General features: G+C 40.1%; 3 protein-coding genes across 7 annotated transcripts; all 3 read left to right on the top strand.

Annotated features, from left to right (window-relative positions):
- Positions 1-13,973: 13,973 nt before the first annotated feature.
- On the top strand, positions 13,974-14,892 carry LOC308113780 (transcription factor HES-2-like; the record flags this gene model as incomplete). Its single annotated transcript, XM_080470243.1, has 3 exons — positions 13,974-14,166; positions 14,270-14,453; positions 14,564-14,892. The coding sequence occupies exons 1-3, from the start codon at positions 14,080-14,082 to the stop codon at positions 14,890-14,892; spliced, it is 600 nt and encodes a 199-aa protein (XP_080326369.1). The 5' UTR covers positions 13,974-14,079.
- Positions 14,893-25,589: 10,697 nt separating this feature from the next.
- LOC308113511 (transcription factor HES-2-like) lies at positions 25,590-26,999 on the top strand. The gene is made up of 4 exons (XM_080469867.1): positions 25,590-25,738; positions 25,829-25,924; positions 26,025-26,112; positions 26,222-26,999. The coding sequence occupies exons 1-4, from the start codon at positions 25,649-25,651 to the stop codon at positions 26,530-26,532; spliced, it is 585 nt and encodes a 194-aa protein (XP_080325993.1). The 5' UTR covers positions 25,590-25,648; the 3' UTR covers positions 26,533-26,999.
- A 767-nt stretch (positions 27,000-27,766) lies between these two features.
- Positions 27,767-86,408, top strand: acot7 (acyl-CoA thioesterase 7). Of its 5 annotated transcripts, none has more exons than XM_080469244.1 (10): positions 27,767-28,160; positions 34,220-34,337; positions 36,614-36,770; positions 44,444-44,535; positions 44,764-44,878; positions 47,490-47,504; positions 47,661-47,747; positions 64,070-64,186; positions 73,121-73,305; positions 84,457-86,408. In XM_080469244.1, exons 1-10 carry the CDS (start codon positions 28,111-28,113, stop codon positions 84,553-84,555), a joined length of 1,035 nt encoding a protein of 344 aa, XP_080325370.1. In that variant the 5' UTR covers positions 27,767-28,110; the 3' UTR covers positions 84,556-86,408. The 5 variants fall into 5 exon arrangements, with proteins under 5 accessions (XP_080325370.1, XP_080325371.1, XP_080325368.1 ...); XM_080469242.1 differs by lacking the exon at positions 27,767-28,160 and adding an exon at positions 31,923-32,228 and having other exon boundaries at positions 84,457-85,909; XM_080469246.1 differs by lacking the exon at positions 27,767-28,160 and adding an exon at positions 33,031-33,111 and having other exon boundaries at positions 84,457-85,909.
- The last annotated feature ends 24,715 nt before the right edge of the window (positions 86,409-111,123 follow it).

Genomic DNA, 111,123 nt, shown 5'->3' with positions numbered 1-111,123 from the left:
AGTGAAATCAGCATCATTGGACACCTGTGGTTTGCACATGGTAGAGGTCCATCTGGTGGCCTCTTGTCAAACTGTCACTTTTTAAAATGTGTGGCGACCTTAAGAGGGCGATTTCATTGTGGTCACATTTTTAGAAGTAACTAACAAAATGCACAAGATAAACTTATGAAACGCAATGTATTTCGGAGTAGGTCCTCTGTAAGGTACTGTATGCTTTGCATGAAAAATATTACAAGTGCACATTCAAATTGGCATGGTTAGTTCATTACCATAAAAGAAGACAAACTGGGTTACTGCGACCTGATACCAAAAAATAACAAATATCTCTCACTTACAGCCTCATGAGTTAACTGTATTTTATGTGTTCTGTTTCTTTTCAGAAAACAACAGTTTTATTCAAGTAAATGCGAAAATGTATTTATTTTTGTATAATTTGGGGAGGCAGTTGGGGCTAGTGTACAGAGTTTACCTAATTTCACTTTATATAAATCACTACTACTATATCATTACTATAAACCCCTATTACTTAAAGTAAATGCTTAATTTGATCAAGTAAAACGTGTAATAAATGTAGAGGACAATTTAAAAACTTTTAAATAAACTATAATTCCATGTATATAGGAACATTATCAGTAAATGTAGAATTACCTATACTATTAAAATTAAAAACCTCCCATTGACTGCCCATTAAAGAAATTGCTTTAAATGCTCAAAGTTTCAATCAGTCTATCTTATATACTTCATCCAACTCAAGTTCAATGGAGCTGGAGCCAATCCCAGCTGAGCAGATAAAACCATATTCATCCAGTATCAGTTTCCAGTCCTTCAGAGAGCAATAGAGAGGTCACCAGTCCATCGCCACAGACAAATCAGACACTCACACTGGCCCACATGCATACCAGGAAAAACAACCTCCACCTGCAGATAAAACATGCAAAAGGCCCCGAGATATATCCTCTTTGTGATACAATATTAGACCCATGATACCACATCCTAATGGATTGTGAGAAACCTCAGGAGGTCTGACATAAATAGTTAGATATAAAACTTCCAAATATGCAAGTCAGTGCTTTTCGTGGCGGGTATTTTACTGGAAAAGGGGATTATTTATATCTCGGATTGCTATCATCTGCTGATAGCACAGGGAGACCCATTTCCACCAAAGTCTCTTGTGTGTATAAGCAAAAAAAAGGTTATTTAATATTCACCTTCCCAAAAAGTAACGTTAGAAACCTACAACGGAAATGTCGAGCAGCCTTTCTATATTATACTCTGTAATTTTTTTTTTTTTACAGTCTTAGATGTGTAAAGTATCATGTTCATACACACCATGGGCAACTGGTGGCCCCATTAGATTTTTACTTTCACAAGTATGAATGAGGTCTAAGGTACATTTCAACAGACATCACTTGAAATTACAACAAATTATGACTTTGTATTTCAAATGATATATCACTTGCTCATATTTTATTAATTATTAAAGTTAAGACAGGCTACTATCATTTGCTCAGCCCATCACCGTTATGATCTCGAACTTGACGTTGTGATAAGCTGCAATGCGTTTCACCACCAAACGGTGGCAGGAAAGCTTCATATTGTTGAGGACTGACCTTCACCTGCTGAAGGTGTGCCAGGTGGCAAATCGTCTCTTTTCATTTAGTGCTTACATTTACTGTAATCTACCACAAACAAAAAATTCTAAACACACGATAAAAAGGAGTAATGTCACACTTGTTGAAGCCTCATATTATTTAATTAAACACTAAGCTGTCCAAGTACATTCAGCAACAGACTAATACCACAAGTGCACTACAGAGGAAATCCTTCCTTCCTTTGGCCATAAGACTGTAGAACTGCTATTTGTAAACAGTGTTTGGTATTTTAGATTAGTTTAATCATTTCTATGCTTATATGAGTCACCATTAAGGCTCACATATTAATGTGTAATATCATTACTTTTTTTTTTATTCTGCCTTATTTGAAATATAACTTTCTGTGTAATCTTTCTATTCATTCTGTGTGGAGCAACACTTTAAAATTAGTTAGTAACGTATTTCTATTCTATTCTGTTCTATTCTGTTCTATTCTATTCTATTCTATTCTAAGGAGGTCTTTGTTGTCAGAGGATGATTTTGAAATTTTTACTGTTATCCGCAGCTACTTTTTCTTTTTTTTACTGACTTCTCAAGATAATTTGGTCGAAATCAAAATGACACCAAGTGAACATTCTCCCTGTTTCATCTAACAGTGTTGATTGATTTGTCCTCTCTCAGGATCTGGGTGGTGACCTGCGGTGTTGGATGGGGGTGACATGAGGGGGGTAGATAGTGGTAATAGGCCAGGCTCGTGCTCGGCGCGTGCCTCTTCGGACCATCTGTTGCACTGGTTCAACTGTCATCGACACCTCGCGCCAATCTGGGCCAGGGGAGGGAGGGAAATTCCCACGAGCGGCCTGAACAGTGGGAAGTACAATTCCCAGGAGGAAGTGGACAATAGTACACCCAGTAACACGGATTAAAGGAACAACCCGCCAACCAGCCTCAGATATCTCAGATGATTTCATCTGCAACGCAGGAATTTATGCTTGTTTCTTATCTTTTTTTTCAGTCATTATTTCAACATGAGATCAATATTTGAGATTTTAAAGAGTGCTTCACATTTAATATGTGGTCTATTAATTTATGACATTTTTATTTAGACAAAAGCACTGTATGTGGCAGTTAATATAAACTTTTTTTTTTATGAAGCCTCCCACTTTATTAATAATATAATATGTATGTAGATCATTTGTATGTTATTATTTTTGTGTCTAGTGTATTGCTATTATAGAATTTTAAAAAATGGCTTCATTTGAATATTTGTAAATATCCCAAAACAAGTTATTCATATTCTGAACATACCTGGCAATAGAGTCTTTCTGATTCTGTTTGAACAATATAGTCACAACATTATTGTTTATATCAAACCTTTAAACATTTACTGGAAAGTAAAAGTAGTTTATCAGGCTAATGTAATAAAATGAACTAGTTCTAACGGCGTATGTCATTTATGTTTCCGCAAAATCTGAATCCTTTTAAAATAATTTATTGGCCTTTCTGTAGGCTGTAGATTCTCCCTTGTTGAGTTTGCGGTTTCTTATTCACTAAGTGGACTCCAGACATTCCCTAAAGGGTAGCGGAGTTTTTGGTGCAGCTGCAGTCTTTGATGATTTACCCCAACACAAGGTTTAATCAAGTGTGGGTAATAGTGGGAGGCTTTTCCCAGGGATTGTTCAAGACCTTCCCACAACTCCAAGCGGTGAGAAACTAAATCCCTATTGAACTGGAAGGAGGCTGCCAACGGTTTTCTGACCAGGCCTGGGAAAGCTGGTATATTTCTAGCACGCGTCAGACGTGCGACAGTTATTCAAATTTGACTCCATTCTTCAGCTCCGGGCCCCCCCTGGACCCCTCCTTGGCCCCATCCATTGTGCGAGCACATCTGCTGCTGCGCGGGAACATTCAAACTGGGACATTTTCTGCTCGTGTTAGAGTCTCCTATGGACACTGACAGCACAATGCGGATCCACAAAGACCAGAAAAGATGTAGGACCATTTGGTTTACAATAAAAGGACACAGTCACAGATGAAAACTGGAAAATGTACGAGTCCGAATTTAAATTCAAGCAAATTGTCTCCTATAGTTTGAAAATCTCAGATGTAATATGTTGATACTTTAGCTGTATTATTATTATTGTTATTATTATTATTATTATTATGGGACGTTCATTTCATTGCCTTTTAAAAATGATTATTGATTAAAAAAGAAAACAAAACATAAAAAACTCCCTCAGCTTTTGGCGTCTATAGCAACAACCACTTAGCTACCTGGCTCGTGCCACATCAATTGCTTTTGCTTGAGTGACCTTGGACGCGTGCACTGGGGGGGGGGGGGGGGGGGGGGGGGGGGGCTTCAAACTGTTAAATTACATAAACATGCTGTTTTTACTTCATGAAAAACTAACTATACTCCCAGAAGAACCGTGCATCTGCAACGAATGTGTTTTTTGGATTACGACAAATAAAAACAACCTTAAATAAAACGAATAATAGAAGAATGGAGCTTTTTATTATCAAAGACGAGACCAGACAAAAGATCTTTATTAAGCAGCTGAAAGAAGACAAGCTCACACAAAGAGGGGAACATACTTTATTCATATTTTTCCGTTTAATCTCCCACACACAAACCCATCTCCTTAATCTTTCTTTCTTTCTTTCTTTCTTTCTTTCTTTCTTTCTTTCTTTCTTTCTTCCTTTCCTTTCCTTGTTTTGCAAGTTTAATGTACTATATGCATATTCAATTTCATTACAGGTAAGTACATTCGCACCACTACTTCTTATTCACAAATTTTTCTAATCTGATATTCGGATTTATATTTTTTATGAATGTGATTACACGTTGCGTGTAAAATTTTTATTTTCTTGAAATTTTACAATCAGCCAGCAACGTGCAAGGAAATTCTGACATTTAACCTCCTATTGTTTGGAATGGATATATAAAATAGTACTAGAGGATTTTTATTTTAATGCAGTGGGTTTCTACTCTATGATTTTGTGATCTGAACTGCCCTTTTTGCCCAAACCAAAAACAACAGGAAAGAAAGATGTGTTATTGGAAGTTCACTGACGTCTCTTGTCCTCTTGAACTCATCGTGCAGGAGTGATGACCCGTTCATCCGCGAGCTGCAGTGAGAATTTCTACAGTCAGACTTTCTCAGATTCATTAGCATCACACACAATCAGGACACATTCTGACGAGACCAGCGTCCCAACAAGGCAGCACCTACAGCAGGGAGTCTGAAAAACTTCAGTTACAGAATCACCGGAGTTGAACTTTCATATAAATATTGATAACAATTTTCTTACAGCAGCTACATATTAAGTACTGCATTGCATCAAACATGAATCCCCTTGGAACAAATGTTAATACATTATGAAGTACAAGATGCACATAGTACTCCGGTCATAGTACAAGTTTTAGTTAGATTTTCATGCTTTGCAGACATCACATCATTCCAACAACTACTTAGACTAAATTATTCACTAATAATTACAAGCATCACCTAAACAAATCAGCAGGCAGCGATCGATCAGAAAAACTGGCTGACATATCGGTGTATTGGCATTAAAAAAATACACTTTTCAGTGCACATACAGCCTCATCAAGATGTTTAAATCACAAGCGGCTCAGTATAACAAGCTGAATGAAACGTGTAAAACGCTGTAAACATACCAGAGGTGCGGTGGTCCCGTCATGCTGCAGGTCCTGCTGGTCGTGGCTGCGCTGAAGGCTCAAGTTGTATTGAGCGCCCTTTTACAACACGAGGTTTGGAGACGCACTGACAGGGACTCGTCTCTTTGTGGGCGGAGACCTGCAGCGAAGCCACGCCCCCTCACGAGCGCTGAGCTCCTGCACGAGAGCGCACGACACAAGAGGCTGAAAAAAGTCATGAAAATGTTTTAATCCTGTAATAATATAGAATGTTATTTCTCAAATTAGACGAAATTTAATGTACTTATTCGACACTAAGCGTGTTTTCACCTTTTATTTATTGAAAATATCAGAAGGAATTAAAGTATACAAAAGATACAAATCAAGAGAATCAAGAAAGTTCTGTAAAAAAATAGAAATAAAGAAAAAAGGAATAGTTTTATTCCTCATATTTAATAGAAAAATGACTACAAATAAGACAGTTTTTTAGGTATTGCTGCCGCTTTTCGGAGCAGATTGATCCTTTTAGTGTTGCTTTTCGCATTATCCCGACCGCAAGACAATAGTCTTACAATATTAGCATTATGATGTGATATAATCTGATATGTCGTTTATTTATTTCATCTAGCTGTGTCAGGCGTCCAGTTAATTTTTATCACTCTGCGTACTTTATATTTGCTGCACGTGAACCACTTAAGGCTCCCACAAACATTAAGTGACATATACTCTTTAACAGTGCAATATGAGTAAAGACTGATTGATACTTACTTTGCAGAACATCAAGAAATTCTTTCTGTAGATCCCTTTCTTAAGAATCTGTCCTCTTTTGAGACATTGCTGTATGGACTGTAGCTCATATTTTGCGATTAAATGCACATTCCCTAATTTCCCCCTGGACATCTCTTAATGGCCCCTGTGTCTCTGTAACTTCAGAATGATTCAAAGCCATCTGGTGCCTTTGTTCTCCTGGCTCGTGCTGTTCTCGTGCCCCTGATATGTCAGCACAATGGAGCCCCTCGGCCACAAATCCCAATATTCAAAAAACCCGCCATCCTGCCTCTTCTGCAGCATGTCCAATGCCTCTCCTGTGGATGCAGACTCCTCTAATTCATGAAATGCTACTTATTACGCAGAAATAAGGAAACTTTAAGTTAGATAGTCCATGTTCCATTTGTTATGTTGTCCATGCATGTTGCAGGAGCATCAGTGGATCATGTGGATGCAGAGCGCGCTGAGGAGACACTGCCATTGGTGGAGAAGCTCGTGTGACGCTTCAAGTTTACCTTTGTCAAGTTTGAGGAGCAAAACAAATGTGCACCACCAGATGTGAGCCGGAGCTTGGCTTTTAGCTTGGTGTAGGCTTCTGTGGATATTTAAATCCTGTCTGAGCCATCCGTCTGATTTATGCAATGGGCAACTACATGCGAAATGTTTGCAGACTGTAAACGACGCTTTGCTCGACGCTGCTGGTGCTTTGGGATTTATTTCTGATGTGGAACAATAACAAGAGTCACGTCGCTGTAAACGACAAAGCGTCGGTTTGAATTATATTTCTGAAAACCTGTCTGCAAATCTGGTTTATTGTGTTGAGTTCAACTTTCATAGATTTCAATTGTCTTTGAAAAGAAAAGATTAATAGTTGATTATTGATTTATTCTGGTCTGTTTATATCACTTATCTTAGCACAGTGCATTAGAATTATACCAAATAGCCGATTGATTGTTCATATATAAATGAATAAATTGAATAAGCACTTCTGAAATAATTTGATTTATCACAGGGAATGTGCACCCTTATTGTTATATTCTAGATTTGATCAACCTTTATCTTAAGCACAACCAATCAGATTTGCCAATATAATTTATTTCATTAGTATTTTATGATTGTAATAAGTTTATTCTCAGGATCTTTTGTTACATCCTCGCGTGTCACGTGACTCCGAAGGACGCTGAAGCAGATTTCAGTGACGTAAATTGGACAGAAAAAGTTTGTATTTTTGTCTCTGGTGGCAGATGCTTTATGAAAATGGCGTTGCTTTAAGCTTGGGAAGCTCATTTAATAAGTGTTTCTTTCTGCTTCCCCAGAGAATGACACGACGTCACATCAGGGTGAGGAGAAAATGAGCAAACAAAGCATGCAGACCTCTCCCCTTATTTCTGGTGATTTTCTTTAAAGTAAATGTTTTATAGTTGTTTCGTACACATTTTATAATGTCCTGCCACAAAGAGTATATGAAATAAATGAAGTGTGATTAAAAATGAGGAGCGTCTGTAGATATATCTGGTTAACTACCATTGTAATGGCTGATAAATAACAACATAAGTGTAATATTTTGTGCAGTAAAACTGTTTTAGTGGTCTATGTGTGAAACATGATGCATGCCACTCAGAGAAGAAGGTATTGATCGAGGCACTACACTTAAATATTAGTTACTTTCATGATAAAGCCCAAACATAGAAATCTGTTTCTGTCACTGACTCTTTTTATCAAGCAGATTTTTCTAATGGTATCTTTAATAAAACAATAAAGAAATTTCATCACAAGTACCTCACATCTCAAGACATGTTAAGTAACAAATACAACATGATCATATCAAACACTGTTATGCCTTAATGTGTCATTTTGGAGTAAATATCAAACAGCATTTACCTGTAAAAACATCCTGTCCCATGTTCAGCACCATGGACAGTGACACCCACACACGGTACAGCCATTCTGATCTACTAAAGTTATACATTTATGGTGTATGTCTATTGTCTAGGTCCCAATTACAGAAACCTGAATATTTTGAAAATCAGTCATCCTAACTTAAGGTCTTTTTTTTACCGTCTTAAGGCTTTTCAGTTTTTTCAGTTTTACACCAGAAAGTAATTGACACTGACATTTTAATGCTTGCTCTCTTTACATGCTTTAATAAGAAAAAGCTAACATTTGAGTTTTTAACAAAAAAACTTCTGGATATCCATCCATTCCATTCATCCATCCATTCATAGTTCGGGTAAAGTGTCAACAACAGGGCAAACACAGGGACAAAATCACACACATGGGTAATTTCAAGTGAACAGTTCAGCTTCAATGCATCTTTTCAGATTGAGAGGAAGCAAGTGCACCTACATAAAATACACATTTGAAAAAGGGAGACTGTGCAAACTACACACGCAAAAGCCCCCAACGGACCTTGAACCAGAGATATCCATACTGTGAGGTGAGAGTGCTCAGCACAACATCACCATGCTGTCCATATGGCTTCTGGACCTAAATAATCTGAGAAGGATGACTCTAATGTCCTTAATATATTTTACTCCCACTTTCTACTACTAATACTGCTACTACTGCATTTACATGCATTTCACAATACTGATGAAATAGATCTACTCCAAAGCACACATAAAGTGTTGACAATGGAAATTCTTTCAAATGGTGTAAAGGCAGGTGACACTGAAGTCAACAAAGAAGCTGAATCTAAACCTGGGATTACTGGCTTATTGAAGTCTCTGAAGTTTAATAATAAAAAAATAGTTTGTAAAATAAAGGCTTGATATGTGTTTATGTCATTATCTTACGTCCCAAATGACTTGACTGACTAGGTTTATAATGTTTGAAATGCCCCTCATATTTTTCAAAGACCCAATGTTAAAACAAACTGATCATATCCAGATTCCAGGAAGGCCTTTACTGAGTCAGAGTAAAACCATGTTGTGTCATTTTATCTTGACCCTCTTCATCTTGATTGTATAACATTATTATGTTGATGTAAAGTTTTGTTTTGTCTTTTGTCTATAAGACCTTTATGATTGCATTTCCTTAATTTATATATACTTTTACTGCAAACAAATGGACTCTCAAAATGGAAATTTCTTGTGGTTTTCAAATCTGATTTGAAAGTGTTGCACATCACAGAATCATTACCTGTGTAAGTTTTGTTTTTAATTGATATTCGTTTAGCCACTGACTCTGTGTCTGTGTTGTCCTGATACTTATGGATTTGACGGCTGCATTTGGCACAGTGGACACCTTGATCTCTCATTTGGAGCAAAGTTTTCAAACCTTCCAAATCAAATTTTATTTGTCAACCTTGATTGGCAACTTCTTATTCTTGTGGTGTTCCACAAGGTTCACTCTTGGGCCCTATTTCCCTTCCCCTTCTATTTATTTACCCTTGGTTCCATTCTTTGGAAACACTGCGCTATACTCCTATGCAGATGACAATCAGATGTATATGCCTCCAAGACAAGTCTTACAAAACCAAACAGAAGTGATGGTTATTGGTAGCCACTTTGTGACCACTTGTTCCTCCAGTTCAGCATGTCAAACACACCATTAAAAGCCTCAATGTTAAAGTTGACTCCAACATTAAACATGGTTGTTAAATCAAGTTTCATTTCATTTGAGCGGCTGGTTGAAATAGAGCTAGTTCATTCTGAAACAGTAAACCATGATTTTGTCACTGCTTGACTGGATTAAAGCAGTGGTTAGTTAGTGGGTCCTCTGTCACTAATTTTCTGCTTTTTCATAAAAACCGCTGCATGTCTTTTAACTGGTAAGCATAAGCATGCACATTTTTCCATTTTATGTTATTTATTTTGTGTACAGGACTTTGGCTCCCTGTGGATTGGATTGGATTATTCAGTATACGTACTTTTGAAATGTATTTGTGTATGATTTGGTTCAGTCTCTATATGAAGAACCAGACTGTCTTTAATAATCAACAATAATCTGCATCACGAGAGGACTTCCATTTTGCTCTTCAGTATTTTTTTAAATGAACAAGCGAGAAAAGGAATGAATATTAAAGAAATTTAGAACATATATCAATTAAATTTCTTTCTTTTTTCTGCATGGAAACGATCCGATTCTGATAAACTCTATAGATATTGATATTTGTACCCAACGTTACTGCATGATTGCGTTGCTTCAGGTTTACTAAAATATATAAAAAATAGGCAATCTGATTTATACTGAGCAAGATATGCAATGACATGTTTGGTCCAAGTCCATATCTATACTCATAATCCTACACAAACTATCAGCAATACATTTAGATATGTAGCAAGTGTAAGATAATGTTAACTCTATTTAATCACACTTTTGAAATGATATGAGAAAGATGTGAAGTCAGTCCAATGTGAAAATGATTTATAAATAGGCTTGGAGTACTATTTGAAAGAATACCAAGCACACTATTGCAAATAAATGACTAAAAATGCCCTGAATATAAATCCAAACCAGAATGCACAGCAAGGTCTATAATGCAATGTATGGGGTGATTTAGTTCATTTTATTGTTTATTGTTACAATTGGCACTTACCCAACCAAACTATCATCTATTACTAATAACATCTATTCTACATAAGGAGAATAATTGCAGAAGAGTTATTTCCCCTTTTGGAAAAACAAGTCCGGCCACCATCAAAATTATTTTAAATGAAGAGTGGGAGAGAATCTTACTTTTGTATACTGATGATGGTGAATAAAAGAAATTTATAGTAAAAAGATATTAAATCAGGATAAAATAAATAATGTGCTGTGCTTGTTTATTTTTTAAATAAATGGACCTTTGATGCATTATTTAAAAAAATATATAGTAAACGTATCTTGCTATATACAGTATATAAAATAGATTTTGTGTGCAGAACATTATGGAAATGTGACTCCTATTAAAAACTGTTGCATGTTGATCAAGTATAGTCTAGTTTTTGTGCAAATAACAAATTGTAGGATGGGGGTAATCAACACTGTGCAACCCATCTTTTTGTTGGGTTTTTTTTTCGTTGGGGTTTTTTTTGTGTTTTGTTTTTTTTACAATTTTGAGATTGTTTAAGAACTGGTATATTGTAGTGTTTATCCCTCTCTGAAGTCTTGAAGCCTTAACATGGTATTTCATCAAATTGTGGACGTGCACGAGATTTCAATGATTGACTTATAAAATGCTTTTATAGAGATATGAAACAGACTATCTCCTCCATGTCCGCGTAATTCGAAGAGGATAAAGTTACATCGAAATCTTGGAAGAAGCAGATAAAACATGCTATAATGTTTAATTGTGTTTGTCTTTTTTTGTAGTTTAAGTGAACCTGAGTTGTTGGTTGTTGTTTTGTTTTTTTCCCTATTCAGATTTGTCTCATTTGTCTTGTGTGTTCCGCAGCCTCAGCCTCCCTACAGCTGCTCCAGCCATACGGATGATGATGGCGTAGTTTTTGGCTTGGGATGCCAGACATCCTTTCTGGTGCTGTCACGATCCGGAGTCCGACGTTAACCCCCCGATGTCTGGAAACTTCCACGGAGCAGTGATGGAGGCGATCACCTGACCGCACTGAGTCCGTCGACGCTTTTGGTTTCACGCCTCGGTGCTCGCGCTCCGACCCCATCTGTCTGAGCGAGGTGGCTCGTGTCAGTCTCATGCCAGTTATACATCCAGATTTTTACTTATTATATGCAACAGACTCAAACATTGAGGTGCTCCTGAAATGTTTAAGATAGAGGTTTATCTTTTATTTTTCACTCATTCTTGTCTAACATTGATGCTCGACGTGGCTCATTCTTATTCTTCTTGATATATAATAAACGATTTGGGTCCAGTCTCTGACTTCATATGATATAACAACCCGGTATAACAACCCGGCTGTAATTCTATACACCTCTTGGATGAATAAATCATATATTTTTCTTCTACATTTGCTGAAAAACGGAGTGATCACACGTTTCCTAGATGTTTGAACAAAGGATCACTGTGCTGAGAGCTCGCACAGATGGAAACCCACGCTGAAATCAAGACAAAAAAGGTCTCAACCGAAGCCTCTCTTGGACTTTTTTTTGTCTTATTTCGAAGGACCAGTTCCCAGGCTGGATTTGGTGGCAGTTATTTGGGGCCCCACGGGGCAGGGCGCGTGCAAAACCGCGCATCTGCAAGGCTTGACAAAGTAGAAGGGATACACTTCCTCAATATACCGGAACAGCTTGCAGTCGAAGAGCAGCATTTCAAAAATGAGCCTTGATTGTTCTTTCAGCGATGCAGAAAGCAGCTTATTGGAGAGATGTGTTGCTCGCCCCGCTTCTTTATTTGCTTCAACCGTTTCAAATGTGTAGGTGAACATTTGTTTGCGCAAAGTCTGTGCGTAAAGGAGATCTGGAAGATATGAAATAATCACTTATATGAACTTGAATGTGTTCAGCCATTCATTGATAGTTTCTTTAAATACTTAGATAGCATTTAAAAATATTTCATATCGAGTTGCAACAGCCAAACTGGGCCACGTTTTGGGCAAATTACTATGAAAAATAAACTATTTAATGTGCAAAACTAAATTAGGAATTTATGGTTAATATCGTCATTATCTGACGTGTAGGACCTTCATCTTGAATGCAGTGTATTTTACTTTGTTACCAAGCTAGAACAATTGCACCATTGTGTTTTTGCTATGTGACCCAAGCCTCCATCCCTCCCTCCAAAAAGAAAAGACAAAAACCAGAGCTGAAGCTCACTGATGGAGAATGGGATGACGGGCAGGAGCAGGGAACCTTACGGGAGCAGCAGCGCAGTGGTGGCAGACAGGAGATGGGGGAGGGAGCTGTGTGTGTTGTAGGGAGGGGAGGGGAGGGGAGCGGGATGGCGGATAGGGGTCTCTTCCCATCTGTTGCGCAGGTCGTGGCGCGTGCCGAACGCGTGAATCCTACGGGCATCTCACGAACTTGTGAAGTCTCACCGCAAACAGCAGACGTAAAGTTTAACTTAAAATACAGTGGACAGAAATACATTCAATTTGGTTAAAGGTTTAGAAATCGACAGTGTATATCAATCATTTTGTTTCAGCTCGATTTGAATTTGAAAAGTTGTTATTATATTAATTCCCTTTATAACTGAATCAGTGGCTCCATTTTCACTCGGAGCCTATTTTAGATCATCTCTCCATTATTTTCCTTTTTAAACATAATCATTTACACCCATATTTCACAAATGCACACATGCACACATGTATCTCTTTGCTTGTGCCAGCCTCCTCCCACTTTGCTCCAGGTAAACACCGCGCTTGTCATTGGAAACAAGCAGCTGCGGGTTCAAGCAGATGTTAATCCATAGCGTGGCTTGGGTTTTTTGCTTTATTAATTTTGGGAATAGATTAGTCTCCCCTCACCTCAGATTCACTCATCGGCTCGGTGCTCGTTTTGTTGTGGCGGGAGATTGAGGCCCTGAGGAGTGGGCAATAAACACACTTTATACCGACTAACTTGCGCATGTGAGTGTGTATGTGTTATTTTTGGTTGACATTTTTGAATACTGAAGAGGTAAAACATCCACGTGTGCCATATAAAGATCGATTTATCACGATTTGGTCGTTATTTATGCGTAACTTTCAAAAGAGTACGAGATTGATTTGATACCGTATCCATATTATTATTTTTTTTTATCAGATAAGTGGAAAAGAAGCAATAGGCCTACTTCAAAAAAATAAAAAAATTTAATTACAAGCTCATCTCTGCGCTCAATTTGCTTCCTGTGAAAGACATCGTGGTTATAGTTTTAAACGCAATAAAGCACACCACCGTCACGAAAGCCTCGCATACCGCTGTATGGGCGCAGACCTCACACCCCCCAGCCCAGGGACCAGATGGTCCCAAGTGGAGCTCCTCTGTCTCCCAGGGGTATCACCCCCCCACCCCCACCCCCCTATCCCCACAGCGCCATGGCTTGTGTTCCCTCCCCTGTGACGCCCCTGGGCCACATAAATAGGAGGCTCCGCAACTCCTCGGCACACTTCCACTCAGCAGCTCCAAGAGCAAGTATCTCCCCTTCCAAAAAATTAAAAAGCACAACAACAAGCAGCAAACGAAATGAGTCCCAGCATGACCGAGGGCAGCCAGCATCTGCCTGCGAGATCCACCGTGGCGCAAAGAAAACAAGCTAACGAGCTCAGAAAGGTAAGAAAAAGAGAGAAACTCCCGCTGATCGTGTTACAGGAAACGAGTTTTACACTTGATTTGGTTAGAGTTGCAGCAAATAACAGGTGATCTTTCCCTCCAGACTCTGAAACCCTTGTTGGAGAAGAGAAGACGTGCTCGCATCAATGACAGCCTCAACCATTTGAAGAGCCTGATTCTCCCACTTGTTGGCAAAGACAACGCACGCTACTCCAAACTGGAAAAAGCTGATATTCTAGAAATGACCGTGCGCTTCCTCAGAGACCTGCCGTCCACTTCTGTCAAAGGTGCGCATCTTCTCCGCATACAGAATTACACAAAATCCACCAGACTTCTTTATACTTTCTTCATCTTGATGCGAGGTTACTGATCAAATCTCTCCTTTTCTTTCTTCCAGACTCTGCAGACAGCTACAGAGAAGGTTACAAAGCCTGCCTGCAGCGCGTCTCCGCCCTGCTTCCCAAAACGAACCTGGATCAAGACGCGTGCCAACGCGTGCACGACTTCGTCCAGCAGTCCATGTCCGCCACCGTCACCCCAACCTGCCTGAACTGCTGCGCACAGAGCTCCAGGACTTTGCCTCAGATCCAACAGAAACTCCTCAGTCTCAAATCCAGCTTCAGCTCCAGACTGGAGAGCCAGTCCCGCGGCGGCGGCGCAGCGGCTCCCAGCAGAGCGCAGTCCGACCCTCAGCCCGGCGGCGAGGCCATGTGGAGACCCTGGTAGCCTGGATAGAAAAACATTGTGTTATTTATTCTACAATGCTTTACATTGTTGATTCTTTTAGTGTTAAAAAAAAGAAGAAGAAAAAGGACACTGTATAATATGTGAAATGAAGATTTGACGTGTTTTGCATTGATGTCAGAGGGCATGGGCACAGATCTTAAAGAAACTGAAGTCTATGAGCTTTTTTTAAGGATGCAATCCTCTTTGGGGTTTCAAAGATACGGGTTGTAAGCAACACTTTTGTAAAACCCCAAGGGTTATTTTGTTTGAGGTTTGCACGATGGACTTAAAAGTATTTTGGTCTGTGCAACAGAATAGTCTGTAAACACTATGTGTTAATAGGATTACGTTCAATGATGTGAAAACTCGCATTTTGTGACATTTCCAATCTTTTGTCATGGCATGATCTTTTCAATAAATGAAGAATAACATATATACTCGTGTTGTGTTATCCTTGGTTTTGTGGTTGTTGAAAAGGGTAATAATCACGGAGCAGCTCAGATTCCTCAGTGAGAGGATTCTCGGGAAAATAAAGGGAATAAAAAAGGCGCGCAGATTCATGAAGCCACAGGTCAGGAGGAGAACCATTGACGCTGATGAGCAGCTGCTCCATTGTTGCGGATGCGAGGCGCCTCTCTGAGTTGCCGCCAAATCGGTGGGAAGAAGTGAGTTGATAGTGAGATGGGAAGCACATCGTGATCTCTGCAGTGGTTATTTGTGAAGTTGGATTTGGCATGACCCAATAACAAATGAATTTCAGTATGCTGCCATGACTCAACTAATAAATAAATAAGATCAGTTGGTCAGACTGTTCTCTCACCATTCTTATATTATTTGACATTTACCTGAGAAGTAGTAAGTTTTACATAATATCTGACTTTATCAAGCCATACATACCCCATTTGACCACATGAATGTTTCCCCCCTATCTCTCATGTCTTTGTTCATCAGATCCAATCACTTTGTATTAACCTTTGAGGTCTTAACAAAGGACGGTGGATATTTTAAATTTGGAATAATCATAGAAGATAGATCATTGTAGAAGAAATCCATTCAGCTTTGTATCAAGCTGATAGAACTTCTCACAAACATTCATTGAGAAACGATTCACATTGAGAAGTCATGAACATGTGTTTTCACTGATTTGATTGAATCATTTATATGATTTGACATCCTGCGAACTTAAAGTCTTACTTTAAACTGGACAGGTTGTGTTTCTTTTTTAAATATAACTCTGAAATCTTTTAATAATTATATATTAGGAAGAATGTCAGTTTACCAGCAAGTAAACCGTGCCAGCCACAGTTAAACAAGTCAGTAATTCATTGCTTCAGATTTGCACAATTATATTTCTAGAATCAAAAACTACTGTAGTTTCAGATTGCATCTAATAAAGGCTGAAGACCCTTTCCTAAATTCCTGATTTACCAAAACATTAACGTGAAGCCAAATGCTGGCAGAGACAGCCTCTCTTAAAAATCTTCAAAATGAACCCAATGAGCAGTTTCTCAGATTTCCTGTCATAGGAATTGTCTAATTCTGGTTCAATTTCACATGTAATTGTGAGGAAGGATGGGTTGTTTTTAAGTTGTAATATGAGGGCAGTTTCTTTTGTTTCATTTCACAACTCCCTGCTCTATGAGTCCTATGAATCTGAAAAAGGTTCAGGCAGGTTACAGAGCAAACACAGAGGGATTCAAACCAGAAATTATCTCATGGGGAGGTATGAGTGCAAACTGTACATCGCCATGTGGCTCCTAGGTGTAAGATGTGTACATAGTGATAGCAGTAGTCCAAGAACACAGACTTCATTTGTACTTTAAAAACATACAGCTTTGTCTCTCCATGTGGTAATCTATGAAACGTGAGCAGTTTTATTAAATCACACTTTACATGAACAAATGTGTCATTCAGTGTTGAGATTAGATCCCATTTTTATACTTTTTTGTATTTTCACACACTTCAAAACGTTTTCATGAGAATCAAAAGTCCATTGAATTTACAAATGGACACACCCCAATCACCCAGACGTTGAACTTCCCCTCTCAATACTGAAACAGAACCTCACATCCCAAGGTCAACTTTCTTTGAGTCTTTAAAACCCTAATATAGATTTCTCTTATCCATCAGCCAATCATCCATATCCAATTATTGTATCACTACACATGATCTGATGTTCTGAGAGCAGAATCTCTTCTGGGGCTCTAAATGTGAATTTAAATCACACAAACACACACTCATATATACACAGACACTCAAGGACACGTACACATTGATTCACCCACATTTTATCATTTTAGTATCATTGTTCTCTTATCCTGTCATCAGTTCCAATGTCCAACAACTGACATTGTTTGTTTGTTTATGGATATGCTTTTTTGTTTAGTTAAAAAATAAGTGCAGCAATCCTACTTAATTTGTTCAGTTTGCTGATCAATTAAATTTGATTCATTTGGTATCAGAATTAAAAGTATTGATATAGACTGTTTCCTGTGGGCTCACCACCTGCAGGGAAGGTTCTTAATCGGTGCAATGTGATCTGGGTGACAGTGCTCGGACTGCCACCCCCGCGACCCAAAAATGGATAAGCGGAAGAAAATGGATGGATAGATGGATGGATGGATGGATATAGACTGGGTGTTTATGTCTTTATTGAACACAGCTAATAAACATTTATATGCTGCAGAAAATTTTAATTCCTTTCTGGATTTCAGCCCCACTCCAATCAAATCTTCCCAAAGATCAAGAGGGAATTTCCATCCACTCCTGCTGGGCTCCAGGTTCAGCTCATCTTTATTAGATTCAGGTCTTAAAGGGTCACTGCAAACCCACTAAACACCCGATGTGATTTAAACGTTGTTCTTGGGCTAAATCTGGTCCGTCTGTCGTAGCCTCGATTGAGCCCAAATATAGTTGTCGAGATTGGGTTGTTATTGGACCGTCCAATGTGGTCCAATAACACATTGGATGGTCCAATAACCCCAATTTTAACTACTACGTTTGGGCTAAATGTGGACCATCGAGGCTATGATCAACCGACCAGATATAGTCCAAGAACAACGTTTAAATCACGTCGGGTGTTTGGTGGGGATGCTTCAGGTAAGAACAAAATCCAAAGAGTGACTGATCTCTATTATTGTCTCGAATCCTCTTTTACTGAGGAGACGACAGTTTTGCTAAATCATGACTCTAGTGATCTTTGTTCCTCTCGCTCGCTCCTCAGTTATTAAATTAGCAGAAGCATATTGACCTATTCTATAATGATTAAACAGTTTATGATGCGTTAGAAGGTCTGGAGCTGGTCCCAGCTGAGGATGAGTGAAGGTCAGGTCCAGCTTCTAAAATTAAAACAATTTAGAGTTTTTAAATGTCAGTATAAACCATCAGGTGTGTCTGTAAGAAAAAAGAAAACACATCTGTTCTGTAACATTTCTCCAAGTTCAAAAATGTCTTGCCGTTTCTCAACAAAACCTTGATGTCTTTTGTTTTAGATTCCGGGTTTAAAATGTTTCCCAGAAACTGTTTGAGATAAATCCAACAGCACGATGGTGCCGCTGCCATACTTGTTGCAAGAAACTGGATAATTGGTCCTAAACATGTGAAGCTGGGATATTTTTCCTCTTCATTAATTTTCTTTAAAGCTATTCATTATAATATATTCAATATTACAATTATATCCGTATAGATTTTTCTCTTAATTTTGTTTTTGTCATGCAGATGTTGCCAACCTACTCGATAGTGGAGCGTCTAACTTTCCCATCCGAAGTCCCATGACCACACCTGCGACTCAATATTTCGAAGTACTTTACGAACCTCTGAAAACAGAGAACTTCGAGAATCTTCAAATGATAAAATGGTAAAAAGGATTTTGTTTATGTAGTGCTTTTCAACTGCTGGAGTAATCCCAAAACCCATTCACACACCAATGGAGGCAACTGCCATAAAAGCCACTAAATCCATCCATTGGGGGCAGTTCAGTGTCTTGCTCAAGCACATTTTTACCATGCGGACAGGTGGAGAATCGAACCTGTAACCTACCAATCGAGCCACAGCCGCTCCACCAACCACTCAACAATGTTCCCATTGGCTAATTAGATTTTGTAACCAAGGTTAAATATCCAGTAACACAGTTCTGTGTCTTGTTTCATCTTTTGAAGCCTGATGAGAGATTGATAATGTCACTAGCCAAACCTGAGCCTTTTAACAACATTGGGTGCTTTGGTGTGAACTGAATCCAGGTGCTGTCTTCTCAACAAATCCATTAGCTGAATGACAAAAAATAATGTGGCTTTATCAGTGAGGATACTGGACTGAAAGGGCTTGGGGTCACTAAAGTGGAGGCAACTCGCATGAAATTATTGGCGATGCTGTTTGTTGGCTGACATAAGTCCTGGGGTGACGGTGAATGTTGTGGGATTTCACACTGAATAAACTGAAAATGTCAGTGAACAGCAAGGCCACTTGATCTGCACAGTCACTAAACAGCAGCTGTGGATAGCTGATCTGGCAGTACTGCTTCTTTCAGATGTGCTTTTAAAAAAAATAAAACCTTCTTCCTCCAGCCTCATAAAGCACACGGAGGGTATAGAAGCAGATGGTGGGGGATGGGCACAGGGGGCTTCTACATGTTCAAACTGCACAGAAAGATCATAAAGATGGGAGACCAGGCTCCTCATCTGGTGTGGACGTGGCTCTTTTTGGTTTTGATTGTCTTTCTTGTTTACTGCGTGGCGTGATTTGAAATATTTTATCACTTTTTTCAGATGCATCTATATTTTCATATAAAATGTTGTGTCGGCACATACAAATCTGCAAAATTCCTTACAGGCATTGAAGAGAATAATACTATAATCACTCATTAAATATTTAATCAACATTTCAAAAAAGAGAGAAACCTGCAGTTGCTGGAAACAACTCACTTAGGCACAGGGAGAACATGGAAACGAAAAGGTCCTGTTGGCCTGCATGACTGGAACAGGAACATAGAATGATCCGTTTATCTTTGCTTACAGAAAATAAGCCCAATTTGTAAACATTCAGGAGACCATGAGTGCTGCAGTGTGAAACCACGCAGGCTTTTGTGTTAATATATCTGTGTACATTTCTGTTTAGGATGGTAGAATGATTCAGTTTGCCTACTATAGAATGTGATGTAAGTAAATAGAATACAACACAATAGCATTCATGGTCTTCCTTTCCAAATATCAAAATCAATAGAGCTTAATGGAACGGAAGGTGGTGGTGCCTTTCAGCATGTCTTTTGTGTGTGTGCGTGTATGTGTGTGTGTGTTTTCGGTAGAGTGGGGAGTGTGTGTGGTGGTGGTGGTGGTGGGGGGGGGGGGGGGGGGGGGGGGGGGTTGGCTTGATGCTTGGGGGTAGATGCCGCCTCTTTCTCTTTGTGGAGGTTTTAAAGAGTCTGAGGCTCCTTCAGGATGAACAGGTGATGTTAGGAGGGTTTTTATTGTTCACCATTGAAAAAGATTATTCTACACTTTTATAAAAAACAACAACAACCTATATCAACCCTTCTGATATGATAAAAGCTCCACAATTCTCACTTGTTTGAATGAAAATCGGAGAGTCCGAATATCAGATTATTGACAGTGAAGCTTAAAACACTTCTCTATTTCTCTTAACAGTAAATAAATCTCACAAAGGCAATACAACTCAATGTCTGATCATGATTGTCTGCAGGACTGATAAATAGCTTCTCAAAATGTTGACAAAGATTAAAGTTTGACAAAGCAGTATGGCAACGTTGCAGTGAAACAAAGGTGGTGGTGGATGGATGGGGGCTCTATGGCCCAACATGACTGTTTGACGATATTGTTTTTGAAGCAGCTCCTTAATGAAGCTGGTCTCATATCACTCCTCATCATTTGAGTTGCATTCAAGACTTCATGGTTATTCTTTCTTGTGTATGTTCTTATATTTCGTCTTTCAGAAATATTTCTTGAAAGACATTTATGTTTAAGACCAAAATCCATCTGAAAGGAAAATGTCTTGCTCAAATTAAACTTTAAGGTAATAATTAGCTTTAGATGCTCTGAAATGATAAAGAATTAATTGTTGGATCACTATAGGTGTGTACCTGAAGCAGTGTAGTCATCATCAATTACAATGAGAGAAGAGAAATTATCTAAAGATATAGGAACACTAGATTATATTACTTTGTCCTCCAGTACCACTGTGAGGAATCTGGGAGTTATTTTTGACCAGGACTGATTCTTGAACTCCCACAGTAAACAAATCTGCAGGACTGCCTTTTATCACCTACCTAATATTTCCAAAATTAGAAACATGCTGACTCAGAGTGATGCCGAAAAACTAATCCATGCATTTGTTACTTCAGGAGTAGACTATTGTAACTCCCTATTATGAGGGTGGTCAAAAAACTGCTTAAAAAGTCTTCAATTGATTCAAAATGCTGCAGCGGGGGTCCTGACAAGAACCAGCATCAGAGATCACATCACTCTAATACTAACCTCTCTTCATTGGCTCCCTGTTAAATCTAGAATAGAATTTAAAATCCTCCTTCTAAATTATTAAGCTTTCAACCATCAAGCTCCATCGTATCTGAAAGAACTGGTAGTCCCATACCTTCCCAGAAGAACACTTCATTCTCAGAGTGCTGGCTTACTGGAGGTTCCTAGGTTTTCTAAAAGTAGGGTGGAGGTAGAGCTTTCAGCTTTCAGGATCCTCTCATGTGGAACCAGATCCCAGGTTCAGTTAAAGAAGCTGACACAGTCTCTACTTTTAAGGCCAGGCTTAAGACTTTTCCTTTTAATAAAGCTTACAGTTAGAGCTGCTTCAGAACACCCTGGACCATTATAGTGAAGACTTCTGGAGGACCTAAACTGAGCTTCTTTACTTTCTCACTCACCATGTGTCACCACTACATGTCACTAACATTTGTCTGTGCTATTTGTGTGTTTCTCCCTCTCTCTACCTCCCAGCAGGATCTCTGACAATGGAACAAAGTTTGTGGTCTGAAGCCTCCTGCCCTGATCCATCTTCACTGAGTGGATCTCTGTCTTATTTGTCTGTTCTATTCTTTTCTCCCCTTCTCCCCTTCTCCCCTTCTCCCCTCACCTCAACCGGAATAACAGAAAGCTGCCACCTCTGAGCCTGGTTCTGCTGGTTTCTTCCTTTAAAAATGGTAGTTTTTTTCTTTCCACAGTTACTTATGCTTGTTCATGTGGATTTGTTGGGTTTCTCTGTAAGAGTGCCATGAAATGACTTCACTGTATTCGTCATTATATAAATAAATTTGAATTTAAATTAATTGAATTTGAGATTTTTACCATTTGCTTGTTGGTTTGGCAGCCAGATTGAAGCTTCTTGCAGACCGGTTTTGGCCCATGAGCCTTATGTTTGACACCACTGCTTTATGCCATTTAAACATGAACACATGGCCAGTGGATATATATTGTACTTTAACAAGATGAATACGAAATTAAATACAGCGGTGTACTTACATTCACCACAAGATAATGATTTACATCGATGCCTTTGTTGAAATTAAAGCATAAAAAGGAACAAAATACCATAAAATGCCACTTTTAGTTGAGTAAAACGCCTTTATGTAATACATTATTTTATCACTCCATCTCACCCCATCATCTTCCTCGTCCACTGTTACACCAGCCATCTTTGTCCTCTTTACATCCATGAATCTAAGGTCTTCGATTTCTCCTCTTGCAGTTCCTTCTCCAGCGTCCTTTGTTATATATACTCACTATCTCTCCTCAGCACATGTCCAAACCACCTCAGCCTAACCGCTCTGGAAAGAATTGTAGAATAAAGACTATATATAGTGTTCTCCATAAGCAATTGGGGCTACTTTTCTACTTTTTCATTTAATTTAGGAACGTTTTATAGGGTCGTACTAAAATCAACACAAAGGTATTGCTGTAGTTCATTCATTCATTTATAAATATATTTGAATGGGTGTTGTAAATGCTGGGTTTAGTTCAGAGATAAGTTCCATCTTTTACATCATCAAATGTTCTATTTTCTTTAAATATATCTCATAAATGTTCATGAATTATATTCTTTATTCCTAAAGCATATGTGTTTCACATCAATACAATTTGTGGCATGTGAATAAACATTCTCCTTCATTTCTGGTAGCAGTGCAGCTTCTTCACACCTGTTGTTGGACATATTGAGTGATCATATGTGTTTGTAAAAGTTGATGCCGGACTCCATATCTTCTTTTATTGGAGGCTCGAGGAAAACGCCGAAACCACCCGATATCTCTCAGCTCGCACCACGTCGCCGGTAAAAATCTCCCAGTTTCTCCCCCACCCCTCCGATAATTCCCATGAAGTGTCGGTACACTGTCAGACAAAAGGCTCCCTGTTATCCGACCTGCACAGATGGGTTGCAGACGCCGAATTTGTTCGAAAAGACAAAAGGGGGCTCTAACTGTAGAGGTGCCGACTTCTCCATCCCACTTCAACCCCCCCCCCCCCCCCCCCCCCCCCCCCCCTTTTACCATCATCCTCATCATCCTCATCACCATCCCTGAGTCCCTGCGGGGAGGTGCGGGGCGCGTGCACCAAGTGTGCCTCTCAGTTTGTCACGGCAGGGCTTGGCTTTGTTGAAGGATCATGTCTACTCGATGCTTTCCAGCACCTGCTCACTGTTTTGTGCTCATATGTTTGGATGGGTTTGTTTTTATTTGAAATGTTCAATAAATACAAGTTTAAATCATTCTAAATCTGAACAGCATTTTTGTTTACAATAATGTGCCATAGTAGAGTGAATAAATCAATCATCGGGTTGACTGCAAATAATAACGATGATAAAAGAGTACATTTGATTTTAGAAGTTTGATAGTTTTTCAAGAAAGGATGCTTAAAATTTCCTTTGTACTGCTAATGCTTGAGACGGAGTCATGTGCTTTCTCAAACATCTTTCATCTGCATGAACAGATTGAGCTTTATGCGTTGTCACCGTGCAGCAGTGATAAACAAGAACTTCATGAAAGCTTGGACGCTGAAATATCAGAGTCAAGCTGAAAGAGACAATTAAAGCAGGGAGGGAAACAGGAGGGGTCCGAAAGGTTTCTTTCAGTTAGACAACATGAGCCCATTACAAGCATGCAGATGGGATACCCACGCTAAAACTGCGTGGATATAAAGTGTCGTGCGCGTTAACTTTGGAGAATGAGTGTGCGCATTTGTGTGTGTTGTGTGTGTGAGTGCGCGCTCGATGCGGACCCGAGATGGATAGGCTACATTAGGATGGGAGGATACTTCTGGAGATGAGCAGGAGGCTGGGGGTGGGGTCATAAATGGGGGTTAAGGGCGGGTGGGGTCTGTAACAGACAGACATCTGGTCCCCATGGCGCGTGCTGTGCGCGTGGTTCCCCTGAGTGCAGTGGCATTTGAAGGGTTGTCACTTTATTCTAGTTTTTATTCAAAATGTAAAAATGATCCCGGTTTTCTTTCAAAATTCCATATACACGTGGTGACCAAATCAACCAAAGTATTGAAAAACCACCAAAACAAAACAACAGTCAAACAAACAAAACTTGAAAATTACAGTGATTGTGTAGTTTTAGGTGCCTATTGTGACTGAGGGAAATCCAGCATCACCACTCACTCTTTGTTTTTCAGCCCCCACCGCCCTGCATGTGGGTTTGGCAGCAGGGGGATGCACCCTACAGGTACAGACTACCCCCGGGCAGGAACAGCATTAAACGTCATATGCAAAACTATTGTTGTCAAAATCTAAGAGCAGATGTTATTTGAAAGTAGCGTGGCTTGGGTACGAGATTGAAGAAGGAGTCTTATGTATGTGGAAACTCAACATACACACAAGCCTGACCCCTATGCCAGCAACCCATGTATTGCATCCTGTTGCTCTGAGTGAACTTTATTCAAAATGCATAGCATAGTATAAAAGATAAATTAGAATCACTCACACACACACACACACACACACACACACACACACACACACACACACACACACACACACACACACACACACACACACACACACACACACACACACACACACACACACACACACACACACACACACACACACACACACACACACAACGATAGAGCCCACAGAGAAACCTCAACATGGAATCCAGACACACCAATCAGCAGACAAACAAAACTTCTTAATCGATGCAAAGTTATATCTCGCTGTGGTTGAAAACCTTTTTTATGAAGCATCTTGTAATATTTTATAGAGAAATTACAGTATAAATGTGCGCTAGATTGTCTACATTTTGCTTCCAGTCGCCTCAATGCCGTGCGCAATTACGCACGAAAGGCGCATGTATTTAATGAACAAAGAACATAATTTATATGTAAATCATAGAACTTATATGTTCAGTTGTGTAATGCAGTATAAAACTAAAAGATTGCAATATTGATATTTTCCAAACGAGTATACAGTGGGTTGAATTTGTGACTTATTTACGCACACGTTGCTTCAGTTGTTTTTGACGCAGGTTTTGTCCTGCAGATCATAACGCAGACACGCACTATAGCGACGCGTGGATTAAAATAGAAGACAGATGGTTATCATAGTAAATGTGATGCTTTTGTGTTGTTTTACGTCGAATACAGGGCCATTCCCAATCGTTCGGTTGGCTTGGGGGCGTACCCGTGACGCACGGAAACCGACGCCACCGACCTGGATAAATACCACGGCTCCTGGCAGTTTGAGACACATTTGAACCGAGATCAGACTTGAACACTTCAGCCACACAAAGACGACGCAGAATATGTCTCCAAACATGACTTGTGAAGCTCTCCCGTCTTTTCCTCCAAGGATGACAGTCGCCAAGAGGAAGGAAGCTCTTGAGCTGAGAAAGGTAAGCAACGCGACCGAGATTTGTTTCATTGTACTGATTCTTCCTGTTATTTTACGCAAATTGAAACTAATTTCTTTGTCTTCCTTTCAGACTATGAAACCACTGATGGAAAAAAGGAGGCGTGCGCGTATTAACGACAGCCTAAACCATCTGAAAAATCTCATCCTTCCCCTCACAGGCAGAGATGTAAGTTCACTTAAAATTTAAAGATATAATCCACTAAAATTAACATGTAAAGTAACATGTACTTTCCCAGATTGTAACATTACAATATCGTTTTCTACAGAAAACTCGCTACTCCAAGCTGGAAAAAGCCGACATCCTGGAGATGACTGTGAGGTTCCTGAGTGACATCCCTCCTGTGAACGCCACAAGTGAGTTTTGGTTCTACTTCTTCAACATTTCCCCCGGTAAACAAAAGAAGAACGGACTCTGATATTTTGTGAAGCAACTCAACTCATTTTCTCTTGCTCTTTCTTCCAGACTCTGCAGACAGCTACAGAGAAGGTTACAAAGCCTGCCTGCAGCGCGTCTCCGCTCTGCTTCCCAAAACGAGCCTGAACCAAGACGCGTGCCAGCGCGTCAATGATTTCGTCCAGCAGTCCATGTCGGCCACTGTCACCCCAACCTGCCTGAACTGCTGCGCACAGAGCTCCAGGACTTTGCCTCAGATCCAACAGAAACTCCTGAGCCTCAAATCCAGCTTCTGCCAGTCCCGCGGTGGAGCTGCTGCTCCCGGCAGAGCGCAGTCCGGTCCGCAGCCCGGCGGCGCCGCCATGTGGCGACCCTGGTAGAAATCTCCGAGCTGAAAGAAGATTGCGCGGTGGTTGATGTGTAGGAAACATGTCGATATAGCGTCACTTGTATATATGCATAGTGATTCAAACCGCTCGGTTTCCGTAGATGAAGGTCGTGACTTCATCGTTGAATTGTCCTGAGTATCATATACTCCCGTTATGCGCACGAGTCTGTTGTCCGGTATAAGTTGGCAAGTTTAGACAGTCGTATTTTTCTGAAAATCTGCATGTATGTATACGGTAACTATTTAGTCCTCTTCGTGGGCTAAGTGAATAAGGGCCACTGAAACAGCCCTGTAAGACCCAAGGGGTCAATTGTATGTATGGATTTGCACAATGGACATCAGAGTTCTGAGTCTGTGCAGACGAAAAATGTAGACATCAAATGTCTCACCAAGTATCTCTGTTGGGATATGTTTTTATTGTTTGCTATTTTCAGCAAACGTTGTATATATATTGTACACAAATAAAAAACAAACAAAAACAGATGTTGTGACTCTTGTTGTTCCTTTGTTCTGGCGTCATATTGATTTGAGTCGCACAAAGAGGAATTTAGGATTCATACAAACAAAGGGATGAACGTAATACGTTCACCCAGCATACATTATATGGGATGCAACGATGGGCTGTAGATCAGAGGGATCAAAAGTGTGATGTGGGCTAAAAAGCAGGAAAACTCTAGAAGTCTGAGGGTTTCATTAACCCATGCTGATCTTTCTCTTGACGTTTCTTAAGTTACTTAAGTTTCTTAAGTTAAGTTACTCTCCTCCAGGCACATGAAACATTAAAACCAAATGACAGACATGGTTAGAAGTAGTTGCAGAAGATGGATGGATGATATCTCTATAGTGTGAGATGTGTATGTCGTATCTTGGTTATATTATGTATATTTGTGTACATGTGTATGGTTTCTTTTCGTTTTCTATTTGTTCCCATTCTGCTACATTATCAATAATTTCCCTGAAGTGGGGCAAACAAAGGAACATCTATCCTAATGTAATGTAATTTTAAGTGTTTGTGACTGTCTCTATGTTTGGACCTGTCCAGCGAGTGTCTTTCTTTTTACTCGTTGTTATTTGGGACTCTCTGTTGGACGGTATAGATTATGAAATACATTGATAGTAAATCTCTAGGACTGATGTTGAGGTTAAAAGTGCTCACAAGAAGCGTCATGCAACGTCACGCCTCAGGCCATACACTCTTATTAAATGCGGTCTCTGCTGCCCTCTTCTGGCAGCAGATAGTAGGGCTTTCAGTTCAGTTGCACAGTCATGTTTCTAGCCGTAAAACGTTACTTTACTTGTAATCTGAGTGGATGTTGCTCAAACTGCTTCCAACAAGCATCCATCAATGTTGGAACATCTTAAAAAGACGCGTGTGGTGTGAATCGCTTGTTGATCTCTGGATGTTTGCCATGTCTAGCCTCTAAAATGAGCGGCTTCCCGCAACACAGCGCGTGAGAGAGAGAGAGAGAGAGCGAGAGACATCCTGCTCTCTCCCGCACATCACAACGGAATCTCGCTGCAACACGACACCAGCAGCTCCGCGAGAATTCACCTCATCACACCCGAAACCATGTCGGTGTCCCGGATGCAGGAGGCAGTATCCCCTCTCCAGATATGCAGGTGGGATTTCTACGCCATATCTCACACGCGCTCATGATAACCCACGGTACTTGACCGACACACAAGAACGGTGCGCACCGCGCAAGGGCTGAGCGCGAGCTGCTGACCGACCGGATGATAAACCCAGATTATCCTCTGCAGGTTGAATCGCTGCCTCTTTCTGCTCCACCGGAGCTGGTCTGTGTTTGATTGAAGCTGTTTTTCATAGTTAATGGAGGCTGATCGGTGAGCCTGACGTTACTGTCGCCGTCGTGTCGTATGTGATGACCTCAGCACCGCTCGCACGCGGTAACGGTCAAGGACACGGCGTTGCCAGGATCGCCATCATTATTATCCTCATATGAATAAAGTTTCTTTGTTATTTGTTATCATTCATGGATGGACTGACTCATAAAATCCCGGTTTTGGAGAGGAACAACGATTTCTTTCTCCTCGTGGTTATTTATTTATGAAAAGTAAACATCATTTTGTGTAGGATTCAGTGTCTGCTGATCTTAACAACGCCTTTTGTCAGTAATAAACTTCTTTTCCCAGCCGGTAGCATGCGGATGTATGTCTGGGAGACTTGCTGCTCCTTTGTAGGAGGAGTCATGTTTGTCAGTGTCCCTGCTGTTTGCGTTTAAGGACAGATTCAGTCATTAAAAAAAAAAAAAGTCTTCAGGGAACACATTTGAATGAAGCCTCCTCATGTGTCTCACGCAGCATAAAAGCAAACACAGAACAACAAGTCATGCACGTGCTATTTTTGTTTACTGCGTCATCATTCTGTTCCTTCCTGTGGTCATCCTGTCCCTCTTCTGACACAAGAACGACGATCTGGAAATAGTAGCCTACCGGCTTATAAGTAAGTGTAACCTGAGAACCATAAAGGTACATGCAGCGTTTGGAGAAGCTTTGAAAGAATTATAGTTTACATGACTGGCCACTAGTTGGTGGTGTTGTATTTGCAACATGTGCCTGTATGTGGTGCGTGGAAAAAGAAAGAAGAAAAAAAAATCTCATTATGTTGGGAACACTTTGTATGTGGAGAAAAACAGCTGATTACACTATAGCGCACATAGAAACGTTTCAGAAAAATGTTCCCTGTTTAGGGAGCTTGGGGTCTTTCAAAACATTGTGTAAATAAAGAGAAAAACACATTGGAGGTTTAGTTGGAGTCATGTAGACATTCATCTCTGTCTCTCTTTGTTTCTCACTGGTTGGTCATTTTGTATTTGTGGCTCAGGTTTGGATGCTTTGCATTGCTTTTCGAGCAAAAAAAAAAAAAAAGAAAGATGATTACATCCATCTTTGGTACGACTATTCGTCTTCCCTCTTGAAACAATCTGACCAGCCAAAGCTGGTCACTGCTGACTGCGGGTGAAGGCAGAGTACACTCTGGACAAGTGGCCTGTCCGTCACGGGATCAGGCACTTACACTTGCAGGCCTTTTGGAGTCAGCAGTTAACTGCAACTGCATGTTTGTTTTTGGAATGAACATTAGAGTATCTGAAGAAAAGACAAACTTGCACTGGAAGACGTTTGCACAGAGGTTGAAAACACAGTTTGTGAACTATGTGTGTATCCATACTCCTGTACTCACTCATACCACACGTACACTGAACAGTAATTATGATAATTGTACTATTCATTTACAAAGATGATGGATAAAAGGAATGTGATTCCAAAATGTTGATGTATGTTTGGTGATGGTTTTTTTATTGATTGTTTCTGTGGAAAGGACTAGTTGAGTAAATATTACAAGACTCCCTTCTGGTGGCTTGAAGAAAAAGGCATTTTTTTAATGTTCGTGATCCGACAGCATTTTCAGTTATGGTGTAAATCTGCACAAAAGTGGTTCAGCTGGATGTTTGAAGTTGAATGTTGAGGATTACCACAAAATAAAATATGTGTGTGGCAGTGTTTTTAGGGTCCAAGTGCTGAAAGTGCCGAAGTGCCTTTCTAAACCTCGGGAAAACACATATCTGACAATCTAAACACACTTAGCGTTTTGTGACACTTTGCACAGTCGTCAGGCCCGGCGAAAAATTTGATGATTTGAGTCAAACACACAAGTGAGTGGCAAAATGGCTCAACAGCGCCACCTGTAAAATTTAAAAAATCCAGGCCTCAGATCTGTTCAGAGAATTGCCCGAAAAAAACTGACACCAGACTTAAAGTGAATATAAGTATTCACACTGTAATGCGTTTTAGTGTTTACGTTTGATATGTATGCATCTAGAGCCCCACTGTCAAATTTCAAAAGTTAGTGTGGCTCCGGAGCCAAAAAGGTTTGTCCACCCCTGGTCTAAACCCAACAGGAAGTCAGCCATTTTGCGTTATGCTTGAAACACAGTCCTGCTCGGGGGGTAAGTCCTAGAGGCCTGAAAGTTGGTCAGAATATACAACAGGCCTTTATAATAAAAACAGATCATGAAACTATAATATCAAGGTGGATGGCCACGGTGCTCCAATGAATATCTGATGGTTCGCCATGAAACAGGAAGTGATGTGTAACTCTGCTCTACTTGCTTCAATCTGCCTGAAACTTCACGTGTCTCATCACAGTGCTGCCCCGGACACATCCACCTGCTAATATCTATTCACAGTCATAGCGCCACATCTGTCCAATAATCAGGTGTCATTCTCAGTCGGAGTCCCACAAGTAGCGAGGACCCGTCCAACGCTGCTTACAGCTTTAATTATTCTTATTCTTGTGTTTCAACAATTTACTTTTCTAAAGATAGATTTAAAAGAATCTTCTACGCTCCATTTTATGCAACGTTATATTGTGGTTTATTGAAGCATATTACTTTGGTGTGTCATGTATTGTATTGCCATTTACACAGCCCGAGCAGCAGACAGTCAATTCATTCATTCACTCACGTGACAACAGTAATGCCATGTGGTACACGCTGCCCTTTCTAGAATTGCTTCCAGGTTTGTCTTTCTTCCCCACGGACAGCTTTTCTCAGCAGATTCATTGGTCGTGTTTTAGAGGTGAAAACAGAAACATTTTGTGCCATTGAGGAGAGTTCATTCTGCTAAGATGTGAAGATGTGAATTAGATGTATTGATATTTGCGTTAGTGGATCGGAGGTGCCCGTGTGCTTGATGGATGCCTGTCCAACCTGGCAATGGAGGATTTTCCAGCTCAAATACAGTTCAGGTCCTATGTGTCACATAAATGTCTCCTCTTCTTCAACAAGTCGGTGTCTCTGCTGGTGCGGCCCATGCCTGGGGCAGAAATGACACCAAATTGTAATTTCTTCAAGCTAATTCATGCTGCTTGCTTCTATTTTCCTTTGCACAGGTAAAAGTTTAAAGTTAGTTTTTTTTTATTAGGTTTCTCGTTTGGCTTCTCGTATTTATTTTGGTAGTAGTAGAATAAAGTTTTCTTAGTGTGCTGGGATGAGTTGACACAAATTCTGTGGAATATTTAGGATTAAAGGGCACAAACTTGTCTTCTGTGTGGGGCTGCAGGGAAATAACCATCGTATCTGCTTTATTGGCGGCTTTAGGTTTGCTTCTGACCTGTTCGTCTGTGTGAAAGTGGTACCTCGTGCATATGGTGGGTGGAACTGATAAAGTTTTAATCTTTCATGTTTTAGACTCGATTTTTCTATCTGCAGTTAAATATTAAGACACACTTACATAACGGAATTAAATGAGGCAGACAGAAGAAAAACCTGCTTCCTTGATGTGTTTTAATGACATACAAACCTCAGTGTGATGATGCCACGTAGTAATTATTGTGAAGGTGTGTTGAGATCCAGTTTGGCCACTCAGTCGTGTGGCATGTGAGGTGTGACTTCACTCCCAGCAGCGACGTCAGGGCCTAAAAAAGACAGGAGGCACGTCAGAGGAGATCACAGAGACGAGAGACGGCTCCGGAGTGCGTTAGTGAGTCAGGTAGTGCATCACGATGCGCTGCTTCAGGCCCCGGAGCAGCAAGCTGCCTGATGAAGTGGACAAGGCAGCAGCCGTGGCGGCAGAACGGCAGCTCGTTGAGAATCAGCAAGCGAGCAGAGTTTTTATTGGAGATGAAGAAGCCGGAGGTCAGCAAGGCTCCAAATACCAAATCACCAGGTAGTTCACCTCTGATGCTTCTGACACGTTTGTTTTTACGTCTAACTGAGAGAGAGAGAGAGCCTCTCACTTAAACCACGTCTTATTCGTAAACCACAAATAAGACACACACACACACACACACACACACACACACACACACACACACACACACACACACACACACACACACACACACACACACACACACACACACACACACACACACTAAAGTACAATTGTAACTCCAGTTCTGACACATGTCTTAACCAGTATAATTTTGCAGGTTAAATTTCCTCAAATTCACTTTTTGCCTTTGTTCTGCTGATTCTGCTGATTCTACTGATTCTACTACGTTCATGCTGATATATTGTTCTAAACACTGTTTGATTGTCATTTGACTTTTTAATGAAGAATTCAACGCTTTTTTGGTTTTGACAGTGTAATAATGGACCGCTTTGACAGTTACTCCAGTTTTTTTAAACTTTTTGTTTAGTTTTTTTTTACTGTGTTTGTGCTGAAAGCAGAAGTTAAATTGATGTTGCACATTTTGGGGCCGATTTGTAATGGAAGTGAAAGTTATGACTCTGCTATGGGACCGTTAACGCCACTGGGACACACCTGTAAAAATCAAACCATCAACTTTGGACGTGAGAGGTTACAAACGGCGTGCGGGCATGGATCTGCTTAGTATCACTCACACACACACACACACACACACACACACACACACACACACACACACACACACACACACACACACACACACACACACACACACACACACACACACCTCTAACAGTTTTTGCGATGTGACTCACAGCATTCATTCAGATCTCGGCATATGGAGGCAGATGAGATAGTAACTGGTCAGACGAGTTCGGGACGGGATCACTGGCTCCAGGTGATGCGCACGGTGGTGTAATCTCAGCGATAATACTTGCCGTGTGTAGGGAGTGATCCGGTGTGTGGATGCACAGACTTGCTCAACCGGCTTCTGCACGCTTTAGGATTCATGCTTGAAGGACTTTATCGTGAATCTCATCACAACAGATATGCACCTGGCTTTCTGTCAACAAATATCACAACTTCTTTTCTTTGGGTTTTTGTTCCAAAGGTGTTTTGAAGCCCACTTCAAATAAGCATCCGTTCAAACAGAATAGATCAAAAATGGGCCATTTAAGTAACATGTTTCTGGCTGAATTTTGATCTAATATTTACTAACTAATTCTGAGCTGATGGGAGTTGGGCTGGGACAACAAAAATATAAACAATGTTTGTTAAATTTAGAACTTCTTCTAAAACATCAAACAACAGGGTTTGAAAAAGCAAAATCTGTGAAAACAAAGCAAAACAATTAAAAAAATGTTTCTTCACATTATATCTGCTTCCAATTTGAAGTGGTTGGTCATGATGCTTTGGCTTTTTGTTTTCAATCTGTTTGACTTTAAAATGCTTTTTTCTGTTGTGTAAATAACACTTACCTTGCTTTTAGCTTTGCTTTTAATGTTCTGAAACATCAATTTAAAGTTCATTTAGTGTTTCCATTGAACACATAACAAGTTCCTGTAAAACACTTTGAATTTTCTTTTGCCTGAATGGTGCCGTATTATGATATATTCATGTTACCTTGATGGACCAAATGATGGAAAAAAAGACCAGGAGTTGTGCAGAAAATGCTAAAGGTTCAAAGTAGCACATCTTTTGCACACATGAACTAAAACATGCACATTTGACGTTGAAGCTATGATGAAAACCTTTTTCTTCTGAATTTGTGATTTAAAAAAAAAAAAAAAGAAGCAAATTGTGAAACGAGCCGTGACTGAAAAGAAACACTCTGACATGTCTCAAAGTTTCTGTTTGCTTTCATCTCTGTGAGTCAGAGAAGCTTTTAATCTTTCCAGTTACGTGTGAGGAAGTTTCACAATTCAAAACGAGATCTAAATACAAGAGATGTGCGCTTTGCTCTCGACAACAGATCCACAGTGACTCGTTCTCTCTCTTCACCGCAGGATTATGCGTCCGGATGACGCCAACATTGTGGGCAACGTGCACGGCGGCATCATCCTCAAGATGATCGAGGAGGCTGGATGTATCGTCAGCACGCGACACTGCAACAGTCAGGAGGAGGTGAGACGCCACAGCCGCGGCCACTATGAACCGCGTTCTTCTGTTGGTCTTGTTGATGTTCGAGGAGACGGGGACAGCGATGGATTCCCAGATCCTGGCTTTCTCGGAGGCAAAATCGATCTTTATTCAGCTCAGAAACGTTGTAAAAAATCTGGAAAACTTGGTCTTCTTACCTCAGTTTATCGCCTCCCTGCTGACTTTAAAACCCAATGCCCCCTTTCCGATGTTAAACACCAAAAAGAAAAAGAAAAAAGACCCAAACAATTATTAAAGAAAGCAAATGAAATAATATAAATTTTCTCCTAAACATGCTGATATAAATGATAAACCCTGCAACGTATGAGGCTGGCTCTGCAGGTGACAATGATTCACTATAGTGCAACACATAAACATCACTGCAGATAAAAAGGAAGGTGATGAAGTAGTGAACTTCAGGGAACATGTTCATGGTGCACACACACAAATCTGTAAACATAAAAAGCCCTTAAAGGAACTTTAAAAAAAAAAAATTATTTACACTTTCTGATGTGAAGAATGCAATGGTTGGGACATGTGCAGCTTCCTCTTTACCGACACATTCATCAGAAGGATAAAGGGAAAATCAAAAGTACCTTGTGGTGTGAGACTGAATCCAGAACGTCTCTGCAGAGCCCACAGGAGGGAACCGTGTGATTCATCACACCTTTCATATAAATGGAGGAGGCAAACACACTAAATTCTCTTCATAATTTAAAGACAAGCGCTTTAAACAGGTCAGCTCTGTAACTCAGACCAACTCACAAATGAAGTGAAGAGATAGACCAAAATCTTGTTTCAGTAATAAATGAGATTCATGTAGTAAACATGAACTGGGAGACACACTAATAGTCGTATATCTCATATACAAATAACACTTTTTTCAAAAGGTCTGAGGAACAACTTCACTAAACTGCTCCGTCAACTTTATTTATGTAGTCGAAATAACTTTTTAAAGATACATTAACTGTAAAGCCAAGTTCATTTTTTTTTTTTTTTAACCATAAATCTTTTCCTTCCTCTGTCTTCGTCTGACTTTTCACCTGGTGAACTTTAGCCCACTTTTGGCTTCATCATATTTCTTATGTCGTCTCGTCTCTTTGAGGCACGTTTCCTCCTCTGATAACAAACACTCAGATTCAATCTGTGCACATCTGATCTCATGAAGACACGTTCAGCTTTGAGCTGAATAATTAAACGTGTTGAACTCAGATATAATTCAGTGTATTTCTGCTGCTTACAGCTAAAATACTTCTTATTTTATTTCATTTTACTGCCCATAAACCCCCGGTATGTGATTTAATAAATTTTTTTTGGTGACTTTTTACGTCACTAAAGAAGTTCTCAAGTTTATGATACAGAGGATAATACCAATAGTGACATAAATGATTTGATTGTGCTTCACAATAAAATACACAGACTTAAACTTGGTGTGAATATCCTGAGGTTAATGGAACCCAATAGATTAGTTTGGTAGCACGATTCCATTTGAGATTTTAGATCAATATTCTTTAACCACTCAGATAAACCCTGTAGTGATATCAACAGAGCAGAACTTTGTACTTCAGGACATTTTGAATATTCAGATCTCTCTGATTTCCCTCCACAGTCCAAAAACAAGTGTGAATGTGAGTGTGTGACTCTCTCTTTGCCCTCAATCAGCTGGAGGTTTGAAACCACTATAACTGTCACAGATATATTTGTCAGCGTTGATTATTTCTTGATTTATAAGCACATTTATTGAGGATTAATATAGAAGCATATGGATGTTTTCCTATTAAGTAAGCAAACACTACAACAAGTCGACCGTACAGTTACAGATCAGGAGCTGATCTGCCTCCTGTTTTATCTTAAGATGCATAAAAAGAGAACCGAGTGTCCTCAGCCGCTCCATATCTTTTTATTCGTACTGCAGGTGCTTCACATACTTTCAGTGCACAACAGAGAAATATCTTCTATAGACATCATGTTGTTGCAAAGCATTCCCACCCACTCGTGTTTCTCTTACCTCGTTTGCACTTTTTGAAATCAGGTGGAAAATAACCACATTGAAAAAATGTCATTTCAAATCAGGAATTCTCAAAATCCTAAAAGGTTGTTTGATGTCATATAGATTTTAAGCTCAAGGAGGCAGTTTTCCATCATTGTCACATCCAGCAATACTTCTCTGCTAAGTCGCCCATGTCTCAGCACTTCTCCACATAAACACACGCTCACACACTCACATGAATGAGTGAATGAGGTTCTCTGTCTTTCCATAGGATCGCTGCTTGGCAGTCCTGGCTCGGGTGGAGAAGACGGAGTTCCTATCGCCCGTGTTCATTGGCGAGGTGGCTCATGTCACTGCCGACATCACATACACCTCCAAACACTCCCTGGAGGTCCAGGTCAAAGTGGTATCGGAGAACATCCTCACAGGTGAGTCACCCGCACGGCAGGCACACGCCCCGTAGTTAAGTTGGGCCCATTGTTTTGAAAAGTTGATGATTATCAATGATTTAGTCTGAACTTGTTTTCAGTGTGAGTGCAGCTCGCTCACCTTTAGCCTGGTTCTCATCCGGAGGAGGAACACAATGCAAAACAATCATGTTCTGTGACACACACACACACACACACACACACACACACACACACACACACACACACACGCACACAGGTCTTTTTATTTAACTTCCTGATTTAAAACTCTCCGTCTAGCTGGCGGTAATCTTTTGCTGACTCACTAATGTCGCGGGTTAGTGGTTTAAATCCCCACCAGTTTCTGTCTTTTTTGTTCACACTTATTGATTACGTACCTGTTCTAAAGTACATCCAGACATCATGAACTGCACCTCTCACAACTCACCTACTATTCGCCAAAAGATATGAAACTTGATAGTGTTGGTGATGCAAGCTGTCTCAGTAAAATCAATTAGGTGAAGTTTGAGGGTATTTGTTCAATAGTGAAAGAAATCTGACTAATTGGAGTCTTTTATTTGCCTAAAAATTTTGTATCTTTTATTTCTAATTATATCCTTGTGCAGTATTTGCATTTTTCGGTTTCTTGTTTTCATTCAGAAAGTTGAATCTCGATGATATTGAAGAAAAATGCCTGAAGATGTTATTCTCTGTTTTCAACAGTAGAGGGCAGCACACAATAAGAAACATTAGTTTGCTCTCATGATAAGTGTGATAGAAAAAAAAGAAGCAAATCCGTGTTGGTTTCTGAAGTATTTTCCAATGAAGGATTCTGCCTTTATTTGGTTATTTACATTTTACACACACACACACACACACACACACACACACACACACACACACACACACACACACACACACACACACACACACACACACACACACACACACACACACACACACACACACACACACACACACACACACACACACCATAACTACTAATCATCTAACCCAGAACATTAGTTTAACTGTAAACATGTCTAAAATAGAATTATTTGAGTAAACTCCACCAGTAGATGCACATATTTGTTAATAAATCAGTTATAAGAAGAAGATATCAAACTAAATCAGTTAAAACGACCTGTTCATCTTCTACGTTTGGCAGATTAAAGTGTGACAGAGTGAGACAGGGAGTCAGATTAAAGACACATCAATGAGCAGAAAGAGAGCAAAGGAAATATAAAGATGAGAAATAGTGAGAGAAGGGAAGAGACATAAAGGAAAGAAGTGTGAGAAACAAAAGAAGTATCCCCCGGACAGCTGTTGCCCTGGCAACAGGCCTGTACTGTTTGGTGGGCCGGTTGCTGCGCTGGAAGCAGGTTGACAGAGGCGGAGGTGCGGATGTGAGGTGGCAGGTGGAGAGCAGCGGCCCTCCATGCAGGCATCACACTGGACAGCCTTTGAGGAAGGACCCCTGAAGAGAGCTGACTGAGCTCCATCATGGAGTTCAGTGCGAGGCTGCAAGCAGGTTTTAGTCATTCAGGCATTTACATTTCATTATAGTGGAGGGTTAGATAGAAAATCCTGACAAGTAAATAAAATCCAGGAATTAAATTTATTTTTATTTAGGAAATATTCAAAAAAAAACAGAACTCTGTTTTGAAGAGAAAAGGGACAGACAATGTTATAAATATCAAAACAAAAAGTGGAACGCCCATTGCTACAGTATATATAATGTTACAGTTACTCTTAAAAAACATAAACAAAGTTAATTAAGCTTTGGTTTCATGCATAGAGTGGCTGTAAAATCAAGTGTGAGTGCAGTGTCATGCATTTTATTAATTTACCACTTTTCACAGATAAAAATCACAAAGTGCTTCACAATAGTGCACAACAAGACAAATTACTTTACAATAAGATAATAATAAAACACAATACAACATAAAGCAATAACTGAGCAGCTTCTCTGTATAAAATTGTCCTCAGCTGCTTCGGGGAGATGAGCAAAGCTGTAATGGGATTACTGTTTTGTACTGAAGACTTTCCTCAAAACTTTAGATCTCATTTTTCAAATTACACTATTGAGTAGAACTTGCTCGGTCAAGCCTCTTTAATTAACTTAAATATAAAAGGAATTGTCTTTATTCTTCATGGCTTCATTATATATTCCTGGCTTTGCAGTATGCATGTGTGCTAATTGAAGGGAATTGTCGCACTGCCACCTCACAGCAGCAGACAGAGGAAAGGTCTGCTTTTAATGTTGGAGTTGCACAAAACGTGGTACTGTTGGATATTTGAAGTTTACGACAAAAAAAACATGCATGTGATGATTTCTTTTCTTCTTCTTCTTTTCTTTCTTGTTTCCAAAACATTGATTTGAAAAAATGGTGATGTGTGTTATATTCCTGGACTTTAGCAATATGTAAAGTAAGCAGATCACTTTATGTTGTCAAGTCTGACCTATGTCAGCTTTGACATTCAAAGCCAGAGGAGCAGCTGCAGGCGGGTCGTGTTTAATTAGGTCATATCTATTTAATATCGGTCACGTTTGATTGTATAAGTGTAAAAATGTTCCTGAATATGTGTGTATGCTTGATTTGGGACAACCTCCACTCGCATGTTACCTATAGGTGTGGGGTTCTTTGAATTTTAATTTTTTTCCCCAAAGTTTCAGTGAGGTGTGCTCAGAGCACATGCTTTTGTTTATGTGCTTGTTCAAGTTTTTCTGAATGCTGAAATAGACCTGTGTAGCTTCGTTTGTTCCCGGCATCTGGTTGCATAATTCTGTAAATGTGTTCTTGAATGGTACTGTGTGTGTGTGTGTGTGTGTGTGTGTGTGTGTGTGTGTGTGTGTGTGTGTGTGTGTGTGTGTGTGTGTGTGTGTGTGTGTGTGTGTGTGTGTGTGTGTGTGTGTGTGTGTGTGTGTGTGTGTGTGTGTGTGTGTGTGTGTGTGTTCATCAGTGTTTGGCCCTTTAAAAGGTTCCTGCGGGGCCGAGGGGGAAGAGAAGATAACGGGAGCAGACATTATTTGCTTCTGTCATGTCGACTTAGCGTCAGGTCTCACACACTGTGGCCCAGTCCGACACGGACGCCAAGTAGATGTACCTGCACACATGCGCCGATGCAACGCACACAGTAACACGCACACATGCACCAGGTTGTGTTTGCACAGCCTGCATGCGTGAATAACCTGGTATGCTGACACATTCATCAAAAACAGTCACACACACTTTTATTTTTATGCACGCACCAATTCCCCTTCTTAATACAGAGGTGTGAAGCCAGGCTGCCACAATTTTACCATATATACAGTATATATATATTTTTTTTCCATCAATGGATGTCTGGGCTGGAACACATCATGGAAATAAAATACTGCTTTAATTGTGAATTAAATAAGTGCTTTCTCTTCAAGCACAGTTGAGTACACGAGCGGTTGTGCGTCTGTTTAATCATGCATGTTTTCTGTAGCTGGGCTCTTATGTAAACGTACGTGCTCCTTGTATATTACTTTCATTGTGTATGCATCTCTGTATTTATGCATTTATGATTATTTCACGTGGTTCAGTGTGTGTGTGTGTGTGTGTGTGCTGGGAGAGGAGGCAGGCATCCAGGTTCCACAGCCAGTCAGGCAGCATCTCGTCAGGCAGGCCTCAGTCACAGACCCCCAGGGTAAGGTTGCCTACTGTGGGCACGAGCCGTGATGATTGTCCCCGCTGGGGGGCTTGCACATGCGTACTAACTTACACATGCGCGCTCACTGTTTGACCTAAACACAGCACACACAGATTTGTGTGTATCCACGTTCACAGACGCACGTCTGACAATATGCAGGCATTTGGACTCAGAGAACAGCACACAGTCAGAATCACACAGATCTGTCACTTTAAAACAACCGCCTGTGCACAGGCACATGCACGACGAGACCTTCGCACACTTGCACAAAGGGCCAAAGATTTGTGGATAACAAAGGCAGTCACGGAAAAATGCTGCACAGTGATATAATTAAACATGTGTATGCGCTCAGCCACACGTAAAGCAAACACACACGTACGCACAAATTCCCACTACTTGTATTGCATGCGCAATCAGGCGTGCATTTGCATAAAGGCAGTGTGCACGGATCGTGCTCACACACACACATGCATGTGCATAGACAGAGCAGAGAGTGATGCATTGTGGGATGAGGCTTAAAATACTGTAAGCATGACAGTTTCTGTCATGATCCTGGTAGGTCACACAACTACAGCCTCAGAGCGTTACGTTAGCACACACACACACACACACACACACACACACACACACACACATAGTTGCAATGCATTTTTATATATTTCATGCTGTTAAAGATCTGCAGCCTATCATTTATTTCTTGTCATTTCTTACACCCTCAAGGAAAATGAAATTAAGATTTTAGTGTTAAAATCTAAATTCAAGCACAGAACAAAGGATACATGGCACTAATAATACTAAAGCTTTTCATTGTTTACAGAACAGTTAGAAAGTGAATTCTGGCTCAGTATAGCTGAGAATTGTTTATATAGACTCACTCTGTCTTCTGTGCAATAGTACTTTGTCTTTTTTTTTTAAGAATACAGTTGCTCCCAAGATCAACAATAATTCCGCCTTTAAAACTATACTGTGATGTTGAAGTATGGGATACTCTGCTTCACTGAGGAAGCTCTACTTTTGGTATGATTTAATCCATTCCTATCAGGCTGTAACATCCCTCAGTGGGACTGTAGCGTCGTTAAAAGTAATGGAGCCTTGGCTCAGCACAATGGAAAATCTGTGGTTTTGATCATCGGGATCAAGCACCAGGAACGATCCTCTGCACTGTCTCACAGCCTGGAACATGGTGTTCAGGAAGAGGAAAAGAAAACAAGTTTTTTTTTTTTCCTGCTCTGAGAGAGAATTAAGCGTGGTGAATAGAAGACAAAGAGGGGAGCAGAATCGGTAAAAGGCAGCAATAAATCAAGTGAAACTGCTTGTGGTGAAAGAAACAGTCTGATGGAGAGAATAAAGGAAAGGAGACTGGAGTTAAAAGGGGGAAAGAAAGAGGAGGAAAGGCAGACACCAGGATTGTTTCAACTGAAGATGGTTTGATGTTTTAAAAAAAATAAATAGTAATACCACTTTAGGATATTTGATGATGAAATCATGATTGGCATCTAAAAGTTAGATTACAGGGGATTGGATGATGCATAAGTTGTGCTGGAGGGATATTTCATCAACTTAAACACCCATGTGAAACCTTAAATTAGTGCCCGGAATGCTCTGATTTATAATTAGATGCGACAGAGCATGGTGTTTGGGGATTATGCTGCCTGTCATTTTGGTTCAGAAGAGGTTGGCCTGCCGGTGCGTCTGCGCCAGCTCACCTACAAACTGGTTGACATCAGATTTACTAGATATTTGTCTGTAGTCAACTTATTGGTAGAGGGAGCAAATGGTTTTGGATTTCCTACAGTTTTGCTTGCATTAAAAATATTTTCACAACATGTCTTATATAATTTCAGTAAAGATGAATAGCATATTGGCATGTAATGACTTAATAAACAAAAGGTAAAATGCATGATATCACCGTATTAAACGTTACAGATGCACTGGTAGCAGTGATTTATTATATTGTAACTGTTGTTTTCAACCTAAAACCCTCTAAGTAACACTTAGATATCCACATATTTGATGTGTTTTGTCTCGTCTACTGACAAAGTAGCTTCAATCGCGATGGTAAAAATATTGTGCAGCACATTTTCCACCTTTCTCTGGATATGATGCTGCTATAAAAGTAGTAAGTATTAAGATTTGCCCGATGTGCAATATTCGTCCCTCTCGTTTTACATGTTAATACACTGCATGGCTGCATATCCATCACACGCCCGTCTGCAATAAACCGTCAGTTTTAGAAAAAGTACCTCCCCCTCCCAGGCGCCATTTGTCTTGGCTGTCAGCAGCCGTACTGCCTTTTATATTCACGCCGTTCTCTTGTTCTAAGGCCACCGTCAGATGAACTTGATAAAGCTTGGCCAAAGTCACCGTGGAATCCTTTCGCGAAGCAGCGAGTCGCAGTGTGTTTGGATTTCAGCGAGCAGATTGGTGCAACTTGTGCTCAATGTGGATTTCGCCAAATTTATTAATCCACACTAAGTAAGCCAGCTGTCCCTGCTGCTATCTGAGACACATCTAAATATTCTGCAGTCACGTGTCTCTTGAAAACCAACTTGCACAATTGAACCAATTCCTCAGGAATCACCACATTTTCTGAGACGTAAACGAGAACATGAAATGGCAAACATGGGGCGTGGTGCACATTCAAAGTCTGATTCAAATTGTTTTCTGTCTTGTTGACGTGCATGCTAATGCAAGTGTGATGAGTTTGAGCTGCTCTAGTGGAAGCACTGCACTGTTCTTGTACTTTCCTCGGTTTGTGTTCTGGTCAGGGTCAGAAAGGCTATCGGTCGGACTGGGAGTGGTTGTTTGCCAAGTGGTAACTCACTCATTCTTGCTTTCTTTCTCTCTTAATTTCCCCCCTTCCACTGCTGTCCACTGATTGAAAGGGTCCAGGAGGGGCGAGTAACTGCTCACTCTCGGGAGGATATGTAAATATGCCTCCCTTGTTCCTCTGGGAAACTTCCTGGTTTCTGACAAGTGCGAGGGCCAATGAGAGGAGGCGGAAAGCAGCACGGTCGGCATGGCAACGAGGCCAGGCTGACTGCACAGTTTTAACTCGGGTGCAAAATGCAAATGTTTCCTGAGAGTAGTCGCTTTTAACGTCACTCGTTCCAGTGTAAAGTCGAGTTCATGGATCGTTTCTCCACTGACGCTTAGGCTGTTTAACTGATAAGATATTCCTTCATATGGAAAAGAAAGTCATTCGAATCTACTGATGGAGTATGACAATAGCCAAAAAGATAAGATATTTAGAATTTCCACATATGAAATACGTTCATCAAGTAAATGACGCTCAGAGAAAGTGATTTTATTTCCACCTTGTGGCCGCGTACTGTCTTTAATCTATGTGTCTCCCGTGTGTGTCATCACAACACCACCTCAAAATAGCCTCTCTCTCTCGCTCTCTCTCTCTTTCTCTCTCTCTCTCTCTCTCTCTCTTGCTCTCTCACTTAGTGGATTAAGTGAAAAAGTGTGGGCAGAAAAGAACAAGTATCACTATGACAACCTCTCCGCCTGATTGCTATATAAGATGATTTCCAAGACTTTTGTCTTTTCTGATGCTCTGCTTCTTAACTTTCAGTATCTCCATATTGTTGTACCAAAGTCTTATGTTGAACTCGATAAACAACTGAAAAGTGAAGGATGTGCAGATTATGCGGAGCCTTGTACTTACTACATTCAGTGATTGTGAGCAGACAAAAAAAAAAATTGCCTCAGAACAAACTGCTCTCATGCTTTATGCTCATTTGTCCCAAAAGAAAGATGAATATTCAGATATCGCCAACGTATTCAATAAAAACTGTATTGTCTTTTTATTGTGGTGTTTGCGACAGTGTTTGTTTTGACAACAGCCATTCAACAATCCTTTGCTCCATTGTTAAACCATTTGAAAGACGTGTCAAAGCTTTTTGCCAGCTGCTTTACACTCGCAGAATACGGTTTTGGAAGGCCTGAAGCTTTCCAAGTCCTGACATTTTCTTATTGATGAGAATCTAACCTTTTCTTTGTGACTGCAGGGGCCAAGAAGCTGTCCAACAAGGCAGCGCTGTGGTACGTCCCCTGCTCCCTGAAGAATGTCGACAAGATCACGGAGGTGCCGCCCATCAAGGTACAGAAAAACCTGACTTTTACCTGTCAGCTTCTGCGTCTCAAAGACTTCCTCATTGCTCATGAGACATGACCACAAGTCAAGAGGAGAGGGTCTATGAGAAAGGTCATCTGGTCACGATTAGAATCACCGAGTGAACAATTCTCTTGTCATCAATATCACTGTGATCAGTGTCTTTATACAGTTATACTTAGAAACATGTTCACACAGTCCACATGCTGTCTGTAGTATCCTAGTGCAGAACAAGAGGAGGAGGGAAAGAAACGCTACCATTCTCAGAAGTTGGAGAGACTGGAAACCAAAGCGAGGATTGAAGAGGTGGTGCCGCCTCAGCCCAACTCAGGTAATTTACATTCCAAGCCGTCTGTCTTTTTGTGACTCATACTTGTCTTGTTTGTCACCACATGTGTCATCATGCTGTCATCTGAGGAGCAGGAACGTAGTTTACATAGGGGAGAACCTGCGGCCTGCAGTAGAGAGAACACAGCAGCATAGCAAATGAATTACATGATGCGATGTGAAAGCTTTCATTTGAATGACTTCGACAGGGTGTTTTCAAAGCTAAGTATAACATATTATTGTTAATTGTTGTTGGGATCCATTGACAAAGAAATCCTAACTTGTCTTGTAGGGGTGAGATCCTCTTGATTTGAAATATATGTTAAGTCTTTGGATCTGGTTGTCAGTGCTGTTGCTGTTACACTTAGTTTATAATGTTCTACTCTACTGCACTTAAAATTAATTCAATTCGAAAATAGTTCAACAGTCTATTTCTTTTTGTAATGATTTCCTCAAAACCCTGGAAAAATGCATTCCCCTGACTCCCAGATTCTTGCTGGTCTCTGAAGCCCTGAGTAGAAACCTGCCGAACACTTTAAAAAATTGTTGCATTCACACTCAAAATATCAAAATAAGACCGTGTCAGATGAACTAAGTGGCCGAATATATAGGGTTCGCCTTTTAATTAAGTAGTTATTCATCCATGTTATGATGTTTCATATCGCAGCCAAATTTGAACCATTAAAAAAATGAGCAAACATTTGAAACTGACTGTTTTCAAAGATCACCAATTAGTGTGAAAGTTAATGTTTGGTTACTAACAAGTTTAACATCTCAGCTATAGATAACCACAACCACAAGCCGCAAGAGTAAACCGAGTTGGCACCTTTAAGCAAGATGTCACTGTCCTCGTTGATGAAGGTGTTTTTGGTGTTAATGCTCAGACCTCCAGTAGCGTGTCAGTTTGCGTTGACTTTATCTCGTAATTCTGGAGGAATGTGAATCGTAGACGGAGCTGTGTGGCCGAACAAGCCGTCAAAGTTTTCACTGCTGTCGCCGTTGTCGTGTGAAATCCTTTAATTTTGTTTGATTTCAAGCAAGCAAGCTTTTGTTTTGTGTGCATCTTAGTGCCTGTGTGTTCGTCAAAAATAATCCTGCCCCTAAATTCCAAGCTGTTATATTTCCAGATTTGAGTACTGTTGTGTCTAGAGCAGTGGTCCCTAACTTTTCTTTATTTGTATCAGGGGTGTCACACATTTCCACATCTCTGTAATAATCCAGAGGCCTGTACTACGATGCTGGATTTTCTCTTATCGAGATAACTTCAAGGATTAACCCTGGGTTTTCCGTACTGTGATGCTCGCTCACTTCTCACCGGGATGAATCACCCCGACAACTTACGCTGAATGTCTAACCTGCCCCCGAGCAGCTTACGTCAGTAACCCCTGACTGCGGGTCGGAGCAAACGTTGAGTTCCGCCTCCTGACCAATGCGATCTCTTGGAAAATGACCTGCCCATTCTTAAGTGATCGTGATTGGTGAGCGGGTTCTGCGCTGAGCTGCAGTTGAGCAGAGATGAGAAATTCATTTAGAGCGATCTTTTTGAAAAATTTCAATAAATCCTGGTCACTGAGTCTTTGAATGATGTTCTTGTTCTTGACTTGTTCCAAGTCTGTTTAGCAACACGAGGGTTAATCTGTAATAATGGGGTTACACCTGACAGAACTGCAGAAACATGCAGAACTACTCGTGTCGTCGCGGTGATGAATTAATATTCCAACATAAAACACTCACAGAGAAACTCAACCTCAAAACAACTTGAAGGAAAATATAAACTAAAAGAAGATCAGTGAGGAAGTTCACCGCAACACATTTCTGCTGTAATAAAGTGAAACTGAGTGATCGCCGTGCCGTCCGTTTATATCGCAGATGAATTAATTTGGTATAATCTCATGAAGTCACACATTAACAAGTCGGGCAGGAGTGTTGCTTATATCCTGGTGCATGTGTTTTAATTCGTCATATTCTCAGAGAATAACATCCTTCAGTAATCTGTAAACTGCGCTGCAGGATTTCTCCGCGTGTGATTGGTCAGACGCTGTAAACTCCGCCCCTTTCATGTGAACGCGCACACCTAGGTCTGGGTTGAACTAGAGAGTTGATTACCTGCTTGATCAGGGTTGCGCATGTCTGGATAACTTAACCCAGGAAACAAGAGATCCTGGATATGTTCATCACGGTTCGTAGTACAGGCCTCTGATCACCTGAACTTATTCACATAATACACACTAAAGTGCGCCCCTGGTGGTCAAATAAATGTATTGCAGTTAATGTAATAATTCCTCACAGCTGGTAAATTCCAACTTGCGGGCTGATTGGACACTGTGGTGGGCTGGTTCTGGCCCATGGGCCGTACGTTTGACACCACCGATCTAAAGCCTCCCAAGATCTCCACTAAGAAAGACTGAACTCTTCTCCAGTCTCTGCTTTGTCACAATGTGACAGTTCAATCAAATCCTGGCAGACACTCCCTGTTAGAAAAGGTTGGGAACCACTAGCATGCATTTCAGTAATTTTACACGATTCTCTCATTTTCTCACAAGTTTAGAGTGTTTAAAAGACAACATCTGCTTTCTGTATTTAATTCTCCAATTCTGTTATTTTTGCTCTCCCAGAGGATTCTCCAAAAGGTATGTGAACCTGATCAATCAGACAGCAGCATGCCGGTACTGTGGCTGGGCAGCATGTATGAAAGAAAGCGTGGGGCTTATGCTTGCTTTGGCCAAACACAATGTGGCAGCACGTTTTTGTTTTATTTTGACAGCTTGTGTGCCTGTGTGTTGCAGAACAGCACACAGTTGGCTTCAGCCAGTCCAGTCTGATCCATTTGGTGGGGCCTTCAGACTGCACACTGCACGACTACGTTCATGGAGGTGAGTCTATTTCTGTACTGCACGTTCAGTAGGTCACACAGACAACTCATGATGGTAGGTTTTACAGTCTTTTTAGGTGTTTTTATGAGTAAACTGTGGATGAACTACAAGGGGACACTCACATTGTCAAATGACACTGAAGATTAGGATTAACAGGACTTCACCTTTACAGTCAAAACTCATAATTTCCTCAACTCATCAAAGGCAAAACTGCAATATGATCAGAAACAATTCCATGAAAAAAGACCCGGCAGCTGAAGAAAGTCAATCTTCTCGCTGCTACAAACCAGTTTGAAGTGGAAATGTGTTTGTTTCTGCCACATGGTAAACACAACTTGAAGACAACTTGTTCATTCTTTTTTAAATTTTTGATTTTGCTCTTTATTATGGGATGTACCCCTCTCTCTGGTCTATTCATACTTCCTTCTGCTCAATTAGTTTGTGCGACCAGAGAGTATAAAAAAAGAATCTCCTTTGCATAATGATTAAAGCTACTTCACTCGCATAATGGACATATTGCATCAAATGTATCTGGGGAAAGCAGAGCTTCTGTCTCTCACACACAGTTTGTCTCACAACATGTCGTACATTTCCTGTATGTGCAAAATAAGAACTATTGTTAAAAGCAGATCATTTGCAGATGTTAGCGGCATTGTCCGAATTATAACAGCGCATTTAGTACATTTGCACTTATTACATGAATCATTAATTATTACATTAATTTATACCCAAACATGCAGTATATATTTTTGTCATGTTTATCCCTTCCCACCATCAAAAACATCCTCCTTGTGCCTTTATGAAAAATCACAACTTTTGGAATAATCAACATTCATACCACCGCTTGACCAAGAAAATAGCACGTATGTTTCTTTACATTTACATGTATTAATGGGTCTGCTGGAAGGACGGAGGGCTGTACCCCCATGGCCTATATCTGTTCTCGTTGCTCATTAATTTTCATGCAGGAAGGATAAAAATTGTTCTCCCTGAACATAGAGATTGACCTCAGCAGGCTGAACCAAAAACAAGTCAAATATATTAGAATTTAAAATTCAAGGAATCATCTGTCAGTAAGCTCATTTAGTGATAGTAAAAGTGACTTGATTATATCTTAACCCAAACATGGTTTGCCCAATGGTGAGGAGTATTTTTTGGCCAAATGCTACAACTTCCTGTGTTTTCACAATAAACTATGTTGTTAATGGTTGTTGGGATCAATACCTAATAAAATGGAGGACTGCTAGAGAAGAAAATCTGTTAAATCTTTATATAATTCCCCTGCAACCGTCAAACTGGGAATTGTACTTTGTCTTACAATTACAAAATGACTAAGAATTTGACTTTTTGTCTGAAATCTCATCTTGTTTGTATGTGTGTACTTCTTACTAACCTACACCTACCCCACCTGATTTTATCTCTCAAATCAGGGGAGTCAAACATAAGACCTCTGAGAGACTCCAATCCGGCCAGACCACCAAGCAAATTCTAAACATTTCAAAGAAAACCGTTTATTTAGAATACATTTCTTAAAAGTAGCAGACAACACTGAGACCCGAGCCGAGCTATCGGTGATGCTGCCATGAAGGCTGGCTAGCTGGTCGCTATCAAACTGGTCGCAGGCCAAGCTGACAGGGTGAGAGTTCTCCAGGTGCTCTGGTTTCCTCCCACATTCTTCTCAATGGATAATCTAAATCGTCTTTATCTGATCTATTTCAAAAAAGTAAATTATCTAATTAATTGAATCGGAACTGCATGTCTGTGTGATTGAGAAGAACTTGTTCAATTCTGCAGGTTATTAAACTCTCATCATGTCATTCTTTCATCAATAAATGTTACGAGTCACACATGGTTTGAATTGGAAATAGTTCATTGAAACTGCCGCATGCCATTGAAATGCTCAAATAGTCTTTTAAACAGCTTAAATATGCAAATAAAATGCATAAATATATGTAAATGGTTGAAATTGTGTATTTTCATTAATTCATCAGGGTCTATAGAAATGCTATAAATGCCGTTTACTGGGAACTAGTTTGCCTACGGAACATAAGAGCAGTGACGCAGATTTGTTGCAGCAAAAGCTCAGTGCACAATTTAAAGTGACTAACAAATTAAATGTAACAAGAGTTTAATATGTTTGGTGATTCCCGAGAGTCTCGCGTTGGTGAACCACAGAACTTTTTGTTCAGTTTTGACTCTTGGTTGAAACGTTGCTCGCCATTGTGCGCTACACTGCAGAAAGTTATCTCCCTTCACTCGAGGGACGTTGGACTTTAACAAGTTCATTATTTTGTGTCCAAAGGTCATAGCTTGCCAAAAACAGCTGTCAACTGTTGATAAACAAAAAAATAATGGGTTGTTTGTGCGCCCTCTAGTGGACTAACCATGTTATATCTACTTGACTGGAGACATTGATTGAAGCGTAAAACCTTAAACTCTGATGTGAACATAAGTGGTGCGTGCTCGTAAGGAAAGCACTAGAGTGAATGCAAGAATCAAGTTTCTACTTAATGCAACTCAGAGGAAAATGAAGTTTTGTGACTCCTCTGAGTTTTGTTGAAAGTTCACACCACACTGTGAGATTGATCTGGCGCTAACGGCTGCTGACAAGCTGTTTCAGAGCCCAGTGTTACTAAATCACTCTCTGCCACTAGTCTGCAGTATCTGTCAGACTACCCCGTTGTTCTCACACACGTGTGAAACAAAGGCACTCGTAAGAAGGATAAAGCTGTTTAGTATTCAAGGCAGGGACAGGCCTTAGCATCCAGTACAGTATGGAAATCCTGCGAGAAGAAAATGAAACGGAGCCGTCTATAGTACACAACATAAAGGAAAGCACAAAGGAAGGGTACCAGAGGGGAGAGATAGACATATAGGGGGAGAAGAAAACAGATGTAATTGATACAGAGGCAAGGAGAAGCACCTTTTGTAGCGTGAAGCAACCCTCAGGTTTTAACTTATAGTACATTTGCTATGCAGAATGAAAACATTCGGCATGTGAGAGTTTAAAGCTTCCATCTGTGTGACTGAACTCTAGTAATGAGACACTTTTCTCTATTTATGTGCTTCTCGGTGCTGCTGCGTTGCTTAAGTAGCTTCTCGGGTGTGTTGCAGCTCGATGTTGCTTGCATGACAGCGCTCGGCTGTCTCCAGCATGGCTGTAATGGGGAAAGAACAGAATGATGAGGACAGAGAGGATAATAAACGGCTGGAACAACGAGTGGAAGATTTCAGGTCTTTGCAACCTGAAATTTATAGTGCCAATGCCCTTTTCACTTATATGCTCGGAGGTAATCCAACCCCTGCTGTACACTGTGTTTCAGTTGTCTGGTTCTAGAGTCCATCCATCCATCCATCCATCCATCCATCCATCCATCCATCCATCCATCCATCCATCCATCCATCCATCCATCCATCCATCCATCCATCTATCCATCAAGAAACCTTAATACCTTCACAGGAAGAAAATGCAAACTACGTATTAAAAGGCACCAAAGGATTAAATTGAGGTGAGAGTGCAAAGCACTGCACCACCTTCCCACCTTTGCTAAGTAGAGAAAGTATTTCTATTTAGCTATCACTTACCCAATAATCCATTTGAGGATTTTATGAGAGTTTTTTTTAGTTTTAACTTTCAAATCTGACAAAACACACGCTACACAAACAAATGAATACTAAAAGCGTTTGGTACAAGGGCTCATGAGATAACATGCATATATGAGTATGGTGCCACAATATAAAGCCATGTGTTGCTTTAGTGACACCTTATGTCCATATTATGTAAGTAAATATGCAAAACCTTTAAGGGAGTTTCATATTCTTTCTGACAAATATATTTATAATCTGTTAAGAAAAAGTCAGACCGCTATATCAATGCGTCGACTTTCTTGGCTACACAAAATGCAGTTGCAATAAACCTTGTTTGGATCTTTAGTAATTTGTAGTAAACAAAATTGTGGATTTAATAGGATGGCAATTTTCATAATTTCTGCAAATGTCATCCAAAATGTCATCCTCGCCTTTCCACAGAGTCAAGTACACAGTAACAGAGTCTATTTCAAATCAACATCTAAGGCATACGTCTGATATTTCATGCAGTTCTATGAGGTCCTTGTGGTCGCAAAGACAGAATTACAAATTCTATATTAATCATCACTTTCTGGAAATGTTTACATTAGATTTGCATTAGCTCAAACACCTGAATACATTTTGCTTGTAAAAAGCTGTCAGTTTGACTTTGGTTATTTCTCTGATCCAGATTACCTAAAAAAAGACCAAACAATAGAGACAACAAACTTGAGATTAAGGGAAAAACAATTCACAAAATGAGTGCATATCCAGATTTGACGGTTTAACCACAAATCTGATTATCTGAAGTCCCAAATTCATAAAAAAAAAAAAAAACCCTTCCTAAAAACTTGTGTGATATCAGCACAGGCCAGATGCTTTTAATCAGTCAAGGTTTATTGTTTCTGGCTGGATGTTCCCGCCTCATACTGCCATTTCTATTGAGGTCAGCTATATAAAAAGGCCATCAAAGAGACATCATATAGCGAGGAGGAGGAAAAAGAACAGTGATGTTCGCCGAGAAAGAGGAGGGAATGAAGGGGAGACAGGTGACAGTGAGGTGAGACAGATAAGCTCTGCACGTGTTGCAGTTGCCCGTTTAATTTGGTGAGCTTGCCAAGAAATGTGTCCAATTAAAAATCAAACGTTGGAACATGCGTACGGGTCACTTCGGATACGCGCGCGCTGCTGACTTGCTCTGTACATGCCGCTGCTCATTAGGCTGCGCTCTCTGTTGTTTGCTGCTGTAGCTTTCACTACACTTACTTGTATTACGTTTACATAACGAGTCAGGTCAAACAGCCAGTCTCTCTCTCTCTCTCTCTCTCTCTCTCTCTCTCTCTCTCTCTCTCTCTCTCTCTCTCTCTCTCTCTCTCCATCGTCTCCGTCTATACTTTAGTTGGAGGAAAGTAAACTGACTTTGACATGGCAGCCTCGCTGTATCATCAACCTGAGGAAGCTTAAAGCACGTGCAGGAAACACGTGGAGGATTCATGTCAAAGCTTTTGTTCCCATTAAAATAACTCCGCCGATGCGTTCAAACTGACTGATCCAAAATGTGACTCTGCATCCACACACAGCCTCTGATCGGACAGTCGTGCTGTTTAAGTTTTTAATTTGAAATCCGGTTTTCTATTTATTTTGTGTCTGAAGTCGTCTATGGCAAGTCGGGTTTTTGTACTGGATGAAAAAAAAGGCTTTTATATTTAGGAGCAGATCTCAGTGAAACAGATGACAAAATACTCCCCGAGGAGTGCGATGATCCAGAATAAACTGAGCATCTTTGCAACAGTTGCGAAATAGAAACGTATAGAATAGAAATACTTTATTAATCCCAGAGGGAAATTCTTGACAGCGTTGCTCCACACAGAGTACTATTCAATAGGGTAGTAATGGTAAATGATAAATGTCAGAGTATGACTTAATGACTTAATATGGGCAAGAAGATGTGAGATGTGCTCATTTTGTTCTATCGTAGTTTTGTGGCTTGCTTACGGGCATTGGATTAAGTACTGAATTGAACATATGCTGCTTGCCCGTGGGAAAAGAGACACGCCTGCTTAGAGGTAAAAACAATTCTTCGAAATACACAAAATGTTTACAGCTCCAGATGTTGAAAGGTCGAGGCCTCCGCAGCTGTTCTTCAAACTGCAGACATCTGTGGTGGAGATCAGCTGAGGAACGTGCAGAACAAAAAGCCAGATAGCTTGTGATCATGGAGGAGATGAGACCAGATCATCATGATGTCCGACCACCTGCTGTTCTGTCTTTCCCTCCTGCATTTCACCTCCGGGCCGAAAACGTACTGATGCAACAAGAATGTACGATTCTCATAACTCAAATCGATCTCAGAAGAGACGTTGAAATGGGGACATTTTATGATTCCTGGAAGAGTATTTGTTCGTTTTGAATTTGATGGCAGTTTTTAAATGTGACCAACGTGAATCATAAGTTGAATAAGTTGCTCATTCAGATGGTTTATTACTGTTCCTGTCTTTTGTCGCTCCTCTAAACTTTTGTGAGAAATGCGCCAGGATTTTTCATGCATTTTCTTTCCGTTTATGTTGATTATTCTGTTTTCAATTTGATTTACCAATTTTTGTTTTCATTTACAACTTTAGTCATTGTCCCAACTCTGTAGTACTTTACCTCATCCCTTCATCGTCTTATGCTCCCTCTTCCTCTTATGCCGCTCTCCTCCTAATCCTCCTCCTCCTCCTCCTCCTCCTTCGATGTTCCGAAGAAGTGTACCGCTTGTTTCCATGGAAACAGCCGTTGATTGCCACAGGTGGACACCACTGTGGTCTGATTAAAACAGCCACAAAAAGGATTAAAATGAAAGAAAAAAGCTTGTTCTCATGTTTGTTTGTGCAGTTTTGTTACATTGAATTGTGCATTTCTGAAGAAGTCATCGGCTTGTGAGTCACAGTGGCCGTTCTCATTCATGTTTGTGTCGGTTTGGTTCAATTCGGTGTGCACACTTTCACCTCCGACATATGTTGTGTATGCATACGTGCAAGAGAAATGAGAGGAAATACAGATGTGGGCCCATAAAATGGTCATGGTGCATAGATTTAATACAGGATGTGTGACATGGTAGATCCAGGGAGTGAGTGTGTGAGCAGAGGGCATCCATCACTCTGGCTTTATATTATCTGTCCTTTGCTCGGTTCTGTGCTCGGTGGGTATATAAACATGTCAGCGTCTGAGGCCGAGGAATCCAGCGAGGCGGTGCGCTGGAGATGGTGCAATCGACCTTTGTGTGTCTATGAGTGTGTATGCGCTGCGCTTCAGGTGTTACTAAAGTTGTAGGGACCTGGATCCGTTCACAGGGATGCACCATGGAGACAAAATGCAAATCTCCGAATCCTAACGAGCAGAAATGATTTGAGAGTATGAAGAGGAACGTAGTAGTTATGGTTAAGGGTAGCAGGAATGTAAGCAGGGGTAGTGTCTCCTGAATTACACACACAAGTGTGTGTGTGTGTGTGTGTGTGTGTGTGTGTGTGTGTGTGTGTGTGTGTGTGTGTGTGTGTGTGTGTGTGTGTGCGTGTGTGTATTACTTCCCCTGGCAGCCTTCTCTCATTTAAAACCAGCATTGATTAGGAAATAAAACACTGAATCAGCCACCCGGGTGGAGACTTGGCTTCACATGAGAAGAGACTTGAAAACAGGAAAGTTAAGGTGAAACTCAAGTACAATGTAATCATAGAGGAAACAAAACTTAAATAATCATTAATATTGTTTTAGTAATATCAAAAATGCAAAGCCACTATTAAAGCTCCATAAAAGTAAGATATTTAGAGGAAGAACCCCAGACCTGCATTATCCCCGTGGAGACAAATGGATGTCAGTATGGGCCACATGCCTGCTCTCTTTCTACCCATTAATGTGGCTGATGGCTGAAAGTACAGCTCGTATAGAGAGACATCCGGATATTGGTTGTTCTGTCCCTATTACAAGTTCTGAAATATAGACACACCTTGAAGAACATTCAGTGCGGTGACTCATCATTGGAAAACTGACCTAAAAGCAAAACTAATACAAAGTATGGAGTTGCCGAGGCCTGTGCAACTGAATCCAGACTCCAAACTATTATACAATCTTTTTTTTTTCTTTCGCTTTTACACTGAAGTACATTTCAGAACCTTAAAATGTCTTACTTTTACCTAAGAAGTTGAATTTACTTTTCTGTAAACTTTTTTTTTTTTTTTTGTTACGCTTGTCTCTGAACTTCTACTTAGGAAAGTTTATGAAGTCAAAAGTAAAGGATTTGAGTACTTCAGGCCACTCTTGACATTTGTGATATCAATAAGATTACAGAGTTGATTGTTGAGGAAAACAATGGAGGAAACAAATGCTGCCCAGTCTTTTGACAAAAAAATCTCTGGAAAAACAGAAGTTTCCAAACCTCTGAAAAAGGTCATGAACACACTGTTCATGGGCGCCACCACCTGCATGAGGTTTGTATAGTTGCGATCGAAACAAATCTCAGCTATCTAACTTTCACCAAACCATGCTAAAGAAATAAAAATATCCTGCGTATTACACACGCATCGGTAAGTTTGTCAACAATAATTTCTCCACCGAAACATTAGCATCTTCTCACTTTAGATGATTCCATTCTTTATGGATTCAAAGTCATTAAATTGCAGTGTAATGTATTGAAATATTTCCCCCCAAAAAAGACTTCAGTGACACAGAATGAACGGATTATGCTGCCGCCATCATGTCATTTGAAGCCGCATCAATGAAATCAACTTTTTCTGATCAGTTTCTTTTTCAAAAAAAACTTTCATTTTTGTAAAATTTCCCAGTTTCCCACCAGAAAAACGTAATATTCTGCAAAAAAGTAGTAGTCGTAGTAGTTTACCAAATTTACCATGCAGACAGAATCTCCTGGGTTCAAGTCCAGGAGTTTAGCCTTTCAAAGCAGTTTGCATGTTTTCCCTTTGGATGTCTGGATTTTCTCATTGTGTTCTGAAAACATACATTTGAGATTGAAGCAGTAGAGAAGATGGATTGACTTAGAAATGAAGGACATCATGAAATTTAATTCAGTAAATTTAAATGAGTGAGTATTCTCGAATAACATGCCACAACAGAGTCAACAGAGCCTTAATGAAACAAAGCCAATACCTGAAGACAGACTTGGTTGAAGCTCTGACGTGGAATCAATGTAAGATAGAAAACACAAACTTTAACGAGCTGCCTCAAATTGATTCGGCACATCAGAAATCCACAAACTGCTGTAACAAGGCCTGCGTGAGGATCTACGTTTGTGTATTCAGTCTACATGGACACGTTCAACAAGATGTTTGGGCACTTTCAGCAAGTCCTAAAAAGTGGGTCTGTATCCCGTCGATAGTTTTGTTCATCAAAAAGCATTCTGTTCACATTGAAAACATGTTGGAAACTTTTCAGATGTCAAAGTCAGGGCGTGTTTTATTTCAATTGAGCAAAAAATATACATGATGCAGGATGACGTCACCATCAGAAACTGAAAAAGCACAGTTTTGATTTCTCTATAGGACACGCTTGTCATGACTGACCAAAGGTTGATATCAGGGTTGCCAAAAAAAAAAAACATTCACTTTAATCTGGAAATGCAAATTAATGACAAGATTTTACTTATTTACCTTCAAAAAATACTACTTATTCAGGTTCAATTTAATCTGGCCTTTTTATCACAATGTATGTCTTTGTCTATATACTACAGCGTCACTGGACCCACCCATTCAAGATCACATTTAGCTCTGTGTGAAATAGGTATGACAGGTGTAGAAGAAATACACATAAAGAAATCAAACAGAGGCAGCAGTAACTGCAGTTCAATTTGTTATTAAATCACATTTAACTGCTTTAAAGCTGCACATGAGTTGGTCAGGAGCTTTAAAGACCCTGAATACATCGCACACCCCCGTTATCCAGCAGCAGGTGGTCTACAGTCAGCCAATCGCAGGGCAGTTCAGCCTATATATCCACATTTAAAGGTAAGAAGAATCCAAAGAACATTTTGCTGTCATTTCACATTAGTAATCAAATCTAGCTCATATGATTGTGTCAATATTTTCATACTGAATTTTGGCAGGTGAATGATAGTATTAACTTCTCCAAGAAAGATATCAGAAATGTAATAGAGGGCATGCACTTCCCAGGTTTTGATACAGTACCATGCTTACAAGCGTTCCCTGATGAAATGAAGTGATTATTACCCATTAAAAAAACAGGACATATGTTTGTTTTTCATTATTTTATTTTACTGAGGCCTGAGTTGTGCACTCAGAAAAGTAATCTGCGGGAACAGATGACCTTTTCCATCACAGCAGGAGGAACATTTTATCTGAAAGCTCTTTATCTGACAGTATTTCCATTATATGAATTGTATCTCAGTCATTTTCCCGGCCTGCGGTGCACATGGAGCGCATTGTTACCATGACAGCCCTCGCAATTTGCAGGACTTGAAGCCACATACGGATTTGTTAGGGAGCTGACTAGTGTTTGTTTAAAATCATCTGGAATGGTAAAATTTACAATAAAGGGGAGAGAAAAAAAAAAGCTCTGCTTATGGGACTCTGGGAGGTTGTGGGTGGGTTGGTGCATGGCAGTAATGCTAACAGGACCTGTTTCTATAGTAACAGCTCATTAGGAGGCAGTTTGAGCCGTTTTATACTGTCCATGATTAAAGCAGGTGTGGAGGGGACGAGAAGGGCAGTAAGGAGGCGGGGACTGTGAGGGCCAGATTGGGGTAGAGGGTAAGAACAGAGGAAATATGGATGAAAAAGAGGTGCAAAGATCAGGTAAGTTCAGGAAGTGATGGAAACATGTAGGAGAGGATGAAGCTGAGCGGATCTCTTGCTCTCACAGCCTCGCCGCCTTTCATTGGCGGCTGCACTGCGTGGTGCGTCGTGTCTGAGCCAGTTCTAATTAAAAGGCTCTGAAGTCAGTGTGCAGAGTTGATGGGCGAAAAGTGCTGCCTGGAAGACTCCCTTCAGTGCCTCTCATGCCTGTTGCCTATGGACAGCGTTGTGCAAAAAGATTTTTGGGGAATCGTCACATGAGATCTAATCACTGAGGTATTCTGCCCCATGGCAAACTGGGCTGCACTAGGGACTTGGTAGCTAATTGCCCTTTTTTCCCCCCATTTAGAATGAGCTGTCTTTGCTCTTAGTATACACCTCCCCTCCCCCCCCCCGTCTTTTGTGTTCCCACCCTGGGGCCGAGGGAGAGTCATGGTGTGCCATGTCATCCTGTGAATGTGTAACACCAGGCCCAGGGCTGTCTTGGCCTCGCTTGTCCTCATTTGCAGGCTCACATTGAGCCTCACTTCAACCTTTTTACATTGACTGTGCGAGGAGTTTGTTGGTTGTTTTTATTTGCAAGAGTTGCATTAACAGTTCCACTGATGGTAGTAATTAATAAAGACAAGCATCTTTGTTCCTCAAGGACAGCGTGGCCCTCCACTTTATTCGGCTTGACGTTTCAGTTAAAGGTTTTCACTGCACTGCATAAACTGTGTATCCAACATGATCATCATACCTGTGATGAGAATAAACATTTTGCTTCTTTTGCGGCGGGAAAACAAACATGCGAGACGCAATGGAGCATGTGTGATGTTGGCGTATCTAGGTAATGTCCGCAGCAGATTCTAGAATAACAGCAATGCCAGGAACTGTGAATAAAGGCTATTATGTACAACACATATGGTTTAGTTGTAGTAAGCTGCTTTCAAATTACATTTATGTACTGCTATAGCATCTCCAACCTTATAATAAGCTATTCCAGTTCTTTTATTGTGTTTCACCTGGTCCGTTTAACTTACTTTGTGCCAAAGTGGAAGCCGTCATGCGAAATGTTCCGGTGTCCGCAACAGATAGTGTGTGATCTGTCTTTCACTGGAAAAATTGGGTAAACACAAAGTTTGCAGTGTGAGCAGAAGTGCTGACACCGCCGTTAGCCCCCCAAGCATGGCTTTAAAGGGGTCATTTTAAACAGCGTTTCAACACTTTCACATGGGTCTCGGGGGTCCAAAAATATTGTATTCGGAGTCTTTTGCCCTAAACCCAGCTTTTCCTTGATTTTCAGCCATTTGGGTATTGGATCATATGAGCTGCATTCAGATTATGCTGTGTCTGTGTGAGCTGGACTGGCTCTGCCCACACATGCCCATCTTGAGAAGAGGAGGAAGTACTTCCTCTCGTGGTGCCATGTGCCAGAGCAGAGCTGCCGAATTGTGGGAGGGTCAAAGGGAGAACCTACCTTGATTGTGATTGGTTAAACCCGCAATGACAATATATAGGGTTTGATTTCTGATTCGCTCGGAGCAACACACTTTTAAAAAAATCAAACAAGCCAGGGAGAAAGATGACAGATTTTTTTTCACTTCTGGGGTATTACTGTTGGAAAACCATTAGAAATGAATTTTGCATAATATGACCCCTTTAAAGATTGGCTCTAAAACCTGAACTTCAGCCTGGATAGATGCTCTGTTATTTCTTGCGCTCGTAGGGGGATTTCAAATCGTGTCGGTCTTCAGTCCATGATTTCTTTCCATCCTCACACCATGTAAGCCCTTCATCCTAAATACCATGATCCAAGAATGGTGAAAGTTATTCTTTTATCATCTTTAATGGCAGTGAACGTTTGCTGTTTGCTCTCATACGTACAACACCATTAACTCTGTGCCAGGAGGGAAAAACTCTTTTCAGTGGGTAGTGGGCTGAATGCTTCTTGACAGGGTGAGGAACTTGGCCATTTGGGAGGAACACGGAGCCGAGTCGCTGCGCCTCCACACTGAAGACAGTGGAAAGGGCTCAGGCACCTCATTAGATTGCCTCCCGATCGCCTTGTACAGGAGCTGGGCCACTGGGACGAGGCCCAGAGGTCGACCCAGGATCACCTGCAGAGATTTCATCCCTCAGTTAGCTGGGGAATGACGCGGGATCCTCCAGAAGAAGTGGTCGTGCTCGTAGCTGTCAGTAATGTATTTCTGAATTCCTTATTAACGCCACAACTCTGTTGGACTCCGTGTGAAAAAACATATCTGAGCTGGTTCAGAATCTCTGAAATAAGCATTGATGCAGTATATTTAAATTGTCACTTACTTCTCCTCTGCAGTTTTATGAACCTTTGTATTTTCAACTCCTCATTTTCACTGTATTGGTTGAAGATTGAATATAAATCGATTTGTTGAAATGCTGCAACTTCTTCTCACAATTTTACAAGTGCACAATGAAGCAATGACGTTTAAATTTAAATGATGGAGGCTTCACTTTGAAAACAGTTGGCTCTCAGTAGTGCCATTAGATTCCTGCAAACCACCCAAGCTTTAACTACCTGTAGCTGTTTTCATCTATGAGGAATCTGTTTGGTAGTGCAGTGAAATGAAAACGACTAAAGTGGGCCTCAAATATTCCACTTCAGCCATTTAGCACATTGGCATTCAGCCTCAGCACTGAGCAGTGCTTTCTTTCTCCATCCCTTATGATTTCTTTATGTACCCTCCATGACCTCCTAAAGACGATTTCATTTTGATAGGAGCCCTCATCCCACTCCAGAGACACAAAATGAGAAAAACATAATCAAATTTTCCCTCAATTAATGTTTGTAGATGGAAAATTAAATTAGATAAAATCTTGGGTCACTTTGTCTCTGTAGTTCTTATCATTCAATACTATCAGCTGATCTGTAAATGCTGTAGCCCGAGCTGCAGTGTTTAGGTGCAGATTTGTTTGCTGATCCAATATGTTTGATGCTTCTTTGGTATCCCGTTTCATTTTGTGCCTGTGGGAGCTCAGCGCTTCCTCCAGTCAGTCCACGGTGAACTCGAGCAAACAAACATGTAAGTGATACCGATTCCAGCGTAAACAGGCCTAATGCATTTGAAACCTCTGATTTGAATATTCTTGTTGCGTGATATTACTCATGACAATTGTAATGTATTCGTTTGAGCCACACTTTATGCAGGATCTTAGTAAACCAGGCACAATGTGCTCAAGTAGGCCCTGTTTACACGACAACGGATTCGAGTGTATCCGCAAAACTTTCTTCACTTTTGGGGGGGTCCGTTTACACGGCACCAGTGTGCTGATGCACTGTATCCGCAAAGTTTTTAATCCGGCTCCCAAGGTGGAAAGATTCTTTCACAGCCGCTAATCCATCCTGCAGAGACTAGCCGGTGTGCAGTGTTTACATTCAATTTCATCATCTTGTTCAGGTCATGATCCTCCTCCATTAAGTGTTACATGCTCAGACATGACCACTCCAAGCTTTGAATAGCTGCAGCCTGCTGTGTGTTGTGCTCAGGGGAAATTTTCAATCTTATGTGAGATCCCATCAATTTTCACAACATAACAAAGATGGCAAAAAAATATTACAGCAGATGGGTTTTGAAAAAAACAAAAAGGCTGTCAAACGGCTCATGAAGGGAACTGATATTATTCCGTGAGCACGCACAATTTAAGGCAGACTCACTGTTGTCACCTTTCGGAAATCATCTGTCGGCCTTAATCACAACCAGAACTGTTCACCAATCAATGTTCTTTTGGTGTAAGTTAGTATATGGTCGTCCTTTTCCTTTGCAAGAGCACACACTCGACACACACACATCAACGTGCGAGCCTGACTAATTAATCCACTGAAAATTTAAGTACAGAAGCATCCTGTGGCTCCTAATGGAAACATTAGGTTTGGCTTAGACAGAATGCACTTGTACATATTGGTTTTATCAGTAAAATAAAATGGAAGTGAGTCTCCAACCGTTTGGGATAAGAGGATGCCAAAGTAATAGCATGGTTAATTCTTAATCAACTGAGTGGGACCACTTTTGCAGCGAATGCTGCATTTGGGAGCAAGTAGCACATTCTGTTTGTACTCCCACACATTTGGCTGTCATAAATAGAGCCACACAGTGCAGATGGTAGGAACCTTTGGGAGCAAAATCAGCCATCAGCAAGCACATTTATTGATTTTCTGTAACGTGAGAGATACAAAAAGCGACTTGGAGGGAGCGGCTGGTGTAACTGGAGTGTCTAGCAGAGGGTCTGACCGTCTTAATGTGAACAGGCACTGCATGTGCATTTTCTGAGACGAGCTGCGGATGGCTTCCTCCTCCTTGTATCTCTCATATCAGAGCTGCTCAATCTACAAGATATGTCTGATTTTCTGTAAACAATGGAACAAAGACCACCAAGGCCATGCATTGTGTATCATTTAGACGCAGGAGCACTGGACCTGCCCTTCCACTCTATGTACTCTGCTCTAATGTGGAAGTAATGAGTTGAGAGCTCCATAGTGATATACAAACTTTGATTTCCTGCTTAAAGTATTCTACTGCACTTTGGATCATGTACTTTCTAAATGACAAAGTGGACACTTTAATGATGATGATCAAGTACGATACTTTACCCAAATTCTGTTTCTTTATATCAAAGACGAACGTCCAGTAGATTTAAATGGTGGCTGTTAAATGTTTCATCGCTCACATGATTTGCTGGATTCCTTCCACTCACACTGAATTCTGATTTTTATATGTTTCATTGGCAGTGGCAGCAACTGTGAAATTGAGCATGTGGTCATTTATGAACATTATTGTCACATTTATACATGAACAGAAATGATTTCCATGAAGATCCTGTGAAATGCAAAATCTACTCTGTGTTGTTTTATTTTTGTGCTTCATATAAATAAAAGTACACCGTTCTTTTTGGCCAACATTAGACATCCTGAGCTAAAATCAAATGATCATATTCTATTAGTGCAGTGCTGTCTATCTTCTATACCTGCTTTATCCAGACCAACTCGGCTGCAGCCTTTTCTAAGAAACACAGGTTAAATGTTTGTGTACATTCTGGATAGGTCCATCAGAGGACTAACAAGGTGGAGGAAGAAAAACTCTCATTACCACCAGAGGAACATGTAATGCCGCAATGTTTACCCCTGCACCTACCACTGCACTACCCTTTTTATTTTTTTTTTATGAATATTAAGGGCTCGTGCAAGCAAGTGAGATTTAGTTAAGAATCAAGCGTCAAACTTTGACTAACGTTTTTTTAAATTTCCTAAATTACTGCATGAAAGAAAAATGTCACTTTAAGAAACCATAGCTGTTGTTAGTGTTCTTTTGGTGAAAGTTTCTTTGGACAGTAAATAACTGGACTATCGGCAGGCCTTCATTCTATAAGGTGAATTTGAATTATTGACTTTACCATGGAGGTATGCAATATTCTCCTCAAACATTCACAGCAATCCATCAGAGGAATATCTGCTCACTGAAAGACTATTGAAACACGTTTTGTTGGCAGTGGGCTGACAAACAGAGGACTAATGAGTCTGAACGAGGGGCTAATGTTGAGGAAATGGTGCACAGACTCATTCATAATTCAGCTTCAGGTGGATAGTTTTCTAATTGCATCAGGAAACCCATTAGCTTCCACGTCCAGCAATCTCATCTCAGCAAAATAGCGTCTGAAAAGGCATTCGAGAATCCCTCTAACTTAATGACTTCATTTACTTCTACAGACTTGTTTGGTATCACAAGTTTCACTGGTCCAGGGTACAACAGTCAACACTGATGCAGGGTTAATTTTAGAAATGGTCGACAAAATCCGTTTTCGGTGGCACCGTACTCTCTTCACCGACTGGTCACATTGAAACATGTTTGATAACTTGAGGAAGTTTATTGTCCAGTGAAAGATCTTGTGATCCTCCTTATAAGTCGGTGTCTATATTAATACGATGAACTGTGTCTGATTCAGGAGTAACCATGAAACTGATGGACGAGGTCGCTGGCATCGTGGCCGCCCGGCACTGCAACACCAACATCGTCACGGCTTCAGTGGACGCCATCAACTTTCACCGCAAGATTAAAAAGGGTGAGGAAGACACACTGCTACCCTCCGAGAGCTTCACGTCACAAACACACGTCCTGAACACAAACGCTGCAAAGCTGGCTGGAGGAAACGCAGAGCTGTGTCGACATGCTTTCTTCTTTGCCTCTTTCCCGCTAATGAACTGCAATCTCTGAAAAACCCAATTACGTGATGATGTGGAAAACTCAGCAGTGTTTAAATTCGGCCTCAGCTGGTTTAAATTGGTCTGTGTAACGCTAACAGCTGTCACACTGTTGCTAATCGCGACCAGTTGTGTTTTGCAGGGCTGACCCTGCATCTGGAAAAACACGTCATTGTTAATGATTCAGCTATTTTCCATTACGCCGTTTTGTCTATTTGCACTGTATTTGTGGTGCAACGTCCCAGTGGTCTGTGAGGAGCTCATGACGAAATTAAAAAGCACTGAGCACCTTGTTTTGACATTTATTTGAGAACTTTTACAAACAGAGTCATACACTTAGCCTTTGAAATGTTGGTTTAAAATGACACTTGTGTTCCTGTATACACTGCCGTCAGCTGCGGGACTGTTTGATTACAGAAAGTGATCCAAAGTGCTTTTGGAACCGTTTTTGTCGCGGCAAGGTCAAGATGACACAAACATTCAGTCCAACACATGCACACCCCTAATCTGGCCTCATGGTGCAGGGACATTTGAAGAAGTGCTTTATAACTTGCATTTTCAGTACGTTAGCAACCGCCTAGTTCACATCTTACTTTTCATGTTTAACATCTTAATCTTTGTTCAATGAAGGGTGACAATGTGTTTGTACATTGTTACTGCGCTTCCAAAAACATTTCAGGTATATCTACTCAAGCACTTGTTCTTCTGACAACTTTTTAGTTACAATAATTACATTTGAAGACACCAGAAAAAGTTTTAGATACCTTATGAAAGAGAATGGCACTCAATGAAAGTTGAAAATCAATTTTTACTTTTGTCTTTCATAACATTTCACCACTTTCACTTTCTCACTTTTCCTCAGGCTCTGTTTACACGACAACGTTTTCAAGTGAAAACACAATATATATATATATATATATATATATATATATACACACACACACACAAATAAATCTCCATAGAAATGGGGGGAAAAAACCTTTTTTTTTTTTTAAAAAAAGCTCCAACTGCATCGCTGTGTAAATGGAGAAAAACTTTTCGGAAATGCTGCGACTGCACGTGCCCATCACAGCCGTAGTGAATAGTTGTTCTTCATCGTCTGACCAAACGAATGTCTGTTTACTCACCCTTGTTAATGTTTATAGCGTATTGTTCTCGTCATTGCAAAACAAACAACAGCATCTACTAGTGGCCAAACATGAAATCTACGTTGCTGTGTAAACACAAATCTTTTTTGAAACGAAGACACAAAAACGATGCGGTTTCACTTGAAATGTTGTGTAAAGAGGGCCTTAAATAATTAATGTTATCTAAGTATATATATTCTACATAAAAACTGTGTGTGACCAAGTTAATGAATGGCTGCACATGTAGATATTTTCTAGAAAGACTTTTAGGAGAAAATTTGAGGATTTACAACAGTTTGTTCATTACGTCATTTCAGTGAGTTCAAACTTGAAAGTGGCCCAATATATAATGGATCAGTCGACTTCATGTGTTTGTGTCACTTATTCATATGTTGAACTTGAAGTGGTCCAGACATCCAGTGCTCACCTTCCGGTGTTATAACCACACCAGGATATGATGTCAACAGAAGACTAACTGCTCATTGTTGAATTATGAAGTGGTTAGATGGTGCCAGGTTGTCTCTAAAAACTCTCCTTTTACAATACACAAGTTTAAAAATGCAGACAACTTTATTCAAGCAGGAAAATTCCCTCAGGTCATGAGAAACTCTGAGTAATAAGGAGTGGGCGGCAGGATGTGAAGTGACTTTTCAAACATTTAAAACACACCTTTCTGGGGATTTCAGGAGTAGAAAACTCAACAGAAGAGATTGGCTGAGATCCATGTCCGCATCTTTCCGCTGCTGTGAGCCGCTCCAGTTGCTGCCTCGGTCTGTCCCTTGGGTTTAGGTGGTGTTGACATGATTTCCCCTGGCTTCCACAGCAACTTAGGTGTTATGTCACCAGCAGACTACCCATTATTTTAGGTGGTCAGGAAAAATGCAAAAGTGATTAAGAAAACAACAGCTAGTGGCAATGAAGATCACAACTCTGGATTTATCTGAGTTATTTTATCCTGTGTTTCCCTCTTGTCAATAAAATGTTGAATAAGCTGCATAACTTTGAGTTTAAAACCCCCAAAATGCAAGCAATCTAAATGTCAGGTTTTGGGTGTGTCGTTTCCACATCATGTATGATTGAAGTTTTAATATTCCAGGAAAACCGCACATTTTCTTACATGTGTCATTCTGCAGAGATGAAAAGTCTTTACATAATGTTTCATGTCTACCAGCATAAATATTAAGGTTGAGGGAATACAGTTTGATGGTAAGGGGTGTCGAACCAGCCAAAAGTAAACGATGCCCGCCTGGCCCCCAAAAAACTCATAACACCTCTCCACTGATTAGTAAAAGCCAGCAGGATGGAGTGAGCATAATGTTTTTAGAAACAAGGTAAAATTCACAGATAAAAGCTGCACAGATTTGTTTTATTGTCACTATGAAAGCAACATGTTGTACATTAATTCTTATTATTTGCATCCTAAATTGCCTGAATAATGATTTATGAAAATCAAACCAAAATGTCTAATAGCCTTCAGTACTCCAAGTAAAAAATATTTACATTTAGAAATAAAACAAATCAGGTTTTTAGTTACAAATGTTTTATGCAAATATAACTTAACTTCAACTGGTATTCAGTATGTGGGGAACCTAAAGTGGTGCTCAAGCCGACAGCTGACAGTCAGTGGTTGTGGACTTTAATGACAGAATAGGCTGAAACGTCTGTCTTCTATATATTCTGATACAACAGTGAAATAGTCCCACTGGCCTGCTCATGCAAAGACTGAGTTGAGAACCTGGTCCAGAAACACGACAATCCTAAAATATCTTTCTTCCTAAACACACCTGATTGTAATCCATGGCTCATTAAAAGACTTTCTGCAGAACTTCATGACATATTCATTATGTTCTGATGTGTCAGACCAGGAAGACGTAAACATGTAAGATTGCCCACTTCAGGTTCAGATTCACTTATGTAACATATTGGACTCAATCTTATACTGTACCACACCAAAGTAATTCTACCTGAAGGTCTGACAGTCTTACACCCCGGAAGACATTTTAAAGCCTGAACACACAAGGCTCAAGTTTTTTCGTTCCGTTCGTACACGATCACACAAAAAAACCAGGAGGAGTTTATCCTAATAAATTAATTCGGAATACAAATGCATCTCCCTGAACTTGCAGGGTACAAGAATGTTTCACTAATGCATGTGACATTTAAAAACTGTCTGAAGACAAAAAGACAAAATGAACATTAAACACACTGAAGTGGGAAGTTAAGACTCTGAACATTAAACAGACTCGGCTCTGTTTATGCCTGAACAGTCAACTTTTCTCAGTTTAATGCCGGCAAGGTTAATATCGTTTTCAGCGGAAACATTGAGAAAACTGTAGGTAGAACTGTAGGTAAGTAAAACGATGAATTGTAAAAAAAAAAATATATATATCTCAGAGTCTGTAGATTTAACTTGCAACCACATTTATATTTTAATGGCTGCGCTACAGAGTGAGCTGAACAAGATTAAGTATTATGTTTCTTCTCAGTATTCTAGTGTCTGTGCAGCGGTGGTTAGAGAGGCAAGCTTGTAACCGACGGGGCTGCTGGTTCAAATCCCTCAACTGGCCAGAGATTTACCCCCCCCCCCCCCCCCCCCCCCCCCCCCCACACACACACACACACACACACTGGCCCCAGTATCAACAGGGTATCCAAAAAGTTAACAGAAACAGGAGTCAGTGATGACATCAAGACATTATTATTGACAGACATTTCAAAGATTCAGCATTAACGTAATGATACCAACAAGTAAGAGCAGAGTGATGTGCTGGATTCATTCTCTGTGATCAAAGAAGCTTCGGACTGCAGCTGCAAACCAAAAACAGCTCAGAGAAGAGAGAAGGGGTTCATTAAAGTAAAAAAATTAACTATTTGTGAGTAACTTCATTTGCATGTATTTATGCTGCTTATTAGTAATATGAATTATGCAACCAGTGTTTAATTAGGCACTGGTTAATGCATTATTTTAATGTAATTTTGCTTTTTGTTTTTCCCATTTACTAAATTATCATCATCTTGTTGTGCTCCATATCACACCTCATTTGCCACCTAATTTCCTGTTTACTGTACTTTCACACTCAAAGCTCTTGAGAGGCACGCTGTACTGCAGGAGGCCTCGCTCCGACTGAAAACAGACAGTGTGATGTAGAAATAATTTAGTGAAGTCCAGTATGCAGATACTCCACCTGTTTTATCATGTCTGCAGTGCATTTCATGTGCATAGCTTGAGACAACAAGAACATACATGCATTACTTATTAAACCCTATTTCCATGTATTTTTCTTGAGGTGTTTTTGTTGTTTTTTTTAAAGATAGTTCTGTTTCACATTTTCTCAAGCTTATGTTTGAGCAACAGGTGAGCTGATGTCTCCCTGATGTCTTTTTTTAATGCAAAACAGTGCAAGTTGCACAAACAGTATCTCTATTTTGCAATGCATATGATGCTAGAGCAGACGGATTAGATTGGAGAAGGAAAAGAGACAGACAGAACACGACCAGGGCAGACGCAGGCAGCACCACAAGTATAATGATGGAGTGAAAGTCAGAAAAAGGCAAGAAATGTGGGGGCTTCACAGCCAGAGAACAGGAACAGCACAAACCGTGGCCATCAGCAGCATGTAGAGTGAAAAGACTCGCGTCTGGTGAGGTCTGCATGCCTGCAACATTCTGTTATAATGTGTCTCGAAAGTAGTTGAGATGATTCATTAGACCTGCAAAGAAAACCTGTCGCTGGTGGTCCAGAGTCGATGCACAGTTACACACAATGGGGCTGAAGCCCAGAATTACATTAGATTACATAATTAGAGACTTTACATAACGTAAAACAACGGCAGTCTCACATCAAACATTCAGAGAATGTAATCCTGCGAGGTGCTGGCCATTGATGTTCTGGAGGAAAGTTGAGTCGGCTCTTTGATCCACTATAGCAAAACAGCCAGAGGTACAAATGGAGAAAAAATAAAAAGGCAGAAAACTTCAAATAACCGCCTGTTGGATAAAAGGACATTTCATGGAGAAATAAGGGGAGCGTTGAAGGTGATAGTAAAAGTGTCGGGGAGAGAAGGAACAGAGTTTCATTGTGAACATTCACAATGCTCTTCTTCTCTGTCTGTTTTATATTAAATTTTAATAATCAGATGAAAAAGTGAAAAAAAAAAAAAAAAAAGCTGTGGAGGGCAGAACCATAAGTTTAACACAGCTCTGCTGAATATTAAACATCCCTTTATGAAGAGCACCGTGTTACATACACGGTTTCTATAAGCTGTTGTTCCGGCTCTGCGTCAGTCACGTGCTTTTATTTCACTGCCTTTCAAATTGTATAATGGATAATACTTCTTTTTAACGCTCGACCGTACTGCACATGTATAACAAAGTCTTCACTCTCCCGAGTAAATGTGAGTTTTGAAATTCTCTCAATGTCCATACATTGTTTAGATAGGTAGGGGTTAATAGTCCTATTTTTTTTGTCCATGGATTCAGAGAAAACACAAAGACAGGCAGTTAGAAAAAGAATAAACATGATAAATATATAATAATGGCAATAATAATATAAAATGCTAAGAAAAAAACCCCACAGTTATGTTAATAAGTTAACAAGTCAATAAGAGTAGGCGGTGATATTTTCCATTTATATATACACACACATATGCTCCTACAAGAGCAAACCAACAGGTTGTTGAAAATGAATCAATTTGACGAATAACAATCGTAATCATCTTTTAATGCAGGGAACAAAAGAAGTCTATGTGTAAATACATGCACATTTGCCAAAAATCTGAAGTCATTGCAGCCATTTTATTAGAAATTATTCTGTTTTTGATTGTAATTTTGCAGTTAGATTTCAGTTTTTTGTTATTTTTTTTAATATATGAGATTCAGTTGCACTTGGCAAAGAGACATGAAGATCCTAAAATACTGAATCTGTTGTTCAGTGGCTTTACATCCCAGTTTAGTGCATATGACACCAAGCTGGTCTTTCCAGTCCACACATTTTTCTCTGGACATTCGTTATATCAAAAGAGCTCTTTGGAAATGTGACTCTGCCACTTTTTCATGTTGGCTGACCTTCAGCGTTGTGCGAGTCCAACATCTACTTCTGCATACATCAGTCATTAATCATGGAGGCCTTTAAAAATCACTCATCATCAAGGCTGTGTTTTGTGTAATGTCACTGAGCACTTCACTGGGCCTAATACATCTGTGCCAGAGATAGTTGATCTGAATGACAGTGGGCTTGCTCACTGTGCTTACGTGTAAAAACACTCAAAATGTCCAGACCGAAAGATACAAAGCAGTTCACCTTCTAAAGAGGCTGCACGAAGCCATGAACTGTCCTCAACAGCCTGGATATACAACATCATGGCATTTAATTGTCTTTTACAGTTTATCACCCAGTTTGCACCATCGTCTGGATGTCACTTCACAGATCACATTGCGGTTGCATAATCTCATTACATCTGGTTTGGGAAAAGCACTAAAATTAGCAGCTGTTATTTAACAGAAAAAAAGTCATACTGTGGCTCAAGGCACGAGAGGTTGTTTGAAATTCACTTCCAAAGCTGAAAGAGGCACGTTAACCATACATACATACATACATACATACATACATACATACATACATACATACATACATACATACATACATACATACATACATACATACATACATACATACAACTACTGTGAAAAACTACAGGGTGCAGTGTTTGCCATTGATTGAATAACAGTATAATTAGACATCTTTTATTTAAAAAAAAAAGAAAGAAAGAAAAGAAATAAAAACAAAATGCAGACTGTGCTTATTTTTGAAAAAAGAAAGCAAGAAGACACAATAAAAATAGAGTTTTTAATCAGCATGATCGCATCACATTTGGCAGTAACAACTACCTGGAAACACAAAAATATGTGCATTAACAATAATTATCATGTGGAATCACATTTAATTGGTACCCTGTTGCACTTCTGGCCAAATTTAAGTCAGAATTTACCTGTAAAACATCATCTATAAAAAGAAAAACCCAGTCATGGAATATATTCTAAATATGGGCTGAACAATATTCATGATCATATTTATGGCAAGCAACTTGTGCTTACTGGAGAACGACATGTTTTATTCCCATCATCACAAGAGAAGGTTGACATGAGAACAAAAAGTTTCTGGCAGAAGACCTTACTGAACTCGTGCTGCTGTGAGTCTTTCAAAGTGTTTCCATAACTGAGCAACAATCTTGTCTCATTCTCTCAGAAGTTGTCCTCATAATGTCAGGAGGGTTGGTGGCACACAGTCTGATACAAGTTTTCTTTTTCTTTTTTTTTTCTTTAGCATGTAAATCTATTTTTCTCTTCTTTCTTTTGGACTTTGACTGTTTCATATCGTGAAGTTCAGTCTCAGACTGCAGGGATAACACCTTCTCTCCTCATCTCCATGGCAACAGCAGTTATAATACAGTACAGGCACATCAAAGAGAATAAAGAAAATATCAGCAGTGCCGAGTGCTATTAGTTTACTCATTTTTTTTCTCTTCTTTTCTCGCAATAAAAGAAAAAGAGCACTTTCTGTGATGAGTTAAAAGCATTAGGATGATCTGAGGTTGAAATCACCAGCAAATTAAAAATACAAAAACTCAGCAGGTGCATGAATAATTATGTGTGAGTGCATGGCAAGACGTACTTACAGCCCGGTACAGATCACTACCCATAATTTTTATTTTAAATTTCTAATGACATGAGCTTTTATCATTATAAACCTTCTCCTGTTTATTAATGTGACATTGATTGTCTCACGCCGCCAACCCGCTCGCTGGAGCAGACTTCAAAAAGTTTGTGATGCAACAGTGTCAGGTCGATTACGAGAGCAGATCTTACGTTTTCCTCCTGTGATTTTATGTAGCTTCTCGGTTTAATTTCGGCTTGCCTTTTTTTTTTTTTAAAGGGACATCCGTCGCCGTCAGTGTTGCCTCATTTTGTTGAAACACCTAGAAGGTTTTGAGAAGTAGTTGCAATGCAGTTTTTCTGTTATTGTGAGACTAATCAGTCAATCAATCAGTTCATTAATATTCTTTTGTAGTTTTCATGCAAATGAACACTATTCTTATAGTTTAAACAATCACCTGACACATCATGTGACAGACCAATGAAAGACCAGATAATAGTATTTACAGGACAGGAATAAAAGTAAAACACATTAAAATTCCCTGTAAGAATTGATTAAATTATAATTAAATCAAACAGAACAGAATTTACAAAATATTTATCTTGAAAAGTCTTAATCAATTGATACAAAATTTAAACAATGAGAAGCTGTAGTTAAAAAAAAAAGAAGAAAACTACATTTAAAAGAATTTAATTGAAATAAAATTAAATTAAGATAATACAGATATTTTGTAGTATAAGACAAAAAGTGTGTGTGTGTGTGTGTGTGTGTGTGTGTGTGTGTGTGTGTGTGTGTGTGTGTGTGTGTGTGTGTGTGTGTGTGTGGCTGAAGAACAAAGACGCTTGAATCAAGCATCACCACAGTCAGAGTTGAAGTGCTCTTGGGGGGAATGTTAGTAGATCAAGCTGAAAAAAGTATAAATCTGCAATTCCGCTAATGAAATGAAATGTTCTTATTTGTCTGCGTTTACAAACAGTGAGAACCATTATCCGCTGCTCTTGCTTTTCTTCTTCAAGGTTGCGTGCTGACGGTGACGGGCCGGCTCACATTTGTCAGCAACAAGTCGATGGAGATTGAAGTGATCGTGGACGCCAACTCGCTCGTGGATGCAGAGAAGGGAAAGTATCGCGCCGTCTCAGCTTTCTTCACCTTCATCTCCCTGGACAAGGACAATAAGCCCCTTCCTGTCCCTCTTCTTAAGGTTGGTACCCAGCTCGCCATTGTTATTGATAAAACCTCAGTATTTCATTGATTTAATCCCTGATTCACTGAGGAGCTCCATATAGACACCCAGACTAAGAGTCAAGAGGATTTTCTGACATGTACAAGAAATATGCTGTAGTCTATTTGCACTCATGGTGAAAAATATCTGGCTATGGATTTTCATCATCACGCTATCTATCAATATTATGAGTTGAGGGATCGTGTTTCCAATATTAACTTCCCAGTTCAGCTTTTTAAAAATTAAGATTCAGCTGGAAGAAAACTGAATAAATTCTCAAGTCATATAAAAATATCTTGAGGATGGCCGGAACTAAACGCTGATTTCAAAAGTCACTAAAATCTGCTCGGCTGTCTCTTGTCGTCTTTCTCAGTTAACATTTCGTCCTGTATTTCTTTACTGCTCGCTCTGATTGCAAGTCGTAGTCAGTCCTTCAGTCAACAGCAGCTGGAAAGCAAAATGGCAAAAAATAGAAGCCCTTTTTCATTCAGGAATTTCTACATTAGTCCTTTTCTTCCCTCAATACATTAACGTCCCGGCTCTGTGTTGGTATTAACCTACAGCACTGAGGACTGAATGCCGATATCCCCACAGCCGACGTCTCTGCTGACTCAGCACTTCGTGTCACAGTGTAAAGTGTGCGTGTGTTTACCTGCAGACAGTGGAGAGGCGCCCGCTGTTTGTTCTGGCTCCAAACCCCGTTTATATGCAAACAAGGGGCGCCCGGGCCATCTGTTTACCTCAGCACATTTTAAATGATTTCCTGGTGCCATCGCACATCCTGACGGCCTCTGTGATCATCCCTTTAATACCATTTATCTTTTTTTGTCATTTGTCAGCCAGCAATAGAGGGGCCTTTAAACCGAGGTAACACTTTAAAATGGGAATTTAGATAAGCAGGTGATATTTAACAGCTTTTTCTGGGACCCTGTATTGGACTGAATGTGTGTCTGTGCACCTCAACCAGCCGCTTAACAAGAATTTTCACAAAACTGAGCAAAATGTGCCCGTTTTACGAGACTAAGTGAATTAGTGAGACAAATCTGCTGGATTCACTCTGATGTGGCTCGTTGCACATGTTGCATGATCGTCTCCAGAATGTCAGATAAACTTCTGGTAGAATCAGAACTCACCTGGAGTTTGCATGCAAGTTGCATGACTTGCAACATATTTAAGATTATAAATTCAGGGCACTTGTGACTGTCTGATGCTGTTACACAATTGCAGGAAACTTAGACTTTTTAACCAACTGAATAACCAAAAGATGATCAGGGGGTCTGCAGCCCAGAGCTCTGGATCCACATGTGGCTCTTTGATCCCCCTATAGCTTTCCCGGGATTATTTAAATAAACATTTTTATTTCATTTGCATACTAGACGCAATCTCAAAAGTAGTTTTATCTCCTAAGAAATATGTATTAAGAAAAAGAGCTAAAATAGACAAGAATGGTCAAAAGAAATAAACCCATGACAAATTATGCCTAAAAAAGTCCAAATGGCTTTGATAGCTAAAATAAAAACTGTTAAAATTTGTTAAAAGGACTAAAGGTCTAAAATAGCTTACAAATAGAGGTAAAACTGCTAAAAATGTAATGAAACATTGACAGTTCTAAAGGGAGGGTGGGAAACTTCATAAATGCAAACCTTAGGAACAGTTTTGGTATATATAGCAAAACTATATGTACAGCTTTATTACCTGTATTTCATCATTTAACAAATTTAAACTTCAATTCCTTTTTTCTTTTTTTTTGTGAAAGTAGTAAAAATGACTCTTTTGGTCATAAAAGTTGCTGCCCACTGGTCCAGGTGACTCCCCGACCGACAGCTGAAGGCCCATCTCTCATTTCTTCTACTTTTTATTTTGTGAAAACGAGATCCAGAAGGATTCCAGACGAGTTTGAGACGACAGGGCATGATCAAGAATGTGCATGATATAAAATACCGCTACTGACCATTTATAAGTTGCAGCGGTCCAGTGAGGGCTTTGAAGATAACAACTAATAAATTAGCACAACACCTACAGATGATGCACAAGAAACACGGTTTAAGTTTGAAATGTTTCACTAAAAACAACAACAAATGTTCTTACCGCAGACTCATAAAACAGCATCTGCTCCACGATGCCACTTTTTAATATTTGAAACAAGGATTACACTGAGCATGAGTGTTACGACGGTCCCCAGTCTGCACACGACTGCACAGCCTGTAGGAAAGGCCGAGTGAGCAGCTTATGTGAAACTGCACAAAGCATATTGTGGGTCATTATTCTCCCAATTGCACGCCTGTACAAAATTCACTGACTTTGCACCTCAGTTAATCATTAAACTTTTAAGTACGTGCAGAATACTGAATAAGTACAAGCATTAAAGGTGAAGCCCCTGCAGCAATCTTGATAATATACATAAAGGACAAAGCTGTTTTTTTTCTTTCTGGGTTAACAGTTCCTCTCTTCCCTTCCCAAATCATAAATATAACACAAGCATATGCAGTTTTACAAGTGCTGCCCTGTTCTCAGCCACACAAACGAGGTGTAATAAATTAGCAGGGAGCAAAACTGTGTGTGTACACAGATTGTTTATGGGTGTGTTGTCATGCCACCGAGTAGCACAGCGGCTCTGTTGACAGTAAACTCTCCTCCATGCTGGAAGTATCAGCCTTAAACGGCGACTTCTTCCAGCCGACTTCTCCTCTGATGGTCTCCTCAGACAAAAATGCCCATCACACCATCACATGAGCCTCTTCAAAAGCTCTTGTCAGTCTTCCCATTTCCACTTCAGAAAAGCCCCATTGTCCGCCTCTCCCTGCACGCATTCATTACCCAGGTTTCCATCTCACATGAGCTCCTCATTGCTTTTGTTCTAGTTTCGGGGAATTGCAGAGATGATTAGACTCATTGTAATTTCTCTGTTCACCTCAATTAAAAAAAGAAGACGAGGAGAGCAAAAAAAGGAAAGAAAAATCTCCCGGTGACTTTAATAATTTATCATCAACACTATAAATGGAAATCTAAATGGAGCTCAAGCTGCCAGGGCTCTGATGTCACTTGTCAGATAAACAAAAGCCACAATAAAGAAGTGTGTGTGTGTGTGTGTGTGTGTGTGTGTGTGTGTGTGTGTGTGTGTGTGTGTGTGTGTGTGTGTGTGTGTGTGTGTGTGTGTGTGTGTGTGTGTGTGTGTGTGTGTGTGTGTGTGTGTGTGTGTGTGTAACGTTGGCCGGAGATACAGTTTAGATCTTTGTGTGTATGAAGAACAGAAATAGAGCCCTCCCCCCTGCATGTGTAGGTCCGTATGTGTGAGAGTGAGCTTCGCGTGTGAACGTGCTTCAGCAGATCACTGAGCACAAATGCGTGTTTTTTTATTTATATGAGCGAGAGAAGAAGCACGAGGCTCCGTCAACTCTATGTCTGGGTTTCTAACTACCTACCCAGGGATTGTCCATTCAAAGTGAACTGATGATAGTAAACCTACCAACGGTCGAACAAGGTTGAACACGTCGACCCAATTAACACCCGAATTCCAACTAACAGTGGAGAAGGTGACTGTGAGGGATGGAAGTCCAGTAATGACATTAATGAGCCAGATGACATCAAGCAGAACAAAGCATGACAAACATTTGGCTCTCTTGTCTTTCAGCAACTCCCACAGACTAAGATGTGAAATTTCATATTCATACTTACTCAGTACATTTTACCTCTGGATCAGTCTCTGTTGAAAGAGTATCTTATTCCTCTTCTTTATTCATTTTATATTTGGGTATTAGAACGGAATCCAGCTCGATATCAAATATCTAACAACAGAGAGCTGAGAACAAATCTCATACCTTTTCTATTTAAATTTTCAACCCTCCGTGGCAGATTTTCCTCCAGTTGTCTTCTATAAATAGCCCGATTGAAAGGAGCGCCCCTGCTATTTCTGTCTGCAGGTTCTTTCTCCCCCCGTTCTCCCATCCTCGATTTCTCCTGATCGAGCTCACAGCGTTTGTTATTTTTAGATTTGCCTGTTTTAGCTCAGCAGGGGGTTTGGGACTGCGTGGACGTGACTGTGTGTGTGTGTGTGTGTGTGTGGGGGGGGGGGGGGGGGGGGGGGGGGTGTTGTAGATGGGCTGTCACTAATGTAAGCATACTGTGGGCAGCGCTGAAGTGGGCCATGAGGACAGCATGAGCGGGGAGGGCGTCGGGGAAATCCTTGGCTGGTTGCAGCAGTATGTTGAACAAATACTAAAAGAATATAAATGCATAGAGATAAACTCAAACGTCTGCCGGCGCCTTTAACTCGCGTTTTGATTTTGGATTTCTGGTGACTTTATCGGGGGAAGCCGATATCCTGACCTCGAGGTTAGAAAGACGTCTTGTTACTAGGAGCCCAGTGCATGCTGGGTACCAGCTGGTGGCAGAAGATGGTGGATGGACTGTGGTTGAGTGCAGGTTATGAATGGGTATTAGGGTATGAATGAAAAGATGGCTGATTGTCTTTACATCTTGCCGTTTCTTTTTTCTTCCTGTGCATGTCTTTTCATCTTGTCTTCTTTGATTCCATCCCTCACTTCGTCTCCTTGCCTCTGTTCACGTCTCCCAGCATCCCCCACTTCTTCTGTCTTCTTGCTGTTATCCCTTCCGTACCCTCCTTTCTTCATTGCTCCTCCCTCCTTCTCCTCCGTCCTCCCTCCTCGCAGGCAGAGGCTCAGCTGGCCTCCCTTGACACGAAAACAAGCCCGGTTGTCATGGCAACCTCCTGTAGTCCACATGAAGTGATGCACATTTATTTTTAGATGCCTCCCATTCAAGACAATAAGAAACGGGTTAACGGGTGCACTCGTGCCGGAGCGACAAATGTTTCGGACTCTGTGATTGTCTGACGTGCCACACAGAGACCGACCTGACGTCTGTTGTGAGCACAGCTCCGTCCATGAAACTGCAGCTAATTATGAATGCAGGGAGATTTTCACCAATACATTATTCATGCACATGCATGGAAGCCAATACATGTATGTATACATTTACAACCAAACCTAACCTATCCATATGTTTTTATTCATTGAACTGAGACAAAACAAGAATTAGATATTGTTGGTATATTTCAGTGTATTTAGGTTCCATTATTACTTGATCAGTTTTTGTTCTTAGATTAAAATCCCAGCAGCCATCAGAAATCAATCTTTTTAATATTCATCGAAAGGCTCAACACCAATATGAGGACTTTATCTCTGGTGGAGGTTTTTTCTTATTATTTCTTTACCATAGCTACCTCACCAGTATGCAAGTATATTCTGTTTGGCCAAAGTGTTTGAACCTGGCAAGTCACCACTTCTCAAAATACATTAAAAACCAGAAGAAATGTCTTTATTGTTAATGAGTAAAAAATTTACTAATTTTTCAAATAACACTGCCAAAATATTTTGAACTCCGCTAAGTGAATCAGCTTTTTACAACATAAAAGACAATCACAACCAATTACTCCAAGCAAATGTCTCTGCTGATTAGGTTGCTGGTGTTGTATGAACTGGCTTTCTCCTCCTCTTGATATTGTGGCAGAACATAATTTACAGTCTGTCTTACTTCTGTCATTCTCATTCCTATTAAAGACTCTCGCCGGACATGGTGTGTGGTCTCTTGCGTACCTGCGGGCGACATTGCTGACGCATGATGTCATGTAGTACTCGCTGGGTTGGATCAGGGGTTCTTTCACAAGTACAAGTACTCCGTGCAGTATCTGACCCCATGCTGGTATCAGGATCTCTGCATCGCGATTAATTTTTATAACATATTGTTTTCTGCACACAGATGTGTGTGGTTTCATTACAAAAACAACCAACAGCACCCACTAGTGGCCCTACATGCTAAGTACAGCTGTTTTAGCTTTTCTGTTGTTTCCATTTTCAAAATGTTGCAGTGAAAACGTGAAACTTTACGAAAACGAAAACGTAGAAAATGATGGGTTTTCACTTGAAGTTTGCCCGCAATGTGTTGCTTTTAATCAAATCAGTGATAACAACTGCTTTATTATGCAAAAGTAACGTGAACCTGTACCCCTCGGTACGTTCAGGAAATAAAGAAGCAATTCAGTTCAACTTTATTTATATAGCACCACATACCACATTTAACAGTCATTTCTAGGTGCTAAACAAAGCAAACTAACAATCAAGATGTTTTGCTTTTGGTGTTTCTGTTCAAGAAAGACGCTCAGTATGCAAGTAAAGAGAGAATATTGGCCCTTTCACAAACTATTGTTTTGGTACATCAGTTGTTTTTGCTGCAATTCCATTGGTTGGCCGACCTCAGCTTGTCTGTGGTCACATGACCATAAGCATTCTTCCCTTTAAACCATAAGACAGCAGATTGTAAGCCATGGGAAAAGCTATTGCCACTGCAGCCCGTGGCTACAAACAAAACGCGAAACTATTCAATGCTGCTGTTGCTGAAACTGTGATGGAGAACAGATTATAGAAAAGTCTGTTTACACAATGAGCTCCAGCCAGAACAAACGGTAACAGCATGAAATAATAAATGTCTTGCCCGATCTTCTAACATGTCCTAATTTGTGTATAATTCACTCTCTTTCCCCGTCACACACCAACTTTTATCAGGTTAGCAGGCAGGGTCCCGACAGTCCAGATGGCTGCTGTGTGTCTTGAGCCAGTTTCTTCCAGCATTTTACCACATTTGGCAAAGCGAACGACGCCCGATGACCACAAGTACAACAGCTCGTGCCAACACAACCCCCTTGGTATTTTACTGGCATTGTTTGAGCAATTTGCTTCACAAGTGTTGCCCCTCTTCCACGTTCAATCCGTTTGGTCTGTGACACTCTGTTCACTTGTCCTCCTGACGGACGGCCAATGAGCCCAATCGAACAGCTGTTTCTCTTTCAGTCTGTGGTCCATCTTTCTCTTTATTCCCAGTGGAAATCTTTTCGAGAGATTTTTCATCCGGTCAAGTGCTGCTATTCACAAGTGAATAAGAGGTTTTGTTTTGGGGGTTTTTTTGTTCATTTTTTTGGGGTCATACAATAGCGGTGTCAGTCTGTCAGGTCACTTCCCCAATTTGGTCCAGACTGAAATCTCCCAAATCCAACTGAGATCGGTTGACTTGACCTTTTGCACTCACAACTGTGGTGTCCAGTAAGTGAATCCCACAGAATCAGGTGGCAATGTACTTTCCATCAAACACTTCAGCACTTTGTGGTTTTGAATGAAATCGGATGGATGGATGGATGGATGGATGGATGGATGGATGGATGGATGGATGGATGGATGGATGGAATATCTGTAAAGAGTATATTATTTGATAGTGTAACTGCTTCTTCAACTGCTTCTTTTTTTGTACACTGCTCCTTGTGCTTTAAAAGATATCAAATCAGGCAAAAACATTATTTTGCTATGTTACTACGAACACACTAATGTCATGATTATTATTTAAATGAGCTGTTATGTGAAGGTCTTTTTTCAGCCTGAAAGGCACAGTAGGAAAATTGGATAAGAGAAATTCAAGTCAGACAACATATAAGTTTGACAGGTCGTGGTCTGAGATCCTGTCTAATCGTAGTCATTTGACTGGAGCTGCTGTGGGAATACCAATTACGTGGGGGACATCAAAAGGACATGTTGGTGACATTGAGTTGTGCAAATACAATTTTTATGAGCATTAGCATCATAAATATGGACTTATTGTAAAGTGCAGAGAAAGATGTAGCAAGAATGTGGGATCAGAAATGTTCAGCACTGATGCACCTCAGTAACAATACACACTATTATTAAAACACATAGGGAGTGATAAGTCTATTTTAGCACCAGAGTAACACCAATAATTATTTAAAAAATGTTTACCTTGTGTTGGGCTTGAATTGATTTTTTAAGACAGGTTGCCAGTGAGTTTTCTTCTATTTCAGGTGATATAACGCTGTCGTCTGCTCCTCTTCTGAAAACCATCTTTTTACAATAATAACAAAAATTGGAACAGTTTGGTCTTTTCTTACTTTTGTTTATTTATACAAGACTGAAAAAAATTAGTTTTGTATGGTTACTAAAAAGTCATTCTGGGGTAATTTTGCCTTAACAATTCATAGACGATAGTGTAACAGAGTACAAATGTCAATATGTCAATAGTCTGAGCAGTTACTGTCATGTCTTTACATGCCAGACTCAGGTCGAACTGTTGTTTACTGTTAGCCGTAGTCAGGTATACAGTTTCGTTTAATGAGTTTGTTCATTTACCCACCTCGAGCTGAAACCCCATATGGTTTTAAAAGTGTAATTAAATAACAGGCGAGTCCTCGGGGGCCTGAGTGACAGGGAGGAGGGAGAGGACGGCTCGGGGGCTGAAGGAGAAAAACAATGAGCGTAAATGGAATAAACAGCCTGAAGACAGTGCCATTACATATAATACAATCTATAACAGAAGACACTTTGACTTTATTGTATTACCCTCTACTGATCAATAGTCGTCTTAACGTGTTCTAATGTACTTTGGTTAGAGAGGCGCAGTTCTTCTGAACGACGGTTGAGCTTGTGATGAAATAATTTTCAAATTAATTCTGTGTTTAATGAAGATGATGGATGTCTGTGGCTCACACTTTAGAGCTGCTCAAGCAGGATGATTAATAAAGCCTGCGTTAAGTGTGAGGATCCTGCAGTCATCTTACCTGAACTAATGTTAATGATACTGAAATGACCCTGTAGATATGTTCCTCAAAATGAGTTAACTGGGTAATTGTTCCTGTCTGATTATATACAGAGTCAAATGTTTGGGCAGCTGTCTGCCTTTAGACGTGACTACACATAATTGTTGACGTGATTTGTTCACAAACATGCACGATAGCACAAATTCACCATGACTAGTAGCTAGCAACAATTCTCACCTCTTGTTGTCCAGTGTGGAAGTATTTGTGATCTACAACAACACAAAGGGAAAACTCTTGTTCTTTGTTGTGCATGTCAGGCCTCAGTAAGAATTAATCGTAATTCTTTTGGGGAAACCCATTTTCAGAACTGTATTTTTATGTAAAATTATGCACTGGTCCCTCTCTTTCTCTTTTAAAGTCAATGAACTGTAATCATTCATTACTTTCAGCTGAATGGCAAAAGCAAAACTGACTGAGCAGTGCGTTGACTCTTATATAACCTGCACGTAACAAACACAACAACGCTTATGGCTGTATGCTCCTGAACCTGCTCCACGGATGATATAGTCCCACTGGTGCTGTGTTTGTACCTTAAATAATCTTACTGCTTCTCAGTCGTGACCTCCCGGGCTCATCGCTGGCATGATGTTTTGTCACACTTGTTTCCACCATGCTCTCTCCAGAAAGTTAAAGGTGCCATCTGTTGGCTTTGTAGCTGCTTTCTCTGCATTCAGGTAGTCTTTAATCCTCCAGAACGTATCGATAATACAGGCATTCATCTTTTATATGCACTGTTTTACCAGTGGGGAAAGCTTCCATACGATTGGATTTTAAAGCAGCATGCAGACGAGGGTGTGGGTGAGCAGACGACACCATAGACACACACGTTGACACAGTCACCGGAGGTGGTATTGTTGTTTAAGTCCTGATGTCGCAGGCAGTCTAATTAAACTGTACAGACTAGCAAGTGCAGCCTCCCACAAATCAACATCCGAACTGAGCTACAGTCTTGAGTGAAGGTACGAAGAAGTTATTCACACACAGGCATGAAAGAGCTGCACAGCAGTGAGTGATATCTGCTGTAACTTCAGATTAAACATCTTACAGTGAAAGCTTGTAGTCAAATGGCTAAACAGTAAAGTCACCACAGTATTTATTCATTTAATAAATATAGTGTTTTTTAATAGAATTGTGTTTATTTAGTCCTGTTTACTTTTGGTTGTACATTGGACTTCAATCTTGGTTTCCTAGGTGAGGATTTAACAACCAATAATTCAATAATAGCCAATAATGTAATGATTTTAGTCATTACTGTATTACTTCATTACATTTGAAAAGACTTGCCAATAATGTAACCGGATGTTTGAGGCCAATAATGTAATCAGTTATTTAGAAGTGGCATTTAAAAAAAAAAAATTTCAAAATATAATAACTGCTACCAATGTTGTAATAATACTCAAATAGTTCTTAGAAAAAAACAGTTTTTTGCTGGTTTGGTGCAGTTTGCTTATCAAAACTAAAGTGGATGGGAGTTTATTGAGGATTCATACTATGCTGTACCCTATCAATTATGGTTGCAAAACATATGTAACTATTTTATTACATTATTGGCTTCATCGCATTGAAAAAGGCCACAGTTATTACAATATTGACCATTATTGCTGTATCTGTTGCTATTTGGGTCTTTGGGTACATTATCACTTTCCCGAGACAAACTTTCTGCCATTTGTCTTTAACTGTATGCATTTTATCCATCCGTCAGTCTTCTATATCTGCTTTATCTTTATCTGCAAAGAGCAGTGTACCATACATCCGCCCTGGACAGATTAACAGTCTTTAATGGGTAAACAGGTGAAAAGGCTCTTTTACACACATATTACCACCAACGAGCAGTTTAGCATCATCAGGCAACCTGTTAACAATGTTTTATGGATGTTGAAGAAAGCCGGGGAGAACATATGGACTCTATGTAGTAAAGCCCCAATGTTGCAACAGGTCTTTTTCTTTTAGAAGTGACATCACCAACTCTTACATCACCACCATGCAGGTTTCCTTCATCATAATTAACTTCACCACAGGAGGCTGTTGTGCCTCTGATTTTCTGGTTTTCGGAGATAAAGCTGGGTCCTTTTATCCAATTTCTGTGGGATTCATAGAAGAACTACCATTCAACTTGCTTGAAAACCCTTAAGTCCACATGGCAGTTTTCAAAAATGTAAAACGTCTAAAACTCTGTATTTTAATATTCATATGTATTTCAAAATGAAGTGCTGACAGAAGAACGGTACGTCAATGCAAATCACTTCAATCAGCTTTATTTTCACTTTTTCTTTTTCAGTCTGTGTTTCACCAGGAATATGAATGGCAATCACAATAACACAGCTTGGGTAATCGGATCAGGCCTCCATGCCCACAGCTAATGTGATAACAGGAGAGGAAACATTCCAGTGCTGAATATGTGTGATGATGAACGAGTCTGACAACAACACGTTTTGTCCCGTTGTTTTTGTCTTCAGATTGAAGGAGAGGAGGAACAGAGGCGCTTCGAAGAGGGCAACGCACGCTACCTCCAGAGTAAAGCAAAGAGACTGGCAGAAAAGGAGCGCCAGCAGTGACTCCTGATTTAAACACCTGCAGCTGTAGTATATTATCTCCACTCTGTAACGTAAACAGTATGAAGGATGAAATCTCCTCTCTCCTGCTCAGTGATTGTAGCCTCCTGCTAAAACTAGACCTGTGATCTTTTTTGTTTCCTGTGCTGCACACCAAAGTGTCCACTTATGGTTGTCCATGTATGTAACAGTAAGAAGTACATGCAGTATTTAATGTTAGGAATATTTTGTCGTCTTCTAATGATGATTAGAATATGGGGTTATTAAAGCAGCAATTTTACGTGTGTGTGTGTGTGCGTGCGTGTGTGTGTGATTACTCAGAAGTGTACTACACAGATTTATATACCGAATTTAGATTTTTGTGCCTAATAATATTTGTATGTGTGTGATAAAATTTGCCTAGAAACTCATTTGAATCCCACTGCTGGCATGTCTAAACTTTAGTCCCAAAAATCTCCAAGTTGGTGAGGTACAGAATAACACACTATTCAATTAGTGCATGTGCTTTCATCAATATGTTTATGCTATTGGATTAACCGATAAAGTGCAATGTCTGCCGTATTTGAAAAGGTGGCGCAGCCTTCAGCAGAGATGCTGCTGTTTTAGTGAGGAGTCATATCCTCAGCTGGTGGACTTTGTTATAAGATATATTTTGTGTTGTACATCACATTTTGATTTTAGGACCAACCGTCTCCTAGATTATGTTTATTGTGCTAATAATAATTGCAGCTGATCATTCTCATGTCAGCAGGGCCTCAAACACACAAACCCTTCATTTAAATGTAGTTGTTTGCATATTTTCACTCCTGGTGGTGTTCTTAGTACCTCACCTGCAAACCGAGCGTGCAGTCTATTTTCCTGCACGTGCAATTTATCATGCGTTATGCATGAGCTTAATAAGTCAGGCCTTTACTGTTGTGAAGGCAAAGGAGACCCAGTAAGAGTAGCAAAATAGACATACCCAACTCTAACCGGGTTAGGTGTTCGCCTTAGCTATAGGTGACTAAGTCCTTGTGGGCACACACAAATTCTATTATTCAGGTACAAATCTAATTACACACTCCCTAATTTTGCACACAAATCAAAGTACAGGCATATAAATCGAATGACAGACTCATGAATATCATCAAATCAAGTTACATCTCTCCACACACACGCACAAGTCACTTTGCGACTATAATAGCCCCATACATAAAAGTGTGTGTGTGTGTAAAAGAAAAATACTATTTTGCTCACAGAAGATATTTTTTTTCAGTATGAAGACTTTATGATCTTGTCAGTGAGAAGCGATAGTCTGAGCGAAGGGGAAATGATGATTAAGTGAGTGAATAATACTGAATAAAAGATCCAAGCATGAGTCTGGGCTCCCGTCCTTCCAAGTTTGATGATGCTGCTGCTGCTGATGTTGATGAAGAAGAAGATGAAGACGACGATGATGATTATGTCATTGTCTTAAGCATGCTTTGGCAGCGGGGGCACACGCTATCCATCTTTTCAGCACTGTGTCTTTCACAGAGAAATCATTGGCGCTCGGGGGGTTTTGACTCAGCTCGCTTCTCTTCTGCTTCCCCACCCCCTCCTTCCTCTCTGCTCCCCTCCTCCTCATCTGCCTGCCTGTCTGTCACACTCTGACTCCAGCGTTCACTCTGCCTCACCATACTCTCCCTCTCCCCTGTTCCCCAACATGTCCTCCTCTGTCCCCGTTCTCCTGTAATGTCACTTTCCTGCTCCTCTCCTTCGATGTGTTTCTCCTCTCGTTTGCTCCTCCGGTTCGTCCCCCGATCCGCCTTGTCCTCCTCGTCTCCACATCAGATGAGAAGATTCCTCACTGCCTGATAAAAACCAGAAATGGGAAGGAAAAAAAAAAAAAAGACTGTGTCCCTGTCATTTTCTTTGCATGTGCTTCTTCTGCATGTGTGCGCAAGACGGATTGAGGAAGATAAATTCTGTGGCTGGTAGATCGATATCCACATGCTCATGTCAGGGCAGAAGGATGTGATTATATACGAGCTCTAGAAAACATTGCTGGTTCACTTGTATTTCATTTCATATTTACACTCTGAGAGTAGAAGCAGATTTTTTTGGTTTCACCCAATACTCCCAGATCAAACCCCAGTGAAATAAAAAGATTAAAGCCCAGAGACTGAACTCAGCGGAGAACAGAAAGCGACAGACGTCTGAACCTTTGTAACTCGCCTTTCTCTTTGCTCCTTTGTTCCTCCTCGTACATGTTTTTCTTACACAGACAGAAACTGATTTGTCATTGGATCTTGAAGGTTATTGTTTTCTCTCTGTCCCTCCAGCCAGCACAGTATGTGTGCTTTTCATTTCCCCCTATGAAAATAAAGTTAGGCCCAAGCTGTACCGGGGGGATATGTCTATTTTTATCCCCAGTGAAGTAGAGGCATCCTGTGGGAGAGGGAGCACACAGGGAGGCAGAACACAATACAGGGAGACAGGATGCGTCTCACATGGCAAGACGAGACTTCTGGTTATTATGACCTCATTGCAAAGCCTAATGTACAACAGTTACATCAGTAACGGTGATGCTTGATCGCCACCTGCTCCGAAACCACAGTGGAAACCGTATAATTTCTCATCATTCACAACAATGTTCATTACTGCCCTCAGCCATTTTTCAGCTGGCAGCAGCTGGCTTTTTATATGTACAGACACAATATGGTAACCATGGTAACTTATATGGCAGATCAGACTTAAAATGGAAGAGATGGCATTATCAGAAATAGATATTTCTCCTCGAGATAGCAGCAAATTGAAGTCTGCTTTAGACGACATGAGTATCACATGAGATTAATCTCTGACTGTTCCGTGCATGAGCTGCAGTGAGATGCTAAAGACACCTGAAGAGGCTACAAGTCAAAGTGCTCTTGTAACTTAAGACAAAAATCATTGAAATAAAGGCAAAAAGCTGTTTTCATCCTTCCACTCATGTCTTTGCATGCAAATGAGGAGCAGGCAGCGCTCTCAGTGCTTCATTGCAGTGCCAAGAGACCGACACAGCTCCTTAGATGAATGATCCTCTGGTGCAGCAGAGAAACCATTAAGGACTCCGAGGGAAGGATGAATGATAAAGCGACCTGGTCTTCACAAATCTCTCAGCTTTCATTACTGAGTGGCCTCCTTTGTATTTCCTCCTCGTGCCGCTCCACCGTAGGAACGTCTCGTCAGTCTTTTATCCTGGCAGCAGTCGTTGTGCTTCCTCGCGAGATAAGACCCGGAAACCTGAACCGTGCACACATTTAGGCTTCAAGGTCACCTGAGAAAATAAGTTTGTCGATATCTGTGTGAGGAAACAGACACCACTCTGTAGTTTTGTTGGCAGCAGTTGCAGATGCTTCAGGACAAAAACGTCACAAAGAAAGTGGAGAAAAACCAACGTTAGTCAGTGCTTCATCTTTCTGTAACACTTGTTTTCCTGGAACTCTTTCACACAGCAGCGGTGTGAGCCCTACATTCAGCCACCCTGTGTTATCTGGGCTCAGAGCCAGCAGGGTTTTCCTTGCAGAGGAGTAGGTAATGGGCTCTACTTTGTCTGGCCCGGAACCTCCTTCTTTTTTTGTCAGTCTCAGCAGACCTGGCTGGGAGCTGCCTACCTCGAAAGCTCCTCTGCAACCCCGAGTGTCGGTGGAGAAGTAGATAGTTAGAGTGCATCAACAGGACGTTAAGAAAAAAAAAAATTAAGTGCTAAGGAGCTGCTGTGTTTGTGCTTGTGCTTGTGTGTGTGTGAGTGTGATGTGGAGTGAGACAGTGGAGCTAACGGTGAGAGAGGGGGCGACCTAGTGCCAGTGGAGCCGGTGGGCGGGAATGCCTTCTGTTAGTTTTTACTTCCAGGTCACTTAGCATCACACGATCTCCGGCTCTCCTGGCTTGTTCAGTTCTAATGATAGACTTATTCAAAGGACTGAGGCACAGAATTACAGGGAAACGTTTGGTAGAAACCTAAATCAGTGTACATACCATAATTATCATTTCATCAGAGTAAAATCACCTGGAGCTACAGTAGGAGTTTAGGGTTTGGTTTTTTTGCGTGTGTGTCAATGTGACCTCTACACGTCCACACTGAGAGTCGATCTCGTCTTTTCACAGCAGCCCAGAGAGTAAAATCTTATTTCTGGAAATCAGTCGGACAGTTTGTGTTTGTTTTATGTTTCGCTGCCACAAGAAGTTCTCCCGAATTCGAAGAAGAGAGAGGCTGAAGCCTTAATGCTTGTTGTCAGTAAACAGTACATGTTTGCTTTAAATATAAGGTGCATAAATATACCATGCATAAGAAGCCTTACTGCATTCATTATTATGCCAATAAGAAATACTCAACTGCTTCAGTAGCAATACATTAAAATACACTTTATCGTCCTGTAGGGAATTTCCTTTTGAGCATGCAAGTGCATCAAGGAATAAGCATATTGCATTTTGTACCAAGCAGTATAGGATGTTTTGGTGTACAACAGAGTTGTAATAGCTAGAGTTTTTGCCACACAGAAAAAATATCCTCGACTTGTGTCCAGGCTGGAGGATCTTTCAGTTCTGAGTTTGCATGTTCTCACTGTGCATGCCTGCATTTGTCTTCCTCCATGTCTGTGGAAATGAGCAGGGATCGGCTGAATTCTCAATGAAGGATGAACAACTTGTTAAGAGGCTCACAAGCCACTTCTCAACGAAATGAAACAGTGCACATGTAGACTACAACAACAGAGTAAAGCTAAAACACATCGCAGCAAAATTATCAAGAGTATATTTGATACACGATGGCAGCCACACTACAGCATGTCTTAAAAACTTATTAAAACTCTTTTGTTGCACAAGCTCTTTCTGAAAGTGCTGTCAGAATCAGCTTTTTTTTTTTTTTCTGTGCAGGACACTACAATTAATTGATTTCCTCTGTCACTGTGTAAATGGTTCACTAACTCATGCAGCCTTCAACCGATTTGTTAAACCCGTCCTGACTCACTTTATTCTGACAATTTAATGAACACTTAAAAGAGCCTATAAGAAAAATGTAGATTAGAGCTAACGGCTGCAGAGTCATGCTGCTTAAATGTAAAACTGCTGTTATCTGAGAGGAAAAGGTGCTTTAAGTAGGCTTTATGTGCACTTGGTTCACTTTGAAGCTCCCACAAAACGTGCATACACCATCACAAAGAACAACTTTCCGCTCCTCTCCCATCACAGCTGTTGCTCTTTGTGTTCTGTTCCACACACCTATTGCAGCTTTCACTCTTTCATCTCGTTTCCATCTTTTCAAAGTGTGTTTTCATCAAAAGGGTCTTTTTACCGCAAATACATTTGTTGGGTATTTTGGGGGAGCTCTGAACAAAAAGGAGATTCTGTCAGTGTCGCATTTATAGAGTAAAACATAGAGCTGGTTCACCGGCGTCGTGTTAATTACAGTTTCAGGTCAGAAACATTTTTTCTTCAACTGTGTGAAATTCCGCCACCATTGTTAGTGAGCCGTTAACGCTGAAATATCAACATCTTTTCACCTCTTCTTTCACACATTTCTTTTAACTCTGATATTCACCCTCCACCACATTTATTCAGCAGGTGCTCATTTTTTTTAAATGTTTAAATTGTTTTTGTTATTTATCCGAAGGGTGGTAATCCAATTACCTTATCTGTCAAGTTGGTAATTTGTGCAGGTCATATGATTTCTTCCAAAATAAGAACCTGTGAAGGGAATACTAGAATATAAAGGGTGAAAACTGTTGTGATAATTGTTAAGATACTCTTTTGGATTTTTATTTGTCTTCATAAAACCATAAACGTGACCGTGTTTGGCTGCCTGTCTCATATTCTCACTTTGTGCATCTCATTGGTCCATAATATTTGGGATTTCTGTCAGTTTCATACCACATTGCATGACATCTGACTGCATAACTGGTAATGGTGTTTCTTCATACTAAACTGTATCATCCCATGTTTTGGGACTGTAGGAGACACTCAGAGAAAACCCAAAGAGAACATGCAAACTCCAGATAGAAAGTGCTGCTCCAGGATTTAAAGACATAATGTTTTTGTTTGGTTTGTTTTAGATATTTGAATTGATTAGTATGCTTTATATTTGGCTCTTTATTCTCAGCACACAACAGCCATCAAATTAATATTGTAAGTTTGTTATGTGATTCAAATGGAGTTGCTGAGTGAAAAGGTATCAAAGAAATATGTGTTGGCTCTGTTGTTGGAAATTTGGTAAAATAAGCTTCTTAACCAGCGGTGTAAAACTTTATTTTTATTTCAGGCACAAGAGATAATCCAGTTTATATTTCAGTGGTTTGAGGAAGTAAAATACAAACATAAAAACCTGTAAGCAAAAACAACTCTAAATGCTTCCCTTTGTTTCCCGAATACATTATGAATATTCTACTTTTAATTGAATATTGTGTTGCCAGCTCCTGTCTCGGTGTTGTGTTAAGTCTGGTATCACTAAAACAGTGCGATCTCCAGTAAACAAACTACAAACACTTGGTTGTTTTTCTCATTTTCATTCTTTGTAAGGTCATTGGACAATGTTCTCTTGGGGACCGTTTTCGGCCTGAGGGCAGCATATTCGATACTCTTTAGTAAACTTTCTTTCACCCCCAGTAACACAGCAAGGAATCTGCCCATAGATGTTTTCCTCGGAGCAACATGAGACTTTTATCAAGGCCCCAAAATCTCATTCTGTGGTTTGGCTTCAACTTTTCAAAAATATTCCGCCCTTACATAATAACAAACTCAGACCGTCAAAATTTATTTGTTTGACAGGATGTGTTGTTTTTGTTGCAGTCCCATGTGATGTGATATGTAATCCTCACTCCTCAGCGTAGCTTTAGGTACTGTAGTGCAAGTATTATTGGATCAGCTGTGAGGGCAGGGGACATTTCAGTCCTGCCTTAGTCTCTCTTTTTATGGCTCTTTAGCACTGCACGGATGCCTCCCAGGTGTGTGTGTGTGTGTGTGTGTGTGTGTGTGTGTGTGTGTGTGTGTGTGTGTGTGTGTGTGTGTGTGTGTGTGTGTGTGTGTGTGTGTGTTTAATGAATGAAAAAGAGGATCCATGCGCTGCTCATCAGAGCACCCATCAAAAACAAATGTAAATGAATGCGGCTCTCATGACAGCAACACAAACAGAAGCACCAAAGACCTCGCCGTTCATGTAGGCCCTGTTACTTTTAGTTTTCTCACTGGGTACGATCCTCGCCCCGCGGGGGCACCGGATCATCCATGGGAGGAGTCTTACGTAACAAGTCGTATAATGTCAATGAAAAGACCCATTTCAAGGAGCATGAATAACACGAAGAAAGAACGTACATTAAGATATAAGATATCCCTTTATTTATCTCGCATGTGGAGAAATTTGCAGTGGTACAGCAGGATAGTACAGAGAAAGAAGCACACATAGCAGGAACTAAAAAAAGCAGATAAAAATACAATGTAATAGAAAAATATGCACACGGTGCCTATAAGTGTGAACATGTACAGAATATGGGGGTGGATGTATTTTACATAGTAAATACGTTCTTATAGATTATTGTAGTTATTGCTCCACTTCTTGTCCAGTTGGAGTGGAGTGATATTGTCCGGTTGTGGTGTGCAGTGGTCTACTGGGAGCAGGCTTGGTTGAAGAGTCTGATGTGATTGATAGAAGGAGAGAAGGTGCACTGTACTCCTCCTCTTCTTCTTCTTCTTCTTCTTCTTCTTCTTCTTCTTCTTCTTCTTCTTCTTCTTCTTCTTCTTCTTCTTCTTCTTCTTCTTCTTCTTCTTCTTCACTATTATAACAATAAAAATAATTGCAATAGTGCAGTTGCAGCCATCTCCTGTTTTCCTGGTCTTGGTCAAACTACATGAAATGAAGTACCATAATTGAATAAAAAAATACTCTTTAAAGCAGTGGTTCTCAGTGGGGTGTGCCTCAGGAGCAGGACAAATTCTGGGATGAGGAGAACGCCACAATATGAAGAATCTTAGTGGGAAGTAACGGAGAACCTGCACTTTATTGCTATTTCATATTATTTTACTGTGAAATTACGTATTGTGATGAGCTAATTGTTACTGTATTGATGAAATGAAGCATATTTCTGTATTTTTTTTTTCTATTTAAGTGCTGGCATTTGTGCTGCAATTTTGGAAGTTTCCAAACTGTTGACCAATTTCACAGCCTCTTTCTGTCTAATGTCTATTTTAAGTAGTTTTTAGTTTGTTCCTTTGCGTGTTTGTTTCATTCAGACAAAGTTTCAGACAGTCTGAACGATTGTGAATATGGATATGAATGTAAAACTATTAGTATAATTTTTTTTTGTTTTGTATGTATACTTATTTTGTATATCTTTAGTAAAAAAAAAAAAGGCAGTATATTTCAGTTATTTTAATTTTCAGTTAAACTTGAAGTTTTCACTGTTGACTTTTCTCTGCAGGATTTTTATTTCCTGTAAATTTCTAAAAAAAGGAATCCTGATGACAACAAACAACTGGAGGATAAACCTTTTTTTCTTTTTTTCTTTGTGTAGTGAATCTGTTGTGTGTGACGTGGATGAGGATCGTTCTCAAACAGCAGAAGATGAATGTAAGTGAACACTTGGAAGATATTTCGTGCTTTTCTTCGCACCATGCAGGAGCGGTCCTGGCTCCGTTCAATGCCGACGACCTCTTTTCCATGAATTATTTCTTATTGCGGTTCACTCCCACGGCCACGGAGAGCGTCTGGCGCGCGCACACGAGCCTGGCGTGTCGGGAGCGCGCGGCAGTCATGCCTCATCAGTCGCGCGACTCGCAGTCGGAAAATACAAGAACAATTCGGTCCCTTTCTCTGAAATCACCTCTTTCACTGGAGACGCACCGCGGCGCGCGTCGTGCGGGAGAAACGTGCGCTTTTCTGGTTTGAAACCAAACCAATTTTCTTTTTCTATAAAATATATTTTTTTTTCTGCTCCCTGTCAATGAGACAAAAGAAGACAAGAAGATAGGAGAGGAGTGGAGCTGTGGAGGTGGAGGTGGTGTTTCGGGGCTCATCCTTCATCACCGGGTCATCCCTTTAACTTGACGCTGTGGACTCAGTTTGGGGATGTAAAGCCACTTTAACGCTCCTTGGTTCATCCCTCCCCGAAACAATGAGCCGATAGGAACAGCTTGTGAAAGGTAAGAAGAGAGAGAATCAGCTGGTTACAATAATCTCACACTCAGCGTGGCGATGAGCTCATTTATAATGGATGTTTGAAAAAAAAAAACTAAACAAAAAAAACAAACAAAACCCCACCAAAACAAACAAAAATATCCGGCAAGGCTTCGTCCAAACAGGTGGCAGCTGGAAATACACGAACGCAAATGTATGAATTAGATACGCAGCATTCCTGTGGATGGAGAACTGACCTATATTGAGGATTGCATTGGTGCACATGGTAGTTATATACGTATCGAGAATCAGCTTCATTCTAAGGTCGAATCGCAAGTATTTTATGCCATAATCTAGGTGCACTAAGTTAACTAAACTCTATCTAATATAATCCTTTGTGCTGAAAGTCTGGATTGACAGTCGATGGTTGAGAGTCTGTCAGTATCAGTGAACAGTGCAGGTCAGAAGATGTAGGCTGATATATAAGTGACCATGCTGTCATCAACCATGCAAAATGTGTGTTATGCAAAGTTTCGGTTGTGCTTTTACTCCTCACCTTTTTCTTGATCAATGCTCCCTAATGTTTATATTTTTTTTTATCAACATGTAGGAAGTATAGAGAGGAATAATTTTAATTGAAAAAAGGGGTTTCTTACATATTTTTCATAAATAACCACACAAAAGGATTAATAACTGACCTGTACAATTGAGTTTTGGAGAGAAAAATATAATTCATAGAATATAAAGGCATATAAAGATGTACACCTCAAAAACATTCACTTTTGCACCTTTCAAATACGTTTTGTAGCACAGATAAATGACATGCATCATGATTACACTGTTTTTTCCCTTTTTAAATAAATTAATTCAAACTTTTGACTTGACTATAAGGGAAGTATCATAATCTAACTTTCTGAGTAGCTTATGTATGATTTGAAATGCTTCAAACTCATCCTCATGCACCAGCATCAACCGAACCCTTTTACTGATGCTCATTATAGTGACTCAAAATGAGCAAGAGACTGATCTCAAAATGTTCCAAATGCCACGTTAACACAGTCCCTATCAGACGAGCCACCTTGTAAAGAGAGGAGTGAGTGGATTACGTGCAGTCACAGGTCAGAGAGTGACCATGCAAGCCAGTGATCACTCCCCCCCGCTCAGAGAAAGAAGTGCTGCAGCCTTCATGACAGTTGCTGCTACACCACAAAACCTCTCCACAGATCTCAATGTTTCGCGGGGCATGTGTGACATTTTGTTTGTCACACGTTGGGCTCTGTCATTTTGTGACCGCGTTAGCCTGCGTTCACACTCCTCTATTTTTCACTCTCCCACAGCACATTGACCGCCTTCCTCCTCGACAGCGTGGAGTAGTAACGTGACACTAATAGATACAAAAGGAGGCTTTATAAAGTAACGATGAGCCTTTAATTTGCACAATGTAGTAGTCCAATGTACAACTTTAATCTTCCGACTGATTCACCCCAAACTACGTGCTGCTTTCCGAGAGGATTGTTTCCATTTTTTTTCTGCCATATGGCGCCCGGTGATCCGGCTACAAGTCAGCTGGAGGTAGCTTAACATAAACAGGAAGAAAGCCTCAAGGGTTAGGTTTGTTATGGAAAATTCAATTCTTTAGCCTCTAACAAGCTCAGCTAGGACAAACGCACATGTTTTTTTTTTTTATCAGCATGCATTAATATACCTTGTGATCTTTGAGTCCTTTTACATTTTTAGTGAATTTATAGTTCAGCTTGACACCGATTGCGGCAACATGTAATGTTACAGGTTTATCATTTCCTGCTGTTATGTGTTACAGAAAAACTAAGAACAGGCTGTTAAAATGAGGGTCATAGATTCAGGGAACAGGAATGCTTGAAGAATTCAGTTTTTATTGACATTTAATTGGTATTCAGTAATACAGCAGCTGGCTCCTGTAGGAGTTTGTTAATGCATCTTTATGGTCTCAGTTTCATTCCAAAATGAATAAAGTTCCTAACCCACTCTGGATATGTCTCTCATCAGAGTGAAAGTTGTATATAAAAGGTTTTAACGCGGCGAACAAAACCACAATAAGGACGCCTTGAGTTATTTTTTTTCTGAATTATGAAGAAAAGGACCCAGCATGCTCATTTTAACCACGCTGTAAAAAACAGTTTCTATTTATGGGGATGGCTTCTTCCACCTTGTCAAATTATCTTGATCTAGAGAGGAAATGTGGGGAATGAGAGCATGGGAATGACACACAGTGAAGAGAGGAATCAGTTCATCAGGGAGCTTCGGCTCATTTACATTCACGTTTGCTATTTTACCCCTTTGACAGCACAAGTGAAAGTATTGAGTCCAGTACTCCTGCTCGCTAATATGGCACATTGATCAGGCAGGTTGCCGAGCATTTACACACTTTCTGGTTTGATGAGGGGTCCATAGCGAAGGACGTATGGATTTTCTCAAGAAATTATATTCGCTTGCTTCTCTTGACAGGAGTTCAAAGGTTAAGGTCGCGGTGCACCTCTCTGTTTTCTGGAGCCGACAGACCTTCAGCGGCTGAGTTTTGGAGAATTCAGCCGAGTGGTGGATGACGGAGGGGCTTCAACGTAGTCAGAGAGCAGGCTGCTAACTCACTGTCTTCCTGCTGTGCATTAGCAAAACACTGTGATTAAACAGAAGGGGCATGTGTTCACAACATGTTATTGTTGTTGCTCCAGCCTTGGAGTATGTGCTTGCATATTTGCTGTCTTTTTGTCATTGGCTGTTAGTACATATTTTACAGTGACAGCGCCTCAGGAGAATCACTAAGAGAAAACCACTGTGCAGTGTAAGAAGGAGGCACCCCACTCGAGTAAACTAATGATGGCTGCACCGTGATATTGGTTTCATACTGAACTTTGAGCCTATGCTACTCAAAATAGTGTGAATGGAAATGATGATGTAACCAAAAAAGCTCTCAGAAAATGAATTTGAACAGCTTTTACTTCTCCTGGTTCACAAAGCTTCGAAAGAGCCATTAACAGACTGTTGTGATCCCCTCCAAAACATGTGTTGATTTGATGGTTTCTCTTAAAAGACGAAACAAATAAGCACAAATGATGGTGTTGATGTTGATCGACTGTGTCATCCTTTTCAGTACAAATGGCGGAAATGCCTTTTTTAGTTGAAGATCGATCAACTTTAACTATGTAAAGTCTGACTCAGGTCACGAGGCTTTTTGTCAGCTCGTATTTCTGGAAGGTAAAGTACACCAGAGTGGATGGAAATCGTATTGGGCAACATAATACACAAAGTTTCCCCTTGTGGCATTTTGTATGAGAGGCCAAAGTATTTGACATTTTTATCCAAACACAATATAAAAACAGCTGTAGTGAAATACGACATGGCGATGACTTGAAATGGTGGCGATTCAAAAGCCAATACTTTGGAGGATTATATGGGGAATATTGAGTGAGTGAGGAAAGGAGAGATGTCAGGTGCAGCTTAGCGTTCTGTGATGATGACGAGAAGCAGCAGACTCTGGAGACTCACAAATAAGTTTTGGGGAAGCACAGTTATTGTAATATTGGAGTGCATGGGCATGTATAGCGCAGCGTTGCTGTGTTGCTGTGTGGTGTAGCATGATTTGAAATTACATGTCGAAGTTGGATTAAGAAAAAAAAAAAAGTTTTTTGTGATCTTGAGTTAGCGTTTTATGCAAGACTGATGCAGTTGCTATGCAACATACACATTAAGATTCAGTTTGTTCTCAGTGCATTGAAGCTCATCTCACAAAGGCATGATATGAACATACTGTATGTACAATTGTCTGTTTAGCTTTCATGTGAATCCAAACAACTGGGAGTTGTGTTCCCAGGGACTTTGAATGTATTGGTAGTGGGGCTATCTATGTTTAATCAGATAGTCTGAGCTGTTTTGCTTTGCTTCTTTTGCAAAAGTCTGCAAATGTTTGGTTGCAGATCTCAAACTAGAACTGAATGTATATGATACTCAAAGGAGGTCATAGCTTATATGTGCATCTGTAACTCCCCAACATGTCAAGAGTGAGAGTAAACCTCCCATTAGAAATCAGTAAAAGCAGTAATGCATTTGTTTTGTTGTTTTCCCGCTCTGTCTGTGTTCATCATCATGTAAGTTCACCCTTGGAAGACATGACCTGCAGTTTTCCTTTTCCTCCCAGGAACTCATCGTTCCCTGAGAGATAACACATCTCCCCTCTTCTTAAAGGGATCAATCTCCTATTTTGAGGGTCGTAGTGTTTCTTCCAGACGGTGGGTTAAAATCGGTCCACCTTACTGATTTATCATGCAAAACAAAATCTCTCCAGGGCGATCATTGATAACTAGATAATGAGCTCTCAGTGGAGATGAGTAAGATTGATAGTGTTATAGCCGCTGAGGGTCAACCTAATCCCTCATGGGGCAAATGAGAGCTCTTCACCTGCACCGAGCGGGATTCAGGGCGTGCATCATGTGAACTGCTGGAAACTAGGGGAAGAAAACCAATATTTGCTGATTTCTGTTATGTTGTATGGGGATCGTATCAAACCATCCATCCATCTTATATGTTGCTTTATCCAATTCAGCGGTGCCGGAGGTTGGAGCTGAACCAGCTGAGTGACCGTGAAGGCAATATGCATGCCAGACAGGTCAAACCCAGAGAGGCCGATAACCACACACAAACACAGATTTACACCCATGGTCAATTTAGAGTCGCCAGTTCATCTCAAACACACGTTTTGGGTCTGGAGAGGAGATCGGCGTACAGAGAGAAAGCCCCCTAAGATGTCTATGGAGAACCAGGCCCCCAAATCTGGAATCGAACAGGGGATATTCTGGATATTCTCAAGAGTGAGCAAGAGGGCTTACCACTACACCAAGTGTATGTCATAGGTCGCTTGTTTTGATGACGTACAAAATTTGTTTTGGGCAGATCCAAGTAAAATTTACCAGTACAATAAAGAAGGAAGCAGAAATTTGTTATTTGTTAAACTCTGCACAGAAAAGAACCCAACCGGAATCGAATTGGGTCTTTTCTCGCTGTGAAGAGAGTGCTAACCACTACTTCACCGTACACCCTGGACCTCATGAAAATGTATCCAACTCTTCTTTAGTTTCATATTTTTTCCATGTTTATTTGAATGGGAGTGGGCCTCACCTCTGTCTGACATTCAGAATTGAGCCCCTGGCGTCCCCGAAAACCTTTCTTTAAGTCGGGTGTCTTCAGTTCAGCTGGCGTTCCTGTCAGCTTTGTCACTTGTAATAAATAGCTGACCGAATGTGCCTTCCACCGGGATGAGCGCCGTCAACAACCTGCAAGTCGTCTTTTGACACATTGTTCTTGCTCTGAAAAGAATCCAATAATGGGAAAACGTCACAGTCATCATTTTCTGGATGAGTGAGCCGTGACAGTTTTGTAGTCTATGATTCTGTCTCATTTCAAAAAGGTGAAGCGAAAAGTTTTTATTTTATTTTTTTTTACCTTGAAGTCGTGCATTCAGATCATTAAGCTGGCTGGAAATGTCAGGTCCATAGACTATGAGGGCAAGCTGTTTTTCATCAGAAGATTTGGCAGAGGGAAGAGCACCTGCTCCTCCTCCAGTTTAAAAGCAGACTGTGAACTTTTTCTGTGTAGAACTGGTGGAATGATGGAATTGGCTCAGGTACATCAGCTGGTGGCTGTTGATCGCTGTGTGACACCACACTTCATACTGCTTCTCATTATATATCCTGCTTTTGTTCTCTTTTTCTATCTCATCCTTTTTTTGCTGTTAGGATTTTAGGATTCAAAGGCTGCAACATTAATTAAAAGCGAGAAAAAAATAACTGAAACTGTTTAAGATATGGCCCTTTCTTTATGGAGTTTGTATGTTCTCCATGTGCACGTGTTGTTTAGATTTTATTTTTGAAGCAGTTAGCCTTATTTGAAAAGTACAAATGTAATAATTTGAATACAATTTAGGAAATGATTAAATGAACTCACGCACATTAGGCTTGAACCTCTTTGTTTCTTGTTATAAAATGTCAAAATGTCTGACAGAAATCTGTCAGAGCTGATTTATGAGCTACAGTGACATGTTATCCTGAGTAAACTGACATTCTTTTTTTTTTTTTTAACGTTCTAATGTGCATCCATGAGATTTTATGTATTATATATCACTATATTTCTTGTATCTTATGTTGGTTTATAATGTTTCACTCTCATTAAAAAGCTCTAGCAAAAGCAAGATCACTCAATCCATCAATCAGCACCTTTCGTGCAGCTTTGGAAATGTAAAGTGTTTCACTAATGACTAATAGTGATAAAACCATTCGACACTTAATAGAACATAAGACATGTGAACTTTTGGCAGTATATGTTATTATGTGATCTCCTGTGGACTCCTCTTAAAGGTACAGTAATATTTATTGGTTTAACACTTTTTAAAATAAGCGACTAAAAGGAAGCCACTGTCGTCATTTCATTGACGTTTATGTGTTATGCTGCAGGTTTTAGAAATTGCAAGCTGACCAGCTCGTCTGTGGCGTTACTTAAATTCTGCATACCGTTTTATTGTACAATTACAACTATGTTGACCCAGCTTCAGTGAAAATACTAAAAGTCTGATGCAAATACTTGAAGCGATGTTCTGCCATTCTTCACAGATGATCCTTCTGCTGGAGGCCTTTTTGTTGCTCTGCCTCCGTCTTTAAACACTCCAAAGGTGTTGTGTTGGATTCAGGTCAGGGGGCATACTTTCCCAAGGCACCGCTTTCCACTCTTTTCTTCTTTTAAAGCTCTCATGTGACTGTTGGAGTGAGTTTGGCATTACTGTGATGTTTGAAACTTCCCTCACTGCCAATCCTCCTGAGACTGGAAGCCTGGCTTGGTTGTACTCTGTAAACTGGTGATAATACTGCATCTGTAAATGTCATCTCACCCTGAACTGCTCTATCAGCACACTCTCACCTTTACAGTTTCTGGCTGGCAGTGTGTGATCCAGCCTAAACAAGCAGGAACCCATCCGATCAGTGAGCGTGATGTTGTCATGCTTCTTTCATGGTTTCTGGAGGAGTTAAGTTTTTTTAGCTTTGCTGAACTTTGCCTGCGCAGGCCAATTTCATGCAGTGTCCTTCACGCTGCCTGAGCATCACCGTAACCACGGGCTCCACAGATAACCCTGGTGCCAAGTCAGAAGTGCTTAGCAATCTGTTTTTATGTGCAAAGTTGCATGAACAGTGAACTGTGGTGCACAGCTACTGCACCTCCTGTTACTGGCTCTTTCATTACCTCCTAACTTCTGCTCCACCTGTGTTCAGGCTTACATCAAGTAACCAGTCTCACACTCTGGTAACTTTTAGTACGTTTCTCACCCAAATCAAGAACATTTTCACTTTTTAAGCTTTATTTTGAAAATATTCATCTAGGATCTACAATTTATTGCTAAATTTGGGAATTAATTTACAGCCTTTATTTATTATCATGAGCAGTCAAAAAAAACTTCCGCAGCCTCGACATGTTTGACATGATCCATTCAATCACTCACACACCAATTGTAACAGCTGCAATCTGAGTTGCTCACGCGGTTTTGTCTACCAACTTAATTGCCCTACTTTGTACAGTAGTCTAAGCAGTGGAGGTCAAACATTCAAAGACTTTATGTTATTAACAGTTTCAATTACTTAAAATGCAAATAGTAGAGACAGAAATCAGAATTGTGGTTTAAGGCCGTCAGGATGTGATCCGTCAATTGTACACATGAATTTATCCGGAGCAGCAGAGCAGTGGACTGCAGATGAAGGCAGGGTACACACTACACAGGTTGCCAGTCTATCAAAGGGCAAACAGAGAAAGAGACACATCTATGCAAAACTGACTATGAGTGACCAATAGATTTTATGTTTTCTGGATTGAAGAAGGAAATCTAGCTTGAACCAGGGATCTTCCCACTATGAGACAACAGCACTAACTGCCTATGCAACCTGCAACTTGAAATAACGGACAAAGACAAGTGGGTCCCTTACTACAAATTGCTGAATGGTTTCAGAGTCATTCAGACCAAATTTACGAAGGTCTTTGATTGAAAGCATAAACAGTGATTGGATCAGCAAACACAGGAGAGGTATATTTATTGAGGCCACATATGATTTAAGCGACTATAAATCACACATGAGTGTAGTAACCTCAGAGGTTTTAATTGATTTTGAGTGGGATGCACACAAACTGCTCAAACATACTCGTCTTACCTGGCTGTTTGCACCTGTGTGAATGTTTGAGGCACAGTGCTCCTGACTTGACTTTCAAGGTAAAGCATCCGTCATCTGTAAGCATCAGCGGTGAATTATCAAACACTGAGCTGGTGCTCTGGGGAAAGCAGCAACCAGCTCCCACAGCAGAGTGTTTTCCTCCCTGACAGCTCTGCTGAAGTGTTGCCAGTTGGGCAATAAGACCCCATGTAGCACACCTGTCAGCAGGGATGCTCAGTAAAGCAGACCACTTTCGGGTTCTGCTCCGGCGCCTCGCACTGAATGGCTGGGAGATGTGGGTCAGAGCCAGCTCTGCACCACGCCCAACACACACCGACCGACACTGAGCCAATGAGCATGGCATGCTGGAACACCAAAAACCACCCGATTTTTGTGAACTTAATGTGTTTGATCTCATTCAGACATAGTATCGTCTGGTTTTGTCTTTGTTTTAATGAATTCACCCGTCTGTGTGCCTGTCAAAATGTGTCTGGGTAAACGTGTCTCTTCTTCCTCTCTGTCTCTCAGCTGATTAATTTGAGATCTGGAGCGAAAAAAGTGTCTGGTCCCTTTCTTCAGCAGTCAAAAATGTGACTCATGTATGATGTTAGTCACCCAGGAGAAGCACAGTTTCCTCTGCAGCAGCTTTCACGAGGCTGGAGATATTTCTTTAAATGAGTTTGACAGATGCATTATGGTTGTAAATGACTGCAGTCTTGCCGGGAAAAGACAACCGCATGGCAGCGTAATCTGGAGGTAACACAGTGTCTCGAACAATAAGCCAGAAAGCACATTAGCACACAGAGTGTTATATGCAGGCTTTTAGGCATTCATGATGCTTTGTATTAATGTTTCCATTAGCTTTATTATTGAAGCTGAGGATCCATCAATCCATCCATCTTCACACTTTAAGACACACAGAAATGGACCGCCTCATGCCTACAGTCTGTGCAGAATGTCCAGTTAGCCTAACGTACTGCAAATGTATTTGAATTGTGGGAGGAAGCCAATGTGCCGAACAGGTAGAGGGACAACATGCAAACTTCACATACCAAACTACTTAGCGTATTCTTTTTTTCTGGACTGTAATTAATTCTCTGAACTTTTTGTAAGAAAACATAACTTTGCTTGTGTGTTGAATATGGCGCTCACCGGGTTTTGGTTAGTCTCAGGAAGCCGTTGATGGAAGCAGTGCCTGGCTGTGCACTGAGGTCAGCGTGGACAAGTTTAAAATAAAGATTGCAAGACATGCTTGGTTTGTCCATGGTCGAAGACAGGCCCAAAACGGCTTGAATTGCCAGGATCTTTGCTGTGAGGCACCAACACTAACCACTTCTGCACTGTGCCATTAAATTGTTGTCTATTAATCACATTCTTTGCCCTTTTGAGAATCGCTCCAAATCAAATCTGGTTTTCTTTGTGCAACAAATAACACATTTCTGGCTTGTCCAACAACATATGTTATTTTAAGTCCTTTTGGGCAAAAGTTCATCGGCTGTTTGACACTCCAACACTTTATGTGCTATTTCCTGGACACATTTCTGCCTTAGTTTATGTTTTTTGAGTCGAAGCACCACAGCTGCTTAGACTCAAAAATGCTCCATCTATCGGTTAGAGTCAAAGCTAAACCAATTTGTAAGTCAATTATTTTACCATAAAACATTTATCTTAGCTGATGGTATAGATAATATCGACTGTGTGATTGATGGTGGATGTCGTCAGGTTAGAACGTGAATGAATTTTCCGCTCTGTGAAGAGATTAATCATGTTTGTTATTAGTTCACATAGGCCATACACAGTGTGAGATGAGACGTGATTGAAATGTGACACATTTGTGTTTTCCATCCGTCCTTTACAGCGGTGCCACAGTGAATCTGTGCCACTTCTTTAACATTCAGTGATGTGACGTATGAGAGAGAAAGTCTTTACTCCGTGTTTGTATTTGTCAGTGCTGATTTCCCTCGAGTAGAGGATGGATTTGACTTGGAGGCCCAGGGGACTGTGGGTGATTGAGCTGTCGGTCCCTCTATGATGAGGAAGCACGGCGGTAACATGTTAAAATAAAACCAGCGTTACAACCAGTGCTCTTTCTATAAGTCTTCAATTTTCCACAGGCTTTCATCAATACAATTATTTACACTCATGTTAAGCATTGTCTCAATAAAAATGGAAATGAATAAACTTTTGTAAGATTAACCAAGAAAGACAACACTTGGCATGGTTTCAAGATTCTCAAAGTTTGCTTGAAAGGAGGCTTATAATTTTAACATAGCCTGCTTTATATGGATCTAAAGTTACAGTTCGGTTATGGTTTGGTATTTTATAGGAAAGTAATATCTCTCTCCACCCAGACTCTCAGAGGTTACTCAACATGCCTCATTATGTCTAATCTAATCTTTCTTCAGTGATTAATGGTCCAAAAATACCTTGAGCCTTTAAATAATGAGAGAAATGATGCTACAGACTGTGGGAATCAGTGGTGGTACTGAAAGTGAGCCGTAAGAGGTCAATTACAGTAAGTTCATTAAAAGTTTCTAATATGCATTTGTGTAATCGAGGTTGCACTTACTACAAAATACACATTATACAGTTGTTTTTGTTTATCTGACCACTCACCATTTTTTGTGAATCTATTAAATTGCACTTTTTTGCCATTAACCCATGTCCATATTGAATTATTCTATGGTTTGAAACAAATATTTGATTCAATTTCATCTTAGTCTTATATTTTGGTCAGAATGTGGATATTCGGGTTTACTGGTCCGCTGATGATTTTATGAATTTCAAATAGAGCGAACTGTTCGGAACTTTGAGAATAGCTGGAATGCAACATAAAAATATACCAATATTTATCTTACAAGATATCTTACAAGATAAATTAAATACAGTAAAACCTCTGATATAGGGACACACTAAAATCCAAGGGCAAGTGTCCCCTGAAGATAGGCGTCCACTCTTCAGCGGTCAGGAAGACAAACTGTTGGACAAGTTGATATTGAATGAACCAAACACCAAATATGTTATGGAAGAAACATACTTTTATTTTAAAGCACAAATGAACCAATACAAAGAAATATATACAAAAAAATACATTGTGTACATTATATGTACATTATAAACATAAATAAATGTTAAAAACAAATATTTAACAATCATCCAAAAAAAATTATATTTAATCCATAAATTTGTATTTATACACCTGAAAAGAAGACAATATTATACAACAATAAATCTAGAAAAGAAAAGAGACATTCAAACAGTTGTCTAATAACATGACTATATACAGTATTGTATAAATGTAAGCCTGAAAAGAAAAGAAGCATGCAAAACAAAAAATTTGGACTACAATGGGAACCATTGTCATAGATAACATAACACAGGAAATATGCATAACATAAGAAAAGTGACACATTCAACATAATCCTGTTTACTTGGCAATTTTTACAGTAACATAAATTACATTGATTAACCTGAAACAAACAATAATGTTTATCAGTCATACACCATGTTGCACCACCTACCCTGGACCAAAGAAGGCTGTGATAGATGATACGTGTCCCTGGACACCAATCAATAGGTTAAGTTTCGTGACTATTTCACAAACTGCCATGAGACCAGGTTGCTGCACCGCTGATGTCCTGGGTTGCTGTAGACGGCTTCGGCACCATTTTAGTGTCCGTTCGGCTCGAAATTTATCAGGAAAACCTGTTCGCTGTCTACCTTTTATCATATTGTTTGTTCATTTAGGTGTATTAACAGTTAAAGACCTGTCCGTGCACGCCGATTCAGCTGCTCAGTACAGGCTGTTGGCTGTTATCAGGTCCCCTCGCGAGAGGTTCTACCTTTACAGTGCAAAAGGCAGCCAGTTTGGGATTTTGTGACACAGAACAGATTATCGTAGTATTTGGTGCAACACATCAGCCACACCACCTCTGAAAAAACAGAAAATCTGGCCAACAGATGACTTTTGGTCACCCTTATTCTATATAACCTAAATTTTTGGCCCTTTTTTGTTCAGCATGCAAGTAAAAATCTAAAATTGAATAGTTGTTTGACTTACAAAGAATAAAATAGCTTTATTGCTTTATAGGGTTTCAGCAATTTAAACTTCATAAACTAACCCTGTCTCACCACTTAAATTGGAATATCCATGTTGCTTTCGAGTGAAAGGGCCTTAACACTGCCTTTCATACTTGTAGCTTTGATCGTAGGCTTCAGTTGTCTAATGAGCACTGCATTGTGGCTTCTCCTGTGAGCATATCAAGTATGATCAAACATGGTGAAAGAAAAGTCAGCAGCTGCAGCCAAGATAAATCCACATTAATGCCTCGTTGATATTTAATTTTATAACCCTGCAACTAGTTTCACAGAAATAGCCATGTACATTTTGCTTTTAGTGGACACCTCATGGAAAGGGGCTCGGAATGCTCTGTGGAAGTGCATCAAAAGCATCAAGAAACCTTTTTGAAAATGTATGAAAGTGATTTATGTACTGAATTAATGGTGCGGAAAAGGAAAAAAGTTTGATGAGCTGCACAAAGTACGTGGGGGAACACCAGTCGTAGCCACATGTCACTCAATGTTATCATGCTCAATATCTTGGAAATGAAATGCTGTACCTGATCAGTCGTCATGGAAACATACAGTAAGGCTTTTTTATTGTCAGTTGTCATGGAAACGTTATGCTGTTGATGATCAGTAGTCATGGAAACATTATGCTCCACCAATAAGTGCAATGATTTTGACCGGAGCAAACACAAACAAACCCAGGAGTAACGTTTTAACGGGACATTTTGAGGTTTTTTTTTATGAGCAGGCAATTAACATAAAAATAATCACCCTGACTGATGTTTCCTGAATTTTCTCTCGCTATAAACCAATATTAACAACTGTAAATGATTACAAATAAGCTAAAAATAAATTAACTTTCTGAAATAAAGCCTAACATCAGTTGAAATCCAAAGAGCCGATCCTGTTTAATTCCATCCCCTTTGAAAGGTTCTGATCGTTCCGGAATCAGTGTACCACTAATGTAGTCACACACATTTTCTTTGCAGTCCTTTGGCCTAATGTTTGTCTTTTTGTTATCTCTACCCACACCCATCACCCATGTAACTCCATCAATCATCTTCCACAAACCATAACTGTAAGTCACCATGTTTACATTACGCAGAGCCAATTAGAAAAACAGAAATGAAAGAGTCTGCGTGCAGTCCAGTGTTTGCAGAGTTGTAATTGATGTTACTTTCTACAAACAGGGTTTGTTTAATCGCTGCTAATTTGTGCTGAAGGACTTGTTTACTTTAGTTTTTCTCTGTTTCATTCGCCGGCCTTTAATTCTTGTCCCATCAAACACGCAGAAGAACATAGCAAATTTCACAGCACAACAAAATTGAAATACCTTTTGCTGGTCAGTTGGCCTGGTCTGGGTTCGATGATGGTAAAAGCATAAGCAACTTCCACTATAGACTCGCATCATTTACACCTCCCAACACGTTTTTATTTGTGAATACTTGAACAAACTGCAAATATTCACCAGCTGCAGTGAGTTACATTTGGAAAATCAACACAAATCCAGTAATGACTAAAGAAAAGCTTAAAAAAGTGTGAAAAGTTCATTTTATCAGTTAGAAATATCTTCCATGTTAGTGGATTAAAACATCCCATGCATACCCTGCTGTTCCCAGTGGTTGAATCTGTGATGAATGGATGGATGGATGGATGGATGGATGGATGGATGGATGGATGGATGGATGGATGGATAGATAGATAGATAGATTCCTGAAGGTTTTTTGCAGATTTTAAAGACCAAATATAGGGAGGCTATTTGCTGTTGGCAAACTCACTTGTTTTGTTGATTTAAGGGGTAGAAAAGCTGCCTTAATAATAATAATAATGATGCTTTATATTTGCATAGCGCTTTTAAAAACACCCAAAGACTCTAAATGACTCAATGATGTACTAAATGTATTCACATGCAATTTTTCTCTAATTCTGCTTCCCAACCACACGGATGACCTTCATTGTGCCTGAAACGCTTTTGGAATCTGTCATTAACCCTTTTTAGATTGAGAAGAAAGAGCAAAATATTTCCCTTAATTTGGAGAAAATTGGATAAAACCCTGGAGTGAAGGGGTAATGTCACAAACCAGGTACCCAGGGGTGAAAAACGTCTCATTACAAGAGAAGAACGATTTTGTTTAAAGAATGCCAGAGACATAAAGTTTTATCATAATTGTTGTACTTTTGATATTTGCTCAATAAAGCATTATTTTAAAGAGGACAAATAAAACAACACCATAGCATCTATTATACGTGCAGTAGACCAAAAATGTTTTTCCGTGTTTTGTTTTTTGTTTGTTTTTTAGCATGAATGTGGGTTCGCTTCACTCTGACACACTTGCACAGATCCACAGGTAGAGAAATGCTCTTTCAGGCATTTTGGTGGGTTGATTATGATATTTCAAAACAACAATTGCATAGTATTGTTTGGTGTGTTTAACTGACACAAGTGCTTCCAGGTTTTATTATCACATAGTGAGAGCTTACAAATTTAACCTTACAAATATGAGGGAAACTATGATGAATGAAATATAACAAAATGTAAGCAACAAACAGGAAATGAAGTGATGAATCGAGGCCTAACAGCGCCAGCTCCTGGCCTGACATGCTTACTACATTGTTTCCAGTGATTCTGCCTTTTCCATGTAAACAGAGATGATTTTCAAAACACTGCTGTGAAACTTCTGAAACCAAAATGCAAAAACAAAGTGTTTTCACTTGTTGTGTTTGAATCAGATGATTTCCAAATGTTTCATTCAGTTTTTATTATAAAGATGACATATAATAATTTCCACTTCTAACTCCTGTACAACAAGCTCACATATCATTTGGTATAAAAAAACAAGTGAAAGCGTGTTGTGTGGCATTCAAAATCATCATATTTGAGACTGAAGCCATGTTTATCAGCAAAGTAAACAGACTGTGGCTCAGTGCAACCCAATTACCTCCAATTACCCTCAAGTATCCCAACTACCCTGACCACATAACGACCCTGACCACTCCAACTACCCCAACCAGCTCTTGTTTGGGCTCTGAATATGTGGACTCTCTCTGTAGTGAAACCATATTTATTGCAATTATAGTAGTGACAGTAGTAACGGGGCATGTGAAAGTGGAAACTGGTTTATAACATGGAGTTAAAGCTCAGCCTGCACACTCAGCATTCATGTTGATACAGGCTGCACAATATGTCACAGTTGAATCATGGTTGAATAGTGGACAGACCAGGTTTGATTCTGAGCCAGGGCCTTTCTCCCTGTGCATGCATGGGTTTTCAATGAGTACTTCAGCTTTCTTCTGAAAATCCAAACACACGGTTGGTAGGTGAATTGTTGACTTGCGTGTGCGTGTGTGTGTGTGTGTGTGTGTGTGTGTGTGCGTGTGTGCGTGCGTGCGTGCGTGCGTGCGTGCGTGCGTGTGTGCGTGCGTGCGTGCGACAAGCTTGAATTGGCACCAGCCTCACAGCCTTCAGTTTATTAGATAGATGAATGTGTGAATAAACAAGTACCTTAACACAAAATGCTACTTTATTATGTTTTCTATGGTATGTATTTGTTAGAGAACTCCTACTTAATGGGATGATTATCCCCAATAGTGGGTTCTACAATTCTGTTCTATATTGCTCACCTTGCAACAACTGATAATGGATTTTTTTTTATTAATTCTTTTTGCCATTTTAGATGTAATGAAGCTTGTAATATCATTTTTACAATTTCACAAGTTATTATAGCGTTGGTTGGTTATTCCATCATTTAAGTAGCCTTAATAAATCTTTTTAAAATGTTGTAACTGCAGCCAATAATACAATAATGCATAAATAGGACTAATTTTCTTTTAAATAAAAATATTTTGGGGCAATTCGATTAAAATGGGCATAGTGGATGGCATAACTATCATCATATTCATTCATTTAGGATAAACACCATGCAGCACTCTCTCAATTAGGCTTGCATTTTTTTTCCTGTTTTATTACAATATTGGAAAATAATTATAGTATTGGTTTTATTACATTTAAAATTGGATTGCTATTTTCAGATATAACATTATTGGCCATTATTGCACTACTGGTTGCTCCATACCTTGTGTAGACTGTTTCTGATTTAGAAGCACAGGAAATGTTGTATAATATATAAAAATCAAATGGTGGCCAGTCCTCGGTTTGGTTTGTCCTTGGTACACTCGACACTTCTGCCTTTCACTTCTCATTACAACATAATTTCCTGTGCAAGATGTGTTGATGTTCAGGCTTACCATTGTTGCGCCACATTGCTTCATGTTGAGAAAAAGAGAAAAAAAAGGTAGATTTTACATTGTGTTGCTAAAATGTGTTTCGTGTTACTCCATCCTGGCCAGATGACCACATCATCAGTTCCAGTTACTCCCCTGTGACCTTGGAGCTTCTCCAAACCAGCAGAATGTTTTCCGATCATCTCCTGTCTCATATGCTTGCACAGGTCATGGAGTGTATCGCAGATTTGGCCGCATAACTTCTGTGGATTAATTGGGTAACACAAGCAGACGAGTGAGAATGAGAGATTAGATCAGTGCAAGTGAGAGTCGGGTGATGATGACGCGGCTCTTGTCATTTCCAGTGTGCCCTCTAAGGGGTCGTGCCTGCAGCACGTTGGTGTTTGGACAAGCCAAAAGACAGGAAATAGATGTGACAATGTGCTTTGGCTGTGTGGGGCACTTTTCACTGCACAGCAGGAGAACTGGAAGCAGCCTCTCCTGAAGATACTTTCATTTGAGGTGTGTTCTGCTGGAAGTGACCCTTAGAAAAGGAGCCAGACTATTTCAGGATGTTTTATTCAGTGTGCTGGTTGTACTGTCTATGATGGAGCATAAAAAAACAAAGCATCAACTGTCACCTGAAACAAAGAGATTAAGCTATTGGTAGTTTAAGTCCACAACAGTGGTTTTCATTAGGAGGAATAATTATATGGTAAGGGGAATGCCTTTTTTCCACCTTACTTTGTTTCCGTTGGAGTAGAAATCATAATAAAAAAGAAACTATTATTAATTATCTTAACACACACATTTTACAACTGAATATATTGTACATTTATTCATTTATGGATCTCAGCTGCTGTGAACAATATTTCTTAACAAAAAACATCAGTTTGTCATTTCGCCACAATTACTGCTTATTGCTCCCCTCACCTTTTATTCCAGCGGTCTTATCTCCCACCT

Source organism: Lipophrys pholis (genome assembly GCF_963383615.2).
Source record: "Lipophrys pholis genome assembly, chromosome: 8".
Taxonomy (NCBI): domain Eukaryota; kingdom Metazoa; phylum Chordata; class Actinopteri; order Blenniiformes; family Blenniidae; genus Lipophrys; species Lipophrys pholis.
This window is presented reverse-complemented; position numbering and strand designations above follow the sequence as displayed.

Excerpts from the sequence above, each read along its gene's own strand:
- LOC308113511 (XM_080469867.1), top strand. The coding sequence starts at position 25,649 with ATGTCTCCAAACATGACTTGTGAAGCTCTCCCGTCTTTTCCTCCAAGG. Across the intron at positions 25,739-25,828 it reads AAGCTCTTGAGCTGAGAAAG|ACTATGAAACCACTGATGGA; the intron begins GTAAGCAACGCG and ends TCTTCCTTTCAG. Across the intron at positions 26,113-26,221 it reads CCCTCCTGTGAACGCCACAA|ACTCTGCAGACAGCTACAGA; the intron begins GTGAGTTTTGGT and ends TCTTTCTTCCAG.
- acot7 (XM_080469242.1), top strand. The coding sequence starts at position 32,065 with ATGCGCTGCTTCAGGCCCCGGAGCAGCAAGCTGCCTGATGAAGTGGAC. Across the intron at positions 36,771-44,443 it reads ATCGGAGAACATCCTCACAG|GGGCCAAGAAGCTGTCCAAC; the intron begins GTGAGTCACCCG and ends TTGTGACTGCAG. Across the intron at positions 64,187-73,120 it reads TCACCGCAAGATTAAAAAGG|GTTGCGTGCTGACGGTGACG; the intron begins GTGAGGAAGACA and ends TTCTTCTTCAAG.